Source organism: Idiotropiscis lumnitzeri, chromosome 13, assembly GCF_059441095.1.
Source record: "Idiotropiscis lumnitzeri isolate Australia: NSW breed Sydney's pygmy pipehorse chromosome 13, RoL_Ilum_1.0, whole genome shotgun sequence".
Taxonomy (NCBI): domain Eukaryota; kingdom Metazoa; phylum Chordata; class Actinopteri; order Syngnathiformes; family Syngnathidae; genus Idiotropiscis; species Idiotropiscis lumnitzeri.
This window is the reverse complement of record NC_142403.1, coordinates 16,190,299-16,332,242: the sequence shown is the minus strand read 5'-3', so window position 1 is coordinate 16,332,242 and position 141,944 is coordinate 16,190,299. Positions and strand designations below refer to the sequence as shown.

Genomic DNA, 141,944 nt, shown 5'->3' with positions numbered 1-141,944 from the left:
ACTTTGTTGTCTTAGCATTCTAACTTTATTCTCTAATATATTAGACTCATATTCCCATAAATTAGTGTGCTGAAAGACTCAAGCATTTCAATTAGAACGCCGGCGTGCACCGCTGACCTATACTTGGTGATCCCGTTGGGTTGCGTCTGCTGGTCGTTGCCATGGTGATCGCCCTGCGACATGCCGTCGGGACGACTGCTGCTGCTGCTGCCGCCGAACATGACGGCACCTTCCCCGTCGTCGTCGTCCTCTTCCTCGAAGGAACGACTCGCCACCGTCTCGAAGCCGCTCAGGGACAGCTCCGAGTCTGAACCTGGCGGAACCAATGTTTTTTCGGGTGTGATTTAGTAAAGAACTTTCGGGGGAAAATGAATATAAATAATTTGGATTATTAAGATTACCCAGTTGAATACATGTGAAAAAAGTTGCACAAAATTAAATGTATTGAACAGCTGTATATTTTCAAGAAAAAAGTTACCAAATTATAGTGAATAAAATCAGATTTTTTCTATGTTGGTACGTTTTCAAGAAAAATCTCAAGATTAAAATAATATTTTGTTAAGCTAAAAAAGCCATACACTGTCAATAAAAAATAATGCAAGAATTAAATTACAATTTTCCAGAATAAAATATTTTTCAGGAAAAATGTATATTATGAGATTTTAAATGTTATTACTAGAATAAAATACACACATTTTCAAGAAAAAATTATGAGAATATTTAATCAGATTTTTTTCAATGAAATGAATAAAAACAGATGTTTTTTCTTGATTTCTTGATTTTTTTTAAAATGTGACACGCAAAAAAAATTGCACAAGATTAATTTGTCATTTGTCATTTTTTCAAGACAGATATTTCTATTTATTTTTAAGAAAAAGTCAATATTACAACAAAAATTGCATAAGATTAATTTGTCATTTTTTTCAAGACAGATATTTCTATTTATTTTAAAAAAGAAAGTCAATATTACAACAAAAATTATTATTTAAAAAATAATTTTACATTTTTTTGCAAAAAAAAAAAAAAAAGAATCATGATCATTTAATCCCCCCGTCCCCGCATTTAAAAGTTGCACATTTTCACCCCTAAAATGTCATTTAATGAAACTGACCCGACAAAGCATCGTGGAACTCATCGTCGCTGAGGCCGCTGGAGCCCTTGACGACCACCTGCTCCAGCTCGTGGTGCTCAGTGGCCAGCGTCTGCAACGCTTCCGACAGGATCTTATTCTTCTCCACCTCCAGCTCCAATTTCATGCTACGCACCTGAACACACACACACAATGAAACACTACACTAGATTCCGTGTATTCACTGAGAGAAACACAAACATTGAATTCAAAATCCTTCCAAATCTATCCTCATTAAAATGCCTGTAAATGCCGTTCGATCGTTCCAGCCTCCCCACCAGAAAATGTTGTAAAGCGTGTGTGTGTATGTGGGTGTGTGGGGGTGTGTTGGCGTGGGTGTGTGTGTGTGTGTGTGTTTTAAAATCAATACAAACAGCACTCACACAAGCGTTATGTACTTTATAAAAGCATACAGTAACAATATGATTGAATATAAGAAAAAAAAGCCACATATTCCACTTCACTTCAGTGGAAATTGTGTTGCTGATATGCGCGCCTTGGGTTCCTTGCCTGGATGTGGCAGCCAATCATATTGCGGCAAGCCGTGTCCAGTGGGAATCACATCAAGATCTCGGCTCATCAGTACGGCATTAATATAGGATGTTCTACGCGGAGGATAAAGAATATATGACTGAGCACCGTTACCATTTGTTTCCATGTTGTCGCTATATGTGTTCAATCCGTTGCTGAAAGGGTTCAAGCACCAGAACATAGATGCTAATTAGCATTAGCATTAAGCAAGTGGGGCCTTTCTTTAGGCAGTTGTTTGCTTGTTTTGAACTACCACTGCGACAATGTTCATTTTTTTTTGTTAGGTCTAGACCACGGTTATAACAGTATTGGATTTTAATTTTGTTTTGACTTTTATTTTTTTGAGTTCAGTTAGTTTTAATTATTTTTTAGAGCGAGTTTGTTATTTTTTATTTTGGGGAAAATGCTCGTTTAGTTTAGTTTTTTTATTTTTTAATTTTTAAATAAATGGAGTATTTGTCGAGAGCAAGATACAAAACAAACAAAAAACCCTAAGTCACTAAAGTAGGCATTTTTTAAAAATTTATTTTAACAACAATATTTTTTCAATTGTAGTTTTAGTTATTTTGATAGTTTTCGTCAATTATAATAACTTTCATCTGGACGAGCTTCACTCAGCAATCTTGCCCCTTGTGCAAAAAGAGCGAAAAGTGCACCAGCCAATCAGAGCGCAGCACGGCTGATCCCGCACCTCTGCACCGCCGCCGTCATTACGTCGAGACGGTGATGCAGCTGCAGGGGTCGAGGCGTAATGGCGCCCGCGAACACTCGTCAACAGCAGTGGAGATCAAATGACGGGTAATGGACACATATGGAGCATTAGCCAAAGCTGCCTCGCTAATAGCGAGCATCCCAGCAGCACTTTCCTTACCAAAACATATCTCGCCGGATGTTGTGACAACAAGTAAGGAAATATTGGGGCCAAACTGGTATCCTCCACATGGTACATAATACGAGATCAGGGAAGGTGAAACAGGGAGAGAAGGCCTTGTAAGCACTCAAAAAGGGGGTGGACATAAAAAGTCTACACACCCCTGCTAAATGGAAGATTTGAGTGATTAAAAAAGCAGGATAAAGGTTTTCTTGGGCTCATTGTTTTCAATCACAAAAACGTAGCAGTTAAACAAGGGTGTGTGTACTTTTGAAATCCACTCAAAAGGTCATTTCATGAAAGATAAAAAAAAATGATAACATTTTTTACATTTTTGCGAAAGAAAAAAATCACATTTAGATCAAAAAGTTAAAAAGCTGTGAATTATTTGTCTTTAAGACTGCTAACTCTAAAATTGTATCTTTTTTTTTAGAACACCTCAAAATCTAACGAGATTAAAATGTTATTCAAGATAAAAAAGTTGGATATGTCCAAAAAATACTGATAAAATTTGAATATTTTTAAAAATATTAATTTCAGGAGTAGAAACGTTCTAATATTATAAAAACAAAATCAGATGAAAAAAAATTTAGATCAAAGATTTTCCATTTTTCAAAACTAACAGGTTTAAAGTTGGAGATTTATTTTTATTTTAAAAGGCATGAAAAGCTTAATCTTATGAAACGGACACCCAATAAAAAGTTGCATGTATGTAAAGTTGTAATCTAACAAAAAGAAAACATTTTTTCAATTTTTATATATATATTTTTTATATTAGATTAAGAAACTGGAGTCAGATTTTCTTAGTGTGGAGAATTTCTTTTTGGGTTGGAGTCACGATGGAGATGATTTGCCATCTTTAAAATGCACACCCCGCTGCTTCATTCACACTCGGCAGCGTCGCGTGTGCAGGCGCCGAGATGGGGAATATTCATCTTATTCCTACTGAGAGCCAGCCTAATTGTAAGAATCCGATGGGGTGGCACCGTGCGCCTTTTATGCCTGCGCACGTCTCGGTTGAAAAGGTTTCACCCAGCTGAGCCGAGGCGATCCGAGCCAAGGTGTCAGAACCCAGAAAGCTGCGACCCGGCTCTTCCGCTGGATGATCTGGCAGCTTGTTTGGTCTCTAATGAGCACGCTAATTCATTCCATTTTTTTTTTTTTTTTTACACGGAGCTCTGAAAACGAGCGTGAGGCATGAATGGCACCGTTGTTGCTGCAGATGGCGGCCGATCTGCTCCAAATGAACGCTAGCGAACGATTGAAACGGACACTTCATTAGGTACGGCTGAACAATTCGAGCGCTCAATGAGCAATTCTGCCTCCGACTTGACAACAAGTAGCAGTTTGGCCGATCGCTGAATGTTTTCTTGGCATGCTTTGTATTGCGACGAACAAAAAAGTAACTCACCACTTCCTGTTTGGAGACCAATCCAAGACAAACAGACAGGTAGGAACCGGTCTCTCCCGACAGGTCGCGGATGGCCTGCAGCTTCTCCATTGTGAAGGACGAAAACTCTGCTCGAGGAAAGAGAAATCTTTCATTCCTATTTGGGAACCGTACCCCTGCGTTCTTAGTTTCAAACTCACTTTCCCTTTCTCGCAGCCATACTTAGAAACATTTGTTTGAAAACAATTCTTCATTTTTGGAACCCTTACGTCTTGAAACCCTACTTTGAAACCTGTTTTAAAAATAATCTACTTGAAAGCCTAACCCTGTAATATTGGAACCTTATTTTAGAGCCCTAACACTGTCATGAAACTCTATTTTGAAACCACAACCGTGTCTAAATTAAAAAAAAAAAAAACTTTGAAACCCTAACCCTGTCCTCAAACTATACTTTGTATGATGGTTCACAATGCTAAAAAAAAAAGTACTCTGTCTGTTTTGACCTCTGCCAAGGAAGTTTTCACACGTCCGAATTATGCAAAGACTACTAATGCGATTTTATTTTTTCCCGCAGAGCAAATAACGCAACATTCTTGCAGTCAACAATTTGGTGCAGCTCCAAATCAGGATCTGCCACTCATCTTAAAACTTTCTCATTGAAAACATCTTCAAGAAACGTATGTGACTGATTTTTGCCCGTTTTCACCTTGCCAGCATTTATTCGTCTCGTTTCCCTAAATTCCTGAATATCAACCAGCGCATTTGATGCCGACTGTTCGCCCTTGGAGGAGGTCTGCTCTCGTCAGAGTGCCACTCTGGCTTATCGGAAGATTGGCCGCTCATATCTTGTCAGGTTGTTTCGATAAATGTGAAATAAAAGCTGCTGTCGTTGTTACCTTGAGGCGGGCCGTCAGTCTTGACGGCGGACAGGAACGCTTCCACTTCTTGCTCCAGCCTGGCGTGGCTCACCTGCGCCGCCTGCGTTGGCACAGACAAACAAACGTCATCAACAACATGACATTGCCATAACTATGGTTTGAAAGCATCATTTGAAACCCAAATTTGAAACCCTAACCCTTGTTTGAAACTGTGAAACTGTTACAAATCTAGCTGAAACCATAATCTAAAACTCGAGCCCATCTTGAAACCTTAACTCTAGCTTGATACCCGAACTTGAAATCCAAGCGCAGTCTAAGAAACATAAATTGAACCCGAATTACGAATTGAAGCCTTACTTTTAAACCTTAATAGTTGATTAAGACCTTAATTCAAAAGTCCAGCAAGTTTAAAAACTAAATTTAAGATTACCACTTTAAAAATGTATTTTTAAAATTTTGTGAATTTTATTGAAATCCGAGTGTAAAACCTCAATTTCAAACCCTTACTCCTGCTTGAAACCCTACTTTGAAACATTTATCAACCCTGACTTTAAAACCCGAACCATTGTTTAAAACCCAACTTCTTAAAAGCCTCATTAAAACTCTAACCTTATCTTGAAACCTGAATTTGAAATTCCTCCATTGAAACTCTTTGAAACCCTACCCCGCCTTGAAACCCTAATGGCTTGAAATCCTACTTTTAAACTTCATCTTAAAATTTTAACCCTTATTCGAGAATCTACTTTAAATCCCTTACAGTGTCTTGAAACCCCAATTTTAAACTCCAAACCTGTTTTGAAACCCCAATTGAAAACCTGCGCCCTACCCCAATCTGAAAGTTTAACCCTGCATTCACTCCCTAATTTGCAACCATAACCCTGTCTTGAAACTACTTTGAAACTACTACCCTTGAAGCCATGACAAAAAAAAAAAAATCTCTAATCACGAGTGTGGGGCTTTCCACAGCATGATTCTTGCATCACATTGGGTCTGTCTAATGACTGTAATTTCTGCTTTGCTGTCGTTTGTTTGTTTGTGTGTTTGCCACCTGCAGGGCGTCGGCTATCCTCCCCAGCGAGGTGCCTTCATCCTCCTCGACCTCGTCTTCCTCGCGACTGTCCTGCTCCTGGGAGCAGTAGTGTGTGCTGAAGGCTGAGTGCTCGTCCAACGCGTCCAGCCAAGCCTGCCAGTCAGCATGGAGGGGAAAAAAATGTTGCGGTCCTCGAAGCCCTCGTTGAAATGCTACTTGGAAAACAATTGTCCCTTCCTTGAAATACCATTTTTTAAATCCTAATCCCGGCTTGAAACCCGATCACTTTCTTGAAACCATACTTCAAAACCCTAACCCTGTTTTGAAGCCTGAACCATTCCAAAAATTCTAAATTCAAACCCAAATCCTTGCTTGAAACCCTAACCCTGGTTTAGAACCCCGTAGTATTTTGAATCCTTAATTTGAAACCCTAACCCTGCTCTAAACCAGTTAATTTGAAACCCCAACTTTTGTTGGAAACCCCAATTTGCGACCCTAACCATTATTTGGGACCCAAATCCTGCCTTGCAACCCTAATTCTATCTTAACCAACTTAAAACTGCTATAACCCAATACTGAGTCATTTTTAAACCAGCAACTAAAGGGTGTCATTTTAAATCCTGACCCTGCCTTTAAGCGCTAAACCTTGTTCAAATCACAGTTTTGAACCCCTAACCCTATCTAGCTCTAACTCTTTGAAATCCTAATTCGAAACCCTAACTGACACTCAGCATAAACTTCGGCTTGAAACCCCAACCCAGTTTTGAAACCCTAATTTCAGATCCCAACCGTGTCTTGAAATCATAATTAAAAGCCCTAATTTTTGTTGGGAATGCTAACCATTATTTGAAAACATATTCCCTTAAAATTGCAATGTTTAAAAAAAACAATTTTGGATTAGAACAGAAAAAAGAAAAATTGCAACCATGCATAATTAGAAACACTGCCTCGAAACCCTAACCCTGTCTTGAAACCCTAATTTGAAACCCTAACTGAGGCTTCTAAACATACTTTGAAACCCTAACCCCTGTCTTGAAAATCTCTGTTCAAATCCTAACTGCATCTCGAAACCCCAATTTCAAACCTTAACCACGCAATTGTGGCCACTCAAGTGTGTATCAATTGAAATCCATTCAGTCGTCAGCCTGTTGTGACATGTAGAGAAAAAAAAAACACATCAACGACTGTGACATCCCAAGATAGTAAAGAGCCGAGGACAAAGCATGAGAAACAAGGCGGCCATTGACTTTTTCCTCTCAGACAAATGTCACAGCAAATGGGAAAAGAGGGCGGGCGGCCAAATGTGAAGTGATTTGTGCCATACGTGTTTGTTTTCGCCAGCGCAGACATGACAGCGTGCAGCGGCGGGAGCTTAACTTTTCAAGTCGTCAAAAAGAAGTTGCGCTTGCAAATTGATCGGACGGGACGGAGATTACAATTGGAGGAAGCGTAAAAAGCATCAACGCGTACTTTTCTTGTCGCCTCGGGCTCCTTTTTGGACGATACTTTGAAGTAATGGACGCTGTCATCGAAGCACTTCAGGGTGAAGATGCACTTATCTTTGGATCGCATCTTGAACACCAAGGAGGGAGGAAAAGAAAAACAAAAAGAGCAGAAAGAAAATTAGATATAAAAATTGGATTTAAAAAAATTAAAAAAAAAATTTGAAACCCTAACCATGTTTAAAAGCTTCCTTTTAAAGCCTAACCATTTTGAAACCCAAATTGAAAACTTATTTGTAACCTTGATTCCTTTCTAACCTTAACACCCTAATGTGAAAACCTCATTTGAAACCCAAACCCAGTCTTAAAACCATAATTCAAAATCTTAACCCAAACTTGGAACCTCAACACTTAATTGCCACCCTCATTTGAAACTCAACCCGTATTTGAAAACGTAATTTGACGCCATACTGTTGAACCTAACCCTGCCTTGAAACTCCAACAAGGACCTACTCGATGGCAGATTTGTTTAGCTTTAAGTATCGTGGTTGGTATCGGTAGTTTCCATGAGTACCCGATACTACTAAATAAGGCCGGTATCAGTCCTGGTATTAATAGTTGCCTTTTCTTATTTGAAAACCCTAAATTGAACTCCTAATTATTATTTGAAAGCCACTTTGGAGCGTCACCCTCCACCCCAAAAAAGTGAGCGTTTAAAGGGAAGAGTCATTTGGCTGTCGACTTCTCACCAGAAACTGAGCGTGGGTGAGGGACTTGCATCCTTGCCTCTTGACGTTGGCGACGGCGTCAGACCTTGAGCAGCGGGAGGCAAAAAGTGACAAGTAAGCGCTAACATTCAGCAATTTTCCAATTCTTTCCTTACAGACTTGAGTTCAAATACTTTGTCACTGTGAGTTGTTGTTCTTTTATTTTCCCAGAGAGGTCTCGTGCACATTTGTAGTAACGGACTCTTCCGACAGGACTGTGCTTCACAAAAGTGACAGAAATATAGCGCGTCCAACCCGGTGGGTGAACTTAATTTTTACGAAGCAATTGAAGTCATGATGCAATAGCTAGGCTATCATGTAAAAGCTAACGTCAGGAAAAGCTAATTAGAGCATTTGAAAGTTACGATTTGGTGTTAATCAGAGGCCCTTGATATGTTGCCAGGGGTGTGCTGACACCCGCTTAAACAAGAGTTTCAAGATGATTTGTTCATTCTGAACGCATCCCAGTTACAATACAAGAGGGTGTGCACACTTGTGCAACCCAGCACAATTTTATTTTGTTTCACCGCTTCTATATTGAGTTGTACAGTTTATACAATAGGTTGCATTTATATAACAGATAAAAATTTGATAGGGGTGTGTAGACTTTTTATTCACTTCAAGTACATTTAATACCATAAAACTACTTTTGATACTTACCGCAAATGTCAGATACATTAAGACTTATACTCGGGTAGTATCCAACAAGTATTTTGTAACTTTTGCTCAATTGTGGCTGTTCAGATATTTCCACTTAGACGATTCTCCACTCGGCTGCCTCTCTTGGCAATCTTTCTAATCAAAAGGCAAGCAAGGTCGAAGACGCCACCTACTGTTTGGAGTACCAGGACAGAACGCCGTCGTGGAGGACCACCCAGTAGGAGCGCCAGCCCAAAAATCTGGAGCTCTGCTGGTACGACACACAAGGGACGAATCAGCGCCATTGTTTCAACACATTTGAGTATTCTGGACAAGCACTGAGTCATTTTCAAACAATTTGAATATTTTTAATTATGTGACAATATGTATACATTTGAATTACAAGTTATTTGTACTTCACATCGGGATTATTGATAGATTTTAAAATTACATTTAAAAAATTTTTTTTTTAATTTTACACACTGTAAAAGTGTGAATTTTATATGGATACTACTATTACTACCACTACTACTAATTATACATTTACTCCTATGAGTAATAATAAAAACAACAGTAATACTTTACTACTACTACTACTACTATTAACTCATTCACTGCCATTGACGGATATAGAAGTCAAAAAGTGAATGAGTTCATAAAATAATAATAATGACTTCAATTTTCATCAATCAACAGTCTAAGGATACTTAATTATCTGTTAAGGAAAACAATAAAATAAAAAAATATTCCCCCCCCCAAAAAAATAAAATAATATATATATATATATATATATATATGTTTCATTTGTTTTTTCTACATTTTTTTATCTATTTTATTTCAAGCGATCCGGGACCATACATGGTTGTCTTGCTCAGTAACTTAGCAGCGAACCAGCGCACGTTCGCGCAGACGCGTGCGTATCGGCCCGCGCGGGCTGGAATGTAATCTCGTCACACTTCACTGACTCATCACTGTCTCAGTGTTTGCGGAATCATTACGCTAATCAATAACCGCGCCACAAGCCGCTAAGTGAGGCTACGGGCGCGCACCAGCGGGGCGACTACGCCAAGAGGATCGGTCATGAGTACATTTTCATGATGTACATGTTTGCACCGAAGCCGCTGAAATGGAGCAATCAATGATCGACTGAAGCACTTTGCGAGTGCGCTTCATCAAGTGTTGTTCAAAGCGTACAGTGTAGTATGGATGTATGCGCTGAACTCAGCTCCATCCTCACAAGTAGCTCGACTGAGGTCTCGTGAGGTCTCACGTCATGCTGTATGTGCATGACCGGAAAATTAAACGCGGGATTTTAAACCCTAACACGGGCGTGGAACCGTGTTTTTAAAAGATCGAACCCTGGCTTGGAATGCTACTTTGAAATCCTAACACAGGCTTGAAAGCCTTAAAGCATCTCGGTTTGAAACCTTTACAAACCCCAATGCTGTCACGAAAACCATGACATTAAACAAAAAAGCTTATCTTGAAACCTTAGGTTGAGGTATCCATTTTGCTGTGTTCTAAAGTTGAAGTAAATTGATGTCTTATAATATTACAGGTGAGTTATTACACCCAATTTGGGTGATTTCAAAACACGAGACCTGTCCTGATGATTCCCCAACCTACTGTACGCTTGAAACAACAACCCCCGTCTTAAACCCTAAACCCTTGTTTGAGACTCGAACCCGAGCTTGAAAACCTCATTGGAAAACCATATTTTGAAATTCTAGCCTTAGATTGAAATCCGAAACGAGCGGTCACGATCTTTTATTTAAGTCAGGTGTGTTGGAGGAGGGAAATGTTTATAAAGTGTCCTGTATTTAGGCTTTGTAGATGGCATACGAGGCTCGTGTGATCTTCACCTTCCAAAGGACGCCCTCAAACTTCTTGGCGTGACGTCTCCTCCCCTGCAAAGATGAGCAACGTCACTTCAAAAAAAAAAAAAAGAAAACAACCAAAATAGCAGTGGACGTGTTGGCCTTGGCTGTGAACACTCACCCGGCGCGTGTTGCCCTCAAGCAGCTGTCTCATGGCCGCGTCGCTGGCCAACTCCAAAACGGTCTGACCTGAGAGGAACACATCACACTCACAACTCTTAACCCTGTCTTAAAACGCAACTTTGAAACCCGAACCAGCTCCCACGCAGATCTGGCAGAAATGCGTCGACATCATCAACATAAACAAAAATAAAAAAAATCTCAAGCGGCATCAAGGCTAATTAGCACTGTTAAGCCTCTCGTGTAATCATCGCTTCTTGAGTCACGGCGCTAATCACTGAGCGCCAAGCATTTAATCAGACGGAAAGAAAAGAACACCGCGAACCGTGGCTACATTGGAGGCTTTAAAAGCAGTCATTAGAAAGAGATTTCCCAGAGATGTGCTTTATTTTCACTGCCTGTCCACATTCTTCGAACTGCTCGGTCAAACGGAAGCCAGTTTGAGTGAAATAGCTCACTCGGTGCCGTGTTCAAAAGGGAACGAGCCAATGGGGGGTTATTTGCGCCCAGCAAAACTTTGGGTTGAGGATTTCAGGAGTTGTCACAGCAAGTTAGTTACATCAGCGGTTGCCAACCACTGGTTCGCGGGCCGCTTGCACACAATGGGCAAGGAGAGCGCCACTGCCAACTACTGGAGTGGAGGTGCAATTACACTTTATTGTTGTCACGGTTCGCCTTACGGCGAGGAGGAGGTGGACCCAAAAGGCGAGGAGGCAGAGAGGTGAGTAACGTGAAGGGAATTTATTAACTGAAACAAACAAGGACAAACAACGTGGCATGGGGCTAGGGAACAAGGGCAACCAGAACGTGACTAACAGAAAAGGAGGACGAGGAACAGAAGCCGGGGCAAAACGCTGAGGGACGTAACGGGAACGAGAGCATGAACTTGACAGTAACAAACGTGGTCGTGGAAGTCCGGAAAGTGCGGCAATGACCCGACACTGCGTTGTCGGTATGGGAAGCTTAAATAGTCCGAGTGATCAGGGGAGCAGATGGGAAACAGGTGTGTGATGAGGGTAACGGGGAACAGGTGCGTGGCTGGTGAGGACGAGTGCTGAGGGGAGGCGCTATCACAGCTGACCAAAACAAAAACAAAGTGCACATGGCAGGGAGGTGACGAAAACAATAACAAAACCGCATGACACGAAAACAATCCAAAAACCCCTGTCATGCCTGACGCGAATCATGACAATTGTAGTACGGCGGGGGATAAAAAAAACATGTTCCCCAGGGTCACACGTGGCCCCCTCAGCATCGCAGCGCGCCCCCACCCCACTATTTGAGAAGCCCTACGTTACGCTATTATTAAACCTGACGTACAAACTACGGCCCGGGGGCCACATGTGGCCCGTTGAACTTTTTAATCAGGCCCGCCGAACTTGAAAAAAATTAAATAAATAAACCTTGTTCATGTTTTATTTTCCCTGTAATTGTGTTGCGTCCCCACTAGGAGGCGCACTCTAAGACGGATATTTGGTTGTAACGTTTTTGTTCATAAAAAAACAGCAAAATATGCGGTGAGAAACGAATTAATTCATTAAATTAACTAACTCTAACTAATATCTGCTCCAAATCCACAGCTAGCTAGCAAAATAGGTTAGAAAAACAACTCAACATTTTTTTTCTTTCTGTGTGTGTGCTGCAGTGAACCTTATGCGCAACTGCGGCGATCCCAGCGAAAAGATGAAATAAAAACTGCTCTGGACAGTTCTGGCGTCCCCAACGGGTCGTAATTGAACGTATGTCAGCCGAACTGCAGCAATTTGCTGTTCAAATAGCAATAATTGGGAAAGCGCGCCGAGCAGGTGTGTCAGCATCACGTCGATGCGATTTGCCCACGTGAAGCAGTCTTCGACTGTCATTTTCCTGAGTCAAGCCAAACAATAACACGAGCCGGGTTGAAAAACTTACAAAGTTCACCTGCATTTAACTCACTTGAGGATTCGAACACCTCACCCAACTTTATTTCAAGCGATGCCATACTGCCCTCACTTACCCATCTTGTTCTTGACGCCGGTGCAGGCTCCGGCCCTCAGCAGCTTGTCGGCACACTGCTTCTGTCCTCGATAGGCGGCGCAGTGCAGCGGAGTGTTGCCCAGCACGTCTGTGCACTCGAGATTGGGCGGCGTCTTGCTGCTCAGCTACGCGCAAGCACACACAGCGAGTTAAATATATGTGATGTGGTATGATTTGGACAGGAAGCCCAACCCTGCCTTCCCAACGCTTGTTTGAAACCGTAATGCAGGCTTAAAGCCAAGTTCCAAACCCGAACCCTGGTTTGAAACCCTAATCAATGTTTAAAATTATAATTACAAACCCTACCCGGGCTTCACTGTGTTTTTCTACTTTGAAACCCTGACTAATGTTAGAAACCCTAATTTGCAACCCTAACCCTGTGCGAAAACTGCATAAAACACAAACCAGCTGACTCAGAGTGGCCATGTCGCCTTCTCCCGCCGCTTCAAGAAGTCTGCACTCCTGTTTCCGCTCTTCCGTCCTCTCGACCGCTGTTAAAAAAAAAGCAACACACAAGGCGAAATGTATTCACAATTCTCCCAACATGTTCCGTCAAACGCGAACCAATCACAATCGGTGACTCTGCCAATTTGCTCACGCTTCGGCTCACGTCGGGTCGCTCGGTGTCGTCGTCGGCGCCGTCTCACCTGCGAGCATGTGTCGGATCTCGGCGTTTTGAGTCACGTCTTTGGGAATCTGAGCCGTTCCGTTGATGACGGTGGCGTTGGCGTTGTAGCGGAGCAGCAGCATGACAACCTCCTGAATGATAGCATTGATCGATCGATCGATCGATTGATTGATTCGGTTGCGCAGATGCGTTGAAGTACCTTTCTCCCTGTGAAGGCGGCCTTGTGAAGAGGCGTGTCCCCGACGTTGTTGGGCAGGTTGACGTCCGCCCCTGCCTGATTGAACATTATCCCGCATATTTGTAACGGTTCACGTGATTGGTTATTGCCATTTTTAAAGAACAAACCCTGAGCAATTCGTCCACCACGTCTGTGTGTCCGAAATAAGAGGCCAAGTGAAGAGGTGTCCAACCCCGGTTGGACTTACTCTTACCTGAAACGTGAACAAATCGCAATTATCGATGACGGTCGGACAACATCTGACATCCCATCAGGCTGGTTTGAAACCTGACTTACAAACCCTAACGACTGTTTGAAACTATCATTTGAAATCATAGCTCTTGTTTGAGAACTACACTTGAAACCTTACTTTCAAACCCTAACCATCGCTTGAAACCCTGATACCGACTTGAAACCCTACTTTCAAACCCCAACATTTCCTTGAAACCTTGATATCAAACATTACCCCTTATTTGAAACTAACTCAGGCTTGAAACACAAATTGAAAACCCTAATCACTGCTTGGAACCCTAATTTTAAAGCCCAGCCACTGATAGAAGACAAATTTCAGGTTTAAATTCGAAACTTGTCTTTGGAACCATACTTTGAGAACCAAATTCTTGATACAGTAACTCCAATAGGCTTGAAACCGTAAACACAATTTGAAACCCTAATTTGAAACTTTTCTTTGAAACTCTAAGCCTATCCTAGGCATGAAACCCCATCAATAGTTTGAAACCCTAATTTGAAACCGTAACTCTTGTTTGGAACCCTATCCATCGTTTGAAACCTTAATTTGAGACCTTTACATTTTTTTGGACTGTCTAATCAAGGCATGAACCCATTCTTGGAAAACCCCAACCCTGCCTTTCAACCCTGATTTGAAACCCCAATCCAGACACAAAACCCCATTTTTTTTTTAGATTTGAAACCTTAACCCTTGTTTGAAACGCTAATCTGGGTTCTCCGCGTAAAATAACGGATCATGCTCGATATTGAGTTGTTGCCTCGTTGACAACAAGACTCCAGGCTTTTATTCACACTCTGCTGCTGTTTTGGTTAGCAAACTCAAACAGAACATAGCGTACAACATCCATGTTTTTGTGACAAACCTTTGCAGTTGATGTCCAACGCGCTCTCTCCGCTCACCTTGGATGCGAGGAGCTTCCGAACGGCGTCCAGGTCTCCGTTCCTGGCGCAGCACAGAAACTGCTCGTCCGACTCCGGCTCGTCCATGAACACCTGAAGGCGACGAGGAGACGAGCACATGATCATGACAGGGTGTCACATTTACCTGGATGTGACGCCAGCCGACAGTCAGCCTGCATATCCCCGTAGCGTCCTTGATTTTGAATTTTGGACTTTACTAAACCCTGACTTGAAACCCAAAATTGAAACCCTAATCTAGGCTTGAGACCCCGATTTATACCTCAGCCGAGGTTTTAAACTAGAGACCGACCCATATATTTTTTTAAAGGCTGATGCCGATTTTAATATTTGGCAGAATAAAATTAAGATAATCGGCTGACTAATTAAAAAAAAATATATAAACTCATTCACTCCCATTGACGGATAAAGACGTCAAAGATCCATTTTTTTTTTTTTTTTTTTTTTTTACTCGGCTGGTAGTGAACGAGTTAATTAACGTCACATTTGGTCCCTCCGAGCTTTTGACAATAAAGGTATTAATAACAGTCTGTACTTTGTTTTTTAGTATTTGTATAACTTTACAACAGACAGAACAATCTGATAAAATAAGACGATTTTTTTGACGATTGCCTTTTCTTTTTTTAAAAGGAGCTCAATATCGGCTGCTTGAAACCCCAATTTGTAGCCCTAATTTGAAACGCTGAACCGTGTTTGAATCCTCACTTTGAAGCTCTGACTTGAAATCATTTTTGACACCTTAATTTGGAACCTGAACCCCAATTTGAAAACCCTATCCTCAAATTTAAAAACAAAAAAACTTGCCGAATTTCTCACAAAAGGAAGGCGCAACATTTGGAACGGCGCATGGAGCTCATGAACACAAGACTCCATCCGCGGTGCTGCTGTTTTGGCTCCCAATAAAGTCCAAAGGGCTCAGCCATTGATGTTTTTAAAGCGTTACACTTTCTACCCTGCGACGAATGAGGGTAGGGCAACTATTTTTGAGGAAATAACGTGCTGAGGGATTGTGTCATTTGTGCGAGATGAGCAAAATCACATGAGAGTCATTTGTCAGTCAGCAACAAGCGAGCGCCTGATAGGACGAGCACCGGGGAATCAAAAGGCTTGAGCGTAACAGGAAGTCATGCTCGGAAGGTCACATGGGCACCAGTAGAATCAATCGCGTGCTGCCCCGATGATGCCGGGAACTGATTTGTACTTGTATCGGAAATTATAATATAAATATTTTTTGTTTGTTTTTTTGTATTTTGGCTCACTTTAAGAAATTTAAGAATGAGGGTATTTTTTTTTTATTTCTATTAAATATCAAAACAGGTCATATTTGATTACAATGGTAAAGTTTAAAAAAAACTGTCTCAATATTATCGACTTCGCCAATGAAATTCACAAATATGCCTTTTGACCACCAGTTGCTCTTAACTTCCCATTGTAACCTTCAGGAAATGCAAAAAATTGAAATATGAACAAAAAAAATCCCTCCGCATACCACAACTAACCACATTTCTCCGCATTCTATTTGCATTCCGGAAATGTCATTTTGGAGGATTTGCGTCAGAATTGAATATTTCTGGTCCACATGATTAAGGATGTTTGAGTAATGGCCACACGCAGTTAAAATTCATGTTTTTATCTAAATGTCTTGATTGCTATCATTTATTATTCTCGATGGGATTAGATGAGATCTGATCCAGCATTCGCACAAGTAAATCGCATGATGTTGATTTACGATATTTTCCTTTACAACACTTCAAAAAGATGAAGTAGCCTGCAGTGATGAGCCAAGCACAAGTTACAAAAGCAGCAAGAGTGGGAAGTAATCAAAACTTTGTTCCTGTACTTTTTCTGGTAGGCTTTTTTTGGGGGGGGGGTATTTTCTACCTCTTACTTGGTCAGAATCGTTACTCGTTACATTTTTTTAATCTTACTGGACGATGACGCAATAGTTTTGGAGAAGCAAAATAGTTTTCATTCTTGGCTTTATTATTTATTATTATAAGACAAAAATGTATGTTGTCAGTTTATCGCACCAAAAAAATAAATAAGTACAAATATCTTGCTTTCAGATCAATTGATTCCTGCCTCATGTTCACCTAATGAACAAAGGTCTCACCTGCAATATCAATGACTCGACTTGTTATTTTTCATCACATTTTTTGACGTCATCATTGGTAGGAAAAATGTAACGAGCCCGTTTACACAACGCAAAGAGTAGAAAGCTGTTTTCAAATGTAGGGAGTGGAAGCAAAACGTATTTAAAAAAAACAAATACTCAGTACTCTTTATACCTAAAGTATATTTAAGTATTTGTGGGTACTCTATTTAACTGACGGTGGAAATTCACTTTCTGTTGTAATACATTTCACAACTTGTATTTTTGTTAGTTTTACTTGGTAAATGACTTGAAGCACTAGTTTTAACAGATACGTATTTGTTTTGTACGCAAGTATCTGTACTTGTAAGTACATAAGGTATGCACTTTTGCCACCTTTGAGAAAGCCGTACACGTCAGGACTGGATTAGTGTAGTACTTACTTGGTAGTAACCAGGCGCTGGAATCCTGCAGTCGTGTGACAACTCCCTTCTTGGTGCACGTGGTGTAATTTGAGCCCCCGTCAGAGACCAACAAGCTAGCAAAGCACAACAACTACAACGGTTCGACTCAGGCATGAGACCGAGCCCACCGTAGTAGACACTTCGCACACTCACGCACGCATCGCTGTCTTCTGTTTACACTCGGATCAGCTGATTTGCCCATAGCGGAAATCGTTTTGAGTTGCTTTTCAAAATAAATGTATTGCTGATTTATTCGGCGCAGAAGGGCATTTTAGAAGGATTCAAAACTTGAACATACACGAATGTATTGATATACCGACATGTTACTGCGTGATGTTGTTTTTACTTCTCCCTGAACTCCGTAATAGTGTTCATTACTTTTATTTTGTAGGGTTTAAATCGAAAACCTAAAGACGCTTAACAGCTGTTTGTACCCGGAAATCGAACCCTCGTCGTGTTCACGTGTGCCAACGACCACTTGTAATTCGTCGTCATTCGCAAATTTTCAATTTATAAAGACTCTTTCATTAGTTTTTCCACCCCTCCCCGTCGTGATGTTTCGATGGCCGACACGATAAGTACAGAGAATGAAGGCGATGATCTTCAGTCACAAGTAAGGGACATGTTTGTGTTTCATCCACCTGGCGAGATGTCATTTTTCTTTTCTTTCATTTTATTTGTGCGTGTAAAAGTTTGATGGGTGATGGTTTGAGGATCAAGAAACAAAAAGTTTATATTGCCCAGAACTGTATGATATTGTATTCTTTTGCAATCATGCATACGAATGCAGAAGAATTGAAACAAACATGAGTGGGGGGGCAAGGATGCTTATTGTGCGCACGAATGTACTGTAAAGATCAATTCATTTACACGAAACTAGCATTATTAGACAGAAATGTGAGAATCGTTTTCTTGTGACATTTGTTAAGAAAATTCTGACGGTTTAAAAGCAGTTTCAGTTTCTGGCCATCGTCTTTACGCAAAGTCAATATGGGTCAAGATTTTAGGTGTGACTTTTTTTTTTGTAGAATCTGAGTTTAAAACTTCCATAACTTTCTGAATTGTCCCATTTTCAAAACACTGCTTTCATTTGGAATTTTGCAAAACACAGAAACAGACTACTTGTAACAATAGTTGTTATTTTTAATTCATTCATTTCAGTTACTACGTGAAACAAAAGGTAAATCTCAGCAACAAAAAGCATAATTCAAAAACCACAGAATTTACTCCAAAATTTCAACCGGAAATAACCATGCCTCCTTTTTTGTAAAACAATATACGGTAATGTACATTTGTAAAGTAACATGAATGTAGTAAAATACAGCAAATAATAAAATAAATAACTTATTGTTGTACTTCATGTATATATTATAGTATTAGTTTGGTTGTTAAATGAATACAAAGTTTTGAATTTAATGAATAATCATGTTTATTAATATTGATTTTGATATCAGTAAAAATTAATAGTGATGATTATTTTTTCCATAATCGCTTGAGTCATTTTTGCAGGCTAAACATTTTTGCTCTGTATTGATGCGACACTCAATGTGGCATTTGTGATACTTTTGAGGTCTTCATTGCGGAGGATGAGGAGGTAAATATTGTGATGTGATTGATGTGTCATTGTCACTTGATTCAGATGGAGGAGGTGGAGGCTCTGTCGTCCATCTACGGTGACGAATGGTGTGTCATCGACGAGGCGTCCAGAATATTTTGCATCAAAATATCAAACGATATGGAGGAGACCAAACTAACAGCGTGTTTGCAGGTGCAGATACGAGAAAAAAAAAAAAAAGCAAAAACAAACAGGCATCTGTTTTTTTTCCCTCCAATCTGGATAATGACCACCCCCGAATCCCCACCCCCTTTTCTCCTCTAGATAATTCTCCCACCTGATTATCCCAGCGCGGCCCCGCCAATCTACCAGATCAAGTCAGTGCATTTGCCTTTCAAATTTAATTCTCAGGCAATCTGACGAATTTATCCGACAACAAGCCTCTCGTCGGCCCCACTTGATAACCCCGTGTTTGTTCTCGGCTTTTTGTAGTGCGGCGTGGCTACGGGGTTCTGAGAGGGTTCGATTGGCCAACAGCCTGGAAGACCTCTACGTGTGAGTGCCTCGCTCTCACGTCTGGCTTTTGACGAGAGGGTGTAACAGAAGCCCACTGCGATTGCCCCGCCTGAACCAAAAAAGTCTCCCCGCTGAATGTTTTGCAGGGAGCATGCAGGGGAGAGCATCCTCTACATGTGGGTGGAAAAAATCCGGGAATTCCTGCTCGAGAAGGCTCAAGACTCTGAAACAGGTGAGACGGAAAGGCAGTTTGACACGAGGTAGTCGAAAAAAGAAAACGTTTCTCATGGGGGTTATGTTGCAGACCCCAAAAGAATTGCAAAAAAGCTTCATTAATAAGTGAAACATGTTTTTTCTTTTTTTTTTTTTAACCACTTTGACGCACTTGAACAAGTTTGAAATTAAATCTAATTAAAAGAAATCTTGAATTCATTGTTCAGCCCTACTATGAACTCAGGCCCAACTGATGTTTTTAAAAAAAAGAAATAAATATATATATATATATGATATTTATCATACGTATCCGCCAGTTCGTGACACAAGGTGGATTCATAGCACCGTGTCAACAGAATACGCAATTCGCAAACTTACCACGCAGAGCCTGCAAGCGGCCACGCAATGCAATCGTCTTTCGATCTGTCCCCGCGTCACATTGATGACTCATTTGCATAAAAGATTCTGGCAAACGCCATGTTATTGTGGCGCTCCAAAAACGGCGGGCTCGGAGACTGCGAGCAGCCTTTCTCAGCTTACGCCTCTGCCAAAAAAAAAAAAGGGGAAACATTTTCCTTGTTTGTAGCTGAAGTTCCTGCATGGATATACTAAAATGTGGTGCAATCGTGCGAGCACAAAAGCCTGTTGGCGCACTGTCCAACTTTGAGTGACGGCATCACATTTCAATGAATAATGCCCGTCGTTTCCTTGACAGCATTTTTTGGGGTCGACCGCACAAATGAAAGATTTTGTATACGTGCCTTTCTGAAGCTGTCATCTGTGGGCCGATCCCGAAGGAGTCCATTACCCCAGCAGACGCTCCTTTTGATCAACAACCTCGGATGGAGTGTTGGGGCTATTAATGGTCAGCCGCCATTGTTGTGTGGAAGAGAACATCCTCTTCTTGGGATTCATGTGGTAATAAGTCTAACCCAAGATGCCTGATTGACGGCTCTTGGTGTTGCCACGCTTGAGGACTCAGCGGGGGGGGGGGTTACTGGGGTGAGGAGGCGGGCGGTTTGAGTTAGGAAATGAAAAGGTGCAAACTTTACAAAGATCACATGAGAGAGAGAGAGAGAGAGAGAGAGAGAGAGAGAGATTTTAGTGAGTGTGGCTTGGTTTTCAAAGTCAGTTCATTTGAATTGACTTTCTTCTGGAACCTTTGTTAGTTTTTACTTAGTATTTTTTTGTTGTTGAGCTTTTATATATGTTTATTAATTTTTGTATTTGACAAGTTTAGGGTAAAAAAAAAAAGGGACAGAACACAGGCGAGCTGTGATTGGTTGTTATCTGAGCCAAGAGCAACTGTGATGTCATTTTCAGTCGACAGCAATTGGCAAAATGGCCGCCCCCCCCTCTTGACACTGATTAAAAACAGCTCGCTTTTCCTGCTGTCACTAACAAAATATTAATCTTCCACTTGACATCTACTTCAAATAAGTCTCTTCTTTTCCCAACTGCAGTGGCGCAGTCAAAGAAGGCGACCGTCACCGCAGAGGAGGACGTGGATGACCAAGATTTGCCGGACTTTACAGGCCTCACATTGAGTGCAGAGGAGGAGCAACAGTTTCTGGAAACTGCAAACGGTACTGCGAGCATGCACTTGAAATGGACTTAATCACACTTACACACCTGAACAGACACACACAAACATTAAAAAAAAAAATTCACGGACACACAGTCAGACACTGAAACACTCACATACATAAAAACGCGTGCCCAACCACACACACGGCAAAAACAGACTTAAGCACACACACCTAGTCAAAAAAAAAAAAATCAACCAGTGCGTAAAAACACTGACACGCACACACACCCCTACACGCACACACTTCCACCCTCACACACGCCGTGAAAAACAGTGTAGGAGCTGCTCGTTGACGTAAGGACCTGTCCCGACTTAGATGAAGAGGCGGCGCCGATCAAACACGGCGAATGCATCACGGATCGCCGCAGCACCTTCCAGCCTCACCTGGCTCCTGTTGTGACGCCAGGACAGGTAATGTTCCACATCACACACACACACACACACACACACACACACACACTGTCCAAGTGTTGACAGCGAGCCTTGAGAGGCGTTCCAAAGAAGGGTTAGCGTTTCAAAGTAAGGTGTTAAGCAAGATTTAGGGTTTCAAATTGGCTTATGCGTTCCAGTCAGGTTTCAAATTAGAGTTCCTAGACCTCCGAAGACGTGTTCTGCCGTTGCGCAATTCCCTTTACCACAAGTGTGTGTTTGGCCCATGCTATCAATGTGCCTCGTTGTTCTCGAAGGGTGAGAAAATAAAAATAAAAAACAAAATCATCTTGTCATCCTTCAAAATGTATGATTAACATAATCCATCTCAAAGCTTTTTCATTAGAGCATCCTTCCGCTAGCTGGGAAGTGCCACTCTAGATAAAAAAAAAAAAATTCTGTTTTTGGAGCTGCTGCGACGAGCAGACGGCGGCGGCGGTTTAACAGAGTGTGATGCATTTACATCTCATCTCGTTGCAGCGCTCTGGAAGTGTTCAATTTGGCTTCAGATGTTCCTGTAAAAAACAAAAAAAAAAAAGCCACAAAAAAAATCATTTGTTCCGCCAGCTGCCGCTTGCCGACTGCTCCGTGTGCCCTTTTAGTACCCTTAGTGGCTTTCTAAGATGAATCCACCGTGTCTGCGCGTGCACGGCGGGGTAAATGGACTTTGGAGTCATTTGTTTTGCCTATCAAGAAATTGTTGACATAGATGTCCATCATTCAAAATTAGTCACTACGAGTGTTGGCAAATGAGGTCCTTTAATCAATAACTTTCCCCGTCTTGGTTGGGATTTCACACTTCCAAATTAGGGTTTTAAGGCTCAAATTAAGGTTTTAAATCATTTTATGACAGGGTTAGAATTTCAAATTAGGATATCAAACAAGGGCAAGGCTTTTTGAAATGAAATTTATTTGCCAGAGTTAGGGTTTTGAGGTTGGGCTTCAAGTCTCGGTTAGGGTTTTCAAACAAGGGTTAGGGTTTTAAATTGGGGTTTCAAGACAGGGATACGGTTTCAAAAAAAGAGTATGGGATTACAGTTGTGGTTTCAAGTATGGTTTAAATAAAAAAAATGCTTGAATTTGGTTTTGACGCCTTGGGTAGGGTTTCAAGTATGGTTAAGTTTTTAAATGAGGGTTTCAAGAAAAATGAAGATTTTAAACCTGCATTAGGCTATGAAAGTAGGGTTGCAAATCTGGGTTTGTCTTTAAACAAAGGTTCGGGTTTCAAATTAGGGCTTCAAACAAAGGGTAGGGATTCAAATGAAGGTGTGGTTAGGGTTTAAATGTGTGGTTCCAAATTACGGTTTTAAAAACAATTGATTGGTTTGAAGCCTTGGTTAGGGTTTAAAGTCTGGTTAAGGTTTCAAATTTGGGTTTCGAACAGGGGCTAGGGATTCAAATGAAGGTTTCAAGCTTGGATTGGGCTTTTCAAACAAAGAGTAGGGTTCCAAATTAACATTTCAAACAGGGTAGGGATTTAAATTAGGGTTTGGTTATGATTTTTAATTTTTGGTTCCAAACTAGAGTTTCAAGTCTGGTTAGGGTTTCAAATTAGGGTTTCAAACATTTGTTGACAATTGTTTTTTTTTGTTTTTTTTTTTAAATGTCAAGAGTTAATTAAGGATTTGACCAAAAATGTGTCTCAAAAGTTACCTAATGTTGTCATCTTTTCCGCCTCTCCTAAATTTGTCCTTCGGCCCGCGCGTGACATATTTGCCATTTTATTTGAGGGCTGAGCGCCCAGCGCTGATGCTCGTTTGTGCGGCGCGCGGCAGGTCAAAGCCGCGCTGGAGCGACTGTACGACAACAAGAAGATTGCCAGCGCCACTCACAACATCTACGCGTACAGGTCGGTGACACTCGCCAGCCTTTTCCTCTTCTCCAAATGTCGCAATTAAAGGTCAAAATGTGTGTGTGTGTGTGTGTGTGTTTTAACAGTCACACACTTGCCTTTATGCGTAGATTTCTTTTTTTTCTTCTTTCTCTGCGGATCTGCAGAAGCGCTGCTTGGCCAACCGGGGAGGAGTTGCTGACATTTAACGCTGACTTCAGTGACGAGTTGACAAACAATTTTCACTCAATGTGTGTGTGTGTGTGTGTGTTTTAGGATCTACTGTGAGGACAAGAACAGCTTCCTGCAGGACTGCGAGGACGACGGCGAGACAGCAGCAGGTGGCAGGTTGCTCCATTTGTTGCAGGTGAGCAGTCCATTAAGCGCACACTCACCCCAGCATGGACTCTGTTACGTGCTGAAAACACTGCGACGAACATCTTGAGCAGAGAACATTCATTAAAAAAAAAAAAACAAATTGTAGACTTATTTTTTTTTCTTTGCATTGGTATCACTATCGCATGACCAAGCCGAGTAGTTGAACATGCCGCCCCGGTACCAAATATCCGACGTGTCGGTCGCTAGGGACCTCTGATAGACTCAGAAGCAAAGTTTAGGCTGGGATGTACCACGGTCCAATTTCTCTGATGCGCCCAAAAGAAAATGTTTTATTCCTAATTGTGTCTGTTTCAAGCTCACGACGTGTTCGTTTTCCACAGTCTGCCGAACCTTTTAAAGTGTGATCGTTAATGAGGGCGGAGCTCTCCGCAGCCTCCCACGATCCGCTGCTCGCTGTCTGCACTAGTTTGCTGACCTTTTAAAAGTGTGTCGCCTTCCGCAAATGGATATTCCGCCTGTAATGCACGAGAAGTGCATCAGGTGCTCACACCAGCTTCGAATTTGGGGGAAATTGAGCCCTCAAAGCCAATTTCACTCGTGATATGACAATTAGACATGTCTACCAAATATCAGAAACCAGTCTCAAGAACCCAAAGATTCCGAAAGTCAGCCATTTTGGTTTGAAGTGACCAAATTCGACCCGGTTTTAGGGGGTCCTTCATAAAAGAATTTCTCAAACAAATATGAAACGGGTGTACCAGACCAGTGGTTCTCAAAGTGTGGTGCGTGTACCACTAGTGGTACGCAGGCTCCCTCTAGTGGCACGTAACAGAATTCAAACTGATTTAAAACTGTATTTTCCTTTGATTTTTACTGCCATTGACGAGTATTTTAGTCAATTACATTTTTTAACAGATTGTTAAGGGAGTGTGTAATACTGCTCCACTCTAAATTTCAAACTTTACTGACACACAACCACCAGTAGATGGCAGCGATGCACCATTTTAGAAATCGCACTAGGACACAGGTGTCAAACTCAAGGCCCGGGGGCCAGATCTGGCCCGCGACCTCATTTTATGTGGCCCGCGAAGGGCAAATCGTGTGCGTCAACTTCCTGTTTCAAGCTGATTTTTTTTTTGCTTTTAACAACATTGTGATATGAGATATTGCCGTTTATTTGTTACACATCCTCCACTTTTAAAATATTGGTATTTAAATATTAATATAAATCAATTGAACAAACAATTACTTACAGGCTTCTGATTTCAAAACTGGCTTTCCATCAATTTGTTGTGTGAATGTGATTACATAAGGTGATCATACATTTATATGGTTTCACAGTCTGGCCCTCTGAGCGAACATAACTACGATGTGGCCCGTCCACAAAAATGAGTTTGAGACTCCTGCACTAGGACAAACGTTTGCATTTTGTTAAACTTACCTTAGTTCTATTGCTGATTATAAAAGAACAGAAAAGGCACCATCATTGTTTTTTCCTGGTGGAAGTTGAGAGTCTATTGTTGAATTTTGATAGATTTGGTGCACATATATTTAATATCACGATTGAACACAAAATCCTGTGTGGGGCTTGAAGATGTAAAAATGCTTTAAAATGGCTGGCAGTGAGTGACTCTTGATAAGAAGAAACAAAAAACATTTTTGGGTGCTGGAACAAATAAATGGATTAATTTGAGTGGGGAAATATATTTTAGTCATTTGAGTGCTTGGTCACAGACTAAATGCAAGTGGTAAATAAAGGGAGCATGCTGCGCTTCACACAAATGATGACACAACTTGCAGCATTTCCATATTGTTTAATGTGACAATCTGTTCCCCTGCAGAGATGATATTAATCTTCTCATTTCTCATATCAAAGAGATGCTTGCTGCTGTTGTTGTTTTTTTTTTTAGGGGGGGGGGCTGCTGTTGTCAGAGGGCTTTGTGATTCACAATCCCACGCAAACACGAGTAATTGTCTGGGCATTATTTGGATAAGCGACACAGAAGGCGAGCGCGGCACGAGTTATGAAGACGCGATAGAGTCATTATAAAGTTTTCTTCGCCGGGGCTCATTAGCCGAATTTGTCGAGTCATGGCGGGTGAACGCCGTCGCAGGTCACGTTCGTTTGCGGTTAGAGGATGAAACGGGTGCTGAGTGCTTCTTTTTGATTTTTGGAGTCCTGTAGAGGGCACTGTTGTTTTAAATAAAGGTTTTAGTGTGAGAGTGCCATCTACTGGAGTCCAAAAATACTACAACTGGTTCATGAAGTAGATTTGAAGCTTCATTTACCCATCACTAGTTAACAGGCTCCAGACTTTAGAGGGTTAAATTTATAATTGCGTCATTGTCCAAATACTTTTGCTCCCCTGGAAATAGCAAATAGCAACCCATGTCAGCAATCCTTCCAGTTGTTCTTCCGCAGCAAATTGAATATCCTTTCCTACCAATAACCTTTAAATTGAATCCCGCAAATTTCTCGCTCTGCTGTTCCACATAGTTGGCGTCAAATCCTTCTTTTTTTAAATTCCGAGCCATCTGATCGATGTCATAGAAGAGAAGACTTGTCGATGTGCTCCATTCCTGTCTCAAAGTGACACTTTCTATCTTTCCCTCCGTCCCGGCGAGTGAACGCACGCGTTCATCATCTCCTTGCGACGCGGGACAATTTACATCAAGTGCTTTGGCATTAATCTGTTCTGCTCTAATCTCATTGCTCTCCAAGCATCCCTTTCTTCCCGTTTGCTCATTCTTGATTGGTGCTTTTCCGCCCCGTGAGCATCCAAGTGCACCGCGATGAATAAAAGAAGGCACTGATTAATAATTTGGGTTTGCCAGATGCGCTGTCGTGCCCGCTGCTCCTCCCTGTGACCGAAGGCTTGGACTCTTTGTGCGAGTTGAGCTTTTTAAAACCGGAAGGGATATCATGATTAGTGATTTACTGGGACTTTGATGAGAGGATTAAACTTTAATCCGTCTTCAGCGACGCTTGTTACAAGGCAGGGATTGCGCATCTTCGTCAGTGACGCCGATGTGATACGCATCTCGATACGCGGCCAACCGTACGATACGTTAAAAGCGACTCTGATGTAATACTTGCGTGTAAAGCGAGGTTCACACGCAGCAGTCAGAAAGAAAAATATGGCTGTATATGGCCCATTTCTGGGGTAAGGGGTGATCAATTTAAAAAAAAAGGTTCGATTTTAGTCCGGCCCTCGAATCAGCCCTCGTACGCAGCACTCCACGTGCAGAACGATATCTGCTGTGGTACTAAGAAAGAGAAGTTGCAGAAGTAGAAATAGAAGATGCTAGGCTATCTGTTAACTTGACTAGTAACATTTTTTTACAATGCATCTTTATTTATAGTTGAAAAGTTTTTTTTGTTGGTGTGACTCACAATATATATATATATATATAAAAAAAAAAAAAAGTCAAACTTGTATAATATCTCCGGTTTGATGTCCCGCTCTAGATTCTGGACGTCCGTAACGTGCTGGTGGTGGTGTCCCGGTGGTATGGAGGGATTCTGCTGGGTCCTGACCGCTTCAAGCACATCAACAACTGCGCTCGAAACATTCTGGTGCAAGAGGGATACACCGCCTCATCGGTGAGTCGTCCCTACAGTTTTAAAAAAAAAATATTTTAAGAAGTATTGCAAAGGAATCAGAATCAGAATGCCCTTTATTGTCATTGTACTCAGTGGGCAATGAGATAAGAGAACTCCCCGCTCCCGTCCAAATACAACAATAATTTAATTATATCTCTAAAAAATGGATTAATTAAAGATGAAATAATTAAATAGAAAATAAAGTTAGATACAATATTTATATTAATTATTATTTTATTATATATATCATCATTATATATATATATATATATATAAATATTTATATATAAATATTTATATTAAGACAATTAAATAAATGATATTGCGGTTTTTAGCCTGGTTTAGTTTTTTGTTTTTTTTTAATTGGAGTTTTAATCCTGGTTTAAAGTTTACAATTCAGGCTTGAAGCCCAAATTAGGGTTTCAAACAAGTGTTAGCATTTCATAGTAGGCTTTCCAATTTGCGTTTCAAGCCTGTGTTAGTTTGCGAGCATCAAAATAGGCTTTCAAGCTTGTCTATTTTATTGATTTATTTTTGTAATTACCAGAGATTTTCAAACCTAGGTTTGGGTTTCAAGTTAGGGTCAAGGTTTCAAAAATTGTTTGGAATGAAGGTTACAAGCCTGTAATAGGATTTTGAATGTGATGAAATCAATAAATTCATGTTTTTTTTTTGTATTTATTAAATTTAATATTCAATATTTTGAGTTTTATCAAGTATCGCCAGTTCTCCGCAATTTGGCCCATGGTGACACAAAATGGCATTAAAATTGAATGTCAGGTGTTAAACTTCCCCACAAATGCTGCCGTGAGGCTCTGATATGACTTCTAACGCCGGCCAAATGCCAACAGACGTTAGCGAGTGCCGCTGTGTCGTATTGACACCATAATAGCATCACGCGGCGACTGCAAAAAAAGGCCTCCGGGGCCGACTGAGTGTCGGGTTCAAGGACCCGGTCGGGCGGCTGCGTGACAAGTGGCGTTACCCCGCCGAGCGAGGGCGTCCATTAGCGGACATTACGCGTCGCGTCGTCGGCGCGCTCTTTGAATGACGCTCAGCTTGCTGAAAAAAGAGCGACGTGCTTGGAGATTATGCCGACAAAGCTACTTGTTGTACTTTGTTGAGCTTGTTGATGGTACTCACGCTGTATTTAACCATTGACTGCCATTGACGGCTGAAGACGTCAAAAATCTTTTTTTTCTTTTTACTTCTCTGGTAGTGAATGAGTTCAGTAGAACGATAGATTATGTTAAAAAAAAATAATTTACACGACCTAAGTAAAAAAAAAAAAAAAAAAAACTAATGCACCTGAAATGTACTGGAGGACCAAAGTAAATTCTAAAGTTGCCGTTTTGACCATTTTGAAGGAATGGTATTACCACAGGTTCACAATTTTATTATTATTTTTTTTTTTTTGCTGTGTCAATTCAATTTAAATCCAAGAATTGAAACTTGACGGATAAATTTGTATTCTCCATTTTGATTTTTTTGACTCCGCCTTGTTTTAGTGTTTTACTATTTATTGTTTTAACTATGTACGGCATGTTGTACGCCGCTGTGGTTGCTTTCAAAGTGCTCTTATAAATCAAGTTGAGCGGATTTGCGATAAATACTTTGACAACGAATGCAAGCGACTGCGTGGGAACTGCGAAATGAATGTAGTTAGCAAATTTCACACTTCAAGCATGTTGTGTGCAGTGAATTAGTTTCCCTGATATACCTCAGGCAACCTCTTCCCTTTTTTCACCACAAGTTGGACTTCTTTTGCAATATATCAGCAGCAGGAGGTATTTATTTTCTCCGAAATGTCAGAGCTATAAATTACGACGCATGGTAAAAAAAAAAAAAAACTTTTATAGGTTAAACTTCAAAACAAAAAATGAAAATATCTTACCTGGAAAAATGAAGCCTCCTCTGATTAAAATGCACAGTCACAAAGTTTTGGGACGTAAGCGGCGAACAATTGCGGGTCAGCGTTCGTCACGTTCGCTCAATGTCGCAAAATGTTCGCCAACCTTTTGAGTGATTTTTTTATTTTGAACCTGTTCAAAATTTCTTTGCGAAGCACAGGCCAAGGTCTGGCGAACATTTGCGACCTTGAACGAACCCTGACGTGAACGCGCATTTTTCTCCCTTCGCCTGCAGTCGCAAATGTTTGCCCCTGAGTACGAGAGGCGCTTTAAACCGCATTAGAAAGTTGACTTGACCCGTCCAGAACAAAATGAATTTGGACTTGACTCGACACTCGAGACTTGCATAACCCGTCTCTGTCTTTGCCACTCCTCACTTCAGGAAGTGCACTCATATTCGGACACCATTTTGAAGCGTCTGCTTTCAGAGATCAAACGCTTTCTCCCCAAAGTCGGCCGCCGGTCCGCTTTGAAGCCGTTTTTGTGCTCCGTAAACTTTTTGCGTTGATAGCATGATGGAGCTTTTGAGCTGCAACATCACACGTACAGTAGATTAAAGGTAGTCTCACACACATGCACACACACCCCCACGCACACACACACACACACAAAGACATCAAAAAGCTGTCAGTTTATTGTTAAGAAAAAAAAAAGGATGCTTGACTTCCGCTTTAACAGCCAGCTGAACGTTCAGTCAAGCTGCATGCTTCAAAAATACACTTGTATTGAGTGTTTCCCGCCAAAAATATTTTTTTCTCATGACTGCCCCCCCCCACTCAAAATGTATTCATTATTTAATGCATATTATTTAGTAATTATGATCAAGTTTACTTCATGTTTATTTATCTCATATTTTTTCTCATACACACCCAAACTGCTTGAAATTGCTGCTTTTCTCAAAAAATAAGTTTAATTCTCGGATCAGGAGGACTTTATTCCCCCACTAAAAAAAGGGACTTGATTGTCTTTTTACTAGTGATGGGTAAATGAAGTTTCAAATCTGCTTCATGAACCAGTTGGAGTATTTTCGGACTCCATTAGATGGCATTCTCTGTTCAATATTGGGCTGAAAGCACACTAAAACCATTTTTTAAACCAACAGTGCCATCTACAGGACTCAAAAAATACAACAACTGGTTCATGAAGCAAATTTGAAGCTTCATTTTTCCATCGCTACTTTTTACCCTCCATAATATTTACATTTTCCCAAAATCCCCAATTTTTTTTTGTAGATTAGATGATTTATTTTATTAAAATATGTCAAATCATGACTTTTCTCCATGAAAAAAAAATCTCCTAGCCACATTTTATTTCTTGGATTTTTTTTTTTGTAGCGGTAAGAAAAACCACGACTTAAACCCAAGATCACCTCAGTTTCCATTTTTGGAGGATTTCCAAACCGCTTCAATTTTGCATTTGGAACGCAATCACAGGCCCAATCTGCACTTTTAATCGCATGCTGATTATCCGCCGTGCAAACCGCCACGGCGACGTCGAAACCCGTGCGCTTATAATGTCGCGTGATCGATTGGATATTCACACTATTCCCGCATGGACTGTCACTCCAGGTAGCGTCCGCTGCGAGGAGAAACTCCTCAGGCGTAGCCAAATCCCACTTGGCGGCCAGCTCCCTCGATTGTCCCGGTATTCACTAGTACCCCGTAAGTTGACCCGAGGCTCCCGAGCGGAGATAATCAATCAAATTAATCACAGTGTTGTTGTTTTTAGCCAGCCGGTGGCAACCGTATCAGCCTTGTGGCCCATTTCAATGTCCCGATTAATGTGATTAATTAGATTTATTCTTCAATGATGTGCCACATTGGCCTTGTTGGGGGGAGTTTAAGCGGTGGCGCATTAATCTGATCTTAGACCTGCCTATTTAATTAAGAAGGAATTAAAATAACATACCACGTGCCAAGTCTTTTATTGGCGCAATTGTGATTTATGGCCGACGGAAAACCCCAACAAGAGCGCCGACATGCCAATTTGCCTCATTCTTGTGTTTACCACAAAAAACTAGCTGTCCAAGTTTGCTTTGTGATCACTTAAAAAAATTTAAAAATAAATGAATAAATTAAATTACAGCATGCAATTTAATTTTCTCCCCTTGTGCTGACCAGACGGTTCTTTTTAAGGTTCTAACGAGTACAGGAGCACAACTTTTTTGTTTGCAGTCATCTTCCAGCAAGGCTGAGAAAATTTATAGTGGGTGCTTTGGATGGAGGAATGAAGAAAATTGTAGCATCGTCCATAAAGAGTTACGGCATGAATACATTTCTGCCAGTAGGGGGCATCAATTAATCTTGTCACTGTAGGACCTTTAAATGTAAATTGCCCGAGTTTCGTGCTCAGCACAAGTCTAGCGAAGCAAAGCACATTTGAATTGCTCACGTCAGTGGAGGGTTTTTTTTTGGTATTTTTGAAGATGCGCCCAGTTAGAAAGGGGAGTTTGCGCCATTGTGGGCGTGAACACTAAAGAGCGACGTACTCAACGTATGTTCTTAAGGCAATTGCGAGTGATGTGAAGTTGGCCCGGGCGATCACAGATAAGACCGCTTTCCATCTCGAACAGTCGTATCCAAACAACCAATGAGAACGCAGGGCGGCAAAAAAAAAATTGAACGTGACATGCAGTTGCTCTCGTTCTTTGCCACCATAATGCATATTGAACAAATGGTGAGAGGAGCCGAAAAGATAAAGACCCACTTTTTTTTTTGTTTTTCTCCAAACCCCGTTTAAAAGACTCGTTTTTTCAATCAATTCTGAAAGCTTTGCAACGAGAAGCGTATTGATTTCAACGGCCGTCTGATAAAAGATGGAAGATACGGCTGCAGGCGAAGGTGAAATGAGCTCACGCCTCGTCGGCTTTGTGAGATTCGCCTGGATTATTTCGCTTCTGCGTCTATCGGCTGATGTCGTCCATCCGACTGGGGTTCAAAGTTCACGCTGGTGCACAGGCCAAGCGAGGCTTTTAGTACAAGAGCGCTCAACGAGTGCAATGTTTGACGCAATTACGGGCATACCGAGAAAAAGCCACACGGGCCAATCTGGAGGTTGTCATGAAAATATTTCAGCGAGACGGCAACACAGCAAGCGGCGAAAAGCCCAAGTGTCTGTCAAAAACTCCAAAGTGCTACTCCAAAAACGGGGGGAAAAAAAGTCAAGTGGAACATAGGAAGCATAATCATAACTGCCTAACATAATTATATATATATATTTTTTTTTTTTTGTTATTTCACAGGATGATGTCGCCGCCAAATCAGCAGGGAAGGCAAAGCGGCTAAAAAGCAAGAAGACAAAATGATTATGCCGAGAAAGACTTTTAATCAAGTTCAATTTTTGCAGCCTTTATTGTTTTTTACGCAGACAAAATGTGAAATTGAAAGCATTTTAGCAAATATTAAAGGCCTACATCATTTCACTTGAAGCCTTTCAATTTTATTTCCATTGCACCTCCCCCAAAAAAATACCCAAATAATAAAACAAATAAAAAAAATAATTTTAAAATAAATAAATAAAATAAAATTATATATATATATATATATATATATATATATATATCAATTTGTTCTTTTAATTCCCCTCGCTGGAGATAATGATAATTTTTTTCAGTTGAGAGTTTTACAGGTTGTAGGTGATATTACTCTCATATATATTTTGCTCTATCTTGCTCTCATTTTTCATGTTACAAAAACACGACATGAACAGGAGTGGTTCAACTTTTTAAAAAAATAAAATATATCCGCTGTACTTGTCCAATTAATGAATGTGGGTGTACTCATTAAAAAAAAGATGTCGAGGTTGAGGTTTTCTCTGAGCACACCGACAGTTTTTGTCAAATCATTTGAAATGATCAACGCTCGAATATGTAATTGCGGACGATTCTCTTTGCCCCCGTCGGCATTCGTTCCCAATCCAAATTTATTTCATCTTCCGGTGAATCAGAGACAAAGTTGACTCGGAGAAGTTGAGAGTGTCATTGGCGAGTGTTTTGCATGCAGTGTGGGGTCTCACTGTGGAGGGGCTCCCTCACCTCTGTTTGGAAGTCACTTCCTCACTGGGAGGAGGAGTGGGGGGGGGCACATAATCTGAATATTAAAAACGCTCGCTTGTTGGCTTTAGGCATATTTCGACTGTCTCCTATAAATATCCGCGGGTTCGTCTGCTTAGTTCTCGGCGTGTATCGCCCTCACGAGTCCTTCTTTTTTTTTTTTTTTTAAATGTTGATTTAATTCAGCGTTTAGTCGTCTTGCTCTGTGGGGACGGGGGTTGTGGTGGGGGGGTGTTCAAAGATGGCGTATTCATTTCGACGTGTAAAGTTCATGTGAGAATAATTGCAAGGAGCTGCGAGTACGCCTCCACAAACTTAGCATTATCATCATCATCAGCCTGTCAGCCCAGATTTTCTCCACAAGCTTGTGAAGAACCAATCGACAATCCTATGCATATACTTTAATTTAATTTATATATATATATATTTATTTATATATATATATATATATATATATATTAGTGATTATTTTTTTTGGACTAATTAATTACAAAAAATTCCATGATTAATCGTGAATACTCCCCAGCTAGCTAACGTGTGTGCACATTGCCAAAAATGAAATGTTACCGGTTTAATGTATTTTCTTTGGAATGTCCAACCAATTAAACCAAAATGGAGGCCATCATCTGGACCTGTTGTCCCCGGCGCCCGTGCTTCTCTTAATTTTTTTAAACCGTTCTTGTATCCAAGACAGATGGGCGAGACTAAATCGACACGGTTTACTGGATGAAAATTCCCGCGGAAGAAAATGACGTTTAAAATCAACAAGGCTTGGTGGGCCAGAAGAGGATCATCTTGAGCGATTGTCGACATTGAGGATGAGCCATCAAACGCGTCTCGGCAGAACGTTGCCTCTGGTTTGACTTTTATTGCATGGATGGCTGCGATAATCCCAGAATATGATCCCCACTGAGCTTGGCTACTTATCCTCGGGAGGGAAGCACCTTGAGCTGAGCAGTGCCAACACGGGTTGCGGTTGGTGGGAATTATCTACCTTTGTAGTCGGCTCGTGGGCAAGAGCTGAGGTTTTAAAATTCTGCTTCAACTACGGTGGAAAGTCCCAAGTTTGAGCACAACCTCACGTTTGATTCCCTTTGGGATCAATTGTTATCGCATCAAACGCTCACGATTGTTGCAATAATATCTTAAATAATAAATAACTCACCGTTGGAAACAGTTGAGCGCCGCACACCTACCGACACCTGCAACCGAAAAATAGGAACTCTGTCCCCTTTTTTTTTCTCTGAACCTCCACACACAATATACCGAACTGTATTTGTTTTTTTATTCATTCATTCATTTTTCAATTCTCACTCAGGTGGTTTATTGGACCACAAAGCCTGGCGTGATTGTCAAGGGAAGAAGAGGGGAAAAAAACAGGAAACGAGCAAGATTAAAGGAAAAAGGCTGATTATTTTTGAGAGTCTGCCGGAAAAGATCGATCGCATCATGGACTGACTAACGGAATTTTGGCAACACGGACTCTCCGCGCGTCGTTTTTTCCCCATTGAAATGAATAAAAATGCCATTAATCTCGTCCGGCCTTCCGATGTTTTCTGGAATATAAGGCACATCTGTATATAAGCCTCTGTAACTCTTAAAAAATAAATAAATAATTACATAACTACATAAATAATAAAATTAAATAAAATAAATAAATAAATACAATTAAATTAAATTTTAAAAAGATATACAAGCTGGACCAGGCTATAAGCCACAGTTTTCTATGTTGAAAAAAAATTGTTGTTTACTGCATGTACAGAACGATATTGTACTGTGAATGCATGAATAGATTGTTAAAAAAGTGCCTTTTAACACGGCAACAACTTTGCTAATTAAAACAGAACAGACACAAGAGAAAAACAAAATAGAGATTTTTTTAGCGTATTTTCTGAATGATAGAGCGCCCCTAGTGGTGAGAAAAAATCCACAGAAAAGCAGCGCCGTCTTAATAGCCGCATGGTTCAAAATCTAGGAAAAAAGTAGCGGCTAATAGTTCGCAAAATACAGTCATTGCAGTTTGTTTTGCGTTCTGGAGCCAGTATAATAAAAACAAGCGCACATACCGTAAACTGCCGCCATATCAGCCAACGGCAACGATAAAGAATATATTTTCATTCGTCATGACCGGCTGGATCTCCCGTACGTATAAAATCCGCAACCTTTATCTAGTTTATTTGAAAGCTCGTGCATTTTTGATTGGCAGTTGCTCATTTTAACCTTCCAAGTATATGAAGGAGCTTCAGACGCATATTTTAGCCGGGGAAAATTTCTCACTTTTTACGACTTTGTCGCTTTGCTGTACTTGCTCTCTGGAATATTCAATGTGTGCGTGGTTGAGTGTAATGAATGACGCACACATTTTCTTTGTAGACATGAGAGCGCACGATGTACCGTCATATGAAATGAGAAGCATCTCTTAACGTGGTCACCCTGTTAGTCGCACCAATTTTAGTCCAATAAAAGAAAGACAGAAAAGCTTTCCGGGCCGCCGAGAGATCGGTGGTGAGGCTGCGTGGCCCTCATGTCAGCCAGTTGTTACTCACACAAAGCCGTCGAGTTAGCAGCACATTCGCCTCCAAAATTAAATGAAGTTGAATTTTATAAAGTCCATTTTATTCACGTTGCCGACGTGGCTGAAATACAACCAAGGTTTCTCTAGTTCCAACAATGCAGAATTTCTCCGTGAAAATCATGTAGCTCCAAATGTTGAAGTTTTTTTTTTTTTTTTGGGAGGTGTATTAAAAACAACAACAACAAAATTCTCACGAAGGATAAATGCAATAATAGTATATTGACATTTTGACTACAGGCCTGAAATATGATAATTCAACAATGTATTTTGGACAGGATGATTATAAACGAGCTCTTTTTAAAGTGGATGATTTATTTATTTATTTTTCAAATTAATTCAGCTTTTTTTTTCTTTTTTTTTAACTTTGCTTTTGTATAAAAAAACAAAAAACACCAATGTTGTAGATGCATGCTTTTCATTGGACAGCCACAATGTCAAACATTAAAACAGCGTATTAAACATTATGTCGCTTTGCAACAAATACAATTATTTTGTTTTGGGAATTTATTTTTAAAAAGGAGGACATTTTCTGTTCTTTTTGTGTCTCAAAATGTTGAATAATTGCTTATTTTATGCACCGTTTTAAAAAAAAAAAAGTGTATCTAAACTCAAAATTACAGCAAAATGAAATCAAATCTTTAAGCAATTTAATAAAATATTTTAAATTGTGCTGTTGTAAAAATGGACTGGCTGTTTTATTGTTTTCCAACTTCATGGTGGAATTAAAAACTCAGCAAATTGTTTTGGAGCGAACAGCTTGATTTGTTGCGCAAACTAACATTGTTGCAATTTAGATTTGAAAGTTGTTCCCACTTAAATGAATATTTTAGCCCAAAAATTGCATTTCTTTTTTTTTTTTTTTAGAGCAATCATGTGCAGCACAATATCAAGAATTGTTTTTTGTTTTTTTGTTTTTTAGCCGATACTATCCAAAAGCCAGAGCAACAATAAAAGATTATTCCGTGTTAAATATGCGTTTAAACTACTAATAATAATAATAATCATGATTACCACAGGCTACTAATGCCACAGCAAGCTTAGCTGATGTAGCCTTCATTTATTAACTTTCTAAGTGGATTTGCATATTTTACACAGTGGATGACTACGCTGGCGTCTTTGACAATTTGTTATTAGACTTTGAACACTCGGGGGCTCTGATTCGGATGCTCCAATTTGAAAATAAATCAGTGGAAAACAAGACACTGCGTCTTAGCCTGGAGACAAAGCAGTCTTTTCTCAGCTTCGATGTTCTCATATTGATATGTGTTCATCTCATCGTCAGCGCACACGTGCAGGGTCATAAAGAGGGATCCCTCATCTTCATTTGGGGGGCCTGGAGGGGGGTCGGGTGGAGCACATTTGTCATGTGGTGGACCCTAAATGGAGCGGAGGCTTAGACAAGTTCACGTGGAGTGGACCTCTTCAAGGTTTGTGATTGCACACTGCAGGCATGGTGATGAGGAGGGTGAGGACAAAGAGGTGCCGCCGCCGCCGGATGCTCGCTTTACTTCACAATAAAAGAGCACGCGCGGCGACTGACAAATTTGACGGGGGGGCCGGGGGGGGCGTGTATTTTGGAGTCTGGTGTGTTTGAAAGGGGCCGAAGCATAAAAATGTAATTCAATAAAATAAAATGGGGCTGCGGAGTTGGCAGGGTTGAGTTCCCGTTCTATGGATCGCTTCGATTTCTGATTTTATTCAATTTTATTCGGCTACTGCGTTGGTGACTGTATTTTATTTTCACGCTGCAACTCTTGAATATTTTAGTATTCAAATATCCAACTGAAAATCCTGTCGAAAATTTGGATAAAAATGAAAAAATATATTTTTTTGGGGGGGGTTGGTCAAAAAACAACAAACAACAGAAGACAAAAAAAACATTTCTACTTAATTACGAATGACCAACTGTTTCTCGTTTTTTCATTATCAACATTTTTTACGGGCAAATTTAAACTGTGCTTAGCAGCTCCCTATTTTCCTCTTTGGAAACTTTTTAAGATTTTCGACATAGATTTTTATTAGATTCAATTTTTCCCAATAGATTTTTGTTCATGAGCGATAGCGATTTTGTTGTCTTAACCACCACCATTTGAGTAAATCCGGTTTGTTTAAAAGTGATCAGTAGGAATCAAAATGTGCTGAGTCATTTTCATCTATTAAACTCCTCTTGAAAAGTAATCCAGAAGCGCTCGCCAACCAATTTGGGGCTAGCTGCTAATGCGGCTAGCCGCTAACGCTGCAGCCATTGCTAAACGCTAATAACATATGCTGTATAATACAATTCCATTTCCTGGAACATTCCTTGAAATTTTCCACCCCTTATAATCTTATTTACACCCAAAAATAATTTGCCACTTCTTGAAAAGAGAAGTCAGAGAAAATGTACTATCTCTTCATTTTTTTTGTTCTTCATTATTCATACAAACTTGAAGCTTTATTTTAGCGCACCAAACAATGACAATTAAGCATTTATATTTTATTCTATTCTATAAAACGGAATCCATTATGTTGTGCCTGCAAATCCGAAAATATTTGACGTGTTTCATCGTCCAGATATTTCTGATTCTTTTTTTTTTCTGTCCGTGTGACCTTGTGCTACTTGTGAAGACGACAGTCTTTTATTGTGGAGAGCTTGGCGGAAGTAGAGCGTGGCTGTAAAACGACTGATCGCTGCCAGAAAAAAAAAAAAACAAAAGGACCGCGCGCTCACACCTCTCATGCGCACAAGGAATAAAGGCGCGCGTCACGCACGAGGAGGATCTTTACGCGCTCCCGCGTCCGCGAGGTGACCAGCGGACGCTTCATTTTTTTTTTTTTTTTTAACATTTTATTTATTTCTCTATTTTTATTGAGGCGCCTTTTCCTCTTCTTCGTCCCCAAAACTTCGACAAAGTCCTCAAACAAACAATGGCACATGACTCCAGCCGCTCGCCTCCACTGGCGTTTTTTGGGCAGCTCAGTCAAGCGCGCCGTTGAACTTGGCAGGTGCGACGAAGGTGAGGGGGGGGGGGGGGTGGCGGGGGTGGCGACGATGCTGCGGGAGCCCCGCTAACCATGGGCGTGTTGGAGTCCAACTCCAGCGGTAACTTGACCCCGGCGCTGTCCGGCGGCGCGTTGCCGCTGCCGGGCTACCTGGCGCTGCTTCTGTCGGTGCTGATGGTGACGTTGGTGGCCACGGTGGTGGCGGGAAACGCGCTGGTCATCCTGGCGTTCGTCGTGGACAAAACCCTCAGAACTCAGAGCAACTACTTCTTCCTCAACCTGGCCATATCTGATTTCCTCGTGGGTGAGTTCCCCCCTTTGTGTCTAGCCCTCTTTTTTTTTTTTTTTTTTGCGCTCACATTTTGGATACCCCCCCCCCCCCTTTCCTTCCTTCTCTGCCTTGCTCAAGTCTTTTGTTCCTCCCTGCAATTATCTCCCAATCACTCACTATGGAGTGGACAATTTATCTTCAAACCAGCTAAAAATAGATTCCTTTTTATGATTTTTTTTTTTTTTTGGGGAGAGGGGGGTTCCACCCCACACCCTCTTTGTGTTGCTCTTATCTGCAGCACCAGGGGTGAATTAACCCCCACCACCTCTTCCCCCTCCTCAATCAAACCACTGCAGGGAATCTGATTGCATTCCCAAAACGTTGCTCATCTTCCTCCCTTGCGTGAGCAAACTGGCATGATTGTCATCCTCATCATGATGCGCATGATGGTGTGCTCCTAGGCGCCTTCTGCATCCCGGTGTACATCCCGTACAACCTGACGGGCAGGTGGATGCTGGGCAAGGGTCTGTGCAAGGTGTGGCTGGTCATGGACTACCTGCTCTGCACCGCCTCCGTGTTCAACATCGTGCTCATCAGCTACGACCGTTTCCTGTCCGTCACTAGAGCTGTGAGTACCACCCCAAAAAAAAAAAAAAAAAAAGGTATCAGGGCTTTTGAGGATCAGTTTTGGAGGTTGGGTGCACTGCGTCACGCAGAAAGACGTTCCTCATTGTTTGACTGTTCCCGAACAATTCGGCACAAGATGTCCCAACAAAAAAAATTTACCAGATGAATGAATGCGTCAGCGCTGTGCCCTCGTGGTTAACACGCCTGCCTCACAGTTCTGAGGCTCGGGGTTCGACTCCCGGCTTGCTGCGCTTCAGTTTGAATGTGCACTTCTATGCTTGAGTTGGTTTTCATTCCAAAATCTTTTTTTTTTTGTTTTATTGAAGATTCCAAATTTTCCATAAAGGTGAATTTAGGTGTGAATGGTCTTTTGTCTTCATAATCTGTGTTTGGCGACCAATCCAGGGTCCACTTCTCTTACTCTGGGTCAGATGGAATAAGCTGCATCTTAACATCCATCCTGCAATAAGATTTATGGATTTTGTCAATATCAAGGCTGGGCAACTTAAATGCGAGAGCGGGGCCGCAACTTCTCATCAGTGCTATCGGTGACCTCACATATGACCTTCCAAACGTGATGTGTGACAAAAGTGCAATTTTAAAAATGGCCCAAAAAAAAAAAAGGTTGCCCACCCCGTGTCTCTTTGTTCCCTGCATTTGGCTGGCAACCAGTCCAGGTTGTACCCCCGCGTTTCTCTCAGTTTTTGTCACTGGAGGTGTGAGTACCACTGCAACCCCACCCTGACTCTCTCTTAAAAAAAAAAAAAAATTATTATTTTGATGTTGAAGCTCAGTTTTAGAGGTAGATTGTGCTGCGTCAGACTGAGAGCTGTTTCTAAATGATTTTTTTTTTAAAAAGTCAAAAGCACGTCGCAGGAGTGGTTACTTCCTTGCATCTCCTTTTGTATTATGAAAATTAAAATGTTGAGAACAAATCTATTAACTGTCTCGAACACTGTCTGAGTAATGTCGTGAAGCTCCGCCTCTTTTTTTACTCCGCAAGAGCTGTGAAGTATTTTGTCACTTCGAGAGTGAAAGTTTGGAGTTTTGGAGACTATATAATTTTTTTGCATTTAAGTGAGCTAAAAATGGATTTTATAATGCTGCGGGACAGAAGGATTTGGGAAGTGTTCAAGACTGATGTCAATAGTTGGGAGTGGATACTTATTTGCAAATAAATTTGGCTGGTTTGGTGTCGTATCAACTTGAACAATGCGGTGTTTGATCATTTAAACCAAATTTTTTTTTTTTGGGGGGGGAATGAATCAATTCATTTTGGAGATGCGACAATTCCACTTGACTGTTACGAGATGTACCCTGTGATTGGCTGCCGATCGCTTCAAGTCTAAAACTGGAAATCATTTTATTTAATCATTATATGCCTGTTTTTTTTTTGTTGTTGTTTTTTTTTTACTTTTCACGAGCCAGGTGAGGCTCCGCCTCCAATGAGCATACGCCCATGATCTAATAGCGTGAATATACGTAGGAAGTCTTGTCTCCCCTGTGATTGGCTGGCACACACATTTAAAAAAAAAAAAAAATCCAAGCCTCAGGTTGGGAATTATATGAAAGGTGTCCAACTTTAGAGGAATTCAATAATAAATGGTCAGAGAGGGGCTTCAAAGAGAATTTTTGAAGCAAATTACTGGCCATTTCATGTTCATTTTACGACTGCTCCCCCCTATTGGCCCACATTACGCATTTATTATGCTCCAACCAAGCCCCCCCCCCCAATGTCGAGCTTTAAAGGCACAAGAACTTCTGTTATGCAACCTTGAGTCAATTTCCAAAAGGTTTCTAGCCACAGAATACCAAGCAGCATTTTTGCGTTGATTTATGCATGCATGTTTGGAATATTTTAGGTGGGTTTTAATATTCAGCTCATGCACAAGCTGCCCGCTTTGACAGGGAGTTGGCCTACATTTTTTTTGTTATTTTTAGTCGTGTTTTAAAAATCTTTTTTTTTGTCAGTGGTACTCGAATTTTTTTTTTCTGAATGAAAAACAAACTTGTTCTGTTGTCAGTTGTATCAGTGCCAAGACACATTTATATTTATTTATATTTTTTTTTAATAATTAAGACTTTAAGTAAAAATAAAATGTATTTAATTTTTTTTTTTTAAATCGACTTATTAACTACAATGAGATGTTTTAAAAATTAAACTTGATTTTTTTTTATCAAATGAAAAAAGACAAATAATACACTTTATGACATTTTACATTCACCTGTTAATGTATTTGGAATGTAAGATTAGATTCTTTCAGATTTAAATCAATTAAAAATCAATATATTTATTTTCACACATATGGATTCAAATCAAACATGCATACTCGACATCCAATCAGATTGCACTTGGTGGAACCTGTTTGATTTGGGATTTAAGATTACTTCCAATGAGAAATAAAATAGTTTTGAAATCAAATCAAAACCCAAATCCGGGCTCCCCTTATTGCAACTTTAGCGCTTGTTGTTTTGACTGTGGTTAACTCTTTCAGTTGATCAATTAAACCTTTACACTTGCCTTTATAATCCACCTTTCACACGTGCTTCACAAGACAAATTTATAAAAGACACCAAAACATCACAACCCACCCACCCACAATCTGTGGACCCCAGGGACACACTCCACCCATGTGTAAAAGTAGTTGCCATTTAAAAATACCTGAGACATGTCTGAGCAGAGAGTACAGCCTACGGAAAGGGTCTCCTTTGAAATAACTTAAAAATGATTTGAACTAAAACAAAAAAACTTTAGCCTCCAGATCCCTTCCCGTCCACTGGCCATCGCACCACACTGCCCCTTAGAGGCCAAGACGCACACAGCACTTTTATTCATTGTTTTACTTGCTATTATTGTCATTTTTGTTTCTAGATTATTTTCTGATTGTTCTTTCCTTTGATATTTTAAGTTGAGTTTTGGTAATTGAATAAATACTACGTTTGGAAGTCCTCGAATAATTGTGTATATTAACCGTGATTTTAGTATCAATTAAAATAATCGTGATTATTATTGTGTCCCTCGTCTCCCAGCTCACCTCCCCTGCTAGCCTTCCTCCTGTGCCTCTCTCTCGTCTGCGCTGACACAGGGTAGAATAAGAGCATCTTGAGTGGCTTTTTATTTACACCATCACTCTGTCAACGCCGCAGCACTCGGGGCTCATTTAAACGTTCCGCTTCGGGGTGTTGGATTGAAATGGAATTCATTCAGTGGTGGAAAGTAAATTTTTCAGGTACAGTGGGAGATTGACTTGCAGGTTTTTGGAGGTATGAGCTGTCGCTTGATTGATGGAGACATATATATATATATAGTATAATAAATTAAAGTATATGTATATATACTAGATATACTTTAATTTAATATTAAATATTTTTACGTACCATCTAAAGTGCAATTATTACCACCATCATATATTCAAAATTTTGAAAAAATACAGCAACTCACCCAGGCAGGAACGCTAATTTCAAATTAATTCACTCTGCTCCTCTTTTTATTTACTCCTCTTTTCATTGATCTTGACATTAAGCACTAATGCTAATAAGGCATTTGAATCTAATTATGGTGAAGTTTTTGTCTCCCCCTAGAGTCCACGGCGCACATAGCATCTGCCAATCTCACCTGCTGGGCAAGCTGACCTTGTTCGTGTGCCTCACCTCATGCCTGTTTTTCATCTCAGGTGAAATACAGAGCGCAGCGCAACATGACCCGCCAGGCTGTGCTCAAGATGGTGGCGGTGTGGGCGCTGGCCTTCCTCCTGTACGGCCCCGCCATCATCTTCTGGGAGGCGGCGCTGGGCTACAGCGTGGTGCCAGCGCACGAGTGCTACGCCGAGTTCTATTTCACCTGGTATTTCCTGTTGTGCGCCTCCATCTTCGAGTTCTTCACCCCCTTCGTGTCGGTGGCCTTCTTCAACCTCAGCATCTACCTGAACATCCACCGGCGCAACAAGAACGCAGGCGCCGGCCTTGATGAGGTGCCGACCCCCCGGCCGGCAAAGAAGCAGCGGGACGGCGCAGCGTGGTCTGTGTTCTTCGTCAAGACGCGCAAGGTTATTTGAGGTTTTAGAGTTAATACTCGCTTCGCACAATAGGCAAGGAGAGCGCCACTGCCAACTACTGGAGTGGATGTGCAATTACACCTTATTGTAGTACGGCGGGGAAAAAAAAGCATGTTCCCCAGGGTCACACGCGTCCCCCTCAGCATTGCAACGCCGCCCCCTCCGCCCCACTATTTGAGAAGGACTGGCTCAAATGAAATGAAATTTTGCAAGCTTAATTTGGCTCTCAATTGCTTCTTCACACAGCCACATATAGATCATCTCAGTTGACCTGAGTTCTTCAATTGAAATGACAAAAACATTTCTGAAGATCCACCTTTCAATAAAATGCATTTTTAATTTTATTATTTTTTTTCAGGTGTCGTGCAGCGAGCCCACCGCCATCTCGGCCGTCATCGAGGACGACGACGTGCTCTCGCCGTCCTGCGCCAACCTCAACGCCAGTCAGGTCCTGGCGCACCGCGAGAAGTTCTCACCAGGCGGGAGGAACTCCCGGCCGCTCCAGCCCTCGCCGGCGGTGTCGGTGCCCGGCCGCAGGGCGCCGGGATCCCGCCTTTCCCGAGACATCAAGATCGCCAAATCGCTGGCCGTCATCGTGTGCATTTTCGGCATCTGCTGGGCGCCTTACACGCTGCTGATGATCATCCGCGCCGCCTGCAGCGGCACGTGCATGGCCAACTACTGGTATGACATCACGTTCTGGCTCCTGTGGCTCAATTCGGCCATCAACCCGTTCCTGTACCCGCTGTGCCACAGCAGCTTCCGAAGGGCTTTCTCCAAGATCCTGTGTCCCAAGAGACAATCGGTTCAGCCTCAGGTGGTGGAGGCGCAGTCGTGTTAGTACGAAACACTTGAACCAATGCAAAAACTGCCTAACTGTGTAAAAAAAAAAAAAAAAAAAGAACTCCACTTCCTTGTTCTTCCATCCCAAAAGTCCAAAATGAGTAAAAAAACAGTTTGTGAGGACGCTCAAAGCACATAAAAATAGAATCACTAGAGCAAAGACGAGTGATGGGTAAATGAAGTTTCAAATCGGCTTCATGAACCAGTTGTAGTATTTTCGGACTCCACTAGATGGCACTCTCTGATCAATATTGGGCTGAAAGCACACTAAAACCTTTATTTAAACCAACAGTGCCATCTACAGGACTCCAAAAAAACAACATCTGGTTCATGAAGCAATTTTGAAGCTTCGTTTTTCCATCACTAGCAAAGACCTCCGCCAAGGCCGGACGATCGAAAAATAAACGTGTTGCCCGAAATCAACTCACTTGCAGTACCCGTCAGATGGACCCACATTTGGGTCTTCAGACTACAGTGGAACCTCTAAAAATGAGCATAAAAACATTTGCATCATTCTAATCATATCCAGACACATAGAATTTGTTTTTGTATTTTTTCTTGAAATTATTTGTATTTTCCTTTTTTTTTTTTTTAAATCAATATAATCTCAGTAATGTGCCAATACTTTAAACAATATTTCGATACATTTGGCCACAGATAAGATAAGATGAGAAAAAAATGTCATTCAATCAGTTACAAATATCATAAACGATTTTTTATATCATTTAAAAGTGAATTAGAAGATATCACAAAACACATTGAGGTAATCTTGAAAAAAAAATCAAATATGTCAAAACACTTTCGACAGGGAAAAGAACTTTCAAACATGTAATTACATTTTTCTTCATTTCTTTTCATTTTAAAAAAATTGAAAAGAATGATAACCGGACTCAATTTGTGCTTTGATCATCTTGCAAGAAACAAATCCAATATTTCATAATTAAAGGAAAAGGAATTTCAAATGAAAACCCTCATTTGAAACCCTAACCCAAGTTTGAAACTCCATATTGAAACCCTACCCCTAGGTTGAAAATCGAATTTGAAACCCTAAGCCGAGTTTAAAACCGTACTTTGAAACCGTAACCTTAGGTTGGAATCTGAGCTTTGAACCGCATAGAGATCTCACTGCCTGGGAGGTGAGTCTCTTCACATTGACTAAAAAAAAAAAAAATCTCAATTTCAATTTATTCCGCACTTTAGTCTGATTGAACTTGTAAGCCCCTCCCCCGCCGCAACGAGATCCATTGCCCGCTCTATGGTTATCGGCACTTTTTTCCCCTTCTTAACCATCCCCTGCACAAAAAAAGCCAAAGAAAAATCAAAGCCCATTTGCAACTTTGATCCTATCGAGGCCTGTTGATCCGAAGTCTCGTGGGATTGGCTGAGTTGACGTCGAGGCGAACGATTTGGAATTTTGAGGTTCCACTGTCATTTGAAAAGCAGCTTTTGGATATGCTTGAATTTTGTTCTCAAGAGTTGTTTGTATCAAAGTTAAAGGGAGACATATTATGTCAAGTTGACTTTTTACCAATTTCAACTCTTCTATGACATGAAGGTAATCTTGTGTTTTTCACTTGGCAGCTGGGCTAGGTGACGTTCCGGCATTTTCAAGCCACGGTTGAACTATGCGGAAGTACTATCATATCAAAACCAAAAGCTAAGCAGAGCTCCAGTGTTAGCGCAGATTAGCATTAGCATTAGCATCTCCCATATACACAACAAAATTTGGCAAAAATGTCCGCTGCTGGCTCCACGTGCACAAATTGGCAAGTGTGAAGTGCTGCCTCTGTGAGTGAAAATTCAATCCATGGTTTCATTTTGTAGAAATAGGCGAAAAAATTAAAAAAAAAAAAAAAAAAAACGTTTTGTAAAAAAAAAAAAATAATAAATCAGCCTAACACAACCACCTTGGCGGAGGTAGCAGCTTGGGACTCTTATGGCACCTTAAAAAAGATCGAAGAACGACAAATAAATGACAAAAATAAATATATATATATAAACAATCGCTCCAAATGAAAAGCACAGATTCTCTGTGAGATGTACATGTCCACGTGGAAATGCATGCGAACGTTCACAGACAATCTCTCTGCAGTGACGTGCTTTAAGCCTTCCAGCCACTGTGTGCGTGTATGTGTGTGTGTGCGTGTGTCCTTTTTGTGCGCTGATGACGACAATATTTCATTCTGAGATGTTTTATGATACCTTTTAATATGGGCCCCCTTACGACAAAATGTCCTTTCGCAAACAGCGGGGGCCATTAGGACAACGTGAGGTCCTTACGATTTGAAAAGATAGCAAAGCCCAAGCCTGTCGTCTCGCAGCAATATCGTGACAAATGGAGAGTCGTTAACATTGAGAACACCTGAAAGGAGCTCGCATTTGTTTACTCAATACTGAATGTCATTTTGATTTTTTATCGTTTGTTGTGAAAAGTTGGCTTCAGAGGTGAAACCTGCCAACTCTAAAAATCTGCACTTGTCGTCGCTCAGTCGGCGCTCCTAAATGTACAGCACAACGAGCAGTTTTGTACAAAAATATCTATGCCAACTCTGTGTTAAATAGTCGTGTGTTCTTTCAATGCAGTATTTACTACTATTCAAAGACTGATTTGTACCCCCCCCTTCCAAAAAAAAAAAATAGCACTTGACAACTTTGTAACATGGCGATGAATGTGTGTCGGTGTGAGTAGCCAAAGAAAAAAATTAAATAAAGACTGACTATAAGAATAGAAGCCTTCGATGAGTATATTTTCTTGTTCACATGTCGTTGTTTATGTTTACTCGAGGGCTGGCATCCAGCAGGCTAGCTAGGTTAGCTTAGTCTTGGACAAAACTCTCCTTAACTTTATTTATAGAGCACTTTAAAAACATCCGCAAGTACATGCTGAACGTGGAGTAAAAAAAAAAAATTGACATTAAAGCATGGACAGTTACATTAATAACATAAAAAACAACATTTGGTGTTCAGACATTACACTTAACTATCTGGAATTTGCATTCCTTCCAGAAGGCTAGCTAGCTAGCTTAGCCTAACATGAAGCTAAATTCGAATTTTCTTCTAGATTGGCCCACAAAATGAAGATTTGCTTTTAAGAAAAACTTTGAAATAATCTATTTGGTGCTCACAAATGAAACACATGTATATTTAATTTTTACGTTCCATAGCGCAGGCTAAATAGCCTAGCTAAGCATTTAAGCTAAATTCTAGTTTTCTTTCGACTCTAATATACAATTTTGTTTTAGATTGAAAAAAAAAAAGCTTTGAAAGAATACATTTCGTGCTGACAAACAGGACACATTTTACGGCTATTTATTAGCTATGCTTTGTTTGAAGTGAATAATTGTTACAAAAAGAGACACATTATAAATATTATGTATGTTATTAATTTTATATGTTCACTCTTCACTCAAATCCACATTTCAAGTGTATTGTATTTTTTTTAAAGAGAAAAAAAATATTTATGTCTACTTTGATGTGTGTAGATTTTGATTACATAACATTTGGAGCATTCATTAGTACAGAGTAAATCAAAATGGACATAAATTAAAAACAAGCACAAAAATCGTCACCAAATCAAATATAGTTAGTAAATTACAAAAAAAAAAAACAAATGATTCATAAAAAATCACCATCTTTTATTGAATTCAAAAAGTTTGAAATGACTCCAAAACAACACAGTGGGCTGTTGAAAATTTCTCTTTCTCAGCTATATGCAGTGTTGTTGTTTTGCCGGTGACCCCATTTAGCAGTTGTGCTTTTTTTTTTTTTTTTTTTTTTGCCGTGGCTCAATATGTGCAAACACTGAGCGGCTGCAAAACAAGCACTGAAAGGCGAAAATGCTCTCCCTCAACAAGTGAGGCACTCCCGGGACAAGCCGCCTGTCAAAGCTTTACATTTGCCTGCAAATAGGTGTCTCCGGTTGAATCGGACACAAACACACACACATGCAAAACAAACGTGCCAGTCAATTTAGAAACATTTCTTAAAAGGTCAACAGAGGATACGATAAATAGACTGCGGCAAAGGTGACCTGTGCCAAGACGCAGGTGGACTTGCAAATAGAAAACAAATTGCTGGCTGACAGGAAATTACGAGTGGTTCGCATTCCTCTCGTCAACGTAGTTTAGGGAGAAAATGCGGCAAGATTGTCCCGTTGAAACAATTTCCACTCTTAACACAAAGCGCACATGAGATCTCGTTTTGTGTAATTGCTTGTGGCGCCCCTACTGGTTAAATCTAGAAATGCTCAAACGTTATAGGATAATAATAGATACTGTTTGAACTCTAACAGTTGCATTTGTTTGCCTTATTTGTTCCCTTAAAAGAAGAAAAACTGTTGAGAAAATGTTGCACTTTTGCAACAAGACAAATTATTGAGGTGCAATTTAAGATAAAATAAAAGCAACGTGATTGATGTGCTTTTCCTTCAAAGAAAATGATTATTATCTCATGTTCCCAAGATCACACGTTAATTTGTGCTTTCTTAAAAAAAAAAATATTCCGAAAATATGCAAAATAAATCTAGATTCTTTTTTCCCTTGGGTTTGTTCTTGTAGCGAAGAAAGAAGACACATTTAAATGCAAAAAAACAAAAATTGTTGTATTTTCCTAAAAAGACAACAAAGTACACTTTGCTAGAAAAAAATAGACTCTCTATTAAGTTTATATTTTCCCAAAAATAAAATAACTACAATGTTGCATCGCATTAAATATTTTGTTTGTTCAAGAATTATTTGCAATAACTTTTTTTTTAGTGTGTTAAAATGTTACTTAGTCACTCAGCATTTCATGAAGTATTTTTTTTTTTTGGGAGGAATGCATTCCCCGATACAACTTCCTGTGCGACATTTTGTCTCGATTATCTTGCCGCCTCGGGAATGATGACACGCGTATGCTGAAATCCCCTCACAAAAGATTCACACACTGGTGCGTCCTTGGGACAGTGATGAAATAACAATAAAAAAATAATAAATAAATAAATAAATAAATAAAACTGTGTCATCCGGCGGGAGGTCAAAGCGGCCATTGTGCACGTCATTGTGCTTTTCTCCCTCCTCGGGCGAGTGTCCTTTAGAGCAATACTTTGTAATTTGATCTTAAAATAGCGGCTTCGAAATCATTTGGCCGCCTCGCTGGTTGGTAATAAGGACAATAGCTTCTTTGTGGTTACCATGGCGACACCGCATCAGCACCACACACCTCTCATGTTGCGTTTGCACAATCTAGCGCTGTTTTATTTGGGGCCCAAAGTTGTCAGTCCCATGTGACACGATGAATAAAGATTTTCAGGATGGAACTCGATCATTTTATACACGTAAATGTTTATTTATCGGCATCTGCCGAGCAATCTTCAATCGATTAAAAGGGAAAAAAAAAAACTCATATAATCCAAAGCGTAACACATTTTATGTCGAACATTCACTCATTCGTTGCCATTGACGGATATAGACGTCAAAAAATACATTTGCTTTACCTGGGCTGGCAGTGAATGAGTTCATCAATACATCCATCCATCCATCGAAGGGAAAAGCTCACGATCAGAAGCATACCACATCATACAAAAAAAAAATAAATAAAAAATCATTTTGGATGCTTCTGACAGCAGACTCCCCATTACACATTTTGCAAATCCCAAGTCTAGAATATTATTTTTACTCAACCCCCCCCCGCTGAGTTTAAAAGAAATAATTCAAACTTTCATCAACGGGCTCAGCTGGCGGTACCGCTACGAGAAATCGTCTGGTCGCTTTGATGTCGCTTGAGAGGGAATGACATCCTTGTCAAACACAACCGTTGTTGCGTGTGTGACAAAACTCCAACACGGCAGGTAAAACAACATCGGTGACGAATGAATATCTGAAGCCATTTGAATGTTGAGCAAGACGGAAGCAGCGCAGCCGTTAGGGAAGCAATTTAGTTACAATTTAAAGTTACTTCCTCACCGTCACTCATTCACGACCAGCCGTTTTCAAAGAACATTTTTTTCCAGCCATTTAGAGCAGTGGTGCCCAAACAAAGGTCCGTGGACCGGTACCGGGACACAAGCCATTTGGTGCTGGACCGCAATGAGGCACACCCCCCCCCGCAAATTATGTATGTTTGTATTTATTTATTTTATTTTATTGAAATGTTTTGCAATTGTGTCAGCCAAGCCCTCACGGTCGATTACGTAAGGCTGGAATGAAAATTATACGATTGAGAATGGCGATTATAACATGCCAGCGGCAAGATGTGAGCATATTTATGCCCAACTGCAACCAATCAAAGTTGATCTTTTTCGTCTCACTCCTTTAAGCGTACTTCTTCACCCTAACTCTAGTTTGAACCCATAATTATAACCCTAGTTGGAAACCCTAACCCTAACCTTTACCCTTACCCCTAACCCTAATGCCAAACCCCAACCATAAACCCTAACCCCTTACCTTAACCCTAACCCTAACCCTTACCCCAATTTCTTACCCTAACCCTCCCCCTAACTTTAAACCCTAAACCTAACCCTTAACCCTACCTCCGAACCCTAACACATCACCCTCAACCCTAACCCCAGTTTGAAAGTCTACTTCTAAACCCTAACACTTGCTTGAAGTAATCATTGCAACTTATAAATCCCCTGAGAGTTTATAGCAGCCACAAAATCTTAATTGACTCCACGGCGCAAGTGCAAAAACGGATTAGCCCATTCTCAGTGGCTCAATTACAATCAAGATTGAACACTAATGCGAAATAATCAAATCAAAGATTAAAGCATTCCATAGCCACTCTCCTTTCACGGGAGCGTGTCTTACTCCTTACAGAGCCATGAAAGACAACTTTGGTGGAATCTTTGGCAGCATGTGTTGGTTTTCTCTTAAATCGTTTTAATGTGGACGTTTCATATCACAGCAGAAAATAGTTACAATCTCCACATATTTTACAGGGTCCACTTTGACACCACCGACCATTTCACTGGACGTAATTGCCGAGCAAAATATCACTCCGCCACCTCCTTGCTGACATTGCAGCCTTGTCGGGACACGGAGGCCTTCGGAAACGACTTGGCTAGCAAGCGCTAACTGCGGGCTGAAGGACAAAAGCTGCAAATTCCACTCATCATTCTGCGGCGTGATCCTCCACACGCCGCCTCAGCGGCAACATCATTGCTTTCGGCAGAAAAATGACTTTTTGCGCAGACGCGGGCAATGACGTCTGAGCTTTGTCTTTTTTTTTTTTTTTTCGCTGTTGTTGTTTTGCTCTCCACTGGAAGTCACTTTGCAGTCTGAAGACAATTTTCGGAGGATGAAGTTGAATGGGCGAAGCGCTTCCCCCTAATGCAATTCTCCCAATGCACTTGTCACGCTTTACCCGGTGATCCCATTCCCCAAATTCAGATTGAAGCCAGGCGCCGACATGAATAATAAGTGATGACAATCGGAGGAGCGACAAAGCCTCACAGTCAAATACCGCTCACATTATCCATGGACTTCTTATTGAATTTTCCGGCAATTTCCCCTTTTTCATGCCACATTTACTGGAAATTCTGCCGGCACTCGAAATCAACCCAAGAAAATGTTGCTTTTCGCTTCGATCTTAATTATTTCAAGTCCGAATGTCAAGTGATTCATCACACCGCAATGAAGGCACGATGGAGCAGCGCATGACAGCCGTAGAAGCGCCGTCGCGTCGCTGGCGGCCATTGTTTTGCTCTGAACGACAACAAGACGTCAGTTGAGGTCGACGTCCACAACATTTATGGGAAAACAAGAGTTTAGAACATGAAACGAAAGATTTTTATATTGTCCTGTCTTGTGTGTCTTTACATAGGCTAGCCAGGATAGCACACAAGCTAGCAGAGTTAGCCCATTAGCTTTGCTCAAACAGTGTTTGCTAGGCTGCTGTTAGTACTTTAAATTGTTATATGTGCCATGTACATGTAAAGTAGTTCAGCTCAGAATTCAGTGAAGACTCTAAAACAGGTGTGGGCAAACTACGGCCCTGGGGCCACATGCGGCCTCGTTAAACGTTTTAATCCGGCCCGCCAAACTTGAAAAAAATTAAATGAATAAACCGTGTTCATGTTTTTATTTCTAAATATTGTGGTTTTTCAGAGACATATATATTGTTGTAATGCTTTTGTTCACTTTCATTTAAAATTATATGTTTTTTTTTTTTTTCTCCGATGAGGTGAGGTTACCAAAACGCTCCATCCATCTGCTCCTGGAACGGCCTCTCTCTCAAATTTTAGGACCCATTGTGGCCCGTCAATCAAAAAGTTTGCCCACCCCTGCTCTAAAACGTAAAATATTTAAAAAGATATTGAAGAATATATAGAATGCATATTTTTACGACACATTCACAAACATTAAAATGAACCATTTCAAGTGGAAATGGCAAATGGGGTGTTGCTTGAAGAGCGCTTTTCTAGCTTCAGGGCTCAAAGCGTTTCAAAACACATCTTTTTTTTTCTTCACCCTCAGTGGTGTAAACAGAGGCCATGTATATACCGCTGGTGTCAGACAAAACCTTGTACCGCCAAAATCGTCACTTTTCAAAAGTCGGCAAAAATATTTTTCTCAAACATTACAATTGTATTGTGAAAGAAAGAAGGCCATTTTCAACACTCAAGATCAGGGGTGTCAAACTGAAAACAAAAACAAATAAATAAATAAATTTAAAAAATCACCAAAAAGTTTTCTAATTAAACGTCTTAATTAGTATTCATCTTAAATTATAATAGCCTCGTAAAAGTCATCGTGAGGTCAAAGTTGCAGAAAGTGACGCCGCACACAAGTGATGGATAGTAAAACAAAAAAATAAAAAAAATAATACAAAAAAAAATGAAAAACTCATAAAACAGCATGGCGGACAGGAGTGACAAGTTGTTTTGTCGACGCTCCAAAAAAATCAGCGGTATCGATCTAGTGTACGCCTAATTGTGCGTGAGTGGAAAAACAACACGCTGAAAACTCACTTTTTCTCTTTTTTTTGTAAACTTGTCTCTCACTCACAACTCGTCAATCGTGCGACCTTTTTTTTCGGACTTATTTGCAATTTGAAGCTTGATTACTTTTGACCTCGTTTTGTATGTTAATTTGGCAACAGGGAGGCGAGCAGCCAGGAGATAAATAAAAACTCATCCACAGGGGTATATAGACGCCTAATTGGCTGCTATGAATATGCAAATGACATTTTGGGATGGCACGATGCACCCTTCGCGCATTGACCTGCCGTCTTCCCTCAAAATGGATGACGGGAATGAGACACCGATTGTGGCTTTATTAAATCAGGTCATAGTCATCATGACAGAATTTCATTGCATGTTCACTGTGTATTTGAGGTATTTTAAGCGTGAGAGAGGTTTTGAGTTGTGTGGGAGATTTTTTTTTTTTTTTTTTTTTTTTTTAGATGTGTGGAGTTTTTTTCGTGTGCCAAAGTCTCTTTTTTGGGGTACGTAGTGAGTGTGAAAGTTTTCTGATGTGAAAGAAGTTTCATAGCAAGTGAGAGGGGTTTTTTTTGGTGTGTGTGAGAGTATTTGGGAATTTGAGAGTTCATTTTGGGTGTGTGTGGGTTCATTTTCTCAATGTGAAAGTTTCTCGGTGTGTGTTTGATTTGGTTGTATTTTTAAGGTTTTTGGATACATGTGAGAGGTTTTTGCTGCGTATGAGTTTTTTTGTTGAGTGTGAGAGGTGTGTGTGGCTGTGCATGTGCTTGCACATTTTTTGTGTGTACGAGGTTTGTGGCTAGTTTTGTGTGAAATTTTATGATGCGTGTAAAAGTTTATGTTGCATGTAAGCTTTTTCGGTAAATGTGAGAGATTTTTGGTTTTATTTTAGTGCTTGAGTGAGTTTTGAGGTGATCTGAGAGGATTTCAGTGTGCGTTTTCTAAAGTAAGCGTGAGAGTTTTTGTAGTGTGAGTATTTATTTTTTTTTGTTGTGTGTCCTTTTTTTTCCCATTTTTTTGTGCGTGGGGGAAAAATGCGGTTCTGTTACAATTTTTTTTTTGTGGATGTCCCAAATTCACAATTTTACCACGCAACCTATTCTTAAGCTACCTCCTACATTTGCGCTCTCTCTGTAAATCCGCGAGAAGCACAAGATGATCTAAATGTTATTTAATTTAAAAAACATCAATCATGTTTGTGAGGATTTTTCCATGCTGCCGATTTCTTGACATGTTGCATCAATGTTACAACACACCTTGCATCATCCTGAATCTGCATTTTTTTTTTTTTTTTGTAACCTGATGCCCATCAGGTAGAATTTAGGTTGAGCTTTGCGCTTTGACAGCTTCCATCCAAAAACAAGCACCCCGTAGCTCGCTCCCTGCACTCGCACACCAAACACAAGCAGCGCAATGAGAAAAGTAACTTTTGGCTGGCAGGTGGCTACACAGATTTTTTTCTTTTCCTTTTTTTTTTTTCCCGTGTCTTCCGCCTGTGGAGTTAAAAGCAGCGCACTTTAGCTGGGGAAGGAGCAGATGCTCCAGGATGATGCAACATCTGCTGCAAGGTGAAAGTCTTTAAACTGAGAAAAGTAGCTCAAAGGCAAAAAGCAAGTCTGAGGCCGTGTCCGGAAATACTTTGGAATAATCGATCGTTAAGACTAATGCTCGGATCATTTAATCTGACATGAGTGGACTGAGTCAGCGACAGGCAGGGCATCGGAAGCGCCTCCGTCAGGCATTTTAAATGGGGGGGGGTCTCGACTTCCTTAAATATGTAACACGACGCGAGGTCCATTTGGGTTTTTGGGGTTGGGAGGGGATGACATCATGTGATGTCGCTAATTTTTGTCAGCTATACAACTTGACTTGATCTTTGACTGAATTTCCTTCAAAAAGCAGCAGGATGAATTCTGAAGTGTTTCAGGCAATATTATCCGCTCATAACCAAACAAATGCATTGAAACTCATCGGCCGGCACGAGTGATGGGAAAATTAAGCTTCAAAATTGCTTCATGAACCAGTTGTATTTTTGAGTCCTGCAGATGGTACTGTTGGTTAAAATAAAGGTTTTAAAAAATGGCAAGTCACAGTGTGCTTTCAGCCCAATGTTGAACAAAGAGTGCCATCTACTGGAGTCCAAAAATACTACAACTGGTTCATGAAGCAGATTTTAAGCTTCATTCTTTCATTGCAAAGTGTGTGTTTTTTTTTAAATTATGATTATTTCTTAATCAAATAGATGAAATGTTGCAACGGCCTAGCCAAAATCACCTGACCTGAATCCGATTGAGTATGCAGTTGCCGTAGAGGCCCGGCAAAGTCTGGTGACGTCTGCGCATTCCAGAACCACGGATGTCAGGATCACTAAAAATTGTTTGTGGCCGTGCCGGATGAATTGATGTTTAAGAAAAACGTGTAATCGAAGAACAGTTTGAAGTATAATTGTCTTTGACGTTTAAAAACACGTATATTAATTTTATCTAATAAATAAAAAAATATATGTCAGTCACATGTCAGTCATGTGATTGACAGCTCCGTCCCCTCCTCCCGCCACTTCCCCAAAAACCATCTGACATGGTCTCCCCTTTCCACAGGCTTATCGCATTCTTCAACGCACTGACTGTTAAGCGTTTCAATGAAGCATTTGTTTATATCACCTTTTCCAAATCATATGCAAAACTGAACGTCTTCACCACCTACACGTGCGCCCAAGCTGCACAAGGCGCAGCCACGCTGGGAGGTTTGTGTAGGATGATGAACTTCCAAAATTTCCGGGGTGCTTCGTTGCCTCGACGACCGTGGAAACATTACCAGATTAAGGAAGGAGCGAAAAGAAATTGCTATAGATGTTATATGTTCAAATATTTAGGCTATATTACATTATGAACGTACACAGCATCACTTTTTTTGTAGGCATAAAAACCAAGATTATAGTGGATGAGATTTTAAAATTTTCAACAAAAGATATGCTGTGCTAAAATACTTGCTGTTTTGTTCTTCTTCCTGCAAATTGACAGTCTTGAACTAAATAAGTGTGCCACCATCTAGTGGTGGACAGTGGAATTGCAACCCAAATAAATGAGCGTTACACCAAAATAGAGTAAATAAATGTACTAAAAAAGAAAATAATCCGTGAAATAGCAAGACCGTGAACTTGTAACCCGCGAGGGGGGCGGGGAGAATGGATTTAAAAATATCGACTTCACGTATGTTGTCTGCTTTTTTTCCGACTTGCTTTGCAGCATGACAGCTAAATGTCGCTTCACCGTATTTGCTTTTAAACTTGGGCTCCACTACCTGACTCAAGTCCGCAGACCTCAGAGCCCTTCTGGGTTTATTTGCAATTAGGATTTCTTTCATGTAGTCTGGTTCATTCTCTGGTTTATGAAAGCAGTACTGACATATAAAATCTATTCTACAGCCAACTGTACGCCTTTCGGACTGGAGTAAGAAGTTCTGATTGATCGATAAACGACTGAATCGGACGGCCTCTATCGCTCTACAACGGTGTCAAATATTGCTAACTTGAAGCAGGCGCTCGAAAGAATTAGCGCTACGACAACATGTGAGGCAAAGGCGTCAATAATCCCGCGGAATACTTTCCAAGCAACGAGTGCAAACACTTTTTCCACCCCAAATAAACAATAGTTCCTGTATTGATGTCTGCTGTCTGTGGCTCCATTGTTTAAGGCAATAAGCATATTAAGTTTGTTATTTTTGCCAGCCTCACAAAATAAAATCACCTCCAGACAGATTGTGTGCTTTTAAGATAAGACTCAAAGTACTGAATACTTTGAGCGACTCATTTAGTTCGCTATCACGACGACAGACAAGATAGTTTGAATCCCGGGGTCCTTTAATATTGCCACTCGGAGCGGGTTTTGAAGGCATTATGGGGAGAGTCCTATTATTGGTCGATGTACAGATGATTTCACCTCAACCTCCCTTGACCCGCGGGACAATGAAGTGGTGATAATGTTGCCATGTCGCACAAGGCTGCCCGTCAAGTGTCGGAGAAACAAGATGAAGACCTTCCTGAAGGCTTCTTACGTAAGCCAGCAAAGAAGACGGACGGTTTTGTCATTTTATAGTATTGCTCATAATTTAATGCATGGTAAAAAAGATTCGTTTGACTGAAAGATCAGCTTGTGCGGTGATGGTGTTCCACTTCAGTCCAGTAGGTGGCAGTGATTTTAGTTACAACGTAGATAGAAAACACGTAAAAACCTTAGATTTGAACTCATTCACTACCAACTGAGTAAAAAAAAAGACGTATTTAGCCGTCAATGGTATTGAATGAGTTAATAAACCGCACTCGCTTGAAAGCAAAATCAAAATGGCCAACTGGACGCTTTTTGTAAACATTGAGAAACTGTGTTTTGTCCACAAGTACGCGTTTCAAGGAAAGCAACATGCTCAGTACTAAAAAATATTTTAAAGATAAGCCTGATAATTGCTTCAATTTCAAAAATGATTTGAAGGAATTGTCATCATATTTTTGAATGAAATATGATGACATGCACCAGACAAGTCTTGAGAGCTCAGAATCTGCCGGCCTGCGCCAAAATGGCATAACACCACCCGGGCCAGAATTTAGACCTGCTTTCAGGTAGTCTAAAATCTAGTCGACTTTTGGCCGCCAAATTGCCAGAAGTGCTGGGGGGATGCAATCAAATTCCCAAACACAGTAAACAAGACTTGCCCGGCATGAAAGTGAAGATGCACCCGTTTATACATGTAGCACACGTGTATCTTTCGACGTTAACGAGCTCCAAATAGTTTCAATGAAACTAACACACATGTTTTGTGAACATCAAAGATAATTTAGTCAATTTATTTCTGTCGACATCAAAGGCAATGAGTCTTCAAAGACCCTATAACGGGTGTTTTATTTTTCAAATGAAGAAAATTTAGTCTTAAATTAAAACAACTAAAGTTTCAATTAACGTACAAAGACAATTTGTGAACATCAAAGACAACCAAGTCTTCACTTATTGTTTATGTAGACGTCAAAGGTGATCTTGACCGAAATGTTTTGCAATACTTCAAAGATGACCACGTTTTAATGAAAGAAAACCAAGACGCTCCAAATGTGCTGACACCTGTTTCTCAGCCTCCCTCGGGCGAATGCTTGATGCATTTCTTGCATTCGAAGTTGGAGAATGATGTTCCTCCTCCGTGTTGCCTGCGCTCGCCATCTCCAATTTGTGGGACAAAATGCTGCCGCTGCACAAAGACAAGAGACTATGTCATAACTAAATTGCCTTATTTTCACGGGTGACACATCGGGAGGGATGAGACAGCAGCCTAGATCAAAATCAGACCGGCCCGCATCTTTATATCCTCCTGCAGTTGTCGTCGCTAAGATCTGTTAAGCACACGTGTTAAATAAAAGAACAAATTACAAGTCTCTGCATGTGACTGATGGACGGCGCTGTTAAAAACTGAAACAACAACAACCAATCATTAAGTGACGTTTGAAATGGTGCCCGATAAATCACAACAAAGCATATCCGGGTGCAGATACTAATTTGACACTTTAAAGTAATAAGTCTTGAATCTTTTCTATTGCATCCGCCTTCTCATTCGCATCTAATCGCGAGCAGACGTCCGTTTGACGTCATACTGGAACTACTTTGTGCGTTCGTTGAATTTCCTTACGACCCTTCGAGACGTCCCACCAAATGCCTAGTGCGCATGCGCACAATGCCGACAATGATTTCGTGGGAAGTTTGAAGCCCTTTGTTCTACTTGTCGTTTGTTCGATTAAAAGTGGGGAGTACTTCATATTTTTATTTTCATTGGGTCTTATTTGAAATTTTCATTGCCTCAAAATACACTGACGTGTGTTGGGCACATTACTCACGCGGTATGAATGCCGCACTCGTTTGATATCGCCAGTAAAAGTTGTTTGTAAACATATCTATGCCGATAGCATTTAGCATTAGCCAACGGAATAGCACAACCGCCGGTCATTTCATTGATTAGCAACGTTCAAACTTTTTCCGTTGTTGTTTCTTGCAATTTGAAGCAGGCAATGTTGTTGCATGACGAACACAAGCAAGTGAAACACGCGGTGCTACGCGATATTTCGTGTCCAGTCTGAAATTAGCATAATAGCGCTAATGTGTAGATGAAAGGTGAGGTGGGCATTTGGCAGTGCTATAATCCGTCTGTAAATTCTCGTCAGCATTTCAGGCATGCCCAGTCGGTCTGAGTCAGCCAATCGGCGTCAAGAACGGACTTAATAAAAATAAAATAAAAACAACATTTATTCATTTAGCTGTTGCGCCCACTGGATTGTACGAAAATACTGACGGTAACTTAGTGACGCACTGACGATGCCCACCTCCGCAAATAAACATACGGTCCAATTAGAATAAATTGTTATTAAAACAGAAACATTGATATAGCACCACAATGTTCTAAATGGTCCGAAAAATATGGTACTTGTTTTGGTAAGCATTTTTTACTGACCACAATTTAGACTTCAATGAGCTCAATATACAGGTTTGTTTTTTTTAGGTGGTGAGGGAGGACTCAAAGACAATTTGAGTTTCACCTCTAAAGTGAAGCGGCATGTTCCTTGACGCTTCCAGTCGGTTCAAATGAAAAATTCTGAAAGTCTGGATTATTATCGTAGAAAACTGTGAAATGAGCTGGGAATAAAAAGAGGTCGCCAAGCTCAGACTGTATGTTTTGAACTGCGATTGGCTTCAGCTCAAAGAACACGGCATTCACATCAGAGGAGCTTCAATGCTCAGTGTTTCAGCAGCAAAGCGGCTTAAGGAAAGAGCGGAACACGTATGACGGGGCGAGTCGTAATAGTAGGCGAGTGGGTTTGCTTGCTTTTTTTTTTTTTTTTTTTGACAGCTTTCCCAAGGCGAGCTGACAATGACACACGAAGAGCGAGTGGAATCTTTTCCGTCACCGACAGGAAGGTGGGAAGGGATCAGTGTCACTTGCAAAAAAAAAAAAGTTTGGACACCGCCAAACAATTTGATGTGCAAGAAGTTGGAGATGTCGATGGCTGTCATTTCCGTAAGGGACAGACGGGGAACGGAATGATGATATGATGTTCATAAATATGTAATGTGACAAGAGTTTGATGGGGAACTCATTTTGGATACGCGCTCAGATGACCCAGTTAAATTTCAATCAATCAATAAATAACTAATACTTGTTAAACATTCCAAGATGAATGCAATTATTTTTTTAATGAAAATAGATTAATACACAAGACAAAGTTAATAATAATTATGAGTAATGCATTGATCATAAATATCTGAATCATAAGATAAATAATTTATACGACCACCAGTGCCTGTATGATTATGAAGCTATTCTGACCATTATTAGAATAATGATGATGATTATTACAGTAGTTACATGATTTATCATTATATTAGCTTTGAATAATTTAATTGGTCAAATGACCAGTTCCTGACTCAATACAATACAGCTGGAAAAATATTTTTATTTAATCCCCAACATATCTATATAATCATATTCTTGTCATTATTAAAATAATAATAATATTAACAATAACAATTACATTATTAACAACAATAATAATAAAGAAGTATCATAACGCTAAAAATAATGATGATGATGATAGCAATGATAATTGCAATTTAATCTAATCTCCATCAACATAATCCTGATTAAAAAAACAGGATCGTTTTTCAGAATTATTGTGATTTTTTTCCCTCAGAATGCATTTAACTCATTAAGCAAACTATGAATACTGTATTAGTGGCCATCCTATTTGTGTTCGGAAGAATATCGTTCAGTCAGAAATTCAAATTTAAACAAAATCAAGCTCAGATGGCACAGACAGTGATTAGAAATTCACAATGTCAATTACCACACTGATATATTTCCATAGCTTCCCTTAATATATTCCACGCAGGTCTCATCAGAATGATTGTCACTTTTCCCAAAACAGATTGAAAAATCCATTACCCGGCATTCGTGAAGCATAACGCCCAACAAAACCCTCATCAGCATGGAGACGGATTATGTAAAACATTGAAACACGAGAGTCGCTGGCTTCATAATCAGCGTGTCAGACACACAATAGCGAGCGTGCCACACATTAGCTCCATTACTTCTGCTCAGTAGCCACTGAACAAGACTCAGCACTTTTTTCCCTGACATTTTGCCGGAATTAGGTGCGGCGGTGCGCAAGCAAGGCGTGACTCCGTGTGGTGCCAGTGTCGGGAAGATGTGGGATGTGAGGATGCCAGATCATTAATGAACTCAAAGGTTAATGTGCAGACCAGGCCCAGGCAGCGCACAAATTAAACTAGCACACCGAAAATGGACTCACTTAAGACACTTGATACAAAGCGAGTATATAGAAATTGTGTTTCATACAGAGCAGCCAAAGAATCGCAAAATTAACGAGCAGGAATTGATTTGCGATACTGGCCAGATTGTGATTCAAGCAGTTGTATCATGATAGGACTCATATCTTGATATTTTAGGATTTGTCATTCTAGATTTCACAATATTAGTTGTATTATTATAGTAGCTCCTTTTGGTCCTGGTCGAATCATGATACTAGTTAATTGTGTATAGATACGAGTTGTTCATAAGACGATGCATCATGATACTGATTTTATCATGATACTATCCCTATTGTGATTTTAGAAAATTCATGATACTACAGATATCACGATACTAGTTGTATGATGATACAAGTCATATCTTGATACTAGTGGATTGGTGACTCCAGATGTTTCACTATATTAGTCACATTACAATACTAGCTAATTTTTGGTCCTTGTTGAATCATGATACTAGCTAGCGATATCATGATACTAGTTGTATAGTGATAGCTGTATAATAATACAATCTTGTTTTTTTTAAACTGTCTGCATTGTGATACTATGTATATCATGATACTAGCCACTTCATGATACTGCATGTATCATGATACTTGGGGATTTTCAATCCTGTTTGTTTCATACTTGCCATCTCGATGATACTCGGTAATACCAGCTGAGATAAAGTGAAATGCCTTACAAACTGTATCATCATTTTGGGATACTTTCTGTATTGGAATACTAGCGGTATTATGATACCGGCAATAGCTAGTTTGTGAAACTGACCGTGTCGTATCATGGTTCTTGCTTTTACAAGTGGATTCATTGTGATGGCCATAACGTGACAGCTGCTGTTGTATCGTGATACTAGTCGTATTGAGAAACTAGTTCACCCCTGATTTTGGTTGTATTGTGTTATTAGCTGATATCTGGTACAGGTCGAATCATGATATTAGTCATACTATAATATTAGGTGATGTGTAATACTGGATGTATCATGATACGAGAAGGAGTTATTTGTTTTTTTGTTGTGAAGTTTTAAAATGAATAATGGTTGTGCCTCTCGGTGCTAAATTTGGAATTAGGTTTGCGAAGTTTGCAACCATTTATTTAAATATGCAAACACCAGTGGATGAGAAAATGATCTTTCAAAGAAAAAGAATAATTGCAGCGAGACTACAAATTATTGCTACATAAATTGCCACGATGTTGTTACAGGTTGAAGTAATAAAGAAGGACTAAAGCAAACATTTTTTTAGCTATGTTAGCAGATTGTAGACCTGTGCTCATGATTGGTTGTCGTCCTCCTAAATGAGAAGCCTGTTTTTGTTTCTTTTTAACGGTTCTTTTTGCTCCCGCCAATATTTTGTCAGGCTATTAGATGCGAAAACGGCACGTTCGCCCTTCATTAATGGGGGGTATCCGGTCAAGACGTGAGGCATCAGCAAACTGGGCTTAATGATTCAACGGGTCGACAACACCAAGGTCAAGCTTGGCTTTTTTTTTCTTCCTTCGGTTTTCTATTCAGAACAGAATGTCTAAAAACGTCTCTCTTATCTGCTGATCTTTGACCGAATGTGTTCAACATTAAGCGTCGGGGGAAAAAAATGCACTTGGAGCGCAGATGCATTAACAAACAAACTGCAAAACCTCAGACATTCTGCAAACTTTGCCCCTGCTAACAAAAAAAAAAAGTGAATTTATTCAAACGTGTTCTCCACACGCTTGAGTGCAACCCGTCTATATTTAATGATGAAACATTTGAGTGTTTTCTTACCCTTTGCGCTCAGCTCATATAATTAAAAATCAAACAAAGAGGAACAAATCAGGCTTTGCTGCAAAGTGTATCATGATACAATTACAAATCTCAAGACAAACAAATCATAAGTCATATCACCATGGAATATGATTTTCTTTTTCCAAATATTGTCCTTATCAATTATACAAGCTGTATCGTGATACACCTCGTATCACAGAACGGGGTCAGACAACTTTTATAAATAAGGCCGGAGGGTCGAGGCCGGAGGGATACCGAGATCACAGCCGCAGGGCGGGGGACTGACCGGCAAAAAAGGGTCAAGTGCCCAGCTGTGGATATTCAGCTGTATCATGATACCAGCTGTATCACAGTCATAGCTCTCTTTAAAAGATGCATCTTATTTATTTACATTTTGTGAGCACATCTTGACTTACAGTTCAGAATATCTGTGTTGGAGTCCAGTATGGATGATACCACTCAAGATTTCATCCATTCAGCCATTTGTTTTCTGTGGTGCTTCTCCTGGTTCCTGAATCGAGATTGCAACCCAGAACCTCATGGCTGCTAGGCAAACCAGCAAATCACTTTTTCACCGCACTGCCCTTCTCGACGTCCCACTGTGTAAAAAGTTATTTCAACCTGACCATGCCTAAAAGCACAAATGTAAAGGACAAGGACTTTAAGTTTGTTCATTATTTTGGAGTGTGATTCCAGTTACGCTCGGACTTGGAGTCCTTTTCGAGGTGAAATCCAACGTTGGCCCAAAGGCTTTTTTTTTTATTCTTTGGTGGTGGCCAATGTCAGATTTTAAATGAAGTTTTACTGTGCACTTTTCTGGATTCTTCCGACAGGAAAGGTCAGCCCCTATCGCGCGCCGTAGTTCCTTTGGTGCACGGCGACGTCCGTCACGCCGTGCACCTGCGTGAGCTGATGGCAGTGCAAAGACGCCAGTAATTTCCTGGGCCCGGCAAGCGTGGGTACCAAGTGCTCAGTCAGGGAAACGGTGGCTCGGCTTCCGATATCGCTGAGGGGAGGGACGGGAAATGAGAGTTAGAGAAAATGTGTGTGCGTGGCCGACGGGAAAACACGGTGTCATATGTTTTTCTCCTCACCCGTAATGAATCTTTCGAGCGGTGGCAAGGCCCAGTCCCTCCACATGGAACATGACTGACTTCAGCACCTGCGGTAGAGGGTTAGTGAAGGAGATCTCCACCGCCATCTGCTCCCCGACGACCGCCTTCCCGACAGGCTGAATCAAAGAAGTTCATTTTGACATTTTTTTTTTTTCACTGGTGTTTTTCTCTCGAGTGGCTGACATGATATGGGAGGAAAAAAATGTGGCAGAGTCTTTTCTCTGCTTCTGCTATTGTACATGGCAGAGTTGTTTGGGAAATGTGTCTACTTCTCTATTCTGGAAATCACAACTATATCATGAAAATCCACCCTTTTTTCTGTGTTTTTACTTTATAGTGAGACCCCGTTTACTGTGAGGCATACGTTATGTTTCAGGACCACCGACGATAGGTGAAATCCCACGGTATAGACCAGGGGTGGGCAATGTTTTTGATTGGTGGGCCACAATGGGTTCTAAAATTAGACAGAGGGGCCCGGACCAGGAGCAGACGGATGGAGTGTTTTGGTCTCCTCACCTCATCGGAGAAAAAAAATATATTTAATTTTAAAAGCAAAACAAAAGCATTACAAGAAAATATCTGTCTTTGACACACCACAGTATTTAGAAAATAAAACATTAACAAGGTTTATTCATTTCATTTTTTTTCAAGTTCTGAGGGCCGGATTAAAACGTTTAACGGGCTGCATGTGGCCCCCGGGCCGTAGTTTGCCCACACCTGGTATACCAGATAATTTTCAAAATATACTTATATCCAAATCAGAAGCAAGAGTGCTCTTATATCACTCTTAAACTTGTTTATTGTATTTTTATATTTGGCTTACCTTTAGGAGCAGATCTGGAGTCCTGAGTCGGAAACTGAACTGAGTGGCGAGGACCTGCTGTGTCTCTTTGACCCGGCCTGATAAGGTCAGCATGAGGGCGGCCTGGTCCACCAGTTGGTCCTTGTAGTCTTTGTACTCGAGGGTCCACTCCAAAACCTCCTCTAACGGAATAAAGATGACACACACGCTGTATGAAAAAAAAAAAAAAAAGCCAACTGCGATCACACAAGTGAGTGACAGCAGCGCTGATTGGCTCAGCCATTTAATATATTGTGTTGTGCTCAAAACCAACTGAAGCAGACAGCGGATTGCAACGATTGCTAAAATTGTGGCAGACCGATCAGCATCCTTCAAGTTTCGAATGTGGTGGAAGCAGGAGGCTACACTGTAAGCTCGTAAACAATTTATAGACTCTTCAATGAAAAGAGAGCACTGAATCCAATATATTAAATTGGGAACTGCAAAAACTACACCACACTGAACGCATCAGTTACAATTAAACACTGACAAAAAAACAAAGACGAGGGTGAGCGTCTTTTATCCAACAGGACACTGAGGGCATTGAGAAAACAAGAGTGAAGTGGCAATGGAGACACTGTGGAGTAGAACACCACAGCATCCAACACTTTGTGGTCTTGTTTTATTTAAGAGGAGACTGTGGGCAGCGAGAAAATGGATCGCTGCAGCAAAGCGCAGACTTTGTAGTATAACATTGCCGCGTCAAGAGATCAGACCCTAGAAGAGACTAAGGGCAATGAGAAAATGGAGGAGCCTGACAGCAACAAGAAAATAGGAGCGCTCCATCCAAATTGAGATTATGGAGTAAAACTCACCCTCGGTGGGCAGCAGGTCCAGTTTGGTGTGGTCCGTCCTGAAGGTGGCCTTGTGAACGCCGGTGTAGTACATGATGGCCACTTGGCTATGCAGGATGACGTGTCGGTGCTCCGCGCTGCTGTTTCTCAGTGTGACGGTCAGCTCGGCGTCCCGCCCCATTTCGGGGCCGTCGCCATCCATGGCTACTTTGATGAAGACATCTTCTACCTCGGGGGAGGAGTACGCATCCGCCTTGGAGCCGTAACGACATGCCGTCTCCACGGCGATGCGCTCTGCCTCCGTTCCTGAACGGACCAGACCATCGTTATGCACACAGAGATCCAATGCGCCGTAACACATGCACTCACCGGCAAGAACCACCTTGCTGTTACACTTGCCAGAGAGATGCTTCACTGGGTTACGCATGCAATTGCTGGTGAGATGCAACCGACTGCTACGCACAAATTTTAAAAAAGGGTTCAATTAATCACGGCCAGAGGCGGATTTTAGTCCGGCTTACGAATTGACCCTCGGGCATTGGATGTGATTGCAAAAAAAAAAAAAAAGTTTAATAAAGCAGTACGGCGTCATGCACGGACGTTTTTTTTTTTTTTTGGGGGGGGGGGGGGGGATTTTCATGAATAAGGCCGGTGGAAGGCTACCCAGATCACAGCCGGACGGCGGGGGACTGACGGGCAAAAAAGGGTCAAGTGCCCTGCTCTGCATGCCTGAACGAGCCTTTCCAATTGAAAATATATGTATTTTTTTTTTCATTTGAAGTCAAACAGGCAAATTGCGTAAATGCTTATTGTGAATATGGTGATACCTTCGGGATGTTTATAAAGGTGCGTGATGTCGCTGCGTTCGTCCGAGCCGACGGCCTTGGTGCTAATGAGATGGCCCACGACCTTCTTCTCGCTGTGTATTTTGGAGAAGGTCCCGTCCGGGTTCCTCTGCCAGTAGATTTTATCGCTGTTCACCTGAGGATGACCGAAGGCGAGAGGAAAAAAAGAGCGCGGAACAGATGCGAAGTGTCATTTTTGACGGGCGCCATATGGCTGAGTGTAGATACACGTCGCACGCCGGTATGCTGTCAACGCTCAGTCGGCCCTGTCCTGTACGCGCTCTAGTTTGGTCACTCGTGTAGGTGGCACTGATCAGTGGAAAGACTTTCTGTCATACACTCGTAACATGGCTGGTTTGGATCCAGAATCAGACTCCGGTTAAGCTACATTCACCCTTCAGCTAAAACCTCAGCTGCCGTCCTAACGAGACCTAAAAAGAAGAAAAGGTACGACGCACATTCTCTGCTGTTGACAAAGTGTTATCTAGCTTCAAAGATTTCAAAATCATATTTATAAACAACGTGCATTATAAATTTAAAGTTTGCCGTGATAATAGTAACAGTTAAATAGGTCGGGCCAAAACAGACTTCCTTAAAAAAAAATTTAAAAAAGAAAAAAAAAAAAGAACAAGTGAAGTCTATAAACGACTATTTAAAATTTTTGAATGGAAAAAAAGTGGCCATTTTGTAAAGTGAAATCTCATTGAAAAAAAAGTAAGAATCCCCCAAAAAATGTCGTCTTTAAATGATTTTTAATCAAAAATAAACTTTATTCCTAAACGTTACTGTTAAAAATGTACTTCTAAATGTCCGCCCCACCCCCTCGTCAGAAAGACCTCATCTGTGACCCAATGGCCATTGACTGACCTCTGCAAACACAAACTGGGCGTCGTGCTTGAGGAACACCTGACCGTTGCGGATGGCGGCGAGAGAGGCGGGGCCACAGCGGAAGGTGCCCTGACTGGTCTCCTGGGGCGTGGCGTCCAGCGCTTGCCAGCCGCCCATTCCTGGGGGCAAGTCGTGGCGAGCCATCCAGCAGTCGTTCCACACGTGGAAGTTCCTGCACGGAGCACACGTTTGCGATCCATCAGCATGTTGATCTATCTATGCAAACAACATACAGTGACCGGGAGAACAATCGGTTCAATTAAATGCCCAATTCGGAATACAAAATTCAAACACTAACATAAACCTAAAATTTTAACGCTATAGAAATCCTATCTTCAAACCCTACTTTGTAGGCCTAACATTTCATTGAATCCCGAATTTGATTGTCGCTATTGTTTGGAACCCGAACCACCTTGCGAAAACTTTATTTCATACTTTGATGCACTTTTGAAACCACTGGGTCAAAAGTAACCCAAATGGGGTGAAATGTTGGGTTATTCATCCCCAGTGCATTGGGTTGCAAATGCACCCAGTAATTTCTAATTTCCAAGATGACACAAAAGATGTGCGTCGACCTTAAATAAGATTTGTGGAGGGCATTTAAATCACTCGGAGCGTGAGAGTCAGCCCGAGCCAACTAAAATAGCATCCAATGATCAATATTTGTATTTTTTTTTTTTTTTTGTTCTGTGGCCACACAATGTTGACACTCTAATGGAACTATTAAATGTTTTTTTTTTTCTTTTATGTTGACACTCATCACCGCAAACCACTGGGAACCTGGATCAATTTATTTCAGTCACGACCGCATCACAGAACTCAATTTAACTATTCCACCATGATGACATCCAAATGCAAGTCGAAATTGTGGTAGCACTCGAGCTGTTTTTTTTTTTTCATGTAGATTTGCACAATCGGGCAGCACACCAATCCATTTCCACATGGATGAACTCGTGTGTCACTATGAGTAAAAAGCACAATATTGGACGCAGCACGACGAGGAGGGCGAGTACACGCACCACACGGAGTCCGAATTCAGATGAGCCAAAGGCTGCAGGTCCTCGTCCAGGTATACATCCGTTGTCAAGGAGACGTCGGTGTCATGGGCTGAGCTGTAATTGGTCACCGTTCGGCTGGGAATGCCCAAACACCTCAACACTGCACAGAACACACTTACATTTGCTTCAGTGAATGCATCACCGCTTGTGAAAATGAAAGAAAAAAAAAACTACAGTGCTACCTTGACTCACAAGTTTAATTGCTTCCAACTCAAATCACGTGGCTTTCATATTACCTTTGCCCGTTTAAATGAATGAAAAATGCCTTTAAGTCATGGTGCTTTTTTTTTCTGTAACATGGAATATAGCAAAAATAAAAGTAACACAGCAGCATGACACTCACTGTATAAAATCATACAGTGAAAAACATTTTTTAAAACGTGACACACCACAAAGAAGAGTGCTCACATCCTTGACAAATGTAGATGATAAAAAAAAAAAGGATTCATCAAGTAATTTTCTGGTCCTTTTACACAATAAATTACAAGGAGACCCTTTCAGTGTTTACAATACTTCGACCTTCAGTATTTGCTTAACTTTTCAACAGAGAGAAAAATCGGCGAAAATTGGGCAGGTTTATTTTTCCAATTTTGAGGGGGCTGAATGTCATCATCTTCAACTTATGTTGTGATGAGTAAATGTGCAAAGAAAATAAATAATAAAATAAAAATAAAAAAATCGAATGCATAAACCAAACAAATACCTCTAATAGGACCTGGGGAAAAATGGATGCTACTTTGTTTAGAATCATGTTTGAGCCTCAAAAATGTATCCTCTTAAAGCCTCCCGGTGGCTAATATATATCTCACCCGGGTCATTGCGGCATTTTTTTAACGCCACAACAACGAGGCGCTCAGAAGCTGCCACACCAGCATGAAGACCCGATCCACAAGATCGACATCACAAAATAGATAAATAAATAATTACGCTCCCCCTTTGCCTTCTCTTTGCAATGTGTGCACTTTCACGGCGGACAATGAGGTGCTCCGAAGCAGGTGTGTGCAAACTGCGGCCCGGGGGCCACGTGCGGCCCGTTAAGCGTTATAATCCGGCCCGCCGAACTTGAAAATAATTAAATGAATAAGCCTTGGTAATGTTTAATTTTCTAAATACTGTGTTTTTTTCAAAGTCATATATATTGTTGTAATGCTTTTGCTCACTTTCATTTAAAATTAAATTATTTTTTTTCCTCCGATGAGGTGCGGTTAACAAAACACTCCATCCATCTGCCACCCCCAAGTTCTGGTTCACACACTGGCTATCCTCCGTGCTCTAATCGTCAATTCAGCGTGCACTCATGGCTCACTATGAGGCACTCTTCAGTGGCCACTGCTGCATTTTTGATTAGCTTAGCTAATTAGTACCATTTTATCCACACTCCAAATAAAAAAAAAAACGTGTGAGTACTAAGCAAAAACCGAAACGGGATTATGTGAGGGTTCACAACCCACCTGTGGTGACGATCCCGGCAAAGATCCAGCACTGGCCGTACTTGACGGGGGTGCCGTTGTTTTTGTGGTATTCCGTCAGTATTTCCATACTTCCACTCCAGACAGTCGGAGATGTTCCTTGAGTGTAATTCCCTGACCAGTTTCCCTCCACAACACCCTGATCATCGCGAGAGTTGATCTGCAGTAGATGATAATAGCAAAGACGTTGAAGAAAATCATTTAAAGCTTGGTGTGCGACGGCCCTTAATAATCGTGCTGCCCAATCAGGCGTCTTCATTTGTCACACCTGTGAGTTGGATGGAATATCTCGGCTTTGCGTTAACGTGAAAAGCGCAAGGGGGTTGCAACAAAGCAGCGGTGAAGACAAAAAGCAAACTCCCACAAAGACAAGAAAGCATGAATTGTATTTTCACTTGAGGAGGAAGTACTTCATCACCAGGTTCAAGGAAGACCACTATAAATCCCGATTATAAAAATGGATAGACTGGTGATATAGATTTACAAGCATTTGTCCAAAAAGTAAAAAGGTGTTACTGTGTCAGCAAGAACCAAATGATTCCAATTTCTCACCATGCCTGACACGACTCGCACCACATTGACAGGGTCCCCCCACCCAGATGGAGGAGTTCCACTCTTTTCCAGGACGAACAAACACGCGGCCAGTATCCCGTCGTCAAACTGAAAACCAAAACAAGGGCGAAACCCGTCAACATGTGCTTCAAATGATTCATCGTGCGTCACTCACCTGTCCATAGTCCCACGTCCGGACAGCAATTTGGTCCTGCGTGCCGTAATAAATGCGCCCCACATCGTTGAGGACGTATTCCTGACGCTCGTCTTCAGCGTCCATGAACACTGCGTCGTCTGATACCAGGAAATTAGAATAAAAAAACAACGCAAAGTAAGAATCAGTTACAGAGGTGGGAAGTGAAGAAGTTATAAAAGCGTTCTCGCTGCATCTTTTCGATTAATGACCATTTGATACGTATCGCCATACGTAGGGTGTGATACGATTCAAGGACCGGTATGTTTGAAAGTGGAATTCAGTTTGATTCGTTACACTCACATCTTTGAAATTCAAGTTTTCGTTCCACCCCTATTTCGTAATATACTTCAAGTTCCTTGTAAAGTGAACATTAATAAATTCATAATTTGGAGGACCACTCAGAAGAGTGTTGTGAACAACTCTGCCAAAGTTGAATGATTACAACAAAATTGGCAATTATAAAAAATGAATATTCAAAAAATCACTGCACTCCACTCTCAGACGCTGCGGACGTGTCAATGCTCAATCAAATACCACAACTAGTCCTGAAAAAATACATGTGACTTCCTTTCGCATTTTTCTTTTCCATACGGTGACAATGAGGCACTCTAAACTGAAGCCCGTTTCCAAATGCAGGCACTCAAGTTTGACTTCTTGCTCGTCTGTCTTAAATTTGGGTGAAGTGCTTTCACTCATGGTTGACAACGGGCCGCTCTAAAGTGGCCATGCCAGCTTTCTGGAAAAAAAAAAAAAAGAAAAAAAAAAAAAGACAACGATGCGCTTTAAAGTAGTAGTAGTAGTGAAGTGAAGTGTGACCACTTTTGCCCGCTCTGCTTATGTCACTGTGCTGCACCACCAGCACAAAATCACCACAATTTTCCATAATATTAATATGTCCACTTTAAAACTTATTCCAATGTCCGTTAGCACACGGTCCTCAGATGGCATCCACCTCCACGGAACAACGTGTACAACAAGCACAACCATACAGTGTGCATTCTGTACACGCGTGATGTTATTATTATTTCATGTTGCTCCAGGGCTCCACCTTGCAGCTGTTTTTCTGTCACTAACTGTTCCGGGCTGGTGCACCAAAATTCATTCGCGAGAATGGAGTTGTATTTTTTTTATATATTAAAATCACATTTTCACAGGGGAAGAAAGTCATATTTTAACAAGTCAATGTCAAAATTACAACTATTTTCTTTTAACGTAAAACCTTTTATTCTGAAGAAGATTGGGTGGAAAAAATTGTACTATCATCTCAAAAAAGTATAACTTTGTTTTTTGAAAAAAAAAATGATTTTTTTTCTAGAAGGAAAAAAGGGACTTTATTTCTGCAATAATATGCCTTTTGTTAAAAAAAAAAAAATGCTATTATTTATAGTTGCGGCGGAGAGTTGGTGGTGGTGGGGGTGCGAATTGTTTCCTTCTGGCTGGGGGGGGCGTAAAAGAAAATAATTGAGAAGCCTAATAGTCACTGAGCTCAAATAACCTCCAAAGATTGACTCGTAGAACCTGGACTCGTTTTTTTTTAACTAGCTTTTTAACTCTTGTTTTTTGAAAACATTCAAAAATGACTCAAGCAATTATGCTATGATGCTATTATTTAACTGGTCCTGCACTTCGCACTTTTTATGCCTCAAAGACCCCCCACATTTCCTAAATTTGAGTTTGAAAATCACTGCAGTGTAGATGCCCGGAGAGAAACCAACGGGGACACAAATCTAATACAGTTTTTGATTGTTAAGAGTTGTTTTTTTTTTTTTTATTACCGTCACACCAGGGGTTGAACAGCACATAGACGTCATTAGCCGGGTCGTGTGCAGAAATAGCACGTCCACTCGGACACTCGGTTTCCACCTGCAGACGATAGCGACCGACGGCGGCGCTGGCCGAGGAGTTGACGGACAGCTTCATCCTGGCGCCGTCCCATTCCACAGGGGCGGCCTGCCAGCGGTTGTCCTGCAGCTCGTCCACCAGGGGGATAATGACGTGAGTTCCCTTTGACACCGTTGGCAGAGGCCCTGAGGGGGGGAAAGTAGAGGCAGGCAGACGTGAACGTGTCTCGCTACGCCTCAGAGATCATCAGGCCGCTGTTCGGAAAGTGTATTTATTCGGCTGCCACACCTGCATTCCTACCTCGCCGAGTTTGCTTGGACAGGAATGAGAAGGGGGAGAAAGTGCTGCTATGACAATGACAACAAACAACTCGGAATGAAATCTCGCATTACAGGAGATGTTGATGTGTTTTCCGCAAATTAAAACAGTTCCAAAGTGTCTTCATAACTGTAACACCTCAAATTTCCCCATTATGGGACTAATAAAGGACATCTTATCTTATCTTAAAACATATGTGGCATCCATAACTCTTATTTTCTGTGCCGCTTATTAGGGATGTTCAATTTCTCAAATTCAAATCGACATCGACACATTTTATTTTGTCAAGTTTGCACAAAATAAAGTCGTCTGGATCCAGGTAGATTTTTTGAAGTAGATGTATAGACTACTTAAAAAATGTATCAGGATCAAAATTATTTTATTTTATTTTATTTTTTTACTTGATTTTGACTTTTTTTTTCCAGTGTAGTATCAATAAGTACAAGCCCAAGTTTACATTTTATTATTTCACGAAAAAATAAAGAGAAATGCACAGCTTGTTTTATTTATTTATTTTTTTTATTATTATTCTTGTAAACTGAATTCCTGACTAATGCTTACAGCGCATTTGTTTGGAAATCTTGTAATGTTGTCATAGTGAACACTTAAAAGACTGCAAGGCAAAGCAATATTGTTCATTTGCCTTTAGTTTGGCATATGCTTGACATATATAACCAAAAAATGTATAATAAATCTGACATTATTTATTGTAACAATGAATAATTTATTACTTGGTCCTATTAAAAAAAGACACTTTGGAAGAGGACCATGAAAAAAATAATATGATAGTAAATAGTAATATAAAGGGATAGAAAATCGCAATCAGAATATTTTCCAAATTCGTTCGTCCCTTCATGAAAGAGTTAGAAACAAAACGGGTCTTATTCTTCACAACACAAGATCCGTGTCAGCAAATCTGCCTCCACTTGATAAATAAATCAACTTGAATACTTCATTTTGATGGACACCATCGGGTTCTGATGTATTATTAAGTTCAGACGCTTTCCCGTGATGTAAATAAAAAACAGCACGGCATCACACTGATAATCGAATTTTAAGAATACGTACTCTAAAAATTATGCTCTGTTCTATTCACTGCCGACAACAAGTAAAATGTAGCAGACAGGAAATAAAATGTTGAGACGAGAGAGCCAAAATTCACTTCATTGGCAACTACCATGATGTTTTTTTTTCTTTTTTTTTGGAGCATATATTCATTTCAAGTCAACTGAAGGCTGACTCTAAAGCCCAACATAACTGCCCGGCGGTGCCTTTGAAGCATCCGCCTCGTCCTCACTAAAATGGAAATGTGACCTAAAAAAAAAAATAAAATCAAATAAAATCTCGCTCCCTCACTCGTTCGGATACACACGCACGCAGCAATCATTTGATCTCAGCTGCAGTCGCACTCCAAAAGCGATAATTGCTCGTGAGGTAATTTGCTGTTTGGTTACGGTGCTGTTGCGCTCGATGCCCGTAAGGATAAGCTTAGTTAACGGCTTCATAACTTGGTTAACGTCGTTTGCATGACGACACGTGAACGAGTTGTTAATGAGAAACAAGAAGATAAAAAAAAAAAAAGAAAATCACGAATAAAAAATCCCATTTCTGTTGGAAACACGACAATGGCAAGCGCATGCAGTTCAGCAAAACAAATAAAAAGTTGTTTGTTGGGTATCCTCTCGCTGGAATGACGCAACTATTTCATAAAGCTAACACCAAACAAAGCCTTCATATTACAAAAGAAAACATTTTTTTAAATATAGAAATTTAGTTAGCAATTGACCATTGTGGTCATTTAGTCAGTGTGACTTTCACTTTATCAATTGAAGTACTAAAATAAATAAAATTTAAAAAAATGAAAACTTTGACCCCATTGTAATTCATTGAAATGGACTTGCATACAAATAATATGTGACTATTAAAAAAAATAATCATAATTAAATAGAATTCATAAAATCAAGCAGTCCATCATGATTAAATGCTTCTGTTCAGTTCATAGTGCTGCTCCTTCTGATGTTCCTGTCTTGGCCACCGGGGGCAGTATAACGCAGTTATATGAATGCAAATATCGCCACAAGATGATTTTTTAAATTTTTTGGGGGCAGAAGATAAAGAATATATGCCTATGAGTATTGTGATTTTATCTGCCAACACACATATCTTTCAGGGTTATAATATCTCAACTATCAGAGCTATCCGTTAAAAAACAAAATCAAAACAAAACCTTTGGCTTCTGTGTATTCCAGTTTAATTTGGAAAATTGCCGACATTCGCCCATGCTAGCTGACAATACATAGCAGTGAAACTCCGTGTGGGAGCTGTACTCTGCTAATGACTGACATATTTTGGAAAAATGTGTTAACAAAAACAACTTTGCAGTGAAGCGTATTTTCCCATCGGGCAGACACTCCAGAGAGCCAACTATTTGCAAGTTGTAAAAAAAAAAAAAAAAAAGAAAAAGAAAAGATATCCCCTTTCATATACTGTATATTAAGTGATCCACAGTGCACTTAATGATTCACATGAGACTACTTGACTCAAATTGAGGGATTCGATGCTGCATTTTAAAGAGTTGCTGCAAAATGATTGGCTCCCTAACATCTCTCACCACTGTTTTATGTTAATACGCCCACAGAATAAAATTTCCTTGTACTGATTAGGAGGCAATACGACTTGTAGTAATGGAAAGCTGTTTTCGCATTTATTTAAATTCCCGAAGAGCTTAAGGTCCTAGTAAAGTGTTGCCTCATTAGTCCAACTAGTCTGCCAAAGTTGAGTGTGCAGAAATGTCATTCAAAAGGGAGGGAAAAAAAGTTATTTTTAGGCAGTTGTAGAAAGGATTTATTCGCTATCCTTCTTATTTTTTGTAGGGAAATCAGTTTTGGATATTACAATATGGCACGTACACAAAGAAATTGTGGCTTTCATTGAACAGCAGAGCTCCTTTCACTCACTCAACAACGAGGCGTTCTAAAGCAGCCACACCAACCTGAAGCCCCGATCCAAACTACGGCTAAAAAAAATGAATTCCCTTTTTGCTCTTCGGCTAGTCTCTTAGTGACGTGCGCACACTCACAGCCAACAACGGGGCGCTCTAGTCCACAATCTGGTTGTCAAGTCAGACTTTTTTCTTTCGTTCTACTTGTTTTTCCATCTTTGGATATGTGACATATGCAGCCCAGAACGAGGCACTCAAAAGCAGCCACGCCGATGGACTAATCAAAGAGAAGAGATTTTTTTTTTTTAATTCTCCGAAGGTGTGAGTGAGTGTGAGCATGGTTGCTTGTTTGTCTTTGCATGCCCTGTGATTGGCTGGCAACCAGGTCAGGGTGTACCGCGCTTGCTGACCGGAAAAAGCTGGAAAAGGTTCCGGCGACTCTTGTGAGCAAAAGCTGATTGGATAATAGACGGGTGGATTTTTTTACTGCTACTTGGACCTTACACTGGATATGGAGGATATTGAAAAATGCTCAAAAGGCTTTCTATATGCCTCTGTTTCATACACATAGGACCTTAGTTACAATTCAGAGCACTCACTTTCAATCCCACAACAGGTGACATAGAATTGTCACAGAATTGTCCGAGCATGCTCCAATTTGAATATTTTCACACGACATGGATTTGTTTTGTTTCAAATTACAGCCTAAGATCCCACCATTGCACAAACCACCCGAGTCAAGTCGAATGGCCCCAAACGGTCGAATTTCACTCAAATGTGCAAAAACCAAAAAAAATCACCTCCGCCGTTGTTGTGCGTTTGAGCTCGGCTTCACGCAAAGACATCAGCAGTCAAACGCCTTTCAGATGTCGGGAGCGCCATTAGTTGCCAGCTGGATGCGTCTTAGTGCCGTCACATCAAACAGGCTGGGACAGTGAAAAATGTTTCCTTCAATAGTAATCCCCCTTTTCATCCGCACAAAAACAAGCAAGAGACTAATTACCTTCGCTGAGCAGTTTGTGCTTTGAATTGATTAATTTGTGCCTTTATGTATGAATATGGATTAGACAAGGATGAACATCCACATATAATTGGGGAAGAAAAAAAAAAAAAAAACAGAAGATGAACCTCCAGTACCAATTTTTCTGTACCAAAAATCAGGGTTGGCTCTCAGAAAAAATATACATAGATGAGGATATATATACAAGCAAAGGATTAAACAGCTTTTTTCAGCCTCACTTCAATGGCCATTGTGCTGCGCTTTCTGGTCGTATAATACAGACATACTGATATACGTGAAGATCCTCAAAGCGTTAATAATATTTGTGGAGGATAAAGAATATATACCTTGCGTTTAAATATGCGTTTAAAGGTTGATCACAGCGCAACAACTATGCTATTCGTTAGCCTTTCTACAGGGTTAGCATTGACTCAAAATGACTCATGAAGCAAAGCTTGAGTTTAGAGTAATTGCAATTCAATTTTTTAAAATCAATGAATAATCATTTTATTTACTCGTTTAATCCCAGCCGTTTTCACGAGAGGAAACACCTCAATCGAAGCGTTTTTTTTCAGAATTTTGACTGATTTTGCAAAGCCTACAGAATATTGTGTTCTAAAGATATAAAAATATGGAGCTATGACGCCCCCACCCCCCCAAAAAAAGGCTAAGACGTATAAATACGTCTTTGGGAGGCGGGGACTGCAATTTTGAAAACGTTTATATACGTCTTATGGAATGAATGAGTTAATCGTGATTTCAATATCAATCAATTGTAATAGTCTTTTTTTTTATACATCGTCGGCCAGCGCTTTGATACGCGAGGAAAATCAAAAGTTTACAGAGGCAATGAAATATTGATTTAAAACAAGATTAAGAGAAAACAGTCTCGGTGGGAGTCTGGTTCAACCCGAACATTTCATTGGTTCTGCGCATCGTGGCTTCCAAATATGGATGCACACGAACTGGAGTTAAGTCGGGCAAGCTGTAATTGCTGGATGCAGAAGGGCCCCTGTTGCTGCATCTCCAGATGACAGCGCGAGTGGGGTAAATAGGAGGCTCCCATTACGTCTGTGGCAAGCGCGACAGCCGATTGTCACTCGGAGGGAATTCTCAGGACCAAAACGCTCTGTATCGGCTCTCTTTCTGGAGCATAGCAACCGAGAGCGGTTGCCATAGCAATGGTAGCCCAAAATTCAGCCCCCTCCACCGCCTCACCCTTCCTTCCTTCCTTCCTTCCATCACACTCTCGCTTTTCTTCCCCCCCAATCGCCGCCTCCCCATCTTGCATAAGAAATTGCAGCAAAACGTCCTTATTTCACTCACCAAATCCGAAAACTGTTGGCGTTCTCGTCCGATTTAACGGCTGCCATTTTTAGACAAGAAGGCGGCTAATGTAGGGGCAATTCTCACACATGGAATTAGAATTCCCACTCAAGCCTCAGGAGAGGATGTGGCCAGTGAGAGGAATTCATGAAAAAAAAAAAATCGTTTTTTTTTTCAATTTTTTGCTGTACTTTCGTATTTTTTCAGTTATCTGAATTTTACCGGAGTACAGTGGTGCTTTAAAATTGGCGTAACTCAAATTGAGTTTTATTCTTTGACATCCTATTCAGTTATCTGGGGAATGCATCAGAAACACGGCCCGACTTGACTGACCCGTTTTGAGTTCCAGGTGAAGTTTGTCAGTGTCGGGCTGGAACGGTCGCGACAGCGTGAGCCACACGTGGAACGTCTGCCCTCTCCGGATGATGAAGTCGTCGCATTGGTAGAGGTGCGTGCGGTGAGCCAGGCGCTCGGCTCCCGTTTTGCTCCTCATCAGGTCGATTGATTTCACCTTGAGTGGAAGCTCTGTGGAAGCGAAGCGCACAGGCAGATTAGAGTCGGTCAACCACTGAGAGATCAGGTGTGCCACGGGGAAATATGCACTTTCATCTAATTGGTCCATTTGCTCATCTGACTGTGCGGCGACATATTACAATTAAATGTTCTTCCACTAGAGGGCGCCACCGGGAACGCGGAGAATCCCTTTGGTCTGCACATAGCGTAACTTGATAATGAAACGGTGTCGCCTTCCTGTCATAAGGCCGGGCCCCCTAGTTTGAAGACCACTGATCATTTTTTGGCAATCGACAACATTTGGGGAAGGGCATCGATTTCGGTACTCGCTGTTCCTCACTATTTGCTGCAGGGCTCTGTACCTGGCCCAACCTTATAGATACTTTTTGGGACATTTTGTTTGGTGGTGTGATGTTAGAATTTTTGGTAACACTTTCTTTGACGTTTGTTCATAAGACCTGTCATGAACATGAATGAATCCTTATGACAAATGTCATTAAGTATCATTTGGGAAATTGGATTTAATTGCAGATACACTTACGAGGCCATTTTCAAGACGGACTGTTCAAGAGAAGAGAATTTTTTTTCAATGTAATTCAGAACGTATGCCTGAGCTGAATGAAGGTTGCGAAGCACTCGTGTAGACAATAGACAGACAATGGACAATATGGCGACCTCGCCAGGTGTATACCTCTGAGCTCGCTATCGCCGGACGCAGGCGTCTTGCCGGGCTCCCCGTGGTCCTTGCCCTCTTCCAGGCCCGTCACTAATGTGTTGGTGATGTCGTCATCAGTCTCGGGGTAGCAGCACTGGCCCATGCGGCGCAGCCAGCGCTGGCACGCATTGTCTTTAGAATCTTCGGGGGGCTCCTCGGAACCCTTCTCGGGGTCCTCGTCAACCGCGGTGAATGTGACGCTTGGGAATCGACCCACGGCTGACGTGTCTCGAAAGGAGTGCGTCTCCACGGGCATCCTGGGAAAATATGGCTTTGATGTGAAAGGGTTTCAGTGGTTGTTCTTTTTTAAATGTTTATACTCGGAAAATATACATTTTGCGTATTAAAAACTTTTTTTTATATCTTGGTCTCTTGTTTTATGTTACAAAATTCATCCCTTGCCAATGGAACACTTTTTTTTGTATTATTTATAGGATGTCAAAATTAAAGCGTTTATAAAAAAAAATTAACCCGATTAAATATTTTAACTCAGTTAACTCAGTTTTATTTTTTTCTAACATTAATTTGCATAACTTGGAAAGCCAAATTCCAAATTAGCTGTCCATCTTTAGCACATGATCACAGAACAAAACACCTGGCTGAAGTTACCACTGGACCTTGCAAGCCAACACTGCTGGAGTGTGCTGCTTACATCTAAATATATTGTATACATTTTGAGAATTGTTTCTAAAAAAAAAAAAATAATAATCCTGTAAAAATGACTCAGTTTAGCTCACATTGAAGGATCACACACTTCGTATTCGGTGATTTTGCATTAATTACAATGTATTATTCAAGTAAAACGCCTCACAAAAAATAGTAGTAGAAAAAATGTGATTAATCGCAATTAATTACGATTTTTTGCGATTAATTAGTTCAAATATGTAATCGCTTGACAGCACTAATATTTATGTAGCATTGTTGTCACTAGTGGGGTTTGGGATGTGTTCTACTGGAAGAGTGCCAAGGAAAAAAGAAGATTAATCATAATTAGAGTGGCAGTGTAAATCCAGTTCAACACCTCCAGTAATGGATCTTACGGACCGGCCTGCTCGTGCCACGGAACGCTGACTCCAATCCGATGTCGCTTGTGAGCTACATTAGCGATGCTACACTTTTAATTAGTACTATCAGCCTTTTGTTTCCTGACATCCCCGCGTCCTCCTCCTCCTCCTCTTCATCTCCATTGCACTAAAATACGCCGACAGCCGGGGGGAAAAAAAAAAGTAACCTGTGGCGTTAAAACAGAAATTATGAACGTGCTTAAATAGGATTTAGAAGAAGTAGCATAAAAGCTTTTGTCATGACAGTGTTATAATGACATCCTTTTGTCTGCTCATTAAAGTAATCTTGAGGACTCGCCAGGCTTGTTCTGTACAATATTACTTATAATTATTGCATTACACCAACTGCGCATATTGATTCAATTAATATTCAAATAAATTAATTCCATTTGCTCCGTCCATATGTTTGTCTAAATGTTCTCCAGCTGACCCGCTACCCTAGTAAGGATAAAAGTTCAAATGAATATATGATTGGTAAACAGTTGATGCCTCATGACTGAAATCTATACTACTAAACTATTACATTCTAGAGATCGTAATCTTTCATCCCTGGCTTCCTTCCTAGTGGTCACAAGCGGCAAAGTAGGCTTGTGTTGATCTCATCAAAGGGTGTCAAGATCCAGTTCAATCATGCCAACGTTGATGGATGAGAGAAGGAAAGCCTTGAAGGAATGGGTGTAGGCACAATTAAAATGCGTACCATATTTCCGGATTATAAAGCACACATGTATATAAGCCGCAGCAAATATTTTGGGGAAAATATAAACAAGCCGTACCAAGATACAAGCCACAGTTTTCTATGTTGAAAAAAGAGTTGTTTACTGCATGTACAGAAAGATTTTGTACTGTGAATGCACATAAATGCACATAAACAGATCGTTAAAACAGTGCCTTTTAACACGGCAACTTTGCTAATTAAAACAGAACAGACCCAAGAGAAAAGAAAATTGAGATTTATTTAGCGTATTTTCTGAACTATAGAGCGTCCCTGCTGGTGAAAGAAAAATCCACAGAAAAGCCGCACATTTGTATTAGCCGCATGGTTCAAAATCTAGGAAAAGAAGTAATGGCTTATAGTCTGGAAAATACGGTATCTACCTGTTGCGTTTAATGCAACAGAACAACAGCTTTGTGTTCAACTAGAGAGAGATTGCATGCTCAGTACATTTGTAATAAAATTGAGAAGAGAGGATCACCCATTACGTTACAAAAATATGTCTGTTTTTTGGGATATTTTCATAATCCATTTGGTGGTGTGATGTAAGACTTTCCTCATGTAAAACATGCCTCGGCTCATTCATACGTTTCAAATGCCACAACAAAGAGGGAGGACTCAGTTTGGATGTTCACAGCAGAGCACACAAGTGAAAATGTAAGCCACCCTTGGACCTGCACCAACGCCAAAACGTGGTGGATTTTGTGGTACACACAATGATGCTTCCATAGTGTGGAGATTACAGTCCTGCACCCGTCCAATCCCGAAAAAAAAAAAGCGTGCTACTAAAAAAATGTTGTCGGTGTAGTGCAGAGATATTCGGTGCATGTTAACTGATCACAGAAAAGATTTCGTCACCCGGTGCGTAACATTCCGCAGAAAATTCCATGAATGAAAATCATCCGACAAAACAAAAAAGAAAAAGTAGATCCCCCCACCCCCTTCCCGTGTGATGTCAGAGTCGGCGCTCATGGCTTCCTACGGGAGGATGCTGCCGATGAAACGAGGCCCACTTGTGACCTGCATTGCCTGCAGGCTGTTTGTTGTTTAGGAGGGCTGGCGCAAACAAAAGGCAACATTCAACTTTTGGAATGTTGTGCTTAAAGGCTTGCCAGGGTTGCAACGATTACACACTGTGCTTGTTGTGTGCTTGCCACGGGTTTAATTCAACGCAGCGGTGCCAACAAACGCACAAAGTCAAGTCAAACAAAAGTGGGACACTTTGGATAACGATAGAAGGGGAATTTAGGAATGGATCTTGCGGCTCAGAACAAAAAATAAATGATGAAATATCAATAGCATCCAAACATTTTTTTTTTTACCTCCAGTCATACTAGGGCCTTCATCTAGGTCTGGGTATTGTCCAGGGTCCAGTTCAGAGTCAGCATTTTTTCTCTTCAAAAACGTATCCATTACTTTCACTGTCGTTCTGTTATCCACTTTTTTTTCCGTCTGCTATCCACTTCTCGCTGCATCCGCGCGTCACTAATTCGCTTGTCTCCAAGCACAAGGCAATCTGCTGCTGCTGCCGCCGCCTACTGGTATGGAAGAGTACTACATTTTACTACTTACTCTACAGGCGCTAGACCGCACAGGGACACAAATTGCATTTCCCACCGCACACCTGACAATATCTCAGTGTGCCGCGGCACAGTGGTTGAAAAACACTGGATTATGCTATAAAGCCACGAATGCCATTTGTATTTTTTTTTTTTATTGCTTTTACCTCCCTCTAAAGAACCAGCAAGAGGCTCTTCAATTGCTGCTCGAAGGTGTACTAGCACCAAGCCATTTGTCCTTTTCTCTGTGATCCACCTCAGCATGACCATCGAAACAAGCCGAGCGAAATGTCGTGCGTTAACTCTCTTTAAAAAGTTGGAATGAAAAAAATCGTCATCAAAAGGCCCAACAGTTCCCCCCAAACTAGAAACAAAGGTACTTAAGAGCGACTCACTCAAGTCAGTGGAAGACGAATTGGGACACCAAAAAAAAGGAGGTCGAGCGCAGGAGGAAGAAAAAGAAGAAATTGCCTTTCTTTTCCCAAAGGCTTTGTGGTGCTTCGGAGACCAGTTGCGAGTTCACGCCTCTTTTAAATAGTTTTTCAGGCGCTGAGGGCACACCTCTCTTACTACACGCCTACACACACACTCATTCGAGTGTTACTTTTTGCCAACTACTCCCAATGGCGTCCTAGACGCCAGTGTTTGACTTGACACTATGATTAAAAGGGACTTCATTACAGGGTGTTTTAATAGTATCAATACTCACTTCAACTTTATTTCAGTGGTGGCCCCTTTGCTTGTTTTCTTGAGCCATGACGTATGTGAAGGAGGAATCCTGGCGGGACGCGGACATCTTTATGAGTAAGAGAGAGGACAGGAAGAGGAAGAAGTGATGGTGGTCCATAGATAATACAATCCGACTGAGATGACACATCAGATGACGGATTCATGTCATCTGAACGGACTGGTTAAATGGTTTTTCGGCAAGTTAACGCTGAAGTCTATATCGTAAAAATGCAATAAAGTGAAACTACTCACCCGTTGACGATGGCAGGTGGGTCACGTGACAGGAGAGGGAATATAGGAGGGTGTTTGTAGTAACGGCATTCGAAAAATATAAATGCCGGATAAAATAAAAAAAAATAAAACAAACAAAACACTTATTTTAAGTAATATTTTTTTTCCCAAAAATATTTTGGGTCATAGCAGAAATTAGGCCTGCTGTTGTTTTGCGGATCAAATTGGCCTGTTTGAAGATTAAATCTCAACAACAAAATTGACATGAAATGGGAATATATTTTTCAAGAAAAAATTAATTTAAAAAAATTGTCAATTTTACCTGTACTCCCATCATATAATTTGCTGCCATCGGGTCAAAACCTCACATGTCAACATTTGTAAATTTGATATTTTTTCAAAAATCAATACTCATGAGGGTTTTTTTTTTTTTATGAAATATTGACCAACGTGTTGAAAATGGCTCGCTCTCGTTGATGTTGGTTGAACAAACATTGGACGTTTATTTTTTTATTTTACAAAAACACCAAACAAAATCTAGGTCTTAGGTGTGACTCTGTTTAAACACATTCCAGTTGCGTCATTTTCTCTTTTGTTGTTCCTCAGATAACATGCTGTGTTATACTGTCCAACAGGCTAACGATCCTAAGAAATGAGCAACCGAAAGATTTTTTTTTTTTTTAAAGATTCACAATTCCAGCAGCTGAGTCAGACGACACTCCCTTCACTTGAAAATACCTGAGCGGGTCATTAAGTTTCATACATAAACCACACAGGAGGCTTTCACGGTTAAGGCAAGTGACACCATTTAATGTTTCATTATAGATCTGTGGCGACAGGGGCGCTTCTCTTGACATTTACAATAAATGTTTGCCGCCACTGAGTGGTTGGAAATGCACGACACATGACAAGAAGGCAACACCACAATCATCAGTTATAAGCATCGGATATTAAAGCAACAATAAGAAATGTGCCAATAACAGCGTTTTTGTGTGTTTCTCGACTTGGGGGGACCTGGATTAGCCTTAGAGCTAAGGAACATCGTCGTACTTGAAAACGTGATTTTATATTACGGAACAAATTGACCCATTGAAAGGATTTTTTTTTTGTGTGAGTATAGTGGCTTATTAAGTGGCTTATGAACTATAAATTGGATTGGAATGATTAGTGATTGACCAATGAGATAAATGCTCATTGGTAATACATTATATACATGATATATTTAATAATTATTTTAATAATTATTTAAATTTAATTATTGTTTCTATATTAATATTTATTTTGGTCCTGTTATAACGATTAAAAAAATGTGCATTATATATTTTGAGCATTCATGTTGGTCCTAATGAGGACAAGCGCAAAAGAAATTGAATGGATGACTGATTTGAGAGTTTTTCCAACCTTTTTTTTTTTTTTAAATATAGGTTTTTAAAATATGTTGCATTGATGCTCTACACGTGGTGTAGGTTCCCCACCCTTAGTCTAGATTTTTTTTTACACATCCAGTCAGTGGCCTGGCTTCTTTATTTTCCAGTTTCCGCTGTCATTGTGTGGTTTAGAGCAGCAACAACCCTAATTAGCCCCCTGTCTGTTTGCAAGCAGTCTAACGAAAAAAAAAAAAATCTTGCAAACAGACTTGACGAGGAACTTCAGTACATTAATCCCCCGCATATTTGAGGTCCACTATTCCCTGTCACAAGACGGTGCCAAAGATTCTGTCTAAATAGGATATTAATACAGTCAGTTGGTCCAAACCCAAATGTCAAAGTGATACATCTCAACTGAGAGACGAGCTTTGCATGTCAAGGGAGAAACTAAATTTAGCCTGGGTTGTTATGGAGAATCTTTGCTGCATGCGTACGATGGGTGCATTATTTTTATTATTTATTCTAATTTTTTAAATTATTTTTTTTCATCAAACCCGCCTCTAAATTATTATTATTTTTATGTTATAATACTTTAAATGGTTTATTTTTAAACGTCAATATTATAAGATCGGTTAAAGGTTTTGGATTCTAGTTAGGAGTATACTTGCCAATTAAACAATTAATTTATTTTATTAATTTATCCACAATTCAATTTTCCAAACAGAGTTGATGCGTAACTGCAATAAAAAGTCTAATCATGATCGAGGGCAACAACCAGTAGTATTTGGACTCTCCCGAGTGGTAGGTGAAACAAATCATTGCTCAAGTACAGTTCACTTGTATTTAACTTTTAATTGCATTTAATCTTTATGTTTTGTCTTTGTTTTTAAACTTTTAGGTACAATTTATACTGGACTTTTGCGTGCAATACATTTTGACTGAATAACATTTTTTTGTGTTTATGCTGCTTTCAATAATACTCATTTTATTTTTTACTCGGTGAAGACGCTGTTGAGTAGTATTTTTTTTAAGTATGGTAATTGGTGTAAAATGTTTAAATACTACAGATCTAGATCACATTGAGCTCTGCTCACATCCTCACACCGCAGTGCCATGAATGTTCCTTACTGTTGCTTTAAAAGTCTTTAGCTTACAAAATGTGATCACACGGATCCATCCACGCAATGTCAATTTGTTCCATTATTGGAGCTTTTGCAGCATGCATTTGCAGGTATTTATAGAGCTTCATTCACACATTTGGAGAAAAGAACAGTTATGACTCATGCACACAGACTCACATACACACACAAACAACACAAACTTTTCATTACAGGTGTTTTGATATCCGCCTTCAGAGGCATTCAGACGAGCGAGGGCTGTTTTGATCAAATACCTACCAACCAAATGGAGGTGACAGCACACTTTGAAAAAAAATCATCCACTCACTCCTTCACAAACCAGCCGGCGGCAGCGGCGGCGTCATCTTTGAGTGACAGGCCCGACTCCCGCTGCCGGCACATCAGAGCAGGAGGCACGCCACGGAAGGCAGGAGCTCTGCTAGGTGCGACTCGACGTCGGGGCTCTGAGCGACGGGGTTGCCGCGGAGATCGAGACGGCGCAGTTTGGGGCAGGTGGCGAGCGGCCGGAGCGCCGTCAGCGTGGAGATGTCTGAGCGTGCGGGGTTAAAGAAGAAGCCTTTTTTATGGGGGGGTTGTTAAATTGAGACGTGGTGATGAATACACTTCATCATCTGCAAAGCATGAAACTCAAACAGAGACACGGTGAGTAGAAAAAAATCAGCACACATCTGTTAAAGTATTTCCGAACTATAAAACACACCCGTATATGAGCAGCAGCAACTCTTTAAAATAAATAAATAAATAAATAAATAAAAATTTACCGATATACAAGCAGCACCAGGCTATAATCGGCAGTTTTCTATGTTGAAAAAAATGAGTTGTGTTCTGCATCTACGGAACGATTTTGTCCTGTGAATGCACATAAAGGTAAATCAACAGATTGTTAAAACAATGCCTTTTAACACGGCAACAACTTTGCTAATTAGAACAGAAAAGACTCAAAAGAAAAGAAAAAAAAAATCGGGATTTATTTAGCGTATTTTCTGAACTCTAGGGCGCCCCCTATGGTGAAAGAAAAATCCACAGAAAAACTGCACGGTTGAATTAGCCGCATGGTTCAAAATCTAGGGGGGAAAAGTAGCGGCTTATAGTCCGGAAAATACGGTGTTTGTACCGCCCCCCCAAAAATAATTTTGATATTATTCTGCTGCTTACACTTTCAAATAAATATCTAAAGAAAATCAAAACTCCCTTCTTAACATGACTTGAACATCGATTGTAGATATAAATATTGACAAAAATATTTTCTTTAATTATTTATTTTGTTGTAAACTGACCGCTTTTTTTTTTATAATATCGTGAGTTTTTATACAGCATCACACTTTTTTTTTAATATTGCCAACCAACCCACAATATTGTGATAATTATCCTATTGCGAGATTCATATCAAATTATCATATTGTGACATTTGGATATCGTTAGATACAAGAACTATAGAAAATGGATGATGGATGAAACCTTTCACAAATTTATGAAAGACGGTACAAGGACTTTGTCAGATAATATAACAATCTTGGACACTGCACATTTTTTTTTTTTTAATTCTTGGAAAGGTGGATTAAAGGATCACGCACCATTCTTAAGGACAAACAATGACTTCCTTTTGGAAAATCCAATTTAAGCCTTTTCAAGACCCATTTGGAAAAAAAATTACAACTTGGACAAGAAGTGAACACACCTTAAATGTTGGCTTGGCATGACTTAATCACATTTTAATTACAACTGCACCCGAGCTGTGGCTGATTTTGAGAGCGTCTCGTGGTTACGCACAAGAGACTACGGAATAACCCCCCCACGTTTTCAACTGCAAGCGAGCACCGGCAAGACCAAGAAAATCCGTCTATGCTTTGGGGAGAGCCGTTTTATTATTGCTTTTAATTCCATTGTTTTTTCCTGCTGTTTGGCAGGAAAATAACATTGCACACCATATCCCCATGCCGAAGCAGGGTGGCAGCAGCATTGAGCTTTGGGCTTTCTTTTTTTCTTGTCAAGACAGAGAGCGGTCCCAAAACCATAACACGGCCGCCAGAAAGCTGAAGAGAACAAATGAAAATCAAACTATCCCAATTGGGCCAGCCAATGTCCTTTAGTGAGGTCTTTTTTTTTTTTTTTTTTTAATATATAACAATAAGCTTAGTGGCTTAATATTTTACATGTAACAACATGAATATTAATCTGACACTGTCCTTCTGAACATAACGCTTTAAGTTTATTTTTAACCTATAAAAATACAACAGAATATTTTTTTAATTTAAGTTACTACTCCCAACTCTTGTCATTAACTCATTCACAACTAGCCAAGCAAAAAAAAAAAAAAAAAAAAAAAAAAAATGGATCTTTGACGTCTTTAGGCGTCAATGGCAGTAAATGAGCTAAAAGGGAAAGTCAACCCCCAAAAAATCTTTGCAACAATATATTCTATGAGCCTTCCCGAGTCTAAAACTGCATTAGTGGAATATGCGTTAAGCAGCAAAATCCACAGCCATGTTGTCGCTTTCTGTCAAGAGACAGGTCACAGTTGCTCCTGGCTCAGGTAACAACCAATCACGGCTCACCTGTTTTCTGAAGCAGAGCCATGATTGGTCGTTATCTGAGCCACGAGCCACTGATGTCATTTTCAGTCGACAGCAAATGGCGAAATGGCCGCCCGCTGAGATGTACAAAATGGGTGAAATTTAGTACTTGACTCATATTCCACAAACGCAATATTAATCAGAATGCTGTCTTTCGACAAGTGGGGCTGCATAGAATATATTCTTGTTTCGATTTTTTTGGTGGTTGACTTCCCCTTTAAGTAAGTTTAGTAATACAACAAGGCTTAAATCTTTCTGTTCAATTTTACGCATGGGTCTTTGGAATTTTTTCCAAGAGTGTCGTTATAATAAACATGTCATCTACTTTTGTTTCGATTCGTGAAAGTGCCAATTTTCTAACTTTCTAAGTTGAGCTATGAATTTTGAGTTTTGTGGGGTTAAGTTGGGGGACCCCAATTAAACTTCTTGACAGGATGTATGCGCTGACACAAACTGGGAAGTTTTCGGGCATATTGAGGCCGTCAAAAAAGGAGTTAATAGAAAAAAAATAATCCTGGGAAGCGATTCCAAAGTCACTCTAGTTTACAGTATGCAAGTTACAACACTATATGTGGAAAGACCATTCTTGGCCAAAAAAAAAAAAAGATTTAGATGCAGAGAAATATGTGTGAAAACAATGTTACATTCTGTATTTACCATTTTTATACGTCTGGCTGCTTATTCCCTGGCAAATATGCCAGTCTGTTTGACTCATAAACGTGTACATTTTTTAATTTCTTTCTTTATTTTTATTACATAGTCTCTCTTTCCAAACCGTCAGATGCTCTCGCTTGTTTTGCTGCGATGAGCCAGGCACGCTCGAGTCTGATTGTCACATTTCCTGAGTCACCGCCAACTGTGCGCAGAGATTAAATATAACATTTGGTCCCGTAATGCTGTTGCCGTCCCCTAGAGCATAATGATAACGTGTAAACATAACATCGCACTACACTTTGCTTCTACGGATTATTTATTTAGGTTGACTTTTTTTTTTTTGCTCTTAATGCGACTTGTGCTTAAAAATCCTGTTAATTTGAGAAAACGTGTACAAAACAAATTAACATGTTGGCGGTCTGGAAAAACTAACGTTGAGAAGCAGAATGTTCCAAGGTCAGTTCCAATGGCAGACGGACAATCTGGTAATGGGGCCTGACATTACTCCTTTCTGTACAGACAATTTGCCTTTTGGGCTCAGTAAAGTACAATAACAACAGACTACAAAAAGACCCGGTAGAGGAAAGACCATCCGGAATCATCACGTTCGACTGGTTTGCTCGACTCTCTATGGCCGTAATTAGATTTGCAAAGGGGCTCTCGCAGGCATCCAACATTTTTTCATAGAACCACCTGCTTGTTCTGCCCCACTTGGCCCCGATGCAAACTGACCTTAACAGCACCAAAAATGCATTTTCTCGCTGGCCATGTGCCACTGAGACATCGTTACAAATTGGTTATGTACTTTATTCAGTTGTCCATCCATTTCTTTCATGCTCGGGTTGCGGGTGAGCAGGAGAAAAATCACTCTTATTGTATATTCCAGGGGTGGGCAAACTTTTTGATTGGCGGGCCACAATGGGTTCTAAAATTTGACAGAGGGGCCGGACCAGGAGCAGATGGATGGGGTGTTTTGGTAACCTCACCTCATTGGAGAAAAAAATAATAATTTAATTTTAAATGAAAGTGAACAAAAGCATGACGATATATATGTCTTTGAAAAACCACAGCATTTAGAAAATAAAATATCAACAAGGTTTATTCATTTCATTTTTTTTTTTAATTCAGCAGGCTGGATTAAAACGTTTAACGGGCCACATGTGGCCCTCGGGCCGTATTTTGCCCACCCCTGGTATATTCACACATATGGGCAAATTTGTTTTTTTGTTGTTGTTTTTTTTACATTAACTAATGTACCAAAGATTCTGCATGTTGTTTTAAAATAAATCAAATTACATTCAGTTGAAAAAAAAACACCACAACTGCCCTCAAGTGGCAAATAAAGGAACAAATATTGCAGTCTGAAGGATACTGTTATTCTTCAAGAGGACCTCCTCCAGTTTGGGTAGGCAGTAGACTCCATCCAAATTTTCGATGGCGTTATTATCAGCCTCCAAGACCTGTAAGTATTGAGGGCATGAAGTGGACTGAGACATATTGCAAAGCACACACAAAAGAACAAATATGAGCAAATGGAACAAGCCCAGTCCCGACAGGACAAATATTGCAGTTGCATCTTTTTTCACCTTCAGGCACTGTAACATGGAGAAGTGAGCGGAAATGCGCCGCAGCTGGTTCGAGGACAGATTGATGTGAGTGATGAGGAGCAGCTGGTCCAAATGGCACAAGGTGGTCAGGTTCTGTTGGGTGTGGAAAGAAGCCAGAATTGACTTCACGAACGTCCCCTGGCGCCAGACGGGTGCGAAAGGATTTTGTGCCCAAACCTTGTTGGAGACGCTGAAGACGCGCACTTCAGCATACTCCATTTTCAAAATGGTGTTTTCGATCATAAATTTGCTGCACAGGTCGCCGTAATAAGCTGAGCGCATGGAGTCCACTTCCTGAGGGAGAGGAGGTAATGAGCGTGTTGCGTGTGAAGACATCTCCAGTTAATGGAATGGACACCAAATTGCTGTTGGTGCTGCTGCTTACTTTGAGAGTTTGGAAATGAGCGAGCGTCTCCTTTTCGTAGCCGAGGGGGTCTAGCGCCCTCATCAGCAGGATAATGGTCAGCAAGCACCCTGTCGGGAAAGACACACATTAAAAGAACCCGCCTTAACAAATGGCAAGAATGTTTAGAATTGCCTATAAACGTGATCCCAAAACGGGACTATTTCAAAGTCATCTTCTAACACAGGTGTGGGTAAACTACAGCCCGAGGGCCACATGTGGCCCGTTAAACGTTTTAATCCGGCCCGCCGAACTTGGAAAAAATGAAATGAATATATCTTGTTAATGTTTTCTTTTCTAAATACTCTGGTGTGTCACAGACAGATATTTTGTTGTAATGCTTTTGTTCATTTTCATTTAAAATTAAATGTTTTTTTTACCAAAACACCCCATCCACAAAAGCAAAATACTCCCCCAAATCAATAAATTTAAGAAAACTTATATAAAGCAACATTTAACGCAAACATATGCTCCTTTTTTGTATTTGTAACAGTTCTCGAGTTTCTTAATAATAATAATAATACTTTATTGACTTAATAAATACATTTAAAAAAAAAAATAATAATAATAATAATAAATGCTAAAAAAATAGGCGCACTTTTTTGTTTAATGTTTCTTTCTAGATTCGATACATTTTCAATTAAATGCACAATTGTTTATAAACATCATCAACATTCAGTCGGGTTGCTTCGTTCCCTCTCCTGTCAGGGAACTTGCTCACTGCTCTGGGAGGCGGGGACACGCACGCGCGCACACAAGCTTAACCTGAAGCTTTGATCGTCACTCATGGAGGCAGCGATGTCAAAGAAATCTCTCAATTTCTCAACATGAAGCCCATTTAATTCTATTTGCTTTGGAAATGTTGTTACTTGGATATTCATATTTCAAATGATGTCAAATCCTTGGCACACCCTGTGAAACTGATAGCAGCTGCTATCTATGATATAACCTCAGCCAAGGTTCTGACAAACACATACACACACGCGCACACGCACAAAGGTTATTTAACGCAACCACTGCCAGTTTTGAAATGAACTAAAAGCCAGTTGTGCTTGGCCGGAGACCAGTGGCGAGACCTGGTGCTCTCTGCCCTCATCCTCGGGAGGCGGTCCATACCAGAGGGTCTGCGACTGAGCCAGCACATCTGCAACAAAACTGCACTCGGATATCTGAAGCCAAATGTGGGCTTGCAACGGAGTGACTTTGATATAGCGACAAATTCATTTGCCAGAGAGCCGCACTGATCACTCTGCGGTGGTGGAGTTAATTCAAAAAACGTCCTTCTCGATATGCAGGCTGCGTTTCTCTACTGCCATTTAACAGAAGGATGATTGTTGAGTTGATGTAAAAGGATCAAGAATTGGAGGATGCTTGATGAGAAACACATTTTTCTAGTCAGAATAGAGCACTTGTGAGGTGACAATCTCAACATCCATCTTAACTTCTTATCCTCACTCTTTTACTTGAATCACAATATCGGGACAAAATTATTGACACGGAACGTCTTTCTTATCAATCAATCAGCGCTCATTCACAAGTCCCCCAAAAAAAGTAAATGCAAAATGCATGCCAGTCTCCATAAACACAGAATAGAATGTATTTTCACTCATAGAGGCAGCGCTTTATCACCAAGTCGCCTAATTAATTTCATCAGGTGGGTCCTCGATTTATGACAGTTCTGTTCCTATAGCGCTGTTGTGTGTCACTAACCACGCTGCACCATTCTTAAAATACGCGGCAAACTGGTTTAGAGCGCGTTTGTAACCCCTAAACCTCAAATTTCGGAACGACGTAAACCAAGGACCCCATATTAAGGTGGATCTGTGCATGTGGCACATGCAGCGGACCCATTGGCGGACAAATCAAAGAATCTCCTTTAAAATGTCATCTTTTCGTGCCACTTTGGTCAAAATTGGTTGGGACAGTTTGGCTAGCAGGCTTCTTCTAATTCCAATTTTAACCGGTGGGACTATTATCCGCGTGTTGAAATACATTTATTCATTCAGTGAATGTTCCTCTGATTGAAAACCGCACCCTTGCCGCAAGGTACTTTCAAAAACATATTATTTCTTAATCTCTCTGAACAGCACCGGCGGCGAGACAGTACCAAGCAGAAAATAAGACTTCTTGCTCCGTGAAACACACACACACACACACACACAGACATGCAAAAGGAAATGGCATAAAAAAGCACTTACACTTATTGAGCGGCTCCAGTTCTAGAAGCTGGTTACATGATTGTAACTCAGACTGTAACACCGAGCTTTTCTCCACAGAGAGCTCACTCCTGTGGAAAAAAAAAACCCAATTCTTTCATATTCTAATAAGAATTCCTCAGGGGGGGAAGGCACATTGTTTTTATCATCGATCAAATCAGTACCTGAAGAGCTCCTGATCTGTGGCAGAATCACGGCACCAACTCTCACTTCGACCTGAGGAAGGCAACGTTGTTTTGAAAGTTGCCCAGTTATACGTTTAAAATATGACGCACCTAGTACAAGGCAGGCGGTCCTCGGCTTAGTTTAATTTCGATGGTTGCACAAATCTTTACACCAATCAGGACGAAACATAGTCTACCACAAATTATTTACAGTAAATATGTCTGGAAAATGTAGAAAAAAAAATAAAAAAATCAAATGAAAACAAAAAAACGCAGTAATGGAACATGTCTACTCATGCCATGCAAAAACGTCTAATAACAATAACCTTGAAATGTTTTAAATCACCACTGCCGCAAAACGAGTGCTATATGATTATCACAAGGGCCAGACCTATATGGATTGTTTTTCAATTCCGATATTTGGCAGAATAAACTCCAAAGAGCCAAATAACCATCAAATCAATTTTAAAAAAAATATAAACAATGAATGAAATAATTTTTGTTCCCTCAACACACCAATAAATAAATATATATATATATATATAAAAATGACCGGTAATTTGTCCTTTTAGTATTTGTTTTAACACTTCACCAGTGTCAAAAGTCAACCTTTTTTTATTTTTTTTTTTGCAAGTTATTATTTTTGTCTTATGTCATAATGACTTATTAGGTAGTGTAAAAATAATAATCAGCCCCCCCAAAAAATAAATGATGATTTTAAAAGAGTAAATCCATTATTATAACGAGTTCACTGCATGCCGTTCAAAACATCAAAGCACATGAAGTCCCAGAAGGTGTTTATAAAGATCCAAAGTGCTAAATAAAGAACATAGTGTTTGTTCTTCTTGAGTGACATATTGAGAGTCAAGGTGAGTACAGTTCTTGACACGGATGGAACTTTTTGGGTTTCACTGCACCAAGTTAGTATACGTGCGTAAAGGAGGCTTCACTTCGGCTATGTGACACTCATGCTCCACGCTGGTCCATTTTAATAATTTAGCTGCCAAGAGACGGACGAATACAATCAGTGCCATCACCTGTGTAGAGGGCGCAATCTCGACGAGTGTGTTTTTCGGACCAGTGCACCGTCAGATTGTGTTCATTAGAGATGTCACTGATGGATCCCGGAGGAAGATCGCAGATCTGAATCATGGTTAAGGTTTAACATGGAGGGGAAAAAAACTAAATGGAGTTCAAAAAGTGTGCGGGATAACTGAAACCAATTGATCATGGGTGCGCAAAAGCGACCTGGTCCCTTTTGCGTGACTCTGCATACTAACGTGGCTCGTTAACAGTGACTTTGCGAGTGACTAGATTTCAGGGGCTTTTTTTTTTTTCCCGATTTGAAGCCACTAATGGGAGACACACTATCAGCTGATAAATCAGCATTCTCAATCACGCCGTCCCTCCAAGGACACTGACTATTGAGAAGATACTTTTCACAGAATGGAGCTCCATCTAAGTGACATTCCTTTTAAGGATTAGCCACTCCCAAAAGGACTTTCCTGCCAGGACAAGATGGACGAACTTTCTGGCCTGTGGCTGGTGCTTTTTTTTTTGATGGGCATGTGCGCACTTATATCTTCAGTATTGCCATCTTAGCAATTTTATTGTTATATTTAGCGACTTCTCTGACTCCTCTTGCGACTTTTTTACAAAAAAGTGACATATCAACACCAACAATGTTCCTAATTTTAATTATATTTTTATTTCCCACAAATGGAGGAAGGAAAGGGATTTGCGTCGACAATTATTTGGAAGTACCAATTTGGGATGGCTAAATATAGCAGTTGATGCTCAAAATGTTAGAAACTTAAAAAATACTGAAAAACTGGTGCATCCTCTAAAAATTTTAGTGTTAAAAAAATTGTATGCTCAAGAACAATATTTCTCTATGCAATCAACATTTAATGGGAAAAAAAAAAGAAACAGGCAAATTTAGCAAAGCAGCCCCAGAACAAAACCAATCCTGCCATTTGAGTTCGGTCAAATGGTCTTTTCTTCCTTTGAATGCACTGCGCAAATCTATTCTCGAGCCAGCGGTCCCCAACCACTGGGCCACTTTGGACCAGGCCGCACAGATGGAAAAAAAAAATGCCATTGACGCATGCACTAATTGTCTCGGTCACATTACGCTAATATTATACACACAAGCTAGCGAAATGATTAACGATAGCACGTACGAAGCACGCCCTTCACACAAAACCGCCAGCGCCCATTTGCCACCCCCCACCCGCATTCTCAAATATAACATTGACAAAACTGCTCGACCAATGAGCAATCGACAGGACTTCACGTCACTGTGGTAGCCTTGGTAGTAATTCAGCACCTACTGAGACACCAATCAGGATAAACGGTATAGAAAACAGACAAATGTAATATTGGTCAGCCCTTTTCCAGGCTACTTTTAGCAGAAGCCCTGCAGGCAAGTCAAGAGACTTAATGGAATTGCAGCACACAAAAGGAGACCCCTCCCAAAAGGCTTCAGTTGTCTGCCTTTTTAAATAAACATTGAGGCGTCTTTGTCAGCGTTTCCCGAAAGAAAGAAAAAAAAAAAGAAAAGCCTTCCGAGGAAAGTCCTTTTGTGATAGCGGTAAAAGCAACAATCTCCGTACATGACACAGACGCCGTTATCGGCATTAATTAATTGAAGCCCTACTAGCTATCTGATTAAACGGGCTGCTGCGGGAAGTGAAACAAGGGAGCAAGGCTGGCTGCCGCAGTCGTCCACTCAGAAAGCGCAACTGTGAGCTGGGGCCCGTCTCAGCTGACGGAGGCAGCGGCCAGGTACATCGTGGACTAGTCGTCTATCAACCGCACGCACATACACAAGAATTCACATTTACTCTTATAGACACTTTGGATAATAATCACGATTGAAAAGCTCAAATTCCGAGCATTTAGACAATTTTAAATTAAAAATATCTAAGCCGTTGTCAAATAACGCGGGTCAACAATCTTAAAAATATATTAATATATTACATTTTATTATCATTATTATGATTTTTACTACTACTATTAACACCTGATGTGCTAGAGAGAAAAAATGGGGAGATTTGGAATCATCCAAAAATAAATAAATAAATAAATAAATAAATAGATAAATAAATAAATAAATAAAATTACGGTACTTAAATTTAGAAAATGTAAGTTTGAAAAATGTAGTAAAATCTTGTTGACCACAGTAATTATTGATTAATTTGATTAATTGTTGCACTGCTAGTGGATTTTCTCCAGCTATCTCCCACATTGCAAAAACATGCACGTTAACATGCCAGTCCAGGCAGAAGCCTACATTTTGCCCAAAATCAAACTGGGATAGACTCCAGCTCACCTGCAACCCCAATTGAGGACCTGCTCTATCAAAAATAGATGAACAGATGTTGACAGCTTGGTAATTTGCCCATGTTTTTTTTTTTTTATATGGCAACTCAATACTGTTTCTATGGTCAGAAAAGGATACCCAGACAGGACTATGTTTAAATTGTGGGTGGACACTCCTCCAGTCCACTTGCAGGGGCTGACCATCCAGCACTAGCATCAGGGCACCGGACTGCACCTGAGAGCATACACGGCAAAAAAAAAAAAACATGTAAACAAGAGTATGAAATTAATAAAAACAACAAACAGGGGCTCATAACTCACTTGGACCGGCCTCGAAAAGGCAACAGCCACCCTCTCTCCATCCCGACTGATGAAAATGCAACTTATCATCTCGTCACGCTCGGCTGTTGATCAAAAAGAGATTGCATGCATAAAGTTGTGATCATCACAGCTACTGTGCTCAACACAAACACTAACACACACACAAAGCCACACTTAAACACACCTCTGCCAAGCAGCCAACGATAGTAGAACCAAGCGCTCTGGTCATTGGGGTCAGTGAAGAAAGCGTTCTGCACAAGCTCATATTCTGAGAAGACAAAAGCACATGCTGTCAAAGTGATCCGTTTCTTAAGAAACAATTCATTTCAGTTCAGTTGAACTTTTTTAAGTTCATTCATTTATTCAGTCAGTCAGAGTGAGGCAGCAGCCTGCATTAGCAAACCTTCTAGCGTGACTTTAGCTTACTAGCTTCTCTTGAGAAGTCCGACTTGAAAATGGCCAAGCAAGTGTATCTGCAATTAAATCCACACTTTTCCCTCCTTCGGCCATTGCGGTTTAAAAAAAGCAAGAATGTACTTCAGATTTTCAAACGGTCGCCAGTCACGACTTTCAGGTTCGTTGATTCCGGATAGCGCCGCCCCCTCACGCGTGAGTATCCAATCACAAGATCCGTTTGTCACCTTCAACGTAAGGCCAGCGAGAAGCCTCACTGTAACCAACTGGTGATCTGATTGGCTATCGCAACTGCCTATCAGATCTGAAAGCCAATTGACTTTGACTGAACAGATTCCCGCACAATTGTATCTCAATATTGAATCTATACAGTAGAGCTTCTCTCAAAATGCAAAGATGCAGATAAACTATTTACAACAAAATAGTAACCTGCCCATGACAAGATTCCTTTTTAAAATGGCCAATTTACAGACTGCGTGTCTGAATGTGTCAAGGAGATACAGCTGCTGCTGATTTATAAAACTAAGCAATTTTAACAAATTACATTTGAAGAATTTCAAAGTGACCTGTACATCCTGCACTTTGTCTGCATGCTGCCCTCGAAGGGAAAAGTTTGGACACTGCTATTAGTACAGTCAATTAGAAACGTGGGGCGGGGGAGTCAATTACTTAGGGCTTTTCGCTATTCGCCCTGCTTCAGTGGTGCGAATAGTGGGGAATTACTATAGGGCATTACGGTCTCCGTCACTTTCTTTCTTGACATGCACCGTTTGTCTTGCACTGAATAAATCCGCTCTAAAATACAGTGGTTACTCGTTTAAAACTGTGCAGGTGGAAAAAATATTTGTCAGCAAAATTCTGTGCCTGCAAGGAGTGAAAGACTGGCATTATACATCTCAAAATTTTATAGACAGACTGCCCCCTGTGGGTGGCTGTTGTGTAATGCCGTCTGCAGCGGGTTTACCTTTGAGCAGTTGCTCTTCACAGATGCGATGGGAGTGAGTCTGCAGAGAAGGAGGCGAGGAGCCCGACGGGGGGGCCGATTCGGGGGTCTGGGGGTGGAGCAGCGGCAACAGGGTACTGCGGTAATGCCAGCTGGAGTAGTTGGAAAAGTTGGAGCCGATGAGACGATCCGTGAACTCCAACTCCTTTCCCACGGGGACGGCGGATTTCTTCACGACGATCCGGCGGTAATCCCAGCAGTGAACTGGTGGAGACAGCAAAACGTGGGCATATCGGTTCCAGATAAGAGCAGGATTTTTCCCTAATAAATTTGGAGGTGGCCACATTCTGCTATTTTCCCACAGCCAAATGAATGGTAAAACCAACGCCTCGATTTGAGCCAGGAAAAATCCTATAAGCATGACAGGATCTTCTCTTTAAATGACATCACTCACAGTTGCGGTCATCCAAGCTGAGGCAGCGGTCGCACAGGCTCAACTCTCGGGTCCAGTCCATTTGAGGCGCCCGTTCCGAGACCCAGCTTCGATGGTGCCAACTGCCGTATGACTTTGGGTTGACTTTCAGACAAGTCTCCAGAAAAGACAACTCTGCCTGGTACATCTTTTGTACATCGCTCTCGTCTCTAAAAACACCAGTCAAATAAAACTGTTGAAAAACCTCAAGGGGCTTACAATACATTAAATATAACATGATGGACAAGCTCACTTGATGGTCTCCTGGTGCATGAGGATTTCTCTTCTGTAATTCCAAAGGGTTGCAAAGTCCGGGTTTGATGATAGCAGCTGCTGGGTCAAGTGGAGGGCCTCCTCGTCACAAATACCATCTTTCCTCTGTCATGACAACATTTTAGCATTACGTCGAATTTGTTTATTGTGTGGGATAAAATCAAGACAAGGAAGTGATGATCCACAAGATTGAAAGATCATAGCATTTTTTTCAATCTGATTTTAAAACTCCCACATGCTCAAACAAATTTAAACATCATCAAATATATCTGAAATTAAAAAAAAACATACACAAAATGTCAATTGCTGCAATGTTAAGTGATTTGCTGTAAATACAGCTAAATGGCAGTAATGTGTAAAGTATGTCGGTATTATACTGCCCCCGGTGGCTAAAGCGTCATCGAATTATTGAACTATCATTCATTCATGACAGAAAAAATGTTGGAATTATTTACATATTATTTAATGATGTTATTATTACGTTTTTATAAAGGGGCGACAGGGGCTCTAACTGATCATTTTGTAGCTTGAGGTTCATGGTTTGTGGCCCCCCCCCCAAAAAAAAAGTAAGATTCTCTCTGAATCTCCCCTTGCATGCAGGCAAGTGCGTGATCTGGTCTATCTGTCGTGTGCAGTACCAGAGTATAAGTTGTATTCCCTCTCGAGGGACTACAATGAGTACTATACATGTTTTTGATGCAAGTACTTTAATATTAGACGCATATGTTTTTCTTATTTAAAAAAGAAAAAAAACATAAAATTTTGGGGGGTTTTGGTGGGGCTGGAATGGATTTCTATTCATTTCAATGGGGAAAGATGATTTAAATAGATCATGGACAAGGAATGAAATACATTTGTATGTCATGGCAATAATTTAATACATTAATGTAAAATGCTGTAAATCCATCCAACCATTATCTGTTCCGCTTATTCTCACAAAGGTCTCAGGCGTGCTGGAGCCTATCCCAGCTGTCCTTGGGCAGTAGGCAGTGTATGCCCTAAATTGGTTGCCAGCCAATCACAGGTTACAAGCACAATGTAGAGTGCTCAATCAACATACCATGCGTGTTTATGGAATGTGGGAGGAAACCGGAGTAACCGGAGAAAACCCACGCAAGCACAGGGAGAACTTTGCAAACACCACACAGAGAGGCATGGGCCAGATTCGAAGCCAAAACCTCTGCACTGTGCGGGAGATATGCTTAACAGTGGACTACCTGTTCGCCATGCGGTAAACCAAATAGAAATTCCAGCAACATGGTACTGATTTGTACAACAGACAAGTTGAGAGTTTCCACAAAAAATGAATAAATAAATATATGTAATATATTGGGGCTACCATAAGTTAACCGTCATATTGTAGGGTATTTCTGGATAACTTAGGTGATTTATTTTGTTGTAAAGCACCTTGGAAAAACAAGCATCACGTGCTGCTGTGTACATCTTCAATTTCTTCTCCCGCTCCTTTCTTTTTTCCTCTTCTTGCTGGGCGGTGGACTTTATCTTCACTCGGCCGTGCTGTGAGTAAGCAAAAGAATAAGAATGGGTTAAGTCACGCTGATTAATTTATAGGGACTTATTTAAAAAAGGCTCCATATCCTACGTCATATGAAAAATAATATGACAGTGTGACGAAGATGAGACTTAGACAAACCAATGCATCACTCACCATCTTTTACAGTATAGGAATAAGACTCTCCTCAAAATCTGTATGTCATGCCATGTAAAGAGAGATATTTATGATTAAGACAATATAATTTATAGAACACATAACCATAAAGGTGACATAAGAACAGAATTACAAGTCGAGCTGGGCATCTGTGATGCGACACGGTTAATAAAATGAACAAACAATTAATTAGTATAGTTCCCAGTTAACACCAGGTAGCTTTTATTTTCACAAAAATAACTGCGCATTTGGACAAAATAAAGAACGCTGTTTGCATAGAATAGAAAAAAATATGAGACGGCAAATTACATGACCCAGAAAAACACGCACCTTGTCTCTATCTTGTAGGCCTGTGTATATTTTAAAAAGAAATTTGGATCATGACAGTCATCGGCGTTGTATTGGTTTACTTCCGTCTCCTAAATATGACGTCGGCACCGCGCCTTTCGCAGTATTTTGCTGCACTCTGCTGGAGGCAATCAACCAAGTTGTCATATAAATCATACGTGTACTGTAAATTAATTCAGTCCTTTATTATCAAGGTATGCGACACCGAACCCGGTCCCGCCACTACTCGTGACCCAATTTTTGTGTGATCGCATTTTTGTTTGATCTCTGCTCAGAAAAGAAAATGCGCTCTGGTTTGTTTTAAAAAAATAAGTGGGGGCGTTTCAGCGTCTATTTTTAGATATGACGTACGGTGGAATCCCCTAGTTTTAGATTTGATCATTTGCATGCAATACTTCAGTGTTGGCACGGCGGGATAACCCCAAAAAGTGTTCAAGGGAGGTTGCGTCTATCGACACATTTCGTGTATTTATGAGGTATTTGAGGTCAATCGAAATACAAAACAAGACAATACAACTTTATTTTTAGTATTTCACAAATATATCAAAGCACTTTCCATGTGATGTAATATAAATTAGCGGGAAATTAGAACACAAATTAAAACATATATACAATAGATACCAGGAGAACAGAAGGACTGCGACAGTCTTGTGTTGCTTCGAAAGCTTAAGAATAAAAATGTGTCTTCAAACGGGTTTTAATCGTATAATTTACATCCAATTTACAGGATGACCAAGGGCCAAAATGTTGAAAAATAATTTCACTAACTGTACTTCCTTGAAATCGTTTCTTGTAAGGTATTTTTTTGGGGGTCCAAATTTAAGGAAAGTGAGGCCTCATGGTCTCAGCTACATTCTTTTTCTTAAAAACTGACCACGGTCTATCGTTTTAAAGTGAAACACGGAGTCATTTTTGGCGTTTTCTTGAATGGTAAAAAATATATTAGCTTCCTTAGTTCTTAAGGTGTTGACCAAAGTCTAAACATCATTTTATTTTTTCCAAGATATTTGTTGACAGTGATCTTTCTGATTTAAAAAAAAAAGTTGTTTTTATTGTCACGTACCTATATTATCCTCTTGAGTCTTCATCTTATGGCAAAGTATATGATTCCAACATTATGGTTGTGTCCCAATGCTTTTGAATCTCCAAAATTATGTCAAAACAAGTCACGTGTGCATGAAGTCAAGTGACACGAGAATATATATTATCAGATTTTTGTGACGAAGGCATACATTACAAAAACCAATGCAAAATATAAAAACGGTGCTTTGACGCTCTCTTGTGGCGTCTTTGTGCCAAGCAACTATAAAGAGCTGATTAAAGATCCTCAAGTAACAGCTATCATTTAACGAAATGGCCAACTTAGAGGTTGCTTGTCTGAATGTGATGAGGGGATTCTGCTGCTTGTGCTTGATTAATTTAAAATTTTTTAACATATAACATTTCAAAAATTTCAAAATGGTCCTTACATCTTGCATGTCACATTTTCACATGAAATGAACATATTCATTATGTATGAATCAACCCAGCCTAGGTTATTTTCCACCAATGATAACTCCTGTTGTCAGTAAAACTTCTAGTACTAACTTTTTAACTCAACAGTAAGAAATTATTTAATTTTTATCATGTGAACATACATTTCTCAATAGCAAAAGTGAAGAGTCGCTTAACAGAGAAGTAATTTCCACCTTTAGTCCAGAGCATAAAATTAACAAACATTGTGAGATCTGTGAACAATAGATTTAAAGTTTATCATCTTGTGTTTTGTGAGAATATACCAACGTATTTTAAATGCTTTAGGACAGTATGAGATACAATTGGATGAAGCTAATGCATTTTTGATGCCTCTATTGTGAGAGAGTTTCTGATACAACTGAAATCTGTGTTTTAGCATCCGACACAATTTCTTTATATGCTTATCAAAAAAAAAAAGCAGCGAATAAAAAAAAACAACCTAAATACTTAAGATATTTTTTGTTGTTGTTGGTCAGTAGCTAAAGGCATGGCACATATAGACAAGCAACTATTCACATGCACATTCACACTTCAGACAAGTCAGAGTTTTCAATTAACCTAAGAAGCAGGTTTTGGGAATATGGAAAGAAGCCGGAAGACGCAGCAGATGTGCTCACAACTCTTTCATCGTAGTGCATCGTACTGAACTCCAAATCCACGTGCAATGTGAAAGCAAAAAGAACGAAGAGCCTTTTCCCTGATTGGTACACCGACGACATGATACAGCTCAGTCATCTGGTAGAAAAAGAACTTGTGATCTGTATCCCGATGATTCTGAAAAGTTGAGCGACAGGTTGGCATCTTCATTTCTGCTGACTTGAAGAGTAGACAGCCATTCCAGAACTTTATCCATGTGTTGAGGCGATTCACTCACTGCAAATGAAGACGTAACATTTGAGTGGGCAAGCGTTGGTGATACATTTGACTGATACTGTATTAGAGGTAATGATTTAACAACATGTAAATTATCATGGTAAACACTAAAAGAAGACTATTAAAATTGTCACATTGTGTAACAGAAATTATAATAGCAGTGCGACCAATATTTGATTAAAAACAACTCATCGATAATCAAATTGCTAAATATTTTCATAATCAACTAAGCATTTAAAAGACATTGTTTAATTTTAAATTGTTCAAATCCTCTGAATTTCAGCCTCTTACCAGCAAATATTTTCTGATTACTGTAGTAGTGTCGGATTTCTGCCAAAAACAACAATCAACATATTTGCCAAATATGGGACATGTGACCGGCCAAACCAGGAAATGAATCATAATCAACATACGTTTCTGCATTTTCCGCACTGTCAATTTGAAATGTTTTTTTTCTTTTCCTTTTAATAAATAAATTCAATGTTAACATATTAACAGCTGGAATGCTAACAATGGCAACACAGTACAGTTTAGCAAAATAGCATCCTGGGAACAGAAAAATACATAGGCAGATCAGTATGCGTTATAAATTTCTTTTTCTCGTGGTCAGTAAAGACTTTGAATAGATGAGCTCATATACAAACTATTATGTTGCTAACATGTAGCAAGTTGGCGAACTGAATTGAAAAAGCGCTGAAGCAGATGGATAGCCTACAGATTTTACATTGTACCCTGTAGTCAGCTACTGTTTGAAAAAGAAAATACCTCAAATGCTAACCAGCTAACAGTTGTTGTGTTAGCAGACAGAAAACAGAAAAGCCGAACAATAAAGATTTCACATTTTAGCCTGTGGTCAGGTATCATTTTGAAAGGGCTCAAATGCTAACACCCACACAATGAGACATGTTTACGTACGACTAGGGACCACGATGTCCATGCTGCTCCGTTGTTGATGCATTGACTTCATGATGTTCCTATTCAGCTCTTCAATCTGTTGTTCGATATCTAACAGTACAGATTTCTTCTTTGTCTTGCCCTTGCCACCTGTGCCTTTATGAAAAGCAAACATGAAAAACAAGGAATATTCGGACGATCAAGCGTAGAATTTACTGGTAATACTACTTACTCAGTACCAAAGGAGAGGGAACAATCTCATTTATGTCTTGTTGCAGCTTCACGAGCTTATCCTTGTAATCTTTGAACAGCTCCAGCTCTCGGCACCTTAACGTCTTTTCTATGATATTTTGAATAGTATGTTTGAGTTTCCTCTTCTGGAACTTTTCATCAATCCTCAGGTAGATATCTTTCATGTCGGGGCAGAAGAGACGGCCCTGATTCTTTGCAGACATGTCCTCGATCTTCTTAAACAGCTCAGCGTTCTGTCTAAAATTGGTATTCTGGGTGACATTCAAACAGTGGTATTTGTTTCCACACTTGTCTACCAGCCATTTCAGTTCTTCAGGTTCCCTCTCGATATACTCCTCCAGGGATCTGTCTCCCAACGTGTCCACGTTTGTGAACAGAACCATTGTATGGTTCCAGATGCTGTCCCCAAACAGCTTGATATGATCCTCCAGTGTGTCCTGACTGGACTGGTTGAATTTCAAATCCAAGGAAATCACAATCAGGACGGCGTCGACCCCGTGAGGACTGAGGGTCAGACCACAGACTATTTCTCGGTCCTGTTCTCGGCTGCATTGGGGTTCACTGTTCCAGCCAGGGGTATCGACCACTGTGACTCGCCTGCCAGCGATCTGTGCCTGCCCGGCTATACACCCATCATTCGGTTGGGTAGAGAACACGCTGCTCTGCAAGACACAATTTGCTGCTGTTGTCTTTCCTGACATCTTTTCACCGAGTATCAAAATTCGCAGCTCGTTCAATTCTTTGGCAGCACCTACGAGGTGAAAAAAAATTGTACGGTCAGAAAATTACACGTCATGCAGCAGACAGTACCGATTAGCAAATCAATAATTTGATCCCAAATTTGACCCATTTCTAAACTCATGAGACATTGTACCTTTCAGTGCTCTGGTGGTCTTGACTTGACTTCTCAATCGGGCGGCGTTTGCCACTCGTTTTTCTTTTTCAATCAGGGCTTGCAGCATCTCCTGATTGGGTGTAAAATGTTCCCATCCATTCCCTGCCAGAGTCAGAGTGATTTTCTCCAGTAGCTCGTCAACCTGACAACTGTCGTCTTCGTTCATGTTGTCCAGGACGTGATATCTGTTACCGCATCGCTCCACCAGACACTGCAGGGCTTTTCCCTCGCCCTCAATGTATTCTTCAATGCTACGTGAGCCCAGCCAGTCTCCTCGGGTGAACACCACCATTGTGTGTTTCCACACACCCTCCCCGAACAGCTCCACGTGAGTGGTGGCTGCATCCAGGTGCGTGGCGTTGAACGAGGCATCTGCGTCGATCACCAGCAAGAAGACATCGGGCCCAGGGAGGCACTTGAACAAGCTGTGCAGTACCTCATCCTTGATCATTTCTGGTGATTCGCACGCGGAGAAGCCTTTATGCCAACCCGGCGTATCCACAACTGTTACTTCAGTACTGCCCACTAAGCCCTGCTGGACCTGAGAAAGCTTTGTTGGTTCTTTCCCTTCTCTGATTCCCAAGATGGTGTTCCCTACAGAGGTTTTCCCAACATAGCAGCTACCCAGGAGAACAATCCGAAGTTTTTGGATGGGTTCCATTTCTAGTGTTGTCAGGAGAAAAAAAAACAAGAGATCGACTTGAAGAAGACCATATGTGTGGTTATAAATTTCCCTGCTGCCGATGAGAAACTAAAAGAGTCACAACAAAAGTGTAGTGTAGCTTTTGGATAGCAAAAACTACCGACTGTGTTTTTGCTCGAGCTATGCTTACCTGAAACGATCATTTCCATTTTCTGTCTTTGTTCTAAGGCCCGGCTCAATCTCTCTTTGGCCTTCTGAGCCACTTCTTCTTGCTTCTTAATGGTGTGGACCATGTGATTGTCTAACTTGTAGAAGCGGTTGCCATTTTCATGTACCATATTGTCAATCTTCTCCATCAGATGAATGACCTGAGATGAGTTCCTCGTGTCCTTGTTATTGAACATGTGGTACCTATTCTGACACTTCCCTATCAGCCAGGTGAGCGCGTCACCCTCACTTTCAATGTGCTCCTCAATGGTCTTGCTCCCCAGATAGTCTCCAAAGGTGAATAGTACCATCGTATAGTTCCACACCTGATCCCCCAGTAGCTTCATGTGTTCTTGTACACTCTTTCTCCGTTTGGAGGAGAAGCTGCAATCTGTGGGTATGACAAGGAGGAAGGCATGCGGGCCAGGTGGACACTTGGAGGGGTTGAGCTTAAATTGTTGCTTGTCACGTTCTGGAATCTCGCTGAGAGAATCAGAAATCTTCCATCCCGGACCGTCAACCACCACCAGTTTCCGGCCCTCCACTATTTCATGTCTGGCTTCGGACTGAGTTGTTCGGATTCGACCAGATTCGAACCGTACTTTTCTCAGTATGGTGTTTGCTGATGAACTTTTACCATCCCGTCGACCACCGATCACTACTAGTCTTCTCTCAGGAATCTCTTTTTCGCCTGGAAAGTAAAAATACTTGGTGTTGTAGCTGATCCTCGGACGATAAAGCAGAGTTATGAAAGCATGATTGTTATAAAAAGCTCAGATTCAATGTAAACAACAATTTAATTTCCCTGATTATTTTCAATTATTTAATTGATTTGCATTACCTAAAAATAAGAGTCAAGAAAGAAAACTGATAATGTAGATAAACTGAGCAGAGATTCAACCATATAAGGATTAATAAATTCCAACAAGGAGCCAGGGTTTACTGTCGTTCATTCTGGCGGAAATAACAAAACAAGTCATCTATGCGAAGATCCAGTTGAACTGGTTTGTTGGTGGCATCGGTTTCAATGCAAAAATTCCAGTGGAAATTTTAAGCAAAGAAATATATTGAAATATGAAAAAATAATACTTAAAATAAGCAAAATTAAGGCAGCACGGTGGGCGACTGGTTAGCACGATGGCCTCACAGTGCAGAGGTCGTGGGTTCGATTCTGGCTGCGGCATTCCTTTGTGGAGTTTGCATGTTCTCCCCGCCGTGCCTGCGTGGGTTTCCTTCCAATTGTTTTTGTGTTTTTCATTTATCGTATTACTAGATTATGCAAGATCTTACAAAAAGAAAATTCGATTCATGAAAGCCCACTTTAGTTACTTTGATTGTTGGTCAGTCATCTCAAAATGTTGAGTTTGTTTTCAGCCTCACAGTACTTAAAAGTTGCTGTTAACACTCAATGCCAAGAGTAAGTTCAAATAAGATAATGAAGTATCTTTAAACAAGCACAATGATCTCGTCTGACAATTTTGTTTAAAGCAAACATAACTTATCAAAGCAAAATAAGCGAATTTAGGTTAGATTTCAGAAATTATCTTATTTAAGATTTCACTTTTTTGCAGTGAACACCACAAAATCAAAACATAACCAGGCAAATATGACACTTTTTCCCTGCACTTACAGACGGCAAACTTAACTCCAATAATAAAACATGAACACCATGTTGACAAGTTCATATTCATTGTACTCACCCTGCTGGTCTGACATGCTGTTTCTGTCCTCTGATCGCTCTCTTCTTTGCCAGGAACAAATTGTAAGTAAGAAGTACAAGACGAGTTATGAGTTGAATGAGTTTTGATGGATGACTAATGAGTGTTTCCCATCATTGTTAGCAAAAGTGGTCGAACAGGTTTAACACAAGATGTTTTATTTCATGTCAACTGTAGGAGCCGTACAGTGTTGGGTGGTTTTCTTTTGTTGCGATGCATGCCAAGCGTGCACACCCTCCGCTTCTATGGTGATTGGTGATGTCACAGGGGGGGAGTGGTCTTCTCTTATTAGTAGTTGCACTCACCTGTGGGTAGTGGTTGTTTGGTTTGGATCGTGTGGTGGGGTGAGCAAGGGGAAGAAACCTTTTGCTGACAATTGTTGTGGCGTCCAACTTAAATTACGCCACGGCGGGCTCAGACAAGGGGGGTGGAAAATATTGATGACGCGCATCCAACTGGCTTGACTGTCTATGGCGGCGCGTCCATCGCGGAAGCAAATGACAGGCACTTACTTGTCTGTCGCGCTCTTTGGCCAACTCTTGTTGCGGATAAAAAGAGAGACAAAGCAAGAGCAGCCAAAGAGCGCGACAGACAAGTAAGTGCCTGTCATTTGCTTCCGCGATGGACGTGCCGCCATAGACAGTCAAGCCAGTTGGATGCGCGTCATCAATGTTTTCCACCCCCCTTGTCTGAGCCCGCCGTGGCGTAATTTAAGTTGGACGCCACAACATCAACAAAAGCGAAAAAAAATTAAGGCATGCCAAAAACGGCGTGCAGTGGAAATACTTGATAGAAACACTCCTTACCTGAGCTGGGTGAACTGCTAAGTTAACAACCATGGATCATCCTGATTAAGAGCTAATGAAGATTCCCAGTTAAGTGTGTCTCGTATGTGTTCCTGACCTGAGTGGGTTTTTAGCCACCTAGGCTAGAAAAAAGTTTCACCGAACTTCATTCTTCCGATGACTGTGATATTTGCGGGGTCCTTTCTCCAGAATTGCAGCATGTTGGACTGTTTGTGTCCCAGTTAAAGACCCGAATCCTGGCATTCAATAAACTTTTTGGATATTGATGGCAAACTTTTATGATCTTTGGGGGGTATGAGCATGAAATTAACGATAGGACAGAGAAACTAGAGGTGGCTCTCTGCTAGCGCACCCGACAGGGGGTCATGATCTATCTACATTGCACAGTATGAAGTTTATGTTGCCTATGGCAAAACACACGGCAATTGACAAGCAGTCAAAGCAGGCATTATACTGAGTAAAAAATATTGAACTGTGGATGAGTGAGCTTGGAAGGGGCCAAATACAAATGAAGCAGCTATAGTTGCAGACAAAAGAATAAAAAACTATTTATTCTACATGAAAAAACACTCAAAGCCTACCGGAATACACTAGATACACAACTGGAGGAATTGAATTCATTTAAATAAGTGTCCAGCTGCATGTGGAAAAACGTGTAGAATAATCAAATAGAGTATCGCTACAGATACGATACCATACTGTATTGTAATGTGCCAAGCAACACGTCCATGATATTGGAGAGTGGGAACCTTTATTTGCCCGGATACAGCAGGTTGGACATCTCCATCCAGGACAAATCCCACTGTACCTCCGTTACATCCTGCTTGGTGGCAGGGAGAACAGCTGCGGGGGTTTCCGCTCCAGAAACTGTCCAACAGCTGCGTGTGAAAAGCATCTTGTACCTACACAAGAATCGTTAAAAGGATCAGTGAGACTCCTGACGGGAGCTGGTTGTTTTATATAGACATACACTATAGGTGGGGACGCCCTGTAAAACGTCAGAAACCGAGGATGTCCTGTAAAAGTGAAAGTAAAAGATGATATTTTTTAAAATCCCACTAACCTGAAGTGATGAATTAGCAAGATAGCAAGTGGGATGAAGACCATGAGAATGCACGAAACAATGACCCAAATCCAGGAGCCTGTAAAAAGAATACCGTATTTTTACGGCCAAAAGACGCGCTGTATCAAAGGGTGCAGCACCAGTTGAGGGTGCTATTTCTGTATTTAATTCTTAGACTTGGCGCGCCGCACTACGAGGCGCATGTTAGCATGCTAGCTCGCGTCTGCTATCTCGCGCCTGTTAGCTCGCGCATGCTAGCAGGCGCATGCTAGCAGCGCATGCTAGCTCATGCGGATATTTGGGACTTTAAAATGCGCCTAATGGTAAATGCAGTATTTGTTTTACTGTGTTCTGGAATGACGTTGGAGTACAAAATACTGGTGGGCAAAGATGAAAAGTCAAACATCCCTTTTGGCTGTGGCACACACATACGCCCAGTCAACTTCTAGAACTGTTCCTTTGAGATGATCCTTGAACAATTAATTTGAGGTTATTTGTCTGCATTTTTGGAGTTCAAAGCCTTGAGATATCACATTCCCGTCATACAAAACGAGCTTGGTGACATATAGAAAATGAGTTTACCCGAAGTGGAGCCAGCTGACACCTCCGCAGATAATTGGTTGCCTGAAACAATTAGAAAACATCACCACTGAACAATTGAAAAGAAAGACAATGGAACACTGACGATGTCTTACTTCTTACGGCTAACCAGCTCTGTGGACTCTCCAGCTTTCCGTCCTGTGACGCACACTTGTAAAAGCCTTCGTGCGCCTCACTCACATTCTCAATGGTTAGTTTTATTTCTGTGCCTTGACCAGGAAAACCGGAGGTGGACATTTCAATGCCGTTCTTGAAGAAGGTAGTCTTTGTGTGGTTGACTTCCCGGTAACGACATGCTAAGACCACGCTGCCCCCGTGGGGAACAGAGAAGGCGGGGGTCCTCATGATGAGCGGACCAGCTGTGGGACAAAATCAAGTCAGGAAAATGACATCACACCGTGTTGACATCCTTCTGAAGACTCACAGGTGACGGTGATGTGGACCGCGTTGCTGCGGCCTTCGGCGCCCTCGCACCAGTAGAGCCCACTGCGCCCCCTCGCAGCAGAGACGACACAGGTGCTAGATCTGCTTGGATTGACAACGCTGCCTGGTGATGCGCATGCACCCGTCTTGGAGTCGGCGGTCCTTATGAAGTGGCTGGTAGATGTTTGCCTCAGGGCCCAAGCAGAGGAGTTAGTCAGGGTTTCAGGGCACTGTAAGGTAAAGGTCTCCCCTTCGAAAATGTGCCGGGTGCTTGGGGTCAGAGTCAGTGAGGGTGGAGGCAGCTCTGTGGCACAAAAAATAAACTAAAAAAGTTGGTCAAATACGGAAAAGGATTTTTTTTCTTTTAGGCATGGCTAAGCACAAAAACAGCTAGTAGCTGAGAATGGGACTACGTCAAAGGAAAAAGGTCAACAGTATGTACTTGATAGCTCAGTAAGCTGGAGATGTGGACTCTACATCAGCAGGTGATGAATGTTTCCCCCGCAAATGAAAATGTGTGAATGGTTAAACTGTCGACATGTGTGATTGCGCCATCCTAATAAAGACAAGCACCATTCAAAATTGGTAAATGGGTGGATTTTATAGTTATATGGCGCCTCCTAGTGGTTAGGACGGTAAACTGGGAGTGGCCAGTATGGGGGAAGTCCTTCAAATGTGCATCAAGTCAATAGACATATTCCAGAGTGGGAAATGTTTTTTTTATTAATATATGTATATGTGTACGTACAGTCGACTGCGAGATGGAGCAGCATTACCGAACAACAAAGTTTTCCTCACCTGACACACTCAATGTAACTGGCCTGCTTAGAAGCACCACAGTGGTGTTACTGATGCAGCACTCGGCCTGGCACCAGTACCTGCCGGCATCCTCCCTCATCACAGCGGTGATGAAGTAGCTGCGGCCAGAGAGCAGGTGTCGGGGGTTCTTCCCCGTCCGGGTGGTGCGGGGCTCATTCCGGAACCAGCTGTAGCTCCACGCCAAAGTGGAGTTGGACTCCACCGTGCACCGCAGCAGCACACAGTCCCCGATGAAGACCTTCGCCCCCGGCGGCCACACGGTCACGCTGACCTTCGAGTCCTCTGGATTACAAATTTGATTGGGTTTTAATGACAAATGCTGAGAGATCCTTCACACTTAATGCTAATGTCAGTCTAAAAGGGATGCAAAGGGGTGGAGAACTGCTGTGCTGGGTAATTTGGAGAATATTGAAGGTTGGACAATTCCCAGGTTAGTTAAATAAATTTTAGAACACATTTTTACTTAGGTTTATTTTATCACTAGTCCCTAAACCAAGTGAGGTCAATGCTCATTAAAATTCATTACTGCGATTAACGCCATTGGGACTAAGGGATGCAGAATTGAGGGTTAGAACTCCCCCACATTCTAAGTTCACAGTGATTAACAATCATGCAATTTTAAGTCCCCATAAATCATCATTAATGCCCATAGAAAACGTCCAGCTAAGTGTACTTTTGATTCTCTGCTGGTTATTGGGAAGTAAGAAAAAATATTTTTGATTTTCTTTATCGATTTTCCAACCTTGTAAGCGTAAACTTGAGATTCAAGTGCGGCATGGTGGCAGTGAACTCCATTCAACTCACTTAAATTGCTGTTTAAACTTTCACAATATAGCAACTATTATATAGAAAATTGTAAGTATAAAAAGGCGGCAAGGTGGACGAGTGGTTTACACAAACGCCTCACCACTTCGAGGTGGAGTTTGGAAAAAATAGAACATTTAAGCGAATAGAGGCTTCAAACTGTTTATTGTCAATCCCAGTTGAAGTTTATTTTCTCACGAAATTTAAAAATACATATGACACGTCGTGTTTAAAACAACAAAGCTTTGCCATTGGACGGTCCGCTTACCTTAATGCTAACAATGTAGGCCACTTTTGACATGCTAATGATTAGCATCGACAGTCGCGGTTTAGAAACGCTGCATATTTTAACACGAACGGTGGTGTCAAACATTTAGACAAATAATAAAACAATTCTGTGAGGTTTATATATTTGTTAACCTCGACGAGTAATGATTAAAATGGCATATTAACTAGTCACTTACATCAATAGTACAAGTCTATTCTTTCTTGTTTGTATGCACGGCTGTACACTAATACACTGCCCCTAGTGGTAAAGGCGGACACAGCAGTTACAGCACAATGAAATGGCATAGAGCATTCAATCATGATGTAATTACGGTGGCCGAGAAAGGTCATATCAATTTCATATTCCGCAAACTAACCTACTGGATATTGGAATATTTTCTAATTAAATCATGTCTATTTTATTCGTTCATTGACTTATCCACATGTCTCATGACTCTTTTAAAGGAGATTCTACTTGTAACTGTGCTTACCTTCAGAGGCTGCAACAAGGAGTATAAATACTGCTAGGCCTGAAATAAAGGAAACTTATTTTACACACAGACCCGCATCACGTGCTCACAATGCTCGGTTAATCAAAAGTAAAATATACACCAGAGGCAGTTTAGATGTTGCAATCGGTGTTCCTCTACTTGTGGGTCCCCCAAAACATGCATGATCTCATCAGCCTTGATGTCAAAGAGCCCAAAAAGACCAAATATTGGAAAATAACAGAAAAATAAATTAAATAAATGAATTCCCAAGTGCCGTGAAAGCCCTGAAAATTGCTTTTATCTTATGCAAGCTTTCCTTTGCAGGGCTTCACAAGTCTGGACCAGTCACAGACACACACGCACACACACACACACAAACACACACGCGGGCGCACGGTTGTAGTGATTCTTGTGAGCCTTTTACACATGTGATGTAACACAGGACAGCCTCTCACTCCTTACTGAATCTTTTACGCGGACTAGTTGTCGGCATGGGAGCGCAGGGAATGTGCTGTGTTTTCCTCTCTCTCTCACACACACTTACACACACGCAGATGCACACACACACCTTTTGGGCAGCAACTAGTTTGAAGGCTGAACACAGACTACAAATAAATGCTTGCAGACTAGCACAATGTATTCTTTCTGAGATGCTATACGTGTGTACCATAAAAGTTACTCCAAAAAAAGTTGCATCTGTTAATTTACTCACCCAGCAATGAAGAAATGAGGATGATGTTCATTTCGCCCCACGCTTTGTGATCTTTTGCACAAGCAAAAAGTAAAATATTTGGGGATATTGTATTTGATCATAAAAATATTTGTGTTTTCAGTCTCACGTGTTGAATTTTTGGAGGTGCGGACATAAGACTGAAGGCAATGACAGTGGGTAGTCAGAGCAGATAGCGATGGTCATCTTGGTGGAGACGTTTCCTTCCTGTGACAAACAGTAAACAGGCGGAGCGTCAATTTAAAAGAAAAAAAACACAAGGTTAAAGATGCGTGTGGGCGTTAAAGATCCTCTAAACTGCTTTATAAACTTTCTTTAACCAATAATTTAATTCAACTTACAGGCATAGTTTTGGAAGGAGAGAGGAAGTGCAGCGGGAAAAGACTTGGCCTGAGATTCAAACACTCTGAGGCAGACTTGCTAATTTTACTCACATTCACACATAGACCTGGAGTCCTTCCAATGTTTACCAAGCTTTTTTTTTAACCCTTGTTGTCCACTATATTTCCTGTTTTATGTCCTGCAAGCCCCATTAAACCAAATGTTTGCTTGTATGCTTAAATTATTAAATGATCCATATGGGACAAATTTTTTATCGCACCTTGTGGAAAGGTTATCAATTAGTAATCGACATTATTATTTTTTTAACTGACATACATAACATGAATCAAAGTTTTACATTTCTATCAAGTTTTTCCCATAGTTGGTTTCCATTCACTTCAACACCAACAATAATAAACTAGCGATTAGCAATTAGCCGTATGCTAACTACAACATTGTAGCTAACACTTTGCCTTCGTACAGTAATAGCAATGTATTAATATAATATCCCAAAAACAACAGCTTGTAAAATCCAGCCACTTCATTAACACACCGCACACCAAGATTATCTGAAAATCAGATTTAAATTCTGGGGTATTAGTAGAATCCAGATTTTTGTGTCGCCTTTTGGGAAAGTTTTTTTTTTTAATTAAAATGTTAACTCGAGAGTGATTTATATTTTTTAACGCAGTTAAATATTTTAACTCAGTTAACTTTGTAATAATTACATAAAAATAATTTGCATAATTTTCAATGCCCAATTAAAATATTTTACCATATCAGAATCAGAATGCCCTTTATTGTCATTGTACTCAATGTGCAACGAGATTAGAGTGCAATACAACAATAATTTAATTATATATTGAAAATAGATTAATTAAAGATAAAATAATTTTCTAGAAAATAAATACAAAATTGGAAAATAAAAATACAGCAGTACAACGGGGCCTGACAGGACTGATTTTTTTTTTTTGCAAGGATCGTTTTAATAATATTCTACTGTCGGGTCATATAAACAGCTTTAACATGTTAGAAAGTGTTTTTTTTTTTTGTTTTGTTTTTTGCTGCAAACCCCCCTTTAACTCTCATTATCTCCTGCAGGTAACCCCTCCCTCCCTGTTCCCCTCATCCCTCCCCTCCCCTCCGTCCCTTCACATCCATCCTCCCATAATCCATCCAGGTTTTCTTCCGGGAAAGCTCGGACTCGCTGCAGGAATGCCTGCAAGAGCGACCATTGTTTTTGTCCGTGACTGAGAAAGAATAATAAAGAGAGCATCCATCGGAGGAGGAAGGAGAAGAAGAAAGAGCAGCGGGGGCCAGCTGCTGCAGTCATGGCCGCTAAAGAGATCACCGTTTTTGGCTATGCGAGTGTGAACAAGGACATCACAGGTGGGTCTTCTTGTGGTTGTGCTTCCCAAACCACCCCCCGCCCTCCTTCTCCTCCTCCTCCGCCTCGTTGCGGACTGAATCGTCCGCGCCCCCTTCACCTCTCCTCCGAACACACGCAGTTTGTAACGCGTGACATTTTTTTTTTTGCATGCATGTGCAGATGCATGCAGAGGGTGCAACGTGGGGCATGGCATGTCGAGTGATTGTAAAGAAAATTGCGTTCAAAGGAGGTGGTGGGTGTTAAGATAATATGTAGGCGATTTCTTAATAATTTCCGGCTGATTTGGAGTCTTTAAAGTGTGACATTTCTGTTGTTTTTCACCCCCCTGCCACCCAGTGTGTGAAAAAGGTGGGAGGGGTTGCTCTAAGGCAGATGTTCCGTGCATCTTGTCAGCAATAATGAGCAAGGCCAACATGTTCTGATACTTTGCTAGCTTGGTGTTATTTTCATAGTTGTATAATTTGAGCACAAACAAGCTGGCTATAGCGCTGGTGATGTTTTAATTACTCCTAATGGCTCTTAGAGTCGCACTGTGATGATTGAATCAAGCATCACTTGATTCAAATCACCCTCCACCCTCCTGGCAAAGGCTGTTGGCTGCTCCGGCGTGTGGGGGAACCCTGAGACCAGCTGGCACAAGGTCATCTAAAGTGTCTAAGTGTTTTCGAAAGCTTACACTAGCAATTCAACAGATGAATAATCGTGTGTATTTTCAGTCAGTTTAAAGCCTGTGAAGTGCAAAAACTGAGAACTGCGTTTAGCGAGCTAGCTGCCTAAAATACATCTTTCATGGATGCCGCAATTTACAATGTCTAAATTTCTCGTGTTACTTTATGTATTCAGTGTTTTCCTCTCGTGTGTTGGAATGTGGTAAAAAGTTTATTAAATAGAAGGAAATGTCCCAGTTAGCATGCGAGCTAGCTCATGACTAGCGCTTCTCATTGTGACATGGAAAGCCCCACAATGACGAAGTGGAGTATATTCCAATTTTTAGAAGCTTTTTAACTGTAAATTGGAAAATATTTAATTTAGTGGCATTGTAAGTGGCTCATAATGATGACATCTTCTTATGACTTCCGTCCACAGACAGTATCAGGAAGATCATCGAGAAATCAACCATTAAATTTATTTGCGGGATTAAGATTGACACCAAGAGCGGTAAAACAGAGGACCGGATTCTGGTGAGTTTGAAGGCTTCTTTATTATTTGGTAGTAGTAGTATTTTTTTTTTATAATGCTTTATTGAACAAACGTCACAAATTCAGTTCAAATATCAAATGATTACATACACATTGTGTTGTCATTATAAAATAAAAGTAGTAGTAAATAAAAGTAGTAGTAGTAATAGCATGATGTCATAGCCACTGCACAGTTGGCTCAGTTTGTGGTGCTTGATTTTCCCTGTCAAAATGCGAAATCTGTACCACATGGAACACGTTCAAACCAAGATCTGCTAGTAAACATCTACAATAGGGGAGAAGCAAGAACTGATGTATTTACAGTGAAACCCTAATAATTTGAGATTCACTAATTGCAAACTCGTTAAATTGTGAATTATTCTCTTGAACCCAAATAACAACTATCCGCTTCTCACTCTTCTGCTGTGAAAAATTGTGTGCAAAGCCTTATACTAGAAAACCAATGTTGATTTCCAATTATCGAGGATTCTCTGTTGAGCAACCATTAGACTGTGGCGTTCCCCTCAAGCCCAAAAAGTGGTACTGGACTACTCACTTATTTTGATTCACAACTTTTTTCAGCGTTCCCAATTGTACCGGACTGTACAGCTCTGTAAAAAAAGGGGATTTTGTTAAGCATACTAGAGACAGAGTAGGGTAGGAGCGTGGGTTTCTTGGATGCCACTGTGGAGGCAGTAGGAGGGCTGAGCAGAACACGGCATTTGATTCCAGGCCACTTCCATCTGAGAATATGGGGCAAAGATGTAAGATCTCTTTTTTTTTGTTTGCTGGAGTAAAGTAGGGCCAGTTTATCTAGATTCAATCTGGGGCAATCAGCTCAGCTGCTATGAATTTAGAATCGACGGAAAGGATGAAGGCAGTGGCTTTGCATCAACCGCAGCCTTGGCTCATGCAGAGGATTCAGATCAAGATTTATACAGCGTTCAATCGGTTTGGTTTTATGTCTTAAAACCTACAGTAGCCCCAGTTGCCTTTCCTGCAAACCCCGATAGGCCAATGAGCTTTTATCCTGGTCATAGCGAGTTTGGCTTATGGCAGTTCCTGCTGCTCTGTGGATGTGTTAATGATTTTTCATGTGGCAAGAGCAGGCAGTTAAAGATTTATTTTTTCTTTCTTTTTTTCCGCATGTGGAGCCTTTGATTTTCACACACTTTGATATGTCTAAAAAAATCCTTCCAATCTCCCTCCAAACCACCTCTCATTTACCACTTTCTCTTTAGATGGGGAAGCCTGAGTTATGTCACCCCTGCCGGGCTCCCGCCTAATAGACTTTAGAGCTCGATCTGAGTTTGATCAGTCACACTGGTTTAAGGGATTTTTAAATGCACTTCAGTGTCATGTTCGTAATCCACAGGAACATGGCGTGGGTGGATGGGAGTGCGAAGTCAGATGAGTCAAAACGAACTGGAGGTTACCATGTGTGCTTTGCGTTCCGACACATGAAAGACTGGAGGCGATTGAAGAGTTTGGAAGAGTTCAGTTCGTTTGTAGTAGTCGCGCTCGTAATGATGTCCCTCCTGCTGCGTCAGCGCACTTCACATCCGTTTACTCTTAACTATGTCTTCAACTGCCGACTCATTACTGTAATGTGATACAATCGGGCTTTATCGACTCAGTCTTATCTGTTGAGCATTCCTCTCCTCGTGTATGTTTTGGAAGCACTCCACATCAGACTCTTTGCTCACCACATAAGAAACTGCCAGGTGGCGTGTGTGCATCATACTAAGTGTCATGTCATAACATTTGAAACATTTTTGACAATTTATCCAAAGGACGTAGACACTCCTTCTTCAATGCCAGCCAACCCGATGGAGACACAGAGTGTGAATTGGCAAAGCGTAATTCACAATATTGTAGAAAAAAATAATAATTATTGTTAAGTTAATAACTTAATATAACACAATATGATTTGTACTGGCGGCAATGAAGATATTCCTGCGTTAAGTTATTTGATGACATGCTTTGAAAATACAATATTCCTTTATGTATATAACTTAAGGAAATTATGAAGAAGGTCAAAATGTGCTGTAATGAACTAGAAAAAGAAACAATATATCGGAATCAGCTGTATTTGCATTCGGAACCGGGATAAATGCAACTTTCCACCTTTCTGGAATGCAGCGTAAGAGCTCAGTTAACAACCGTCACGGCTCACCTGATTCGGTCATATGACGCTCGCAAACTGAGCTCTTAGGTACTGTGATGCAATTTTCACTTGACAGCAAGTGGCAGAATGGCCTCACTCGAGATGGCTGTAAACGAGTAAATTTTGCTGCTTAATTCATTTTCCACAAACGCAATATTAATCAGCATACTGTGTTAAGACTAGTGGGGATGCTTCAAAAATTCTTTTAATTATTTTAAGGAAACATTTTTGCTTGACTTGGAAAGGCATCGGTTTGTGAGACTTTTTTAAGGGGTAAATCAGGAAATATATGTCTTCCAAATTGTATGTTTCAAAGTGAAACTGTCTTCAGGGAGGGACACATGTTTATATTTGGTCGCGACTGGACAACATTTCTAGGGCAAGTTCATCTTTAAAGGACACTGTATTGCTTAGAATTACCGTATAATGTCTTCTTCTAACCAAAATGTCAAGCCTTCTTGTGTTCTGTCAGGCATGGACAAATTTCTTCACCGTGTTCCGCCCATAAACAATGGTGACAATTTTTATCATTTCACTATTTGGAGTGTTTTAAAAATACGTTTGAGCTGCAGCGTTGTTTTGTTCAGTAGCATTTGTATGAAAGCATACAGTTCCTGTATTTCATTGGTAAAGGAGGAAACACAAGGAGAGTCTTTGGTCTCTCGAGAGCGTTTTAGCCAAGCCTTCAGAGTGGATGAAGTAAATGATTGGGAGCGACGGGGCAGAAGATGCGAGCAAGAGTAGCAGAGGGCAGTGTTCTATGCTGCTGGTGGAGAGCATCAAAATGCCAAAAACTAACCTCTTTGGCTCTCTGCGAGATGCTACCTGACTTTTTGAGTGGTCAGTCATAATCAAGAATGAATGTGTGTTCCATTTTCCTTGTGATGTGAAGACAACTGGAACGGCAAAAATAAGTAAAACCTATTTCACAGGTATAGCAAATTTTTTGGACATTTTAGAGCCAACGATTTTCGTGTTTTTGTTCGTGACAATAAACCCAAACAGAGCGCAGTTCAAAATGGGTGTCTGCGCCGTTGTAGGTGTGAACACAGCCGGCTAGCTTCGCTTTAAGTGAGCACGCTAGAGGGGCGCAGTCTTGAAGCAGATGTACCATTACCGGGGGTGGGATCTCAATAAATGTAATAAATATGTTGCTAATAATAATGTGTTTAATAAATTGATTTTTACCATGACTCTGATATTTTTTTTTTTAAGGGTAGGCCGAAACAGCCATTTATTTCAATTGGGATATACAGTTGATTCTGATTGGATTTGAGGAACAAATTCAACTCATATCCAGCGTATTAAAAGTTTTATAACTTGGTATTTTGTGGCAGCTGGGGTTGAACAAACCCAGCCTAACGTATCACGACTCAAATGCTGAAGAAATAATGTCTTCCGCTAAAGCGCTAATGTAAATGCAGTAGAGAAAGGTTGTGGTGGCTTGTCGAGCCCAAGGCCACTTTGTGCAGATATATGAGCCACTTTGACATTTGCTCTTGCTAGACATATCACTAATGATACATCTTTTGTGAGAATCCGAGTCGAAGCTTCCTTTTTTTTTTTTTCCCTGCCTGAATCTATGAAGCCGTCTCCACAACACAGAGGTGCTTTTAGTCGGATCGATATGTGAACATGGGGGGGGGGGGAATAACAAGATAGGAGATGCAACCTTACTGTCTTGTAAATTGTACAGATCATCGTTTCCGTCCTATCATAAGCATTAAAACTCCCTGATTTCTGCTGGGTGATGTGATTCAGCAGTGCATCGAAATGTTTTGTCTCTCCTCAGGTGCTGGCGATGTGGCGTCTCTACTTTCTGGCGCCCAAGATTCCCGCCAAGGTATCGCAATATACATTTCCAGCTAAATTTGAAATTTTCTCTCACTGAATGTTTGATGACAGGTTGAATCCACATTTAACTTCTTGGAGATCCGAGCTTTGAATTCACACCCAGATCACCAGGTGAGTTTCGACACATTTTGAGATTTTGTGCTTTAGGACACAGCGGAACAAAATATCACTCTTTGCTCATTTGATTAAATGGAAAAGTTATCTGTGTAGCAGGGCTCGGACGATATTGCTTTTTAAATTGTGTTTCATCAGCTGATTTTTATTTATTTTTTTGACGATTGTTTTTTTCTTAACACATGAACAGATTACAACATGAGATTTTGCCACCTCCAAAAAAAGTATTGTAAAAAAAAAAAAAAAAAAATCCACATATGTCAGGTGGTACTGTGTACAAGCAGAATATTCTAAGCAGCTCTTTTGATACATCTTTTTTAGTGTACCCAAAGTCGACGTTTTTTTCCCCGCACAGGTCATTATCGACACCGACAAGTCCACCTGCTGCCTGAGGTTCGAGTCACGGGACCACCTCAACCACGTGGTCAGCCACATCAATTATGCGCTCTCGCGGATTTTCAACAACTCTGTGTTTGCGTAAGACTCACCGGCTGGCAACTGGGAAACGTAATAAGCGGACGACTGTGCGATCTACATCTTTACTCCTTTTGTGTTTTCTTGACCTCTACAGACCGTCCATCTGTCACTCTGATAGCGATCTTTCCGAGGGCAGCAGGAAGTATTCGCCCAGCTCGGAGACATCGGTGGAAACCCAGCGGGCGTGCGGTAAAGAAAATAGCAAACATGTTTGATAGATAGATAGATGAGCATTCCTATGGATGGGTGGATAGACATCTAGACAAAAACAACACCCACCACACACACACACACACACAAGAGGAAATCATCTTTCACACAACAGATGTCCCAGATGCTCTTTTTCATCCCCCCAAAAAAGAAAGGAAAAACTTGCTGATGTCTGTTGCCACCCTCAGGAGGCTTTTCAGAGACCTACGCTGCGCTGTGCGACTATAATGGCATCAGCTGCAAGGAGGAAGTGCAATGGGTATGTAAGTGCTTTGAAATGTTTCCCCATGCCAACAGGCTGATGAGTAATGTCAGAGGTGGAGGAGTCGAGTCACTTCCAGTCAGACTCCGGTTGCCAATTTTAGAACTTGAGACTCTCCTCGGCTAAAACTTAGGAGAGACTCAACTTGACTTAGACTTGAACTACATGACGCTACAAGTCTCGCCTGCCTGCATTTTCTAGAAAGTTATTCGCTTGATCTCTCTGTGGCGTGCCCACACTTACAGCCGACAACAAGGCACTCAGACGCGGCAATCTCTGGTCCACACGGTAGTTGTATAGTTGTTCTTTTTTCCCCCCTTGCCCTCTCTCACTTTTATCTGGGAAATGTGCGCACACTCGCAGCTGGCAACGAGGCGCTCTAAAGCAGCCGTGCGAGCAAACTGTCAGATTCTCAGGCTGTAGGCATAGCTAGCTTGCTACTGCGCATCACAATAGCGTCATATGATCGGATACGCGAAAACGAAGACGGTCAAGTTCTTTGTGTCATCCGAGAGCGTCAACTGATCGCATATTCTGAAGTGTATTTTTTTTCTCCAACTGAAATGGTGACAAACTATTTCACAATCACCACTGTATTTCACTATCTCCACCCTATCGCTAGTGTTTAGCAGCAAAACTCTGAATTCACTGCTAAAATGATTGGAGGTTAATTTGCAAAATTTGACTAGCTTGAGTAACTTTGGACTTGTGTTAAACTTGAGAAATGAGACTTACTTGTGCCTTACTGTACACATGAGTGACTTACCCCAACTGCTGGGTTCCTCTAGGACGTTGACACCATCTACCACTCGCAGGACAACCGTGAGTTTAACCTGCTGGACTTTAGTCACCTTGAGAGTAGGTGAGGTGATAGAAACACACACACAAAAAAAATATCCAAAACTGCTACCTTTCATAAAGATACCGAATATCCAATGGTCATCCCCTGCAGGGATCTGGCGGTGATTGTAGCATCGGTGGCCTACAACACATGGTTCACTAAGCTGTACTGCAAAGACCTGCGCTTGGCAAGTGAAAATTAATCTGTGGCTACATTGTTTTGTTGGTTCACGGGGAAGCTTACGTGTTCATATGCTTAATTGTGTTCAGGGCTCAGAGGTGACTGAGCAGGTCCTGCACACAGTCAGCAAATCATCCAGCCTGGAGGAGATCACGCTGGAGAATGCCGGGTTGAAATCGTAAGCAAATTTAAAAAAAAAAGTGTATATATATATATATATATTTTTTTTTTATTATTTATTTTTTAAATTAATTAATTTATTTTTATTCATTTATTTTTATTTATTTATTTATTATTATTATATATTTTTTTTTAACCAGCGGGGCGCTAACATCAATTTTACAGCTGACCTACGAAAGTGGAAACTTGAAAGTGATCTCAAATGTTAAGCAGAAAGAACTTTGGAAAAATCTTCAAACGTGCATGTTAGGGCACATTTATTGATTCATTGTTTGCAATTGAGAATAAAACTAAGGCTGTATTGTATATACTGTAGAGGGGAGATCACTAATGAAAAATTGTGGCCCCCTCCGACATTTAGTCGCCCATCCCTACTTTGGATCAATACGCTGTGTTGCAGAGACTTCCCACAGAAGATGTCGGCCGCTCTGTCAGAGAACCCCGCCGCTGTCATCCACTCACTCAACCTGGCCCACAACTCTCTGGACAACCAAGGTAGAGTGACCGCACGCGCTGATAAGTGGCTATTACATTTGAAGAGTAACCAGTCACATGCTCATAGTTTAATATTTTTTTAATTTTTTCATTTTCACGGGTGACTAATGAGATTCAAATGTTTGACCAGGAATAGGGCTTCTCCACTGAAACTTAATTTTAAGGGGGTGACGTGTCTGTGGAAGCTGTAGGGACCGTGTCTAAGTGTCCGTTAGCGAGACGCTCAAGCGCTAATTGCTCCTGATGAGCCGACTGGCACCACGCATGGATGCGTCGGCCACCAGCGTGTGACTGTGACTCTGAGTGCTAAAGTGAGAGCGACTCACTGAACAGGAGGCAACGCTGGAAGACACAATGTTCAGAAATGCCCCACTTATTTGCGGTTCACTCTGCGCAAGTCCACCTATATGCATTTTTCCTTGGTGGAGGAATCTTTTTCCTGCTATTTGCTGAAAAAGAAAAGCATTTTTTTTACTCTTTCAAAAGTGCCCAAACATACAATAAGATTTTGCCAAAGCCCTGTCTAAATAGGAATTGGTGTCAAGGAAGTATGTTGACGTGATAACGCTTGACTGAGAGGTATACTTTACGTGTCAGGGGTGGAGTCAAGATTAGCCTGTGTTGTTAGCGGAAATTATGGAGAGTCTTCGAAAATCGATTCACCTCAAATAGTTTTTAAGGTTGGAGTTATTTGGGGATCATACTTTGAGGTGTAGTCACTGTGTGAACAGGTAGGCAGTAAAAAAAAATTGTGGCAAAGCTGGACCCAATTACTGTTATTATATAAAAGTGTTCTGATTTATTCATATATTATATTTATTAATATTATTATTATTATTATTAAAACATTTTTCACCCCGTTTGTAGGCGTGGCCAACCTGATCCAACAAATGTGCCATCTCAGCAAGGGTCTCCGTCTCCTCAACCTCTCTAAGACCTCGCTCACCTCCAAAGGTTCATGAAAAGCACAACAAAAGTCGAGAATTGTGGTTTTGCCCACCATTTTAGGAGGCGGTTCTAAAATTGAATTGAACTTTTCCCAATCCACCGTTTCTCATTCTCACTTGTTTCACCATCTAGGGCTGGTGTCACTTTCTATGGCGTTGAACTCCAGTGACGAGTACTCCAACTCGCTTCTGCACCTGGACCTGAGCAAGAACCCCGGCATCCTGTCCGGGGACGACGCCTCGGTCAGAGAGTGTCGTACATTTGTTGATTGTAGCCACTTTTCCTTGAAGCCAATCTGACGTCTCTTCTTTCTGTGTTTGCAGAGCTTGTATCTTTTCCTGTCGCAGCCCAACTGCCTGGTGCATTTGGATCTGTCGGGCACAGATTGCTCTGTGGACTCTGTAAGGCTTTAACAATCAAAGGTTTCCAAAGCTATGCGTCGATGTTCCGTTCGGATTTAACCGTTCCTACCCTATCTCTCGCAGCTATTCGGGGCTCTTCTGCGGGGCTGTTGCGCTGATCTCTCCTTTCTGAATCTTTCCAAAAATTCCTTCTCCCACAGGTTAGTCTTAACTTTCAACTCTGGCTGAGAGCAAAGAGCTGAAACCATAAAAGATATCCTTGCAGCGCTCCTTAAGCCTTCATTGGTCCTTCTCTCTCATTCTTCTATTGTCCTGCATCTCCACTTGGATGATTTTGATTTGCTTTGAACAGAATTGAATTACAGTGAAGCCCTGTTTATGGTGGGGGATATATTCCAGATCCGCAATCGGTCAAAAACTGACTTATTATAAAAATTAAATAAAATTGTTTTACCCCTGTTGTATGCTTTAAATGCACACTTTTGAGACTTGTTGGAAATAGATTTAAACGCGCACAAAAATATGCAAAAAAATAATTTCGGCGTTCCACTGAATGACTAAGTAATATACAGCGTTGAGTTCCATAGTCCCATCCAGTCGTTAAAAATACTGACAACCCAATATAAATGCTGTCTTCAATTAATAATGACAAAGGATTTGTTGAAAAGTGTAAGCGAAGAAAAATAGCAATCCATTTAACAAGAAACATGACATTTGTGCACTTTCTTTGCTTTTTTTATTTTGGGAGCCAAAAAAAATAATGTGATGGGCCCTCATGTTGAGCTTGGTCTCATAATTACCTTCATCTTCATTTTCATCTTTCATTTTTTTTTTTGTTAAATCATTTATTTATTTATTCTGTATAGCGCTATTTTTTCACTTAAAAGAGATATACAAAAAATTAGGGGGAAAAAAAAACGAAAAATTCACTGAAACAGCATGTTTGCTCTCCACGAACGCGGTTTGAGAGTTCTCAATGTGTATGAATACTTAAGTGGGGTCGTCCATCATTTGACCCCCACTCATTGGCTCTGTGTGCGATTTCTGTACTCTGCACTCATCGTGTCACGCTTGTTTGAGTGGCCACTCTCATCTCATTCATCCATCTCTCTCTCTCTCTCTCTCTCTCTCTCCTTTCTCACTTGTCGCTTCTTTTTTGTCCCTGACAGAAAAGGGAAGGACACACTGCCGTTGTTCCGTCAGTTCTTCAGCTCCGCCTTCAGCCTCACCCACGTCAATCTGTCCGCCATGAAATTGCCCCCTGACGTCCTCAGGTACTCCCTGCATTTCCCATAACACTTCATTAGGGACACAGGTGAGCTGGAGTTGATCCCAACTGACTTTGGGTGAAAAGTGAGTACACCCCGGACTGGTCACCCACCAATTTAGAAAAACAAATAGACGCATTCTCACTTTAGAGAAAATTCAGAGCATTATTTCAATTATATTCCATGCATCCCCGATTTGATCTTTATTGAACCTGAGTATGTCTTTTGTTTCCATGACGACCATGGGCGGTGCAACTTGTTGAGAGCCCCCTTCTCTAAACGCAGCTGGCAGAAACTGTGAATGCATCAATTATATTTTCACTCTGGGAGGCTGCACTTCATTACTAAGCCTGTGATGCCTTGAAAATGACAGATCCTCACCCAGCCATCCCCAAGTCGTAGGCAGAGAAACTCAGTATTCTATAAATTAGCTGCACTATAATGTCACAATTCTGTCAACTTCAAAGCTCAAACACAATGCATTTTAAGACATTGGCCGTATCAAGATTGACTTGGTTGTTTAATTTCACACCTCATGGCTGGGAAGGGATGTTCCGAGATATATTCATGTTCTTCCTCCTGTCTGCATAGGTCTCTCCTCATGGGCTTAACCTCCAACCCTCACATCAACGACCTTCATCTGGACATCAGTGGCTGTGAGGTGAGTATGTAGGCCCATGGACACATCGCCATATACGAGCACCACCTCACTTATGTTGACAACATCAGTAAAAAAAAAAAATGCGCCGCTTATCAGAAGCTAACAGTGAAAGCTAATTCTGATTGTTGAATTCAATAAGACTGAATGCAGCTCTGCTTACCTTTTGGCTTTGAAACTCATCACAATGATTGCCGCACGTCACAACAAACGCCACGACACAGCGATATTAACCTACTACCAATGTGACCTACTCTCACTTTATTCATTAAAATTTGGCCAACTTTCAGCCTCAGTTCACTCATTTGGTCCGTTGTGTCATTATGAGACCGCAGTAACCCAGACGAATTAAAGTAACCCTCCCTCCAAAGGTTTACATGTTTGCAGTCCGACTATTTTGCAGATTTTTTAATACAGTTAATAACTATTTTGTTCTAAAAATCCTAAAAATCAGGGGTAATTCCACTTTTGACCATTTGATGGCAGAACACTTGTTTAAGAATAATAAAAATCGAAGAATCGAGATTGTAAATCTGAAAGAATGAATGCAGGAAATATATCAATATAGATTAGTTTTTATTGAAGCAAAAATAATACCTGCATCACACATACAAATTGTTTTAGTATTATTCTTAAAGCTTAAAATGAATTTAATAATAAAATGATTATTGCAAGGTTAGTCTGGAAACCCAATTTTGAACACGGGATCAATGTACTTCAGCAGCTCACCAGAATACAAAGAACGATTCTTCTACATTCATGTGCTTGTGTACATTTTGCTCCCATCCTCCAGCTTCGATGTGCAGGAGCTGCTGTCCTCCAGGAGCTCTTCCCCAGAGTCTCCTCCATCGGCACTCTGGACATCTCAGACAACGGTACAGTGACACGGGGCGACAGACCCCCCCCCCCCCCCTCTCTCGTCCCTGACCTTGCCTGTTTTTGTATAGTTAGTCCCCGGGCGACTTTTGAGCTATTCTCATGTCGACAGGTTTGGATGCAGACTTGCTTACGGTGCTGCCCGCCCTCTCCAGACACCCCTCGCTGAAACACCTTCATCTCGGCAAGAATTTCAATATCAAAAACAGGTGACATACATTGCGCCATTGACGTGGTCATTTAAGTTTAAGCTTTCTCGCAAAAAAAATAAATAAATAAATAAAAAATATATATATGTCTATATATATAATTATATTATATATATGTATATATTTAATATAATTATAATTTATTTATTTATATATTTATTTATTTTACACACACAACTTTATTTATATATCATTTCACAACAGCTGGAGCTGTAACAAAGCATATATATGCCAGCTGGAATTAACAGCTCTGTTGACTCTACTTCACTTTTCATACGCCACCGGGCTCGCTACGCAGCTGCAGCAAAATTGCAATAATTACCCTCGGCTCATTCGGTCTCTGTCTTCGCGACTTTACATCCGTAGGGTTCTGGATGAAGTCCTGCAGAAGTTGGTGCAGCTCATACAAGAGGAGGAATGCGTGAGTGAGAACAGGATGATGCATCCAAAATGGACACTAAATGTGATTTTATGAGGACTGAGAATGGCGATCAACAGATAGTACGTCTTCATTCTGCAAATGACTGAATTTGAACATTAAGTAAGATTTACGCACCCAAAAAACAAGGTAAGGGGTCGTTGTCCAATGAAAAGCATGGATCGCCAAAGCTTCTTTTGGGATCGCATTTGGGGGTCTTGTACATATTTTGGCAAGTGAGTGTATCTTGGTCAAAACGTCTGCATTTTATCATACCTTAAATTAAAGTAACACCCCATTGTTTCACCTACTGACAGCAAATTAGGTGGACAAAGTTGAGGTACTGAGAGAGAGAGAAGAAAATCCTGTTTACTTCATGTTTCTCTGTAACATGAATTATTGCTGTCACCCTGTTTGCCCCGTGTTCCACCATCTCTATATCACTACACACACATGTATCGTCAATTATTCATTCATACAGTGTATCAAGTCACACCGAAACACGCTTCCGATTCCTCTTCAGGCCCTGCAGACCCTGTCGCTGACTGACTCGCGCCTCCGTTCCCGGGGCACGGTGCTGGTCAACGCCCTGGGGAGTAACACCTGCCTGAGGAAAGTGGATCTGAGCGGCAACAACATGGACGATATCGGTGCCAAGATGCTAAGCAAAGCCCTGCAGATCAACACCACGCTTCGGTAAAGATGTGGAGTCCATTAATGTAGTTCCAGGCAGCGGTTAGACGGGGTGGGAAAAGGGGATGATTTGGGGGCAAGTGTTCACCTATGTGCATGCTCCACTGCAGGAGCGTGACGTGGGATCGCAACAACACCTCCGCAGCAGGATTTCTCGATGTGGCCAGAGCACTCGAACAGTAAGAGATTAAGAATGTTTGTATTGATTGGTTTTGGAGAGTTTAAATTATTTCAAATACCGTTAAGGCATGCTAGCTGGACGAAACTACATTTTCAACTGCAATTATTTCCGCCACTATTACCCAGCGCATAAGTGACTGTAATGAAAAGCATTTATCTCCAAAATTACCCAAATTATTGTATTTGTTAGCTAAAAGTTTTTTTTTCAATGAATTGATCCAAAAATGAAAAAATAAATATCAAAAAGCATGTCAAGTGTATGTCACAATTTGTAGTTAAAAAAAAAGTGTATTGTGCACAAAAGAGAAAAAAACAAGTTTATCCAAAAACAGCATTCTCTCCAAGTATTTTGTTTAATGTGAAATAGAGCCCTAATTATTATCTTTAATTTTTTTTGTGTTTATCGTCCCCATCTCAAAATGAACGTATAACAAATGAGCACCTTTAGGTTTTCTTATTTTCGTTTTTTTTTTACCTTGAAAAATATCAATAGTGCATCGTACGACAAAGTGTAATCAAAATAGAGCTGATCACCACTATAAATTTGCATTTACTTGGAACGTAAATACTCGAGAGCGACTTCTAAACGTAGATTTTTTTTTTTCCATCCATTCCCAACCTCCAAGTGTTATGGAATGCCGAAATAGATTAAAAAGAGAAAATGAGCATGGTGTTGTTTCCCTGCATTTTTGTACGTACGGTAGTTATTCTATCCGATGTAATTTGTGCAGAACAACCTGCAGTGCAAATGTACTCCAAGTTGAAATTGGCAACCCAAGCTCAGCAAATTGATGCTCTCTACATTGCTATCTTAAAACGTTCAGCCATTGCTTCAGGCCAAGTAGGACATGGTTGAAGAGGGTATTACTCACTCTCTCGCATTATGGGATGGCCTTGTCCAGTGGGGACATTGAACTTAACTAACCCTCAAATCTGGAGGCCGCCGTGGATACACGGTTATCGTGTGTGGCTGATGCAACTCATTTCCATCTCTTCTCATCCCACTTTAGTAATTTCACCCTGCAGTACATGCCCCTCCCCCTGAGCGACATCAGTCAGGCATACCGCAGCGCCCCCGAGAGGACAGAGCAGGCATTGACCAAGGTCAGTACGGTTTTTCTGTTTCGTTTTGTTTTTTATGTAAAAGGGGTTAAGCGTGCCTAATTCATGACTTTCTGTATAGATTCAACGAGCTCTGGTGAGGAACAACCAGACTCAGCGTTTCTCTCAGCGTCAGGCTCTTCGGCTGCATCAAGGCCTCGTCACCAGCACCGCAGAGCAGGTAGCGCTGGACTTTAGCTTCGGTTTTATAGCAAACTAATATAGCAGTTAGTTTAGTTTGCGCTGATATACAAGTGTATGTGGTCATTTTATAGCAGATGAGACAAAAACACATTTCTGGCCCCCCAAAAATAAAAAAAAATCTAATAAAAAATAAAGAACAGACAAAAATCTTACGAATAAAACCAGACAAAATCAGTGAAAAAAAAACAAAAAAAAATGGCTTAGACCAAAATCTGACAAAATTCTGAAAAAGATATGACAAAAACATACAAAACTGTTCAAAAATCTTTAAAAATAAAAAAAAAAAAAAATCTGGCCATCTCAAAAAAAAAAAAAAAAGCCCAGCACAAATCTGCCAAAATTGGGCCACAAAAACCTGTCAAAACTATATGTGTCTGTATGTCTGTGTTTCCAAGGTGATGGAGCGTCTGTGCGCACGCGTTCAGCAGCAGGTGTGCCTGCTGCGAGGCGTCGGTGAGGCGGATGACATTCAAGCAGCCAAACAAGTGCTGAAGGAGGCCAGGAATTCCCGCGCGGTGAGCCTTGTGAAGTTTGCCACGCAACATGTCACATGTGGGGCAAAAAAAAGAAAACATTTTTAAAGCACTTTTTTGCTTCGCACACTTCAAGCTGTACCCCTCCCTGTGCGAGCTGGCCCATGTGCTCTCTGTGGACGGGCCCGTGCGCCAGCGTCTGGACTCGCTGGCCGGCGAGCTTGCCAAAGCCGCCGACAAGGAGCTTCAGGTAGGTTTATTTATTAATTTGTTTATTTTTTACATATCTCTCTACATTACACGTCCAAGAGCCCATTTCCGATTTAGTTTAACGCTGTATATTCACGATTTGTGTCTCCTTTTTTGTACTTGGGCCAAAGCAATTAAAACGATGCTTTGGCGGCATTTTGCTCCCAAGGAACAATGTTCAAGTTAGTTTAAGATCCTCATTTGGACATTAAGTTTTTTTTTCCTCCGTGACACGAATTCCAATTGTACCAATTAGAAGCAAAATGATGTCCCTCTTTCCTTTATATAAGCCAAATGTCACGAGGAAATGGTCATAGTCGAGTGGCGCACTCATCAAAGCCACATGACATTTCCAAATTTTGGAACTCGGTGCACAAATAAAGCACACGACATTATAAGTCCATTTCAGAGAAAATTTAAGATACCTTTTGGTTGGGGAAATACGGTAATCCATCTTAAATCTTCTCCTGTGCAGGTGATCGTCGATTCGATGGTGTCGCTCTGCCGTGAGCTTTGTCCCCTGTCATCCGCCGCGGCGGAACGACTGACCCCACCGCTCTCGTCCGTATCCGACCGCGTGTCTGTACCTCGCGCCGCAATCCGCACCGCCCTGATGGAAAGAGCAGCGCAGGATGTCCACCGAGCTTTAGAGTAAGTCTTCCGTACAGAGGACAAACTTTCCTGAAAAGAAGACATACTATTGATGTTGTGCTTTCATAAAAAGAAAATATTCAAACTTTATGTATGTTGGTATCTTTATTATTATTATTGTTTTTTGTAAGAAAGGTATTTTTTATTTTGTTGTAAAAAGTATTTGTTCATTTGAGAATATTTAAAATATTGGAGAATTTACTTCGAGCAATCTGCAATTTTTAGAGCTCAGTCTTCTTTTTGGGAAATTGCAACATATGTAGTCTTTTTTTTTTCTGTAGTAAGAATGGGACTAAACATTGATAATCTTATATCACACTTGAGTGTAACTAAAAACAAAAGATAAGTTGATTGCTATGACTCATTTCCTTCTTTGTCTACTGCAGAGAAGTCAAACTCTCTGTGGTCTCCTATCTCACCAACTCCATCGTGGACCAAATCCTGCAGGAGCTCTACGCCACCCACAAGACGCTGGTAAATACAAGTTCATAGTTCATGTTTGACTTGAGTGGTCAAAAGTCCAACCTTTAGAGGGCTTTCCATCCCAGACCCGGCAGGTTTCTCATCTCAAACGCTGGGATGGGTCGTGTGAAGACGGCCTGGGCTGGAGGTTCAACAGACACAGAGACTCTCTGGACATCACTGAGGAGGAGCTCGACACCAGTATAGTAAGTGAGGGTACGCTCTGAGGAGAACCACAGGGATCTGTCCCACGAGTGTCTATCCTGGCGGAAATGTTTGTGTTTAGGGATCCTGAACACAACTGCTGGCGACATTAAATATTTTTTTCATCTAATGCGGGCAAACCTCAGTGTTAAAGTTTGACGTTCATTTTGAGGATCTAACAACTGATTGAACACAGCCTACAAAATGTAGCTTAAAATGTAATTGGTGTCTTTAGAGGAGTTCCTCAAGGATCAATCTTCACCCCCTTTTTCCTCACTTTAAAGTTTAACTTAACTTTAAAGACCTCAACCATCTCTGGATTTGTCAGCCTGTCCCTAACCCATTTGTGCAGAACAATTCTGCAACAGAAAAAGGCTTTAAAAGCAACTTTTTTTTTTTATATACTCCCACTATCAAAAGTACCCTTTATACCCCTGGCTGTCTTTGTATTTTTTGGTTTAGGCGCCATGTTTCTGTCTCCAGTCTTTCAGCCTCTTTATCCCTTCCAGGACACAATAGCCATTAAGAAGCGCAGCTCGAGAACAAGACGAATACGACCCGTCTCCACCAGGCTAAGTGAGTAGTACCACACATCCTGCTTCTACTTCCCCTTTTCCCGTCAGACATCAGAACACCCCTGCAGTGACACAAATTGCTCCATTAGCGTACTTTCTGATGAGCCCATTTTTCCCTTTCGCGATATCGCTGTCTGAAAGATGACTCAACGGTTTATAAAGTGGCAGCTAAGCTGTAATAGGCATTTCGAGGAATATCTTTGATTTATGATAGAGAACATTAACAATCAAATATCAATGGATTCTTAACTGTTACGGGCAACATCCGTCTGTTAATGGATTACATGTCGGCCTTGCAACCAGAGGTTACTGTTTGATTCTTTGGTCTCCTCTATGGAGTTTGCATGTTCTCACCTTGCTTTGTAGACCAGTCCAGGGTGTACCCATCTATATTGTCTCGGCCCTCAGGTCTCTGTGACGACTCCAGCTCCTCGCCACCCCCTTCCATCCCGTCCTACTCAACGCCTCTGTCTCGCTCAGCCTCCTGGGAGGGCCTGTCCGAGTTGCCCACACAGGGTCTGCCCCTCCACCACGTGACCAGGGTGCGCCCGAGACCTCCACGCAGACACAAAGGAGGATTTCTATCAGCCGATACGGTGAGGGGGCCTTTCAATAGACTGTCTACTTCCTCTAGCAATCCAGCCAATAGATTCCTGAATGACAGAGGTGGTAAATGTGCTCTCACTCTATGCTTAGAAGTAGTACAGTATGTTTGTTTTAAAAAGAAATAAATAAATGCATTTAAAAAATGACTGGTAGAAGTACAGTGAACCCCTCTATATTCGTATTTCCAAAATTGCCTATTTGTCGATTGTGAACGTTTCCGCACGACTTTTCAGTTGGTGCAGTAACCGGGATGCGCTGATCTGAATATTTAAATGCAAACGATGCAACAACACGTGAACAAACAATATCGAAATAATCACGAGCATATTATCATAAAAAAAATAAAATAAAATAAAAAGATATTCCGGCATTTTACCAAGTCACCCTTCTTTCGGTGTGTCTCTGTGTCTGTGTGCTGCCCCCTCATGGCCAAGATGTGAACATCAGGGGCAAAATGCATGCTATAACAAATTAATGACACTTCCTTTCATTTCAGTGGGTTTATATGATTTGAGTTTTAAGTGTTTTGAGTTACGAGCATGTTCATGGATCAATTTAAACTCTTGAGTCAAGGCTTCACTGTACTGCTAACGCAAAATGGTTATTATGAAAAAGCAAAGAGTCGAAAGTGCAGCGATCTGTTGTAACATGCTGGGGCTAAAAGTAAAAGGTTGTCAGAAAAACAAATACTCAATAATCTGCATAAGTACCGCCATGAAGTTTGTCAACTATTCTTTGTTACTTACCACGCCTACTTAACTCTCATACACCATCGTCTACTCCAAATGGGGTAATCTATACAGATTAGATGGCTGCACTTGGCTCGCATCATCTCACTGGAGATGGCAATCCATTTCTTTGATTACATTTAGAAATAGAAACTACTGGAAGTGAAGCAACCCTGAAGCACCTTTTAAGTGTTATGTTCTGTGTGGTCAGCATTGTAGTGAAAACGGAGGAATAAGCCCCTTGGATGACGGACTCCCCGATTTCTATACTAAAAGAGTCCTTGCAGATAGGTAAGTGCTTCCTTAGTCCCATTGTTAAAGTCTCTCACGTCAAGTTAGTTACTTAAATACTGAAATCTAAATAAATCTGCCTCACTTGATATTCCATTCCTTCAACATCAATAGTTAATTTGTCCAAGAGTTCTTGAATGCACAAGTCGGCTAATTAAACATTTCATCACAAATTCCCCATGATATAAATTGCATAAGAATCACAGTGGAATTTGCTTTAGTTTTTGAAATCATCACCTACAATAGACCTCATTTCTCCAAGGGCCCTTGAATGCACCAACAAAGTAAGAGGTAGAATTGAGGAAGTAAGAGTAAGAGGAAGAATTGAAAGAGATAAACCAATGTGCTTGGAGAGTTGTTGCCTAGCAACAGTCAAACAGCAGAAGGAGAAACCGCAAACACTCGGGTGTTGAATCCAATGAGGTCCCGACAGAGTTGACGGAGGATGCGTGGCGTGATTGTGTCAGACAGGACCGAGTTTATCTGGCACACCAACTGACCTTCTTCTTCTTCTCCTCCAGTCAACTCTCCTCTCTGCATAACACACACTCACTGAGGAGGAAGAAGAGGAGGAACGTCCTCGCCATCTTCGGGTTCCGCAGAAACCGCAACCAGACGTTGCCCAACCAGGAGTCCGACGCCGACTTTTACGGAGATCACACCGTTGCTACGGCACCAACGGGGTTTGTATACCTAATGTATCGAAAGCCCCTTTCACTTGCTTGCCAGACCCATTATCATGTAAATCTAAAAAAAAATAAAAAATAGCGCAAAAATTCTAGAAATGTGGTCTCAGGCCTGCCGAATTCTCCATTCACAATGAATCTTCACCTTTTTTTCGCAATTATAATCTTAGATGACGCCACCAAAATACCATCTGCTCCAAATATTTGAGTGCCCTTCTTCGTAGTTCTTCTGAGGACACTCTGCACTTGTGAATCTTGCAAATATCCCCAACAAATATGTGTCTCATCTTGCTAAATATGCCAAGCGACTTATGGTGTTCACAGGCGTGAGGACACAGATGTCGACGACAGACGGCAATTTGCATTCTCTGTGCCAGAAAATGACCACAGTAAAAGCCATTTTGATGTATTTACTGTTTTGCGTTCCTGGGCACAAAACGCAGACGAGAGCCTGGACCGGTTGCCAGTGAATCGCAGGTCACATATAGACCCCAATTTTTGTTTGCATTTTTATTTGACCAGCACTAAATGGTTGTAAACAAAGCATAAAAACAAAAATGTAATGAAATATAATCTAAAGAAATAATCTGGTTTTAGTCAAGTTTAATTACGGTACAAACTGTAGTATTTGTGTGTTGCGTGTGTGAAAACAAGGGGTGTGGCCAAGGTACCGACTTCAGGAGTTGGAGTCGGATTAGGAGGTTAGTTCAATGTAAGCTTCTGGACGTGAGTTGGGGCCTGCGATAGCTCCCTGTGAGCGTGCTAATTTATGTGCTCGGCTGATTTTCTCGATAGTACTGCTAAGTGTTGATGCTTGCGTTTTCTATCTTCAGGACAGCCACAGAGAACGTGTACACACTCCTCCAGCCCCCCAAGTCGGCCGCCAGGGTGGGGTCTCCCGGAGATGGACCCGATGGGAAGAATACTCTGATTTTGAGTCCGCCACCGCCAATGCCAGGCATTCCGCATTCAGGGATGGGAGGAAGCAAACACCCCTTTTATTCTCCCACTGAGGTACAGTCGCAAGCAAGTCAAAGATTGGCATGTCACTACTCAAAACATATCAAGTTGTCATAACACTGCGAATTTTGAGGCTTTTTGTGCAGCACGTCAAAGATTAGTACTTAGTAGTTCTAGCCCCTTTCACAATGTCAATAAAAGTAGCCTTTTTGTTCGTGGGGGGTGGATTAGTGGCAGTAAAACAGGCCAAAATCCGGATGGGGACAAGTTAAGGGAATAGTCTGCAGTGCATATTGGTGGGTTGCTAGATTTGCACAAACTACACAAGAAATAAATCCTTCTTTTTTTTGTGTGTCATGTTCTTGAAGTCAGTCAACTCGAGTCCTTTATGAGTTTTAGCATGTACTAAAATTGCCGACTTAAATTTTATCTTCTGTTTTAAACTTGCTACATTTGTTTTCGACAGCTCTCCGAAAAGGACGTGGTGCCCGAGCATCCGCCGATAGAGGCCGACAAGTACTGGGCGGACGACAAACAGAGGACCACAGAGGTGCTGCAGGCCGAACACTTGTGGATGGACGGCAGGCTGGGCGAGCGACACACAGAGAGGCGGCGCTCGGATGAGAGGCCGGGGGAGGCCTGGACCGCCGACAGACATCCGGACCGCCAAATGGACCGACAGTGGACGGCGGAGAGGCACACGCAGTGGCAAATCGATCGAAAGATGGAGAGACAGCGGCTGGGCGGCAGGCAGATAGACCGCTCGTGGTCGGAAGGCAAGCAGACGGACGTGCAGCTGGACGGCCAGTGGAATGACAGGAGTGTGTGGAAGGCGGACAGACAAGTCCAGGCGCTTCATTTCACACAAAGGCCGTTGCCGCCGTACCCCTCCAACAGGACGCCCTCGCCCAAACAGGAAGTGAGCGCCGAAGCTGAAAGACGCGTCAGTCCTGATGCGAGTGTAGAAGGATGGCGAAGCGGCTATGCCGGGCGACCGGTTTCCTGCGGGGTGAAACCTGAACCTCCACCGCAAAGTAGCAAACCCAACTTGTCCAAACTGAGGCAAAGGCATCGGCTGGAAAGCTCCGACACGCTCCCTGGTAAGGAAACATGACAATTATTTGACATTTTTCCAGGCTGCTGTCCTGTAGTTGGGACATTTCTCATACAAAATACACCAGTGATCGGTCGTCTGTTGCTGCAGAAGAGAATGACGATGGCGAGAGGGACCAAGTCAAGACGGACAAGAAGGACCAGGAAAAAAGAAGAGATCTGGATGGTCAACCTCCGCCGATTCCTGAAAAGGTGAGGCGATGACGATAAATGTCCACTTTGCTTGCAAATTTACTTCCGGTTCTCATGGGCTTTAAACAGCCAAAGACGACGTCGTATGTGACTTTCCTGAAAGAACCAGCTCCGGAGAGGAGCTTGCCCCCTCCACCTTTGCCCCCTCCATTCGGCAGATCTGCGCACGGGCTGCCTGACAGAGCTGCTAGTCAAGGTCAGTGAAAATGAAACGACACACAGTAAGACTTTTGTTGTTATTTTTGCAGAACTGCTTCAAAGCGCAAAGGGACAAGTAGGTGGCAGTCACAATGACAGCTGTGTCAATGTTGTCCATTTATAAATAGCCCGTTCCCCGCGGCGCTCGACGCAAGCTGCCGTGAAAATGACTTTCTGTCATGTAACAAAAATAAATAAATGTGATTAACGGGGGACCTTGTGCCCTCTCTCTCTTAGTGAATGCTTGAAAAAAAAATCATCAAACTTTGACGCCATACTTGGCCTACATTAGAAAAAATAAAATAAGCTTGGCGGTGTAATGTCAGCCGTGTGTCTAGGACACAGTCTTCTGACTGGGACTCATTTGAGCAAATTCCCAACAAGTAAAATTTTGACCTGGAATTCATTATAGTTTGATTATAAGTCTTTGAGACTTTTGCCTAAAGTTGAATAGGAAGTCAGCCATTTTGGTTTCAAGCTGCCATTTCATACTTTGAAAAACTCCGACAAGGGAATTAGCCCAAATGTGACCCAACCACAAGCAGGTATCCCACACGGTTTCCCCTGGTCATTAAAAAGCATTAAAAGTCATGTAATGGAATTTGCAGAAATTAAGGACTTAAATGGCATTTGTGGAGACTGCGGACTAGTTGTAATTTACAGTCAATAAAATGGGCAGGAATCTTGCTGAATATTCCAATTAATTTGCTCTTAATTTGAAAAGATAGAGTTTAGTCTGAGACAACCAAACAGTACCATCCCATGATTTCCTGTCACTCACTCAGGTGAAGAAGGATTGCGGCCTCAGGCACCCGTCAAGCCCCAGAGGAACCGAAAAGCCATGTCGTGCGATGCAGGTATTGTCTAACAATGTGGTCAACAAGTCTATATGTCAACGTACCGTGTGGTCAAAGCATTTTGTATCTTGCTAACGTTGCTCCATGTCTCCTCCATGTCCTCAATCAACTCAGGCACGGACAGGGACAGTCCCAATAGCATTGAGAAGCCCCCAAATCGCAAACCCCCAGAGAAAAAGCCTAGACTGCCCCAAAACAGAAATAAGTCACTGGACTTGTCTGGTACATGTCTGCTTTTTATATATACGCGTGTGTGTGTGCATGTGTCTGCGTGTGATTGTGGAAGCATGCAATGTTGTTATTGTCTGGTTTGTCCTTTATTGTGAGTACCAGTGTTGAAATGTCCACAATTTAAAAATGGAACCATAAATTTGGCCCTTCACCATGCCAAAACACAAAACAGAACACAAATGCCCCAAAGGTCACTCAATAATGCCGCCTGGAAATTTTGAAAATAATTCTACGACACGAAATCCGGTGTTCATGTCTGTCATCACAGGTACTGATGGAAAAATGAAGCTTCAAAATTGCTTCATGAACCAGTTGTTGTATTTTTTTTGAGTCCTGTAGATGGCACTGTTGGTTTAAATACAGGTTTTAAAAAATGGCAAGTCAGTGTGCTTTGGGCCCAATATTGAACCGAGAGTGCCATCTACTGGAGTCCAAAAATACTACAACTGGTTCATGAAGCAGATTTGAAGCTTTATTTACCCGTCACTAATAATGATGAGTAGTGAATGTCTGAAAGACACATGCCTGAATTTGAACCGGACGTCAGCCATTTTGGATTGAAGCAGCCATTTCTTACTCAGTTATGCCCCTTGCAAAATTAGGAAAACAAAATAGCCCCCACCAACGAGATTTAGAGATCAACATGAAATTTGGTTGAAATCTATCAGAACAAGACGCAAGAAAAAGTCTCAAGTCTCGAAATTGAACTGTAAGTGAGGCATTTTGATTTGTAATGGCCATTTTCACTGAATTACAAAGCTCGTACTCCTACTTGGGAATTCACCCTGTGCAGATTAGTGATGCGAAATTGTTGTTTTTCCTGTGCTGCCTATTGTCAGAAGACGACAGCATAAATGTTGATCAAATCAAAGATTCACCAGGAAATCATTATTGCATTTGTAATAACATAGTAATGAAACCCCTACTATAATTCTTAAAACAACTTGACGTGGTCATGTGATAAACTGGATATATTATATTTGACATAATAGCATCTTATAATTTTTTTGTCTTCACAGATAGTTTCAACACAGCACCTGGTCACAGCGAGCTTGTGTGATGATGTCACAGCAGAGTGGATAACACACGCACACACACACACACACGCATCTGTTCCACACATTTACCAGTGTTCGCTTCTTGAGAAGACCCCCTCATCGCCCCCACTCTGACTCGTGGCTTGTAAAATTTTCTTTTTCTTTTTTTTTAATTAATTAATTTATTATTTTTTTTTTTTAGTAATATTATTAGAATGTGATTTCTACAACTGCAGTGCCCGCCGACATAGCCAACTGCCTCTAACATGACTTGAGGATTTATATCTGAAAGGTGATTTTATATTTTATAGAGAGAGAAAACTCAATATTGTGTATGAGCACCCCCGTATAACACAAACACACCTTAAGAATGAATGTATGAATAAAAATATAATGGATTAACTCTTTTTGCCGGACTGTTTTTGTTCTTTGCTTTAGAATATTATCCAATAAATAAATAATTTATTTATTTTTACTCATTCATAATTTTTTGTTTATTAGTTGTGACCATTCATCCAGCCAGAGGAACGTTTGTGACACTGCTGTCCTGCCGACTGCCGAAGGCGCGCCATG

The 141,944-nt window shown here is 40.9% G+C and overlaps 8 protein-coding genes and 1 long non-coding RNA gene across 20 annotated transcripts in view; 4 read left to right on the top strand and 5 right to left on the bottom strand.

Moving 5' to 3' along the window:
* The window catches only part of osbpl1a (oxysterol binding protein-like 1A), a 28,220-nt gene extending 10,777 nt beyond the window's left edge, over positions 1-17,443 (bottom strand). For 2 of the 4 annotated variants that reach the window (XM_088312680.1, XM_088312681.1), the window contains exons 1-17: positions 17,238-17,443; positions 14,648-14,777; positions 13,664-13,749; positions 13,518-13,592; positions 13,338-13,449; positions 13,096-13,181; positions 12,671-12,815; positions 10,676-10,743; positions 10,540-10,584; positions 8,872-8,945; positions 8,021-8,084; positions 7,300-7,401; positions 5,848-5,982; positions 4,818-4,899; positions 3,943-4,049; positions 1,112-1,265; positions 118-313 (exon numbers count right to left, since the gene is read on the bottom strand). In XM_088312680.1, the coding sequence (XP_088168806.1) occupies positions 118-313; positions 1,112-1,265; positions 3,943-4,049; positions 4,818-4,899; positions 5,848-5,982; positions 7,300-7,401; positions 8,021-8,084; positions 8,872-8,945; positions 10,540-10,584; positions 10,676-10,743; positions 12,671-12,815; positions 13,096-13,181; positions 13,338-13,449; positions 13,518-13,592; positions 13,664-13,749; positions 14,648-14,777; positions 17,238-17,372 (1,796 nt within the window). In that variant the 5' untranslated portion in view covers positions 17,373-17,443. Of the gene's footprint in view, positions 1-117; positions 314-1,111; positions 1,266-3,942; positions 4,050-4,817; positions 4,900-5,847; positions 5,983-7,299; positions 7,402-8,020; positions 8,085-8,871; positions 8,949-10,539; positions 10,585-10,675; positions 10,744-12,670; positions 12,816-13,095; positions 13,182-13,288; positions 13,450-13,517; positions 13,593-13,663; positions 13,750-14,647; positions 14,778-17,237 lie in introns of those variants that run through there. The other 2 variants (XM_088312679.1, XM_088312683.1) reach the window with 2 other exon arrangements.
* On the top strand, positions 7,979-8,914 carry LOC148324728 (uncharacterized). The gene is made up of 3 exons (XR_015846284.1): positions 7,979-8,113; positions 8,210-8,296; positions 8,783-8,914. It is a non-coding gene; the product is annotated as an uncharacterized LOC148324728 (long non-coding RNA).
* Positions 17,444-17,676: 233 nt separating the features above from the next.
* Positions 17,677-32,664, top strand: impact (impact RWD domain protein). Its single transcript, XM_088313443.1, has 11 exons — positions 17,677-17,871; positions 18,898-19,026; positions 19,138-19,190; positions 19,306-19,368; positions 19,476-19,561; positions 21,006-21,128; positions 21,447-21,541; positions 23,335-23,408; positions 23,667-23,757; positions 27,199-27,333; positions 32,485-32,664. The coding sequence occupies exons 1-11, from the start codon at positions 17,821-17,823 to the stop codon at positions 32,545-32,547; spliced, it is 963 nt and encodes a 320-aa protein (XP_088169569.1). The 5' UTR covers positions 17,677-17,820; the 3' UTR covers positions 32,548-32,664.
* Positions 32,665-38,899: 6,235 nt separating this feature from the next.
* On the top strand, positions 38,900-45,598 carry LOC148324725 (histamine H3 receptor). The gene is made up of 4 exons (XM_088313442.1): positions 38,900-39,155; positions 39,584-39,750; positions 43,424-43,795; positions 44,163-45,598. The coding sequence occupies exons 1-4, from the start codon at positions 38,924-38,926 to the stop codon at positions 44,643-44,645; spliced, it is 1,254 nt and encodes a 417-aa protein (XP_088169568.1). The 5' UTR covers positions 38,900-38,923; the 3' UTR covers positions 44,646-45,598.
* Positions 45,599-58,619: 13,021 nt separating this feature from the next.
* LOC148324724 (protein-glutamine gamma-glutamyltransferase K-like) lies at positions 58,620-84,424 on the bottom strand. 6 transcript variants are annotated; one of them, XR_015846337.1, is made up of 16 exons: positions 83,821-83,951; positions 81,675-81,813; positions 80,064-80,344; positions 79,193-79,384; positions 73,208-73,459; positions 71,412-71,530; positions 71,237-71,344; positions 70,667-70,844; positions 69,177-69,315; positions 68,137-68,329; positions 67,252-67,405; positions 66,446-66,730; positions 65,613-65,773; positions 64,769-64,905; positions 64,091-64,680; positions 58,620-58,793 (listed from the first exon to the last, which is right to left on the bottom strand). XR_015846337.1 is itself a non-coding variant. In XM_088313517.1 (15 exons), exons 3-15 carry the CDS (start codon positions 80,341-80,343, stop codon positions 64,521-64,523), a joined length of 2,358 nt encoding a protein of 785 aa, XP_088169643.1. In that variant the 5' UTR covers position 80,344; positions 84,135-84,221; positions 84,407-84,424; the 3' UTR covers positions 63,723-64,520. The 6 variants fall into 6 exon arrangements, 5 of the variants coding, with proteins under 5 accessions (XP_088169643.1, XP_088169641.1, XP_088169640.1 ...); XM_088313517.1 differs by lacking the exons at positions 58,620-58,793; positions 81,675-81,813; positions 83,821-83,951 and adding exons at positions 84,135-84,221; positions 84,407-84,424 and having other exon boundaries at positions 63,723-64,680; XM_088313515.1 differs by lacking the exons at positions 58,620-58,793; positions 83,821-83,951 and adding an exon at positions 84,135-84,332 and having other exon boundaries at positions 63,723-64,680.
* Positions 84,425-85,174: 750 nt separating this feature from the next.
* Positions 85,175-102,401, bottom strand: rabggta (Rab geranylgeranyltransferase subunit alpha). The gene is made up of 17 exons (XM_088312977.1): positions 102,255-102,401; positions 101,925-101,962; positions 101,663-101,773; positions 100,236-100,360; positions 99,965-100,152; positions 99,532-99,774; positions 98,338-98,421; positions 98,154-98,236; positions 97,972-98,067; positions 95,546-95,651; positions 94,509-94,560; positions 94,327-94,415; positions 92,111-92,199; positions 91,903-92,019; positions 91,705-91,818; positions 91,491-91,578; positions 85,175-87,420 (listed from the first exon to the last, which is right to left on the bottom strand). The coding sequence occupies exons 2-17, from the start codon at positions 101,925-101,927 to the stop codon at positions 87,272-87,274; spliced, it is 1,737 nt and encodes a 578-aa protein (XP_088169103.1). The 5' UTR covers positions 101,928-101,962; positions 102,255-102,401; the 3' UTR covers positions 85,175-87,271.
* Positions 102,402-103,454: 1,053 nt separating this feature from the next.
* Positions 103,455-109,479, bottom strand: LOC148324722 (GTPase IMAP family member 8-like). Of its 2 annotated transcripts, XM_088312974.1 has the most exons (7): positions 109,252-109,479; positions 107,535-108,242; positions 106,681-107,364; positions 105,787-106,557; positions 105,576-105,710; positions 104,952-104,990; positions 103,455-104,660 (listed from the first exon to the last, which is right to left on the bottom strand). In XM_088312974.1, the coding sequence occupies exons 1-7, from the start codon at positions 109,265-109,267 to the stop codon at positions 104,515-104,517; spliced, it is 2,499 nt and encodes an 832-aa protein (XP_088169100.1). In that variant the 5' UTR covers positions 109,268-109,479; the 3' UTR covers positions 103,455-104,514. The 2 variants fall into 2 exon arrangements, with proteins under 2 accessions (XP_088169100.1, XP_088169101.1); XM_088312975.1 differs by lacking the exon at positions 104,952-104,990 and having other exon boundaries at positions 109,252-109,478.
* A 1,119-nt stretch (positions 109,480-110,598) lies between these two features.
* On the bottom strand, positions 110,599-115,434 carry LOC148324721 (peroxidasin homolog). Its single transcript, XM_088313423.1, has 8 exons — positions 115,255-115,434; positions 114,543-114,581; positions 112,960-113,262; positions 112,163-112,465; positions 111,834-112,097; positions 111,721-111,762; positions 111,139-111,217; positions 110,599-110,977 (listed from the first exon to the last, which is right to left on the bottom strand). The coding sequence occupies exons 1-8, from the start codon at positions 115,283-115,285 to the stop codon at positions 110,827-110,829; spliced, it is 1,212 nt and encodes a 403-aa protein (XP_088169549.1). The 5' UTR covers positions 115,286-115,434; the 3' UTR covers positions 110,599-110,826.
* A 1,315-nt stretch (positions 115,435-116,749) lies between these two features.
* LOC148324720 (capping protein, Arp2/3 and myosin-I linker protein 3-like) lies at positions 116,750-141,536 on the top strand. 3 transcript variants are annotated; one of them, XM_088313815.1, is made up of 40 exons: positions 116,750-116,982; positions 118,070-118,164; positions 122,121-122,171; positions 122,234-122,293; positions 122,652-122,773; positions 122,868-122,962; positions 123,172-123,242; positions 124,034-124,107; positions 124,198-124,273; positions 124,356-124,444; positions 124,847-124,941; positions 125,809-125,895; positions 126,022-126,131; positions 126,213-126,290; positions 126,375-126,451; positions 127,421-127,525; positions 128,111-128,180; positions 128,971-129,052; positions 129,166-129,262; positions 129,629-129,683; positions 130,204-130,376; positions 130,484-130,552; positions 131,564-131,657; positions 131,737-131,835; positions 132,254-132,373; positions 132,468-132,581; positions 133,056-133,231; positions 133,618-133,705; positions 133,780-133,899; positions 134,407-134,473; positions 134,881-135,068; positions 136,018-136,097; positions 136,619-136,780; positions 137,617-137,797; positions 138,210-138,843; positions 138,948-139,048; positions 139,118-139,244; positions 140,032-140,103; positions 140,218-140,325; positions 141,354-141,536. In XM_088313815.1, exons 1-40 carry the CDS (start codon positions 116,925-116,927, stop codon positions 141,392-141,394), a joined length of 4,461 nt encoding a protein of 1,486 aa, XP_088169941.1. In that variant the 5' UTR covers positions 116,750-116,924; the 3' UTR covers positions 141,395-141,536. The 3 variants fall into 3 exon arrangements, with proteins under 3 accessions (XP_088169941.1, XP_088169942.1, XP_088169943.1); XM_088313817.1 differs by lacking the exon at positions 116,750-116,982 and adding an exon at positions 117,341-117,623; XM_088313816.1 differs by lacking the exon at positions 140,218-140,325.
* The last annotated feature ends 408 nt before the right edge of the window (positions 141,537-141,944 follow it).

Excerpts from the sequence above, each read along its gene's own strand:
- impact (XM_088313443.1), top strand. The coding sequence starts at position 17,821 with ATGGCCGACACGATAAGTACAGAGAATGAAGGCGATGATCTTCAGTCA. Across the intron at positions 19,027-19,137 it reads AACTAACAGCGTGTTTGCAG|ATAATTCTCCCACCTGATTA; the intron begins GTGCAGATACGA and ends TTTCTCCTCTAG. Across the intron at positions 23,758-27,198 it reads GGTTGCTCCATTTGTTGCAG|ATTCTGGACGTCCGTAACGT; the intron begins GTGAGCAGTCCA and ends GTCCCGCTCTAG.
- LOC148324725 (XM_088313442.1), top strand. The coding sequence starts at position 38,924 with ATGGGCGTGTTGGAGTCCAACTCCAGCGGTAACTTGACCCCGGCGCTG. Across the intron at positions 39,751-43,423 it reads TCCTGTCCGTCACTAGAGCT|GTGAAATACAGAGCGCAGCG; the intron begins GTGAGTACCACC and ends TTTTCATCTCAG. Across the intron at positions 43,796-44,162 it reads TCTTCGTCAAGACGCGCAAG|GTGTCGTGCAGCGAGCCCAC; the intron begins GTTATTTGAGGT and ends ATTTTTTTTCAG.
- LOC148324724 (XM_088313515.1), bottom strand. Across the intron at positions 69,316-70,666 it reads TGCCGGGATCGTCACCACAG|TGTTGAGGTGTTTGGGCATT; the intron begins GTGGGTTGTGAA and ends TGTTCTGTGCAG. Across the intron at positions 67,406-68,136 it reads CCCAGTTTGTGTTTGCAGAG|GTGAACAGCGATAAAATCTA; the intron begins GTCAGTCAATGG and ends GGTCATCCTCAG.
- rabggta (XM_088312977.1), bottom strand. Across the intron at positions 98,422-99,531 it reads TGAAGAGCAACTGCTCAAAG|AATATGAGCTTGTGCAGAAC; the intron begins GTAAACCCGCTG and ends TTGTCTTCTCAG. Across the intron at positions 92,020-92,110 it reads CTCATTTCCAAACTCTCAAA|GAAGTGGACTCCATGCGCTC; the intron begins GTAAGCAGCAGC and ends CCTCTCCCTCAG.
- LOC148324722 (XM_088312974.1), bottom strand. Across the intron at positions 105,711-105,786 it reads TCCCTCTCCTTTGGTACTGA|GCACAGGTGGCAAGGGCAAG; the intron begins GTAAGTAGTATT and ends CTTTTCATAAAG. Across the intron at positions 104,991-105,575 it reads GGACATCGTGGTCCCTAGTC|AAATCCGACACTACTACAGT; the intron begins GTACGTAAACAT and ends TGTTTTTGGCAG.
- LOC148324721 (XM_088313423.1), bottom strand. The coding sequence starts at position 115,285 with ATGAACATCATCCTCATTTCTTCATTGCTGG. Across the intron at positions 111,763-111,833 it reads GAGCTGGTTAGCCGTAAGAA|GCAACCAATTATCTGCGGAG; the intron begins GTAAGACATCGT and ends TAATTGTTTCAG. Across the intron at positions 110,978-111,138 it reads TTGCTAATTCATCACTTCAG|GTACAAGATGCTTTTCACAC; the intron begins GTTAGTGGGATT and ends ATTCTTGTGTAG.
- LOC148324720 (XM_088313815.1), top strand. The coding sequence starts at position 116,925 with ATGGCCGCTAAAGAGATCACCGTTTTTGGCTATGCGAGTGTGAACAAG. Across the intron at positions 139,049-139,117 it reads CTCCGCCGATTCCTGAAAAG|CCAAAGACGACGTCGTATGT; the intron begins GTGAGGCGATGA and ends GGCTTTAAACAG. Across the intron at positions 140,104-140,217 it reads AGCCATGTCGTGCGATGCAG|GCACGGACAGGGACAGTCCC; the intron begins GTATTGTCTAAC and ends CAATCAACTCAG.